At 34.7% G+C, this 115,953-nt stretch overlaps 4 protein-coding genes and 1 long non-coding RNA gene across 5 annotated transcripts in view; 2 read left to right on the forward strand and 3 right to left on the reverse strand.

Moving 5' to 3' along the window:
* The window catches only part of LOC123660568, a 4,917-nt gene extending 822 nt beyond the window's left edge, over positions 1–4,095 (reverse strand). Inside the window, exons 1-3 of the mRNA XM_045595625.1 lie at positions 3,617–4,095; positions 590–807; positions 1–147 (exon numbers count right to left, since the gene is read on the reverse strand). The exon at positions 1–147 is cut by the window's left edge and continues 822 nt beyond it. Of these exons, the coding sequence (XP_045451581.1) occupies positions 1–147; positions 590–807; positions 3,617–4,095 (844 nt within the window). The remainder of the gene's footprint in view (positions 148–589; positions 808–3,616) is intronic.
* A 5,161-nt stretch (positions 4,096–9,256) lies between these two features.
* Positions 9,257–12,879, forward strand: LOC123660379 (odorant receptor 30a-like). The gene is made up of 4 exons (XM_045595471.1): positions 9,257–9,377; positions 11,326–11,521; positions 11,800–12,017; positions 12,179–12,879. Exons 1-4 carry the CDS (start codon positions 9,260–9,262, stop codon positions 12,877–12,879), a joined length of 1,233 nt encoding a protein of 410 aa, XP_045451427.1. The 5' UTR covers positions 9,257–9,259.
* A 3,550-nt stretch (positions 12,880–16,429) lies between these two features.
* LOC123660569 lies at positions 16,430–20,669 on the forward strand. The gene is made up of 4 exons (XM_045595626.1): positions 16,430–16,568; positions 17,424–17,616; positions 19,345–19,562; positions 19,951–20,669. Exons 1-4 carry the CDS (start codon positions 16,430–16,432, stop codon positions 20,667–20,669), a joined length of 1,269 nt encoding a protein of 422 aa, XP_045451582.1.
* LOC123660453 lies at positions 17,892–18,083 on the reverse strand. Its single transcript, XR_006744195.1, has 2 exons — positions 18,005–18,083; positions 17,892–17,963 (listed from the first exon to the last, which is right to left on the reverse strand). It is a non-coding gene; the product is annotated as an uncharacterized LOC123660453 (long non-coding RNA).
* Positions 20,670–26,111: 5,442 nt separating the features above from the next.
* Positions 26,112–107,421, reverse strand: LOC123660570 (Ig-like and fibronectin type-III domain-containing protein 2). Its single transcript, XM_045595627.1, has 27 exons — positions 107,361–107,421; positions 99,077–99,143; positions 71,124–71,378; positions 70,317–70,463; positions 69,807–70,032; positions 68,920–69,092; positions 68,247–68,577; positions 67,327–67,480; positions 66,479–66,639; positions 65,650–65,863; positions 59,441–59,566; positions 50,006–50,186; positions 48,964–49,098; positions 47,781–47,959; positions 46,610–46,745; positions 42,664–42,799; positions 41,622–41,823; positions 39,388–39,493; positions 37,754–37,894; positions 35,613–35,791; positions 31,889–32,056; positions 30,065–30,188; positions 29,339–29,540; positions 28,997–29,169; positions 26,597–26,769; positions 26,389–26,472; positions 26,112–26,303 (listed from the first exon to the last, which is right to left on the reverse strand). The coding sequence occupies exons 2-27, from the start codon at positions 99,141–99,143 to the stop codon at positions 26,112–26,114; spliced, it is 4,365 nt and encodes a 1,454-aa protein (XP_045451583.1). The 5' UTR covers positions 107,361–107,421.
* Positions 107,422–115,953: the final 8,532 nt, after the last annotated feature.

Genomic DNA, 115,953 nt, shown 5'->3' on the forward strand with positions numbered 1-115,953 from the left:
GTGCGTACATCTGTGCTTCATTGTAACCTACAATGACTAAGACGTATATTGCGATGCTGACCATGGAGTAGACCGCAAAGCCAGAAGTGATAGTAAAAATGATGGTAGCTATTTCATAGTTTGGGGTTTCGGTCATTGGCTCCAGACCTATAAAGAGTGCAACAATTATTTATAGGTAACTACGTGCTAATTGAGGTAGGACATAGCAGCAAATGTCCTGTTCAAAATCTGGAGTGGCTTGACTGGGAAAGTATCTCGACCTTATAGAAGATAGCAGCTAAACAATACTGCTTTAAAGCAGCGTTGTGTTTCTGTGGTGATAAGGTAACGAGAGTTCCTTTGGGGGATTGGAGGTGGGGTCGGCAAAGCGCTTGCGATTCTTCTGGTGTTGCAAGGGTCTTAATTTAATTTACGAAAATTGTAAAATAATTTAAAGACTAATAAATAAATAAAATGATTTATTTATTTAAATGATATATTGCTTCTATTTAAATGATCTCTGCTTTTATATAAGTTAAAAAGATATCTTCTATAAAAAGAAAATAATACAAAATATTTAAATAATTAATGCGTTAAAAAGAGTTTTTACCATAAAGTAAAAAAAAATCTATAGTGAAATGTCTTCCAGGCCTCACCAGTGGTAAAACAAGGTAAGCTAAACCGTTAGTCGCGAACGTAGTCCAGATTATAAGCGACCGTTTCTTTACCACTCTTAAATTCTTACGTAGGTTTTTGGCATATCTTGTGTTTGGTGTCACTTGAAAATCGCAATCCAAGAAATTTTGAACGGTGCTCTTGATTTTGTCTCTGAATAAATAAATATATATTTAGCAGAATTTAAATTTCAATTCTTACTTTATATTGTATTTTTACTTTTTGCTTACGTTTATGTTGTTAGTTTTACTTAAATCCCCTTTTAGTAATAGTTTTAAATAAATCATAATATACTTACGCATTTACTTTCATGAAAATAATTTTAGTACCAGAAATGATACTATTTAAGCCAATGGCGAGGATTACAGACGTCGCTTTAACGTCATCTTTGCCATAATGAAAGCAAACGAGCCAAATCATGGAGAAAACATACACATAGAAATAACTCGAAAACGCTATTGTAGTCATTAAATAAAACATCAAATTGATACCTGTATAAAAAAAAAATGAAACATAATTATTAAATGAAGACATGTCATAATTTAATATAACTAATAAATAATTCTATAATATAAACATGCAGATTACTTTTCTAATCTACAAAGCCAAAAATACAGTAAACGAAGTTAGTTTATAGATATTTACTATGTAAATATTTATTTTTGGTCTGGATGTCTGTCCTTGTGGATCTCCTCGTCGTTCTTCGGAGAGCACGTTTAGTTATTGGTTCCGGTTGTTATCATTGACACTGACAGCAATCCTTACTTGCAGTAGGGAATATATTTGCTATTTTGCAGTGGAACATCATGAAGGATTGAGGTTTGACTTTTTTCCTAGATGAAATAAGAGGCCTAGGCCCATTAGGAGTATAGGTTGAACCAACCAATCATTGCTAGTCGTTGAATTGAGCCAAAATCTGAATAACATCTCTACGTTATATATAAAAACATCATTTCAGCCTATCGCAGTTCACTGCTGGACATATGCCTCCATAAGTTCGTGCCAAAAATGGCGTGAACTCATGTGTTTTGACTATAGTCACCACGCTAGGCAAGCGGGTTGGTGACCGCAGGGCTGTCTTTGTCACACCGAAGACGCTGCTGCCCGTCTTCGGCCTGTGTATTTCAAAGCCAGCAGTTGGATGGTTATCCCGCCATCGGTCGGTAAAATACAAGTACATATTATATACATAATATAATTTAACTAAGACTACAAAGCGAATAATTCTGTGTTCCCAGAAAATGAAGATATTATTTACTTTGATTTTATTGTTGTAATAGAAAAAATATTATGGTTCTTACTGTGAGTCCATTTCTTTTGGATATTAATTGTCAAAATCCACAATAAAAGACCAATATTGTCTATCATGGTTGGAAAATCGTCGTAGTCGAGACCAAATTTTTTTAACTGTGTCCAAATTTTTGTCAGCATGTTCATTTTCATTCATTCATTCATCAGTCATTCAATTTTGCCGTTATTTATTCAAAAATAAGAATGTCTATAATTTTATATTTTGTTCTTATTGTTTTAGATAAAATAATTGTATTATTTAAATTTACATAGTTATGAGAAAATCATATATTCATATATTAATACACTAAGGTTAAATTATGTTTGTATTATTATTTTTGTTTTTTTTTTATGTAATGTTTACCTCTCTTTTTAGAAAAAGCCTCACAATTACTGCACATTAATTATATTATAATTTTATAGATAATGGCTTGCTCTACCGGCATCCATAACAAAAAAAACTTATGTTTGCTTTTGTTTTTGTAAATTAAATTAATTGATAAAAATTATTTATATGCCGGCTTTAATTTTGAAACTCCGTCAACATGATTGACAGTCGGTAATTTTTTTTACTTCTTTAGTGCGAATTATTCGCACGGGTATTTCTAGTATATTGAATAATAGTGCTAAGTATTGACTATCCCGACTCCTATTCGTATCGAGTACGAATCGCAATTACAGTTTGTACAATCGATTTCTTATGTATATTTATCGAGTCAACATTAAATTTTATCTTACTTTAAAATCAGTTTGACACAGGAAAGCTTTGTTTGTTTCGTCAGTCATTAATAGCACTGTAACACATTATAATTTAATTGCATAGTGTTATCTGTTATTAAATTAATTTAAAATTAAAAGAGTTTTGAAATGAACAAAGAACAAATTAAAAAATAAACAAAAATAAAAATAATCAAAAATAATCGAAAAAAAAAAACAAAAATAATCGAATATACTTTCATAATAATATTTGAAAAAAGTCATATTAGTATTCATCATTTTTCAATCATATATTTATTATATGTATTCCGTCTCTTTCCCCGTGTAGGAGAAGGATAAGAGCTTAATCCATCACGCTGCTCCAATGCGGGTTGGCGGATATATTCCCTACTATGAGTAACGATAGCTATCAGGTGCACATGACCGGGACCGATGGCTTATCGTGCTCTCCGAGTCACGGTGGGGAGACCCATAAGAACCGCACAAACACCCAGACCACAACAAACATCTGTATGGCCAATGCAATATATGTTTGTCATTTCTCTATGTTTGTCATTCTCCATCATAGTTGGAAAGTTATCGTAGTTCAGCCCGAATTTTCTGATGTTTGTCTTCTAACTTGTCCAAGCTTTTGATATCATATTGTCAATGTTGAGATGTAGAGGTGATGAAAATATATTTTTTTTTAATCTTTTATTTAATGGGAGTTTAATCACTTAGTGATTATGTCACCCCCGTAACATAAATGATACAAAATGACAACAACAAAAACATAGCCATATAACAATAAGTAACATTATACTTAGTTAACAAAAAAATAATAATAGGCCACAGACCAAGAACAAAGCCACAGTTATGTGTGATTTGTTCTTGGTCCCCCGCATATGCTAACTTTTGACACTTACAATATGATTGATCTAACCCTAATTATTATCTTTGATATATAGCAAATAACATCCTGCACAGCACCATAGCATCCTCCGAAAAGGGAGAGGCCAAGGCGCTGTTGCAAGCTCCTACATCTGATCCCCAGCCTAGCACTTGTCTCTCCGACACGTTCCGGTCACATTCCATCAACACATGATAAACATCGTCAATGACATCACAAACTGGACAATTTGGAGAATCAGTTTTTCCCATTAAATGTATGAACTTGTTGGATGGAATGTGACCAGTACGCATTCTCAACAAAGCCACTATATGTTTTCTGTCCATCTTATTCTCCTCGAACCATGGGTAACGAAGTGGCTCAGACTGTACTGTTTTATACCAAATACCTTTCAATCGCGAACGCTCATCAAAGTACTCGCGCCATTTGGATCTACAGAGTGTTTTTAAGCTATTAAGCCAATCTGAGTGTAACGGCAAACATGCATATTCAATCCCTTCGTAAGCTGCTTGTCGGGCTAATAAGTCAGCCTCTTCGTTACCCATGATGCCAACATGAGAGGGTATCCACTGGATCACAACATTTTTATTTAATGCACGGATTTTGCAGATAGTATCTATAATGACTACGGCTATCGGTATCCCTCGAAGACTCGAGGGTATCCGAGCCAGATGTTGAATACTACTTTTAGAATCCGAAAAAATCACAAAGTTTTCCTGATCTATGTGCATTATGTATGATAGGGCTTCGGAGATCGCTACGAGTTCACAGTTCGTGATCGAGATGTTGGCATTGATTTTAAACTTAGCTTTAACATCAAGCTGGGGATCAAAGAAAGAAGCTCCTATATTTAAACCATCCTTAGAACCATCAGTAAACAATTTATAATGACGGTTAAACTTTTTGTTTATCATTCTAATGCAACTAGATTTGAGATCGGATACATTAATCAATCTTTTTGCCTTACTAACTCCGTCAATATTAGCACTTATAGTTTGACTTAGATCAATACTGCTTACCCATGTGTCTAAAGAGAAAATATCTATTATGGGACTAGAGTGTATAAGCGACTCCCTATATGTTCTATGGATAAGTATAAGCAATGGTAGTTTTTTATTTCTCCAATACAAATTCTGGCAAAGGTTGGAGTGATGAAAATAGTGACGTGTAGTTTTTAGAGAGAAAAAAAAAAAAACTACAAAACACTACAAACTGCGCCAAACGAGCATCCTATGATAAATTGCATACAGATTTGTCTGTTGTTAATAAATCTAAGTTTATCGTTATATTCGATTCACCTTGTTACATCCCAATGCTAGGCGTATGCCAATTTCTACATGTTGGAGAAAAATTAAAGCCCAATCCACCACGCTGCTCCACTGCGAGTTTGTAGATAAATGTATTAAGAACACTTACTCCTTTCGCAGTCCACTACTGGATATAGGCCTCCAAAAGTTCACGCCATAAATGGCGTGAACTCATGTGTTTTGCCCATAGCCACGCTGGGTCAAATTTAAGAATATTTAAAAAAAATATGTAAAAATCTAGAAAAACGAAGATATTTTTTTGTTATTATCTGATGTCTTTTTCCATCAATACATTGATCCTATTATTTAGTTGGTCGAACTCAATTACTCAAAATTAGGTTCTTTGTGTTAGTGAAGCGCGAAATAAATATCAGTTTAGAAAGGCTTTAGACAATTCATTTATTAAAAAAAAGGAAATTATTCAATTATAATATTTTTTTTACGTTAAGCTTTGTTCTATAATATTCTCATTTGTAACAACATTTTAAACTTAAAATTGTTGGAGATATAGTAAAGAATATTTTAGGAAAACATTTCAGAAGCAAAATTAATTGACAGTCAGCATTTTATAATGATTTTGTTTCGCTCCTTTTTACACTGGATGTTATGCCAGGAGTTCCCTATTATGTATAATAGATGTCGCATTGAACTTTAATCTTAACACGCCAACTAGCTGCTAGTTAGGTAGCATACTATATTTTATTGCAAGAACCTTTTCATGTTTTCTGATATATAAAGGCTTCTTCTTCTGGAATGAAAGAACATGTTTACTTTAAAACAATGCTTAACTCACCAAACATATTTTTTTATACGACTGTAGTCTACAGACGCCTGCAACAACTAAAGCTTGGTAAGCGTGTTGCCGACCTTACTACGAACCCAGGAGATCTGGAGATCACCACTTACTCACTACAGGAAAAAACTCGAAACACTGCTTGAAATCAGTATTATTTAGCTGTGATCTTCTGTAAGATCGAGGTACTTTCCCAGTCAGACTGCTCCAAATTTGGAACAAGATATTTCCTGCTGCCGCAGCTAGAACTACACCTTTCCAGGTGCTCTGGCCACCTTGCTCTCCACAAGGACATTTGAGAGTAGTATTATGTAGATGGTTTTATAATTAAAATTAAATAAAACCTAAATGAGGAAACCCAAACTGACCTTTTAATTCATTATACTTACATTTTTTCATTCGCAATAGAATAAGATTTTACGCTTCAGCCTGTAATATCCCACTGCTGGGTATAGGCATCTTTCTGCATGTAGGAGAACCGAGAGAGCCTAATCCACCACTCTGCTTCAATGCCAGTTTTCAAATATATTCCCTACTATGAGTAACGATCGCTATCACGTGTACATGATAACGACCAGGACCGACGGCTTAACGTGCTTTTCGAGGCACGGTGAGGAGACCCACAAGGACTAAGGCATAAGGTTTTACAAAAGTTAAAAAGAAATGAAGACTTATTCCACCGAGCAGATTGTATAAGAATGTGTCAATTCGTTTTTCTTCCATTTTCCAACTTTCCCTTTTCGAAATTAATATTTAAAATTCTGACTGTCATTTTTATTTATTACAATGCCTATAAATCAAATATCTAAATTCGTACATATACACGTAGGTACTTTACGCGTATGTACCAATCAGTACAGTACTTAATACATTCAGGTAAGAATTCTATATCTGTTATAAGGATAGCTTACTAAGGGTCAAAGCACATTAGTAGCATTGCACAGTAGCAGCAGTAGCAGGAGACCCAGTAGGAAATGTATGTAGATGTGTCTTCCATAGAATTGTCAATGTTAGTTTACTTTTTTGCGGATGTATATATATAGCAATATCGGCATATTGTCGGGTCAAAAAAAAAAAATGGGCGCGTACATAGTACACATGTCAGAAGTAAAACTTCTTTGGTAAACTAATTTTTAAGTCGCGTTTATATTTACACAGATCTAAAGCTTGGGCTTTGGAAGTGGGTTACTGCCCCGATAGTTGTTGTCGGGTTCTTGTATATATATACAAGAATATATATTCAATCGTTCTGATAACTTTGATATCGCGATGTAGGATACGTCAGTTCTTAGTTACGTAGTTTATATGTCGCGTGATAGATGTCGGCACAAGTTCACGCCGTTTTTGGCGCGAACTTGTGGAGGCCTATGTCCAGTAGTGGACTACGATAGGCTGAAGGGATGAAAGCTTTAGATTTCCGTTCCAGCGCCATCGATATAGACATTGCCGTTTCATCAAATATTAAAAATTTGACCCTCATGCGCCCAAGAAGTTTTACTTCAAAAATTACAGCATTATTTTTGTACTTACGACTATACATATAGTCTTGGAACATTAATGTCATTGTTGCTGAACAAAAAATCCTTGCCGTATCCTAACCTAACCTAACCTAACCAATCTTTGACCAAGGCTTGAAACGTAAAAACGCTTAATAATTCTGAATTATTTATACGGTTGTAATTAATAAATACTTAACTCATTGAGTTAAATGTGTCAAATTATTAAGTAAACGCAAGTACAAGCTGTTACAATATTTTTTAGTCTTCAAATTTTCACTACTAATAAGTTTCAGTTTCTTTTTTCCTTACATTTATTATTTACTTAAAATTTTATTCGAATTCGACAAATCAAAATGGGCACTGGTACTATTCCTGTTGTTTTTCAGTTAGACATTGTCATGTTTGTGTGTCTGGCACAGGTTTAATTCTATGAGTTGTCGTTGTATCATGACTATAAAGAATGATTACTCAATGATAATAAAATGTTGATAAACATCTTGCACTCATTGGAATGTCTTAAGGGCTTAGGATGAAATACCTGAGTAGATGTGTACAACATAACGAGGAACGTTGTGACTACTGAGCCTCCCCTTTGTCTTTAGTAAATAAAAAAGAAAATAAAATCATGACTATATTATATTATGATTTATAGTTTTCAGGTTTTGTATCGTTGTGTATTATGTAAGCTGGTGCTTCCTTAGAACAATATGTTTAGACGAACAAACTGTCTTTTGTTCTCAATTATGTATTGACTTTCTATGGAACAATTTGTTAGTTATTAAGTTTAATGTATCACCGATATCTCTATTAGTATATCAATTATAAAATTATGTGACAATTGATAAAGTAATTAAACGATTAATAATAGAGTACATTCTGCAAAACCGACGTATGACAGTTAAGTTATACTATAACAGTCGAGTAATAGTTTAATAGTTTGACACGTAGGTAAGTAGCATCTATGACACGATTTTAATAGAAATACTTGGTGTTATTCACTAATATACAGTTCACTTATTTTATTACATGAAACAAGAATTTAATACTTAATCCTAATCTATACAAACCAATTAAATTGGAGTGTCTATTTGTAATATTAGAATAACCGCTTTTTACTAAATGCAAATGGATGATCATATCAAAAATTGACCGCTCCAGCGGGGTTCGAACCCGTGTCTCCGACTGACCGTGTCGGCGCTCTAGCCAATTAAGCTATGGAACGATGTACCCGTAGTAGTAACGATATTCAAAAATGTTAAGAATTCCTAATGTGTGGGTAACACAAAAAATAAAATCGTAGATATTACAAAATAGCACAGTGTTGTCTCCTGTCAAAGATTTTCATTGTAATATGAAAATTTGAATAGTTACAGGTTTCTGTAAAGAGCTCACTATAGACGGCGCCACGGTTCACTTAAACCGAATATAAAAATCATCATATCAAAAATTTCGATCTAGCGGGTTGAATATGAACACTAATGATTAAAACAAACATAATGGTCGGTGGTGGAATAACGGCTTATGGTTATATTTAAGACCACTAGCAGTAGTTTTAAGTTAAACTTGTAATTAATAATTCATCTCGTTTTCGTCGATGATAAAAGTATTGTGAGAAAAATGTCATATGTCACAAGAAATTCTAAAGAATATCACTAGTAGGTGATATAGTTCCGTAAAATTGACACCATTTCCGTAAATTTGACTGAGGTAGGGCACAACAGGAATTTCCTGCTCAAAATATGGAGCAGCCCGACTGGGGTATAACCTCGACCTTACAGAAGATCACAGCTAAATAATGTGTTTGTTTGTTGTGTCTGTTTTCAAGCAGTATTATGTTCCTGTTGGTGAGTAAGGTGACCAGAGCTCCTGGGGGGGGGATTGGGGATTGGGTCGGCAACGCGCTTGTGATGCTTCTGGTGTTGCAGGCGTCTATAAGCCACGGTAACCTCTTACCATCTGGTGAGCCGTACGTTTGTTTGCCAATCTAGTGATAGAAAAAAAAATCACTGCAGCTTGTCTATATATCGGTCTGTGAACTGTATAGTGTAATACTAAAGCATATGTAAGATGTACGATGTAAGTTATTTCTTTTAGGGTTAGTCAAGAAATAATGAAGATCTCTCTCGGGAAGTTCGGATTGAAGCACTGTGACTTGCCGACGATGTTTGATAATGTCAACTTCTTTTTGCGCCTCGTATCTGTCAATATTGATAAAAACTGTAATAAACGTAAGTATATAGGCGTATGAATATTCCACTTCTAGGCGTTAGCCTCTTCTTCTTGTTGATTAATAGACTGATTCAGTTTGTAAGATCCCACTGCTGTATATAAGGACTCTTCTCTATGTAAGAGAAGGGTCGAAGCTTTATCGAACATGCTGAATGCTGGTACACTGCGATTTGATGAATATATTTCCTATTATGAGTAACGATTGGTATTAGGTGACTATTTTAATGATCAGGACCAAAAGCGTTACGTGCTCACCGAGACACGGTGGGGAGACCCACTACGATGGGACCCAGACCGTAAATTAAAATTGGTACAAATAAAAATGTGCACACTAAACAGAAATCGAATCACGATAGCCGGTGTTTAGGCGCCTACACCCACCATTACTCTAGTGTTGCCTTTTTTTGTTTTCTTTTATATACGAGAAAAAATTAACGCTTAAGGGGATCCCAGACAAATTCGGCCGTTTTCATGTGCTATAAAGTATACGTTAAAGTTACGTTAAAAATATCAAATAAATATATGTTGTAACTCGGATTCAGTTTATTAATGTGACTGTAAGATAATTGTATAAAACTCTCTAAATAAAGAGAAATAATTGTTTACCTGGACCTCCTTTCGCGTACAAAAATCGTATAGGCTTTCTAATTTTACTACTTACAATAGTGAATATTTTTTTTATTAATTAAGAATCCTGTACTTAATATTTCTACAGAAGGGTTTTTTGATAAGTGCAGTATTTTATTAGAAAATCGTAAAAATATAATATCTGGTTATTTTCCGGGCGACAGGCGGCTCGCGGCAGACGGCCAGAGGCCTTTGTACGGGGAACTTGTGTCGCTCGTCATCGCACGCTGCTCTTGCTTACGCGCAAATCTATTTACTTTTTTTAATCCAAGATAGGCATGAAAATGTAACAGGCAGACAGACTTACTTTTGAATTTTGCAATTGTATTTACTTCAAATAAAAAAATAATTTAAATTATTAATTTTGAGCTGTGTAAATGTAAAGCTGCTTAGTTTGTGGTCTAAGATCCGAACCTAAAGTAGATCTTCTCCGAGCCGATAATAGAATAAAATATAAATTTAGTATATCTATACAAATAAAATTGGAGCGGCTGTTTTTAATATTAAAATAACCGCTTTTTACTAAATTCATATGGATGTATACACGATACATACACAAAAATAGCATTTTGACATTTTTTGTCTGTCTGTATGTCTGTTTGTTCCGCCTAATCTCTGAAACGGCTAGACCGATTCTGACGGGACTTTCACTGGTAGATAGCTGATAGAGTAAGGAGTAACTTAGGCTACTTTTATTTTAGAAATTTATTTATTTTATAACTGCGAACTGAACAACAAATAACAACTAGTAATTAATATAATGTTATAGCCTAAATGATCGACACGACAAGAAGAAAATTAAATAATAATTATGGATGATCACAACTTGTACGCAAGCTCCTGGTATAGGAAACGGATCAATCGCACGTCCTAAGTAGTACAAGCTAGAGCCGGTAGATGGCCGAGTTTAATAACCTTTACGTAATACTGATCAGGTGAAGTGCGGGTGGGTGGGGTGTGGCAAAGTCTAAATGCTCAAGGTCATTGAGAAGGGGGAACCTCTTAATTTGCATTATAATTTAGCAAGTGAAATAAAAAAAAAACAAATGTATATTTTGCTAAAAGTTGGGCTTCTGACGATATTTAAAATGATTAATGGAATGATATATTCTAAAATAATTTTTCAAAATTTATATTATTAAAAGAATATCAAATATTAATTATTATAGACGAAAAAAAGAAAAATAGGAAAGAAAAATTAGCAGTGTAACATTTACAGGCTGATATAATAGTTATTACACAGATATTAACTTAACTAGAAAATAATGTTGTATAAGTAGGCTTATTCATAATGCAACCTTTTCAAAATGTTTGTTTAAGGAATATCAATCTTGAGCCATGTACTAGTAGTCTTTGCCGCTATTTCCTACGTATATATTTACGTTTTCTCCATGATCTGGTTTGTATTCATCCGCTGCAGACAGACGGGTGATATTACGGCTGCGGCTGTGGTCTTCTCGCTTGGAACCAATAGTGAGACCTGGGCTACAAGGCTGACGTTCATGTTACTCTACAAGTGAGTTACTTGACTAAGCATTTTGTATTTTCGTATCTGTAGCTAAGCGAGATGAGTAATGTTATTTCAATGTTAGTAAGTTATGCAATTTTGCATTAGTTATTGTCGAAGAAAAATTGCAAAAAAATAAAACAGAAATTGTTAGTTTGGTAAAAATAACTTGGATAATTTTTACAAGAAGTAGTAAAAATGGTCAAGTTGATGTTGTAAAGATCTATATGTTAAATAGTACAGATATATACCTAAATACGGCTAATGAAATATTTTAATTTTTATAGAGAAACTGTACAAGACATGGTACAAAAATATCTTGAGTGTGATTCTAAAGTTATTCAAGGGACTCTATTCTATATCAACTTGAATAAGAGACTTGTTGACATTAAAAAACGGGTGATGATGGCTTGGGGTTTCTTCGTAGCATTAGGTGTATCGTATGTTGCACAACCTCTTCTAACGCCAGGAAGACATTTTGCGGAGGACCTTTATGTGGTATACGGTGAGTTGGGATATTTTCTTGATAACGACAAATATTCTAGGACTTTTGTTTAAAAATTACATTTAATTTGGAAAGTTTCTTATATTATCATTGATTTGCGACTTTTTTAGATTTTTGCGAAATAATTTCTTCAAATTATTTAAAACTATTACTATCTACAGGTCTGGAGCCAATGTTTGAATCGCCAAATTACGAAATAGCTCTTATCTCAGAATCAGTGACCGTATCAGTTTGTATTTTTATATTAGCAAATATTACCGCATTTATTGTACTCTTAATGGGATATATCGAAGCACAAATGCTTGCTTTGAGTGACGAGATGGTGAATCTTTGGGATGAAGGGGAAGAATATTATGAAGACTCGAAAGAAACAAATGTCATTTCAGCAAAAGATCATTTGAAGACGAAAATTATTAATGAGCACATAGCAAATCGTCTGAAAGAAATTATAATTTTCCATATTACCAATATCTCTCTACTAAAACAATTTGATGGAATATTCCGAATAACTTTGGCTATAGAATTTGGGCTAATAATCGTTGGGATAGTAGCAGAACTTCTTGGTCGTTTGGAAAATACGTACATAGAACTACCTTACACGTTTATTCAAATGTTTATTGATTGTCTGATCGGTCAGAGATTGATTGATGCAAGTAACGTCTTCGAAAAGGCAGTTTATAATTGCAAATGGGAGAATTTTGATAAAGCAAATATGAAAACTGTTTTGCTTCTACTGCAGAATTCACAGAAACCGCTAACTCTTACTGCTGGAGGTTTGACGACGCTGGACTTTGTATGCTTAATGTCTGTAATAAAATCAACGTATTCATTTTACACAACTTTAAGGTCAAGAGTTGGTTAAAATATATTTCTTTTAATTTCTATTTTCTTAAACACAAATGGCTATAACTATTTATTTGTAGCACTTGTAATATGCACCTTCGACATTTTTTACTTATTAATATTACATATTAAAAAGACAGCAAAAGCTATTTTGTTATTATAGTATCATGAAAGCTTCTCAATAAAAATATAACAACCAATTTGTTTCATTTTTTTGTCCTTTTTTTTGTCCTGCAAGAAGGCTCTGCGGAAGGCTCGATTTGACCACATTGGCAGAATTGGGACTAGGCTTTCGTCACACCCACCTGGTAGTAAGGCCTTTTGGTCCCTGGCTAAGTCGGTTGAGTCGAACTTCTGTCGCCCCTCACTACCTCCACTGCTAAAACCCGATGGATCACTAGCCCACACCGCAGAGGAGAAGGCAAATCTATTTGCAAAACTCTTTGCGGAATCCTCATGTTTAGACTCAGGCAGCGCCACACCTCCAATTTCTTCGATTCGATGCGAGACGTCCATGTCTGAAGTCCGAATTCGTCAAAAAGAGGTCCTTAAAACCTTGCGCAATCTGGACGTGAATAAAGCTGGTGGTCCTGACGGAATACCTGCCATAGTACTCAAAACTTGCGCACCTGAGTTGTCTCCAATCCTGACACGTCTGTTTCGTCTCTCTCTAGCGACAGGACAAGTGCCGAAAGCCTGGAAGCAAGCTAACGTGCAGCCTGTGCCCAAAAAGGGCAGTCGAGCTGACCCTGTCAATTACAGACCAATTTCCATAACGTCCATACTCTGTAAGAGTATGGAACGTATACTGAATAATCGGCTTCTGGCACACCTTGAGGAGAACGATCTTCTTAGCGACCGACAGTTCGGTTTTCGCCGCAAGCGGTCCACTGGTGATCTTCTCGCGTATGCCACACACATTTGGAGTGAGGCTATCGAGAAACACGGGGAAGCCATAGCGGTCTCGCTCGACATCTCAAAGGCATTTGACAGGGTCTGGCACGATGGCCTTATTAGCAAACTTCCCTCATACGGCCTACCCGCTTCTCTCTGTGTTTGGATATCTGACTTCCTGAGGGATCGATCAATTCGCGTGGTTATAGACGGTTGCGAGTCCGATCGTTTGGTCATCAATGCCGGGGTCCCTCAGGGGTCTGTACTCTCGGCAACGCTATTCTTGCTGCACATCAACGACCTGCTCAAACCCGGGACCTTTGGGTATGCAGATGACAGCACCGTTGTCGAGCGTTACATGTCCGACGCACGAGCGAGTGGGTCTGAGATCCAGTTGCTGAGGGAAGCCATGATTCAGCGTCTGAACTTGTCCCTTAAAGCCGTCTCTGATTGGGGTGACGCAAATCTGGTCAAGTTCAATGCCTCTAAGACCCAGGCGTGTCTTTTCTCGGCAAAACGGAGTCCTTTCCAACTGACGCCCTCTTTCCGAGGTGTGCCCGTGCCCATATCCGGCCACCTGGAGCTTCTTGGCGTTACTCTAACATCCACCCTCAATTTTGGCTCATACATAGAGGCAAAAGCTCAAACAGCTGCCAAAAAACTGGGCGTCCTCTCGAAGGTGAGACAGTACTTAACTCCGGAACAGCTTCTGAATTTATATCAAGCACAAGTTCGATCATGCATGGAGTACTGCTCTCATCTTTGGGATGGCTCAGCCAAGTACCAGCTGGAGCTTCTTGAATCAATTGAGAGACGAGCCAGGAGGCTCATCGGTGACGATGCACTGGTCGCCACAAAGCTGCAAAGCTTACATCATCGGCGTAGGGTGGCCGGCCTGTCGGTTTTTTATCGGATACACTTCGGAGAGTGTGCGCAAGAACTCCATGACCTGATTCCCCCCTCCCCCTTCCATCATCGTACAACCAGACGCTCTGCGTTACGTCACCCTTATATGGTAGATATTCCCCCTATACGCACTAAGCGATTCGCTAGTACATTCTTGATCCGTACGGCCAAAGAATGGAACTCTCTACCAGCGTCTGTGTTTCCTGAAGGCTATGACCTGGGGATCTTTAAGTCGCGAGTGAATAGGTTACTTCTAGGTAAGCGTGCTCCATCTTAGACCGCATTTCACTTATCATCAGGTGAAATAGCGGTTAAACGCCAGCCTATCTATGTGTAAAAAAAAAAAAAATTTTTTAATCTTAATTATTAGTTTTATACACGTATGTATATATTATGTATATATAAACGCGAACATAGTCAACAATTGTAGTATATAACTTTTTTTACATGAAATACTAAAACGTAAAACAAAAAAGGGTGCTTGTCTCTTTGATAATATTTCGTCTAGAATCTTTGTTAGTGATCGAATGACAATAATAAAATATCGCAATAATAGAAATATGACAAAAGAGGAACTGCGTGATCGAAAGAGTTTATGTGGCGTGGCCATTTTTCTTCAGTGTTCGAGCCTGTCTTTTGTGACCCGGTGACCCGGTACGCTTTCACATTATATCACCTATTTTTTGTTTTTAAACTTGAAATGAATTTTGAGTAATTGCTTTTGGGCCCCATCTTATATATAAAGTTCTCGTGTCACAATGTTAATTAAAATACTCCTCCGAAGCGGCTGGATCGATTTTTATGAAATTTTGTGTGCATATTGGTTAGGTCTGAGAATCGGACAACATCTATTTTTCATACCCCTAAGTTATAAGGGGGGAGGGATTAAGGGGGTTAATAACAGCTAGATAGTCAGCTTAATATATATATTTATTTATAGCATTTATATTGTAAAGTCAACTCTATAACACATAACATGTAAATAAATACCTTTTGAAACTATTGATTTTATTGAATCTTAAAATTAAACTGACAAATCTTTATTTTTTTATGTATATTCCGAGTAAATTGATTTCACAATAGATAAGTCTATATTGTGTCAGTGGACACAAGGAATCGATTGTGTAAACTGAAAAGAAATGCGTTAGACTATTCATAGAATTATTGTTGGCGAGGAACACTAACTTATAAAGACTAAAGGAGAAATGTAAAATAATAACAAACTGAGGTAGTTTAACTGAGGTAGGGCACAGCAGGAATTTCCTGCTCAAAATATGGAGCAGCCCGACTGGGGTAGTACCTCGACCTTAGAGAAAATCACAGAAAAATAATACTGTTTTCAAGCAGTATTGTGTTCCTGTTGGTGAGTAAGGTGACCAGAGCTTCTGGAGGGATTGGGGATTGGGTCGGCAACGCGCTTGCGATGCTTCTGGTGTTGCAGGTGTCTATAAGCTGCGGTAATCGCTTACCATCAGGTGAGCCGTGCGATTGTTTGCCGACCTAGTGACATAAAAAAAAAATAACATTTTAATCAAAACACGATAAACTAAAATATACTGTAACACTTTTTGCATGAGTCACGCACTCGTTATTTTCTTGAAAATAAAATTTCAAGCAGTCATATTTAATAATTCTACTCAATAAGTGCAGATAAATGCTACCAAAACCCGAAATTTGGCACAATTTTGGTTTTTCTATTTGGACATTGTCTTAAAACGACTTCAAATCTTTGGTGCTACATTGCAATTACATTCGAAAACTGTAAAAACATGAAAGTCAATATTTGGACGAATGTATGGACGAAGATTAGAAGATTTGGCCTGGACTACGACGATTTTCAGATCATGATGGACAATGTCGCTTTCCTATTGAAGATTTTGACAATTGATATTCACCAAAGTACTCCACGTAAGTGTGCTTTCAGTATTTTTGAAGTATTATTTAGCGTATTATATACTGTATATTTCATAAATGTGTGAGTGCAGTCGATTGATTAATCTCTTTCGTAAATAGCGTTATATATAAGGTTTGAAAAACTAAAAGTGCACGCCTAATAATCTTATTTTTTTTTTAGTTTATTGCTAATTATAAATAAACTACATTGAATTAGACCGTGATCTTCAAAAGGACTTAGTCTATACAAATAACTAAAATAGGAGAATCTGTTTGTAATATTAAAATAAACGCTTTTTACTAAATGCATATGGATACATTACACATACCAAAATAACATTTTTTACAATTTTTGTCTGTTTGTCTGTCTGTCTGTTTATTCCGGCTAATTTCTGAAATGGCTGGGCTGATTTTGACGGGACTTTCACTGGCAGATAGCTGATGTAATAAGGAGTAACATGGCTACTTTTATTTGAGAAATTAATTTATTTTGTAGCTCTCCGAACTGAAATTTATTTATTTTATAATTGCAAACTGAACTATAACTTTTTTGTTAAATTCGACGCGGACGAAGTCGCGGGCACAGCTACTTTATTAAATAAAGTAAAATATTTTTTAAATATTACTAAAATTTATTTATTTTATTTATTAAAAAAATATTATTAAAAAAAATTTTTTTTAATAAAATAAATAAATAATCAACATTCAATAATCTTTATCGTTATTACTATAGGGGAAGAACTAGGATTGGTATTTCCGTAAAACTAATTCTATTAAATACAGTTTATCAGTGTATTTTAAAGTTTACTTTTTACATTTTACTGCAAATTTTAAGTATTTAAATAAATATTTATATTTTTTACATTTCAGGAGCTCACTTCATAATCTACATAATTGTTTCATTGGCGGTATTAATTTATATCTATGTGTACACTTTTTCTATGGTCTGGATGGTGTTTTTCCGTTACGGTAAAAAGGATTTAAAGGCAACGTTTTTGGCAATTGCTATAAGCTTCATTAGTGATATTTGCATCACGAGATTGGCTTTCATGAAATATTATTCGTAAGTCCTTTTTCGTTATATTACAACAATCTAATTAACATTACATTATCAGGTAAAGAGTATAAAGCCTAGAGTATAAAGGCCTATTAAAAAAAAATAACTACTTTGGGAATAAAATAATCTTAAAATGACATTTACATAAACTTAAATAGTTTGATTATACTATTCAGTGACGTTGGCATCTTACTTTCGCAGTAATAATAATTATGTTATGAATTACAAATTGTTTATATAGTAAAATTTGTCATGTGATTGAATTTATTGTAATTCTTTATGAGAATAAAGTGTCTAACCATTATTAATTAGTCGCTCGTCAGTAAAGCTTGTGAGAAATTTAGCGCCTAGACCTCAGAAATCTAAATAATATTTAGATTTCTGTTGCCTAGACTATTAAACTGAATTAAATGACGCGAATTTTAATACTAAACATTTATGTTATCTATAAAAAATAACTAATAAATGTCAATCTAGCTTATCATTAATACATTATGATATAATTTTTTATTAATATAATTTTTTTTATTAATATAAAAAATATGAATTTAAATCTCAACACATCAACAAAAAATCATTTATTACAAATTATATTTGACATGTCTAATGTTATAGTTTTGGATATTGCTGTCTAATTTATAGTTTTTGATAGAATTTATTGTGTATCTCTTAATTACCAGCTCTTTATTTAGTTGTATTATGGACCTAACTGTCTAATTTGTAACTTTTCAATTGACCTAATCGTAAATTTTTTTTTGAGTTAATTGAGTTAACTCCTTAGGAATCGATTTTCATATATTTTTCTAAAACGCCATGATCATGGCAGATAGCATTATTTGATTCGTTTATTTACAATTTAATATGGTTATTAATAAGCTGTGTGGCTACGGCATTAAAGAATATAGCCATCCCTTCTCGTGGGTGTCGTAAGAGGCGACTGAGGGATAATACAGTTCCACTACCACCTTGGAACTTATAAAGCCGACCGATGGCGGAATAACCATCCAACTGCTGACTTTGAAATACACAGGCCCAAGATGGGCAGCAGCGACGATGGTGTGACAAAGTCAGCCCTGCGGTCACCAACTAGTCTGCCCAGCGTGGTTACTATGGGCAACACACATGAGTTCACGCCATTTTTGGCGCGAACTTGCGGAGGCCTATGTCCAGCAGTGGACTGTAATAGGCTGAAATAATGGTGGTATTAATCTTTTTCTTAAACTTAAGTAGCCTTTTTTGTGCCTTTTTAGAAAGTAGAATTGAAGGAGTAAACTCCAGTCGTGCGTCGGAGCTGATACACACACTTTTTTTTTTTAAAAATAATCAAAATCATTTTAATTTTATAATTTTCAAATTGTATTTTAGCCCGACGTTGTAATTTGTTAATTGTATTTGGCCTCAATGTGTTGTTATTTGTTTTTATTTTTTATTTTTATTGGATCATCTTAAATTTTTGTGCTTTCGTCATTGTATTTCATCATGTATTTTTGAATTGCTATTGGATTAACACATCGTACTTGATACATATTACAATATTGTTCATTTTAAATTGTTGTTATTGATTGCTTTAATTTTTGTACTTTACTATTAAATTATATTAAAAATTTTTGAGTTATTGGACGTGATATTGCATGTTGTGACATTGACAAAATATTGTAAGCTCATGTGTGAAAAACTATTACTAATTTATCTTTTGTAGGTTATCATTTGATAAATAAATAAATACTTTTACAGGGAAGACATCAAGAACACTGTTAGTAAATTTTTAGAATGCTACTCTAAGATAGAAGCGAATACAAGATTTGCTAAAAATCTACGAATGAAACTCAGAATTGTAAAGAGGCGAGCGTTATACATATGGGTTTTTCTCATGTTTGATACCATAATTTACCTAGTACTGCCTATAGTCACTCCTGGGAGACACTTTTCTATTGAAACTTACTTGATTTATGGTAAATATTTTGAGGTTTTATAAATAGCACATGCGACATTATGTCTATGACTTCATTTTGGAAATAATGATCAAGTTACCTTTTTCTTTGTATATTCTTCTCTATCTAAAAGTTTTCTGGAAAATATTCATACTTTGCATTAAAACCGTCTTTGTCCTATTGTACCTTATATTTGTATTTTAAGGTACCTACCTGATATAAATATCTTCGATGGAATGTACAGCAACTTCTATCCACCTGTTCTGTGCTTTAACATTATAATAGATATGGACAAAGCGCGTTTTACCTTCTTTACCTCCATCCTACGCGATTCTGCTACATTTGTCTTTGAATTTTGATGTAAGTCTTATGTGTCAACTTTGTACTATTGTTAAAATATATTTTTCAGGTCTAGAGCCAATGACTGAAACGCCTAATTATCAAATAGCTACAATGTTTTTCACTATAACAACTTCGTTTGGTGTCTATACGATGGTTTGTATCGGAGTTTACGTCATAGTTATTGTAGGTTACAACGAAGCACAACTGCGCGCCCTCAGTATAGAACTGAGAAACATATGGGATGATGGTCGCAACTTTTACCATAATGTCAAACACAGGATAAAAGATAAGAGATACGCTGTCTTTATGAAAGGAAAGATAATTAATGAATTTATAAGAATTAGATTAATGTACGTAGTAAAGTTTCACGTTGCTAATATAAATCTTCAACGCGATATTGAGCAAGAATTTCGGCCTATATTTGCCGTTGAATACACTATCATGGCGTTTGCAATAATAGCTGAATTACTTGGTGGTCTAGAAAACACATACCTTGTGGTACCATTTACATCAGTTCTAATATTAATGGACTGTCTATCCGGACAGCGGCTGATAGATGCGTGTGATGATTTTGAGCGATCGATATATTTCTGCCAATGGGAAAACTTCAACACGAGTAACCAGAAGACTGTGCAGTTAATGCTGATGATGTCGCAGAAAACTCTGATGCTTTCGGCTGGTGGGGTCAATCAGCTAAATTATAATTGTTTAATGGTTATTCTAAAATCGACATATTCAACGTATACGACGTTGAAATCAACTGTCAAGAAACACGCTGAGATATAGAGAAAAAATGAAATCAAGTTTTTGACATGTATTTTTACTCGCTGTACGTCTGTTGGCTTATTTTTAAAACTAGAGAGTTTTACCTATATTGTGTCACTGATAGAGATATTTTTTACATAAATTGAACAAACCTATTTCGAACTCGTATTAATTTGGTTGAAAATAGTTTCTTGCAAAACGAGTCCTCCCGTGACCATAGTTGCTGTAAATTATCGTCTGTAACAAACGTTGGAGATCTAAAAAACTTAATAAACCGCGATAAAATCCGAAAAAGTTGTTTTATTATAATGAGTGAAATACGCGTAAACATTAGAAAACGATGTTGTTATTTCTTTTACAGTGAAATATTTGGTTCTAGCATGTATTCGTTTGTAAGTTCGGAAAAAAATTATAATTTATTTAAACTCGCATGATATCTGTGAAATGGTGTATATAACTGAGTGTTGTTGAAGGCAGAGGACCGCGAGGTAAGAAGTCATGAGTTGCCAACCGAGCATGTTCGCTACATGTGGCCACTGTTGTGTGATTGCCAAAATATATTTATATATGGGTATCACAATATTTACATATTCTTATATTATACCATTAATTATTTAACCATTATAAGCACACAAATACATATAAGAATACATAAACAATGTTGTTATAAGATATTTATTTATTTATCTAAGCATTTTCGTCACCCACATTTTTTAATCAATATGAGTTTTTGGTAAAATAATAATTTAACGTCATAAACGAATTTTCCTGTTTGTCACATAACCCAAAGATCGCCTCCACCCATAACCGTACCCTTTTCATATCGGTTCATAAAGAAGCGTCCCTAAAATAAACATAACTTCGTATTAATATACATTCATTTATAGTTTGCGTGAAAATAGAAATCCAATATTGGACAGATTTCATTTGCGCATCCTTTGGTTCTTCACGTTTATGATCAAATAGTTTACCGCCCTCGTTGAAATTGGATTGGATCCTCGACAGTTTGCACGTTCGTGCACGATTGTTTACGATCGCTCACGATCGTTCTCGATTGTTCGCGATTGTTTGCGTGAATATACGATCACTTCGAGTACGATAATGGGGTAAGTTATCGTATTATAGTAAAAAGGTTTTTGTTTTTCTCGGTTGCTTTGATTTATATTAGTTTATATGTAATTATTAATCAACTTCAAAAGGAGGAGGTTCTCGATTCAACTGTATTTTTATGTGTGTTACCTCATAACTTTTTATTGGGTGTACCGACTTTTATGCATTTTCTTTTAAGCGAAAGCTGATGATGATGAAAATATGAATTGAAATAGTTTTTTTTTTCGTTTGCGAGGAGACAATTAGGTATAATGTGTATAGGGTTTATTTTAATAGTCTATTGTGATTTATATGATATACCATTTAGTTATAAAAACCGTTTTTTTTCTATGTTTAATTTTCTTCCGAAAAAATAAAGCAAAAAACACTATCAATATAAATATCCCTATTACAATGGCTGCACTAAAACAATGTAGCTTATATCCTTATGTTTATGACTTCACAGGTTAGGAGTCCATTATACTCAGGTCGTTGACACTTTAGCGTTATAAAGAATGCAGTGACCGAAGAATCAATATTGACAAAAATTAGTGAATCTAATTACTCTATGTTAATAGATAAATACGTAGTTATATCTCGTTTGCTTCAGCTTATAATATCCCACTGCTGGGCATTGGCCTCTTTTCCCGTGTAGGAGAAGGATCAGAGCTTAATCCATCACGCTGCTTCAATGCGGGTCGGCGGATATGTTCCCTACTATTAGTAACGATCGCTGTCATGATAACAATCGGGACCGACGCGACGGCTTAACGTGCTCTCAGAGTATGTTTTTTTACATTATTTTAATATGATTTGATTTAAAATTTACTCTTTACAGACGTCTTTATTTTTCACAAAATCATCATCATCATTACATCATTACAGCCTATACAGTCCACTGCTGGACAAAGGCCTCCACAAGTTTACGCCAAAAATAACGTGAACTCATGTGTTTTGACTATAGTCACCACGCTGGGCAGGCGGGTTGGTGACCGCAGGGCTGGCTTTGTCGCACCGAAGACGCTGCTGCCCGTCTTCGGCCTTTTTCACAAAATACTTAATTAAAAAGAATATACCCACGTGTTTCAACTATTCACCTGTTTTCAGTAGATTAGTGATTTGTAAGTTTTGTGTTGTGTAACTGTTTTTAATTCATTCTTTTTTTTTACTTCATTATCAAGTAGAGTGAAATTTATAGAATTTATTTTTGTTTATCATAACATTAACAATAGGTTGCTTCTTCTACAATAAATATATAAAATATCTGGAATAATAAGATATCTGGTATAGTGGTGAGAGTAGTTGTCTTAACGTCAGTGGTCGCGGATTTCACTCCCGCACGAAGAAAATATTTGTATTTATACAAATACTAGGATTTGTTAATATTCCGCATAAACCACCAGATAAATTCAAATATTTACAGCTGATAATATTATGTATATAGCTAGTGCAGTTTATAATACAGCCACCCTTTTTTTTACGTGGGGAAAATCCATCATGGATACTCTCCAGCGCGGAGGGTTATGTCAGAGTCCTACTGACTAATAACCACCACGTGTGAGCAGTCATACGCCTGGGTGGGGCGAGATGGGGTCGCGCTAGCATTCGCCACCTATAATACAGCTACCCTCTCTCATCCCTTGGGTGTCATAAGAGGCGACTACGGGATAACAAACTTTCATTCATCATTACAACCTATCACAGTCCACTGCTGAACATAGGCCTCCATAAGTTTACGCCAAAAATAGCGTGAACTCATGTGTTTGGCCCATAGTCACCACGCTGGGCAGGCGGGTTGGTGACCGCAGTGCTGGCTTTGTCGCACCGAAGACGCTGCTGCCCGTCTTCGGCCTGTGTATTTCAAAGCTAGCAGTTGGATGGTTATCCCGCCACCGGTCAGCTTTTTAAGTTCCAATGTGGTAGTGGAACTGTGTTATCCCTTAGTCGCCTCTTACGACACCCACGGGAAGAGAGGGGGTGGCTAAATTCTTTAGTACCGTAGCCACACAGTACACCACAAACTTTCATTATTATGTTGGAACTGGTGAAGCCGACTGATGGCGGGATAACCATCCAACTGCAGGCTTTTGAATGCACAGACCGAAGACGGGCAGCAGCATCTTCGGTGCCATAAAGCCAGCACTGCGGTCACCAACTCGTCTGCCCAGCGTGGTGACTATGGGCAAAATTCTCGAGCACGCACCAAAAATTTCAGTCCCTACTTCCCGTCAACCCCACTATTCCCGGCTATTTTGATTACCAGTGGAGGCTGGATAGGAAATATGGGAAACCGGTACGTTTGACTCGAACTTGGGGAGGCCTAGTCGAGCAGTGGACTGCGATAGGCAGATGTGTATAAAAACATCTGTCATAAGCCAGACTCAAACTTGCGATTACTTGTGTTAGCTAGTTATAACATTTCTGAATTATTATTTTATTTAATTAGTATTTATAGTCTGTATTTTTATTACAAAATACAAATTTTTTATCATCTCAACAAACTTTTATTCAATAATTCTTTTTATAATTATAGATTTAGTTACGCTAAATTAAGTAATTTTTGTACGTTATTTGTTTCCATTATTTATGACACGTAACCATATGTTTATAACATATATTTCACAAAAAGGTCAAGTTGTTTAATTCAAAATCTCTCTTCATATTAATGTAAAACAATTCAAGTTTCATAGGACTCGTTAACGATGACACGAAGGAGGTTGGTTGCATCAATAAAACTTTCTTTAAATATATTTTTTTATTAATATTATTTACAAATCTAATCACATCCGTCTTTAACTAAATTACTTTATGAGATTGGAAGAAGTTCCTAATAAAAACTACTTGATCACATTATCTGCTGAGCACATTTAAAATTATCACGCTGCGTATGTTTTTGTGCAAAATTAGACTATTGTTTTGTCTCCATCTATTTTATTCATTACTTGAACTAAGGTTATCGTATATACTCAATAGATGGCGTTGATTTACTTCAACTAAGTTTTTTTGCCCCCTACCTTACAAAAACATACGTAGAATGACAGTACTATTCCAAAACATATGAAACACTGGTATAACAAAATAATTATAAAAATCTATTCTTTAGAAAATAAAGAGAAAGTTTTACAAAGTGAACAAATGTTTCATTCAAAGGACAAATTCTATATACATTTTGTTTCATTACCAAATTCTAATTTATATCTCGATAATGATATATAAACAATAATTCGTTACTTTTACTTAGGTCCTTATGGAATGTGTATGTACATTAGTTACATTTTTACAGACCAAACAGTAACTAAGTCTAACCTACTTCATAAATTGTTCGAAGGCACATTTTTTATAGAACGATCTAAATTACTTCTTCAAAACTGATGCTACATTACACTAGATATAATTTACTCGCTAGAAACCACAGTCGCTGTTATTATTAACAGCTCCTGTGGTGTTTAGCGAATACATTATTTACATGTTTTTTTTTTTGGTTTAAATCACATTAAGTATGTTATTGAAAATATATTTGTCTACCCTCCGCTCAGACACGGTTTGGTCTCAATATCTAATATATTATTGCTCATGTCCCGTACCCGCAAAAATACTACAATTATATTTGGTGGTCACTAAAAATGTTCCGTATCGAACTAACGTGCGAGTGCAAGGACGTGTTGACGTCGCGCTTGTATATTGACATTCCCGACACACCACGCAGCGGTATCCGTGTAAAATGTCTGTTCAAATGCTCTTTACTGCTAAAACGAATTATTATCTTTCAATCTACTCAAACAAAGTAAAAATAAGAAGCAAAGAGCATAAGTCCAGAACGAGTTAGACGTTCAGTAACAAACGTTTATTGTTTTCTAATATTTACGCGAATTTCACTCATTATAATGCAACAATTTTTACGGATTTTATCGCGGTTTATTAAGCCTTTTAAATGTCCGACGTTTTGGATACTTTACAGCAAACGTGGTAACGGGAGGACATTCGACAACAACGTCAACGTCGGGCATTAATAATTAGTTCTCTTAATGTAAGCTGCAGTGTAACAAGTGAACGATCAGTAATAAAACTAAAAATCGGAATAACAAAAGCACGGGCACTAAAAGCCCGTGGACATAACTTTATATACAAAAAAAAAAAAAAAAAACGTTTGGCATTTAAAAAACTTAATAAACTGCGATAAAATCCGGAAGAAGTTGTTTCATTACAATGCTGCAAGGCGTCGTCGCAGTCGGGCGCCGCTCAGTCGGGCGCCGCCAGTCGGGGCCGCCAGTCGGGGCCGCCAGTCGGGGCCGCTCAGTCGGGCGCCGCCCAGTCGGCCGGGGCCACGCGCGGGGAGAGGCGCGGCGAGCGGCGCGGCGAGCGCGCGGCCGCGGGCTACGGCTTCAGGCGCTTGAAGCCCGCGCCGTCGTGCCCGAGCTTCAGCTCCTCGTACAGGCTCGGGTCGACTTCCCGCGCCGACGCCAGCGCGGTCCCGGGGCTCTGGGTCTCCTGTCTCCAAGCTGCGCTGTTTGATATTCCGTTTGGGACGCCGTTTTCACCGTTCGCTGTGCCGTTTGGCATTGTGCCCTGTAGATTGAAACGCATCATTATTTACTATATCCTATTGTAAAAGTTTGCGATGGAAATCTTAAAGTTATCAAAATATATTTACATTTATGCCGCTGTCTGGGTTCGGCTCGCGGAGGTAGCTAGGGTTCTCAAATGCGACTCCACCTTGTGCTTTTAATCTGAGGTTCTGAAAGTAGTAACGAATATTTAAGACTTGTACTATCGTAAGATTTTTATAGAAAATAGCTCACATTAAAAAAAAACTAAATGTTTATTGAACAAATTAATGACGGAATGATGATATAAGCTACCTTTCTATGTCTGTAATACATTCCTGCAGCCAGGAGTATAGCGGCTACCAATATGCAAGCTACCGCCACACCAACAGCTGAAGCTGTTCCTGAAGTAGACACCGGAGCTGCGGCAGTGTCAGTTTCCTGGCCGGCTGTTGTGAACATTATAGGTTGACTGAGAGATGATGTACCTGAAGATGAAAATAAACAAACATTATTATTATTCTTTATTGCACTTAAAAAAAACATAATAACAAATCATTTGTACAAACATTATTGTAAAACCTAGTAACGATTTTGACAAATTCAAGAAAATCGCCGCGAAACAAAATTCCTTAATAAAAGATGATATTCCTCTAACGTCCCCAGAAGAAAGCTTACTGAGCTTTTAGAAAAGCTGGACCTAGGTTCTCCCGAGCTATGGCCGGAACAAATTCCCGGTGTGTCAGAGTTTGCACCGTTGCAAAATCCTGACCAGTCGCCACGGTCGTGGAATAAAGGTTTGACCAAAAAAGACTATAATTATTATGCAACAACTTGAGATGTTAGCAACAAGTAGTCTCATTACGGAAGTAAAGATCTACTACATGATCTCGCTTATCAATTAGGATTAGAAGAGGCCAAAGACATCTCTTTATATATATTTTAGAACAAATTTGATGAAAATAAGAAAATGTTAAAACATTTCATTAACAGTTGTACATAAATTATTATTTTATGCATTATTGAGCTTGTACCATCTCAAATATTATGTTGTTAAGCTCACAAAAATTTAATGCTTGAAAAGATAAAAAAAAAAAAAATGTTTGATGAAAAGAAAATGGAATGCATATTATATTAGATTTTTGGTAGTATTGTCAGAGAATTTAGTCATGCACTAAGAATTTTTTTTTTTGTATTGTAATAACTAAAAATGGAATTGTAAATTTAATGTAGTAATTTATAGTAGAAGACAAACTAGAGACGAACTTCACCCATCTGCTTAATGGATGAAAATTATTTTTTATTTATTTTTGTATATTAGAAAATTAGAAATAATTGAAAAAAGAGTTGCCTGAAAAACCCTAGCCCGGCTATATTTAATTCAAAAAGTTAAAAGAACAAAAATACCTACTGTCAGCTTGTAGAAAATGCAAATATTGGGTTGGGTTGGATTATTTTCCTGGTGTAATTACTAGGTGATGGGTATAAACAGGTATATTAATAAATACAAGTGGTCCACTGGGTTGCCTAGTGGTCGAAATTTGACCATAATTAATTTAAATTATAAGTTTGAACATTAAAAAAAGAGTATATATGCGTGTGTTATGCCGTGTGGTGTTGGCCGAGTAGAATAGCACCACCCCCTTTCTTACCGTGGGGGTCGTAAAAGGCGACCGAGGTATAAACCTGGCTCAAAATCATCAGGGTCCTGGAGAAGGAAAACTTCATTCGAAACCCGGAATTGCGTCTCCGTCAAGCATTCGTTGCATAGCTCTAAAATGCGAAAGACTCCTGCAGCCGAACTGGCTCCACACGTATCGACTCGTCGTTCCTGTGGGCCTAGCTAGTGAGGTCGAGAGGGTGGCGCAGAGCTTAGGCAACTCTGCGTTTTCCTGAAGAGTGTCCTAGGCGACACAGTGTTTGTCTGACACTGTCTAAATCGTCTGCCATAGACGGACTAAGGACAATGATAGTAACGAAGCTGTTGAATCACTTAATACGTAATAGAAATGAGACATTTCTTTAATATCCAACTATCTGACATTTTCTGTGCCAGTTGCCGTGGGGCATCGGCAGAATAGAATAGTGCCCCCCTCGAGTACCAGGTGTCGTAAGAGGCGACTAAGGTACTCGGAGCGGATCCCCGTAAGACACGAATCAAGTCCTGCAACCGAACCAGCTCCACACGTAGCGACTTGTCGTTCCTGTAGGTCTCGCTGGCAAGGTCGGTGTAGGCAGTGGGAAAACCTGCATTTTCTAAATTCAAACCCAGGCAAAAGCAGTTAACATCTGTGGAGAGGACACTCCACCACCATAATCTCAAGAGCGGTGAAACCAAGACGGATTTACACTGCTTAAAACATCTGCAATAGATGTAAAGGCCATAGATAGATATATTTTTTTTAAATTATATAATGGGCTTACTCTTGACCCCAGTCTAACTCTAGAGCACAGACGCGGTCAAAGATGGAGCGAGCTCGCCCAGAAGAGGCCTGTTCACTCGCGCTTTAAACATGTTCGGGTTGTATGAACTCGGAAATATAGACGCCGGCAGGGAATTCCACTCCTTGGCCGTGCGCATTAAAAAAGATGGTTCGAAGGGCTTTGTACGTATGAGGGGTATATCGATCTAATAGATAGACAGTTCCTAAACAGAAGAATACAAGAGGGTTTTCAACTTTTTACTAAGAATTTTTTTGATTTTGAATTACTTACCAACATCATTAGCTGCTTTTACGACGCATTCGTATTTAACATCATCTTGTAATCCTGTAAGGACCACACTCGTCTCGCTGGTGTCCAGCTTTTCCGGTACCTTGGCTCCATACGCTCGCCAGAATACTCGGTATAGGTATACAGTATCTGGATTTTTGCGTGGTGGCTCCCAGCTTGAAATTTATTGTGAATAGGAATTAGATAACCTTATGTATGAAAAATTTTTGCTGTTTTTGTATTGAAATATTTTTGGGAACAAGTTAAATTAATATTATAAAGACTAAATCTGCTTGACGACAAAAAATGTGTTTTTTTTAGCAAAACTGTATTTCAAATATGTACCTTAGAAGAACAGCATTAGGTGTAGGCGCAACATGTGCCTTCAAGTTCCTCGGCGGGCCAGGCATCTTGGCGCCGGAGTCTCTGAAGCAGGCTAGAGCCCGCCTGGCGTGTTGCAGCGCACAGGCCCTGGAGGCCGGCCCCCCGCGGCACAGCTCTAGGCAGTTGCGAGGGACGCCCCAGGAAGCGCAGCAGCTTCGGTGGTCTGGTAATGATTGCTCATGTAAGACATTGACTCGTCATCAACCAACAAACAAAATCATAAATTTCATTATTAAAGTAAGGTAGATAATACCTTTGAAGAGTAACTTATAGACAGTAGTTATTATTTATTTTAATTATTTTTTAAGGCGAAGCTGATGCCAATTTGGAAAGTGAAAACCTTTGAAAAAATTAACAAAAAATAAATACTTTCTTAAAAGCCGTTAACAAATAAAGTGGAAATAATGTTAATATTTGTTTTTAATTGATTTTAGTTATTGAAAAAAATTAATTCACAAAAATGTAAATATTTTAATATTTTTTTATTTATATTTAAATATTAGCTGTGCGTGTATTCTCATCCTTTATTAGTTTATAAAGCTTACATTGGACGTTCATCTCTTTATTCATTAAAATAATTAACAGCGAATATATTTTTTTCTTCACGAAAAGTGAGATGTTATGGACTGAATCAATCATAAAATATAGTTTTGAGTTTTTTGGTCAGAATGGAAAAAACTATCTTACCAGATCCATCAGCTGCACACTTCATGAGCTTGTCGAAGTCATTCATGCATTCAGGTCGGTCCATAATGTTGTCCATATCTAAATGGAAGCTGCACGCATCGATGCACGCTGATGAAACATTCATCTGAAAAAATATTAAAAAATTTTTTAGGTTGTGTCTTTTTTTTATACAAATAAAACCTTGGTGCTGAAAAATGTATAATGTAAATGTATTAATGAATGAGAAACAGATTGAATTGTGAGAAATTTTTTAAATCTAATCTATCTAAATGTCGAGCTATAAGTTTAATACAAGACAAATTTGAAGATCGTTAAAATGGGACTGACATTTACAGCATTGCTGTAGAAAGTGCCAAAATCAAAATAGAAAAAAATAATGTAGAAAGTACCAAAATCAAAATAGAAAAAAAAAATAATGTAGAAAGTACCAAAATCAAAATAGAAAAAAAAGATCGTCATTAATTCGGAAAAGTATCCGAATAAAGTTTAGTAGGCCATTTTTAAAGGGAAACTACAGCAAGTATTTATTATTGCAATCTTGGAAGTAATTGTTCATTTCGTTTATCAAATAATCAAATTCAGATTGGGAATAAAAAATTTTGACTGTAGGTTTAACTTTTGATAATGGGGTTTTTGGTTTCGTTATAATAATACTTATCAATAATAATCAAAATAACAATATACAGAACAATACAGAAAAAAAATATTTGATTTTACTCGCAAACGAAAAAAACGGATTAAATTTTCATCGTCATGTAAAATACATAATAATAATATACTATATTCAATGAAATACACATTCAACTAAATTTATTACATATATATAACTTTAACTTATGATATAACAACAACGTAAAAGAACAATTACAAAACTTTTCCTAAACTTCAACGTAGTCAAAGTTCGACGACAATACTTATTTCAAAAGCTGAATAATATATTGTGTAGGGTCAGGTGACGAAGCAATTCCAAAGTTGGAAAGTTCGAAGCACTGTCACCCTCTCAAGTCTGTCTGTCGTCTATCGACGTAGATAAGTTATTTAAGGCTGATTCCATCGAAACAAGTAACAGTATTGTTGTCAAATTGAATTCGAACCAGTCAACTGATACACTTGCTTTGATAACCGAAATTATTATATTAACGTTCAAAATATTTGATGAGTTTCTCCTAAATATTTATTGAATATATTGAAATATAATTCCTATGAAAAATAACAACATATTACATACAACTGAGGTAGGGCACAGCAGGAATTTCCTGCCCAAATATGGAGCAGCCCGACTGGGGTAGTACCTCGACCTTACAGGAGATCACAGCTAAATAATACTGTTTTCAAGCAGTATTGTGTTCCTGTTGGTGAGTGAGGTGACCAGAGCTCCTGGGGGGATTGGGGATTGGGTCGGCAATGCGCTTGCGATGCTTCTGGTGTTGCAGGCGTCTATAAGCTACGGTAATCGCTTACCATCAGGTGAGCCGTACGCTTGTTTGCCGAACTAGTGACATAAAAAAAAAAATACAACATTCTCCTAAATAGATTTATTTGCTATTAAAATATTGTCATGATTTATTTTATAAACTTGAGTCTTTTTTTATATTTATTATTATTATTTTTTAATTACATGCAAAATTGTTAATACTATTTCTACATCGTAATAACATAGAAACATTGTAGGTATATAACATTTTTATTTGGTCATTCACAAACGACGCAGTATAAAATATAAAAAATTTTGTTTACTTATAATCACAAATAATAATTTCTTATTGAAATTCATAAATTCTAAAGATATTTTGTGAGTGACACGTATTCTTAGCTTACACTGACCTGAGTACAGCATTCGGTGACGTTGTGATGAGGGTTGCTTGACCGAAGTCGAACGGACACCGGTCTCAAAGTTTTTCCGAAGGCGTTCTCGGCGTGACAGAAGTAATCTCCTTCATCTGCTTTGCTTATTTTCTTTATTATCAACCGCATTGTATATTTTGTTTGATCCTGTTAAATAAATAATTTCAAAGCAAATGTTTGAATGAAAAGCAAAAATAATGAAGCGGAAAGACGCACATTGCATTTTCGTACTAATACTAGTCGAAAAGATATGTCGCGAGATGTACTTGTCCACATAAATAAGTAAATTAAATAACTTAATGTGATTGATTTTAATTATTAAAATTTTAATTAAAAAATATTTTTTTTTGTTTTAGCGCATTCAAATAAAAGCTTGTTTTTTAAAAAAGATTTTTTTACTTTTTTTTATTTATCGATTAAAAAACCTAATAAACAATGTATACCCGAATAATAATTTTCTTTATACCTCGAATATAACTTGAAATTAATATTTTATAATAAGGACATTTGTTCCTATCTGGTGCCCCACGACACCACATTTTTTTCACAAACTACAAGTAACAATCGGCAATTATATAACTGTAAATTAAAGCTTAATGCATTATTCAAAGACAAAATTATGTTGTATTTGTTATTATATAGCAGGTGCAAATTGATGATCATCATCAGGTGTCGAAATAACGATATATTGGGATCATCGGTACCTACAATTTATTGATACGTGTTAATGCAGTGGTCGCATTTAGCGATCACGTTAGCGGTTCGAATTTCATACCCGATAGTGACACATGTCGTCACACACATACAGAATATTCATCATTCATCATTACAGCCTATACAGTCCACTGCTGGACATAGGCCTCCACAAGTTTACGTCAAAAATAACGTGAACTTATGTGTTTTGCCCATAGTCACCACGCTGGGCAGGCGGGTTGGTGACCGTAGGGCTGGCTTTGTCGCACCGAAGACGCTGTACGCCCGTCTTCGGCCTGTGTATTTCAAAGCCAACAGTTAGATGGTTATCCCGCCACCGGTCGGCTTTTTAAGTTCCAAGGTGGTAGCGGAACTGTGTTATCCCTTAGTCGCCTCTTACGACACCCACGGGAAGAGAGGAGGTGGCTATATTCTTTAGTACCGTAGCCACACAGTACAGAATATTCAAATGAAAGAAAAATAGATAATTCAATCGACAACTTATGCACAAATTTGGAGTTAGTTTATAAAAAAGGACTTCAAAATTTATTGTTGAAAAACAAATTAAGTCGATCGTATATTAGTGTAAATGTATAAATGTAGTAATTTACAGTACATTATATACATTACTAGCTTCTGCCTGCGACTGTGTTTGCGTGGAATAGGAACAATTCTGTCGTACATGATTTTCGAAAAACTTTTACTGTTTACGCAGGGCACGCGGCGGAAGCTCTCAAAAGGAAAAAACCGATTTTGAAACATTCTTCATTGGTGCTCCGCTAAGGTGGTCTTAGTGTTATGATGTATAGCCATCCTCGATAAATGGGCTATCTAACACTAAACGAATTTTTTAAATCGGACCAGTAGTTGCCGAGATTAGCGCGTTCAAACAAACAAACAAACTTTAGCTTTATAATATTACTATAGATTTTGTCTATTATATTATTTTAAATGTTGTGCTTTTTCGAATGTTTTAAGTTTTAAACAAAATAAAGTCAGCTACATACAAGTAGGAACTGTTTTAAATTTCATATTTCTTAATAACAGGTTTTTTATAGCTTATCTAGAATTCGTACATTATCAATAATGTTTTTTAACAAGTTTAATTGTTGCCCAGCTGTGGGACGTATGCAGTACTGTAAAGTTGTAAATTTTATTACATATTTCTGGATTTCATCAAGATAATTAATAAAAGCTCTAATAATATCGCTTTTATGTATCTACCCCCAAGAATTGACTTTTACGAATGCATAGTATATATTCTATAGTTGTCACAATAGTTATGTAGTAGCATTGCTTTGTCTCTGTTCAATAGACGATGTTAATATTAATTGGCGAATAAGGATTAGTGTCGGATTACACAATCAATCAAAGTTTATCAATAAGCCTAAAGCTTCAAGCAAACTGTACAGGAAGATAAACGTCGTATGTGTCAATAGATAGTTAATAAATTGATGACGTATCATAAATATGATTGATGAATTATAAATGTACTAAATCAGAAATTTGACGCTGTTTGACCTGCATTTATAGATACAATTTTGCTTTCATTTCAATCGACACATGAGCGTCGAAATGAACAAGTATAGAATATGTTATTCTGTGAGGTATTTTTGGAATAGAAGTATTGCAATTGAAAATTTTCTTTACGGTTTTTTCTAACACTTAAGTATTCGAGGCACGGTGTATAGCCCACAAGTACAACATACACCATGACCAAATAATATTTGTATAAAAATAAAAATATTTGCAACGAGCGGGAATCAAAAAAAGTCGGGGTAGGGTCAAATTATTTTGAATCACCAGAAGCTCTGGCTATTATATTCACTACAGGAATACAACATAATCTGAGGGTAGTATTGTTCGGCTTCTGTCATGTTTAGGTACTTCCCCGGTCGAGTTTTACTATATTTTGTGGAAGGTATTTCCTGCTGTATATTAATATATATTTCCTACTAAAATAGAATCAATATAATTTCACCTAAAAACTATTTTTAAGACATTCTAATATTACTTCGAAACTCATATATTTAAGTGACTTCACCTTGAATTGAGTCGTCAGCGGGAGTTCATTTATAGGAAGAATCATTCTAGCTCGCTACTTTGCCCTGACAATGGAATCTAGAATGTCAATTGCTCTTGAGAAATCTCACGAGATTTCTTTGTAAGCTTTTAAATTTATTTCTAAATTAGTTCTTGTCCTCGTGTTTTCTTTTAGTCAATTTTTAAGATTGCAGATAGCTTTGAAAGACGATTAGTAAGAGGTTTTAGGCTCTTGTAGACCATTTTTAATGAAGTAACCTCTTGTAAGGATTAATTTCGTAGATGACTAGGCCTTTTATGAGAATAAATCTTTAGAATTCAATAATTTTGTGTTCAAAAAGTCAGTATATTGGAACTGATTAGAGTGAAGGCGGCGTGCAGACTTGATTCTCAATGCTAATAAATAATTGTCTTATAAGTCAGTTTTGTAACTTCTGGATCACTACAAGGTTGTTTAGTTTATCTGATGAGGCGTTACGTTAATTGCATTATTATTTTCTTTGTTATGAAGATCGTTTTAAAATTAAAATTTGTTACAAGTAAAGGGACTATATTTTTATAATATCGCTTTAGATGTCGCAAATTTACTATGACCTAATAAAGTGAACATTTTCAAGATTTTTTTTTATCCTAGACGTAAAATATAATACGGACTAAACCTAACTTTGATTACACAATTTTTAATGACTCATTTTAATAGTTTTTAATAAACAAACGTGTCATCTTAATCCTCATCCACTGGACAAAATATAGTCCAAAAATACACAAAAATCAAACACTACAAATGTTTGGCATGTTCCGGGTTTGACCACTGCGCTATTGTCATTAAATTTAAGAATTGAAAAATAGGATTGACCAATATTTCTCTGACGATTCCACTGCTATGTTGCTGCTTTGTTACTTGACAAGTTAAGACTACCATTTCTTTCCACCTTCCAGCAATATCAGTTATATAGGCCATATTTACCTCTGGGTCCGACAGCAACTGTATGGTGTAGTTAGGTCCATCGATGACTGGTGTTCGTCCATTAGCGTCCCTCCAGAAAGCAATTGTGGGTTTGGGTAATGCTTCAACCCTGCACTCCAGGATCACTGAGTCACCGGCTGCAGCCATTGTGATACCAGAGGCTTGAATTGATGGTATATCTAAAGATGAAAGGGAAAATAGATGAAGTATTGATTATGACTACTTAGATGTCCATTCCGAAAGGTTTTCTGGAAGAGATAGTTCCTTTAGCGAGGCTACGTCTTGTACATTTGTATATTTTGCGTTTGGTTTATTCTTTGTTAGTTTATTTTTGGTATACACTAAACTAATACTTACTATACAGTAAAGAAGATTTGTATTGTTTTGTATGTTAATTGTATCGGCCTTATCTTAATCAATTATTGATATCAAAATGTTACATATTATAATATAATCATAATATTGTATCCGGTAATATAAAGAGAAGTAGCGTAATGAATTTTCTTTCATTATATATATATATATATATATATATATATATATATATATATATATATAAATATTTTATAATTAGATCTGCAAACAAGCGTACGGCTCACCTGATGGTAAGGGATTACCGTAGCTTTATAAGTCTGCAACACCAGAATCATCGCAAGAGCGTTGCCAACCCTATCCCCCCAGGAACCCCGCTCACTTTATTTAACAACAGGAACACAACACTGCTTGATAACAGTATTGTTTAGCTGTGATCTTCTGTAAGGTCGAGGTAACTTCTTCAATCGTGCTGTTCCATATTTTGAGTTGAAAATTTTCTATTGTGATCTACTTCATATTTTTTCAATAACTAATAGTAATTTATGAGTAAAAAGAATATCTACAAAGGTTTAATACAATTAGTGATTTAGTCAGACACCTTATGTTAAACTACACGCTTTTCGCATCTATAATTCAGTACAGGCATTTGCCAAATAATGATACACTGACTTGCCCTTCCTTCCCTACAAAAGTACTATTACATTTTAAGGCAAATATTCAATGAAATGAAATATTCACAATGTTTACAACAGCTGTGCGCTTAATTGCAAAAACCTGCAATTGCAGAAGTTTGCTTAACAAATCGCCAAAAGCGCGAACTGAACTACAGCTATCTTACAAATTGGAGCAACAAAGTTCTCCATTTGTACGGTTTTAATTAAGCTTTCGCACTAAACACTATTTGTACCCAAAAGTACGGTATGTATTGAAGCAACTTGGCTCAACAAATCGGTTTGTCAGATCGAAATGTTGTAGAATTAGTTGGGTGTTGCATTTAACAACTGTTCAAACTATCTTTATTCTTTTTGAGGTAAAGTTTATTTATTTGAGTGTTTTTAATTTTCTTCAATATAAGTAAAAAAACAAATGAAACAGATACAAGACAATAGCTGGTGTGGCCTTGTATTATATAATCAGGGGTGTATAGAAAACTCTAAACTTAAATAAAAACATTGTCATCATCATTACAGCCTATACAGTCCACTGCTAGACATAGGCCTCCACATGTTTACGCCAAAAATAACGTGAACTCATGTGCTTTGCCCATAGTCACCACGCTGGGCAGGCGGGTTGGTGACTATGGGCAAATTAAAAACATTGTATTTCATTTAAATTGACATTTGCAAGAAATTGAATCAGCTACTTAATACTTTAGAACTGCTATATTGTTTTAGTAAATAAATAAAATTTTATAATGTTTACGCGAATTTCACTCATTATAATGGAACAACTTTTTCGGATTTTTTTGCGGTTTATTATGTTTTTCACATGCCCGACGTTTCAAATACTTTACAGCAATTAAAATTGTTATTCCTCTAAATTCAGGATTGTTGTTTGTTAAAATATTTTTCACTACATACTTCATTTTTCTTTAATTGTATCTTGATTATTGAATACTACTTAGTCTGATAGACATTGTCTTGCTTTGTATAAAGGCATTAAAAAATTTTTTAATTTGTCATTCCGTGAAAACTTTCTACAAAGTATTTAAGACATTTAAAATAAAAAACCAATCAAATTGGTGCAACTATTTTCGAGTTTTTGCTCAACCACATATTTATCAATGCATCATTATTCATAGTTATGTTATCAGCATAAATTCTTACGCGATATATTGATCTTCCTCGAGGCCTGCATCGGGGTGCCGTAGCCGTTGTCCGCGTAGCACGAGATGAGGTCCATGTCCCTGGTCACGTTGTGGACCACCGTCACCATGTGGCGCGACACCTCCTGGCGGACGAGCCGGCCTGGGGAGTGCGTGCTCAATGAACTCAGGGGAAGTTCCTTGGAATTTATTACTCTGTACGTGACTAAAAACTTTAGTAGAAATAATATCATCCGTCCGATTAAGTTTATTAATGTAACTTATACCGTTGGGTTGAATTTTTTAACCGACTTCCAAAAAAGGAGGAGGTTCTCAATTCGACTGTATTTTTTTTTATGTATGTTACATCAGAACTTTTGACCGTGTGGACCGATTTCGACAATTTCTTTTTAATCGAAAGGTGGTGTGTGTCAATTGGTCCCATTTAAATTTATTTGAGATGATACTTTTCGAGCTATATCTAATAATGCGTTTTTACTTGACGCTTTTTTCGTCGACCTACGTTGTATTATACCGCATAACTTTCTACTGGATGTACCGATTTTGATAATTCTTTTTTTGTTGGCAAGGGGATATCTCTAATTTAGTACCATGATAAGGAAACCAGGATCTGATGATGGGATCTCAGAGAAATCGAGGGAAACTCTCAAAAATCTGCAATAACTTTTTACTGGGTGTACCGATTTTGATAATTTTTAATTTAATCGAAAGCTGATGTTCATCATGTGATCAAATATAAATGTTATCGAAATCTGATAACTACTTTTTGAGTAATCTTTGATAACGCGTAGTTACTTGACTTTTTTTCGTCGATCCACGTTGTATTACTCGTCGATGTTTGCGAGCAAACACAATTATTTTGGAAAGATTTAATTTGGGTGTCGCAATTGTGTTAAGAGTTTAGGTCGCGTATAGATAAATATCAATTTTTTTTGGGCAAAAAGACATGAGAATAAACGCTTCCAGTACTTTTCATTTTATGAAAGTAAATGCAATATCAGTTAGGAAGAAATTAATTCAAAGTATACATATTGTCTTTTTCATTTAACATATTCATCATCATCATCATGCCAGCCTATTGCAGTCCACTGCTGGACATGGCCTCCACAAGTTCGCGCCAAAAATGCGTGAACTCATGTGTGTTGCCCATAGTTACCACGCTGGGCAGGCGGGTTGATGACCGCAGTACTGGCTTTGTCGCACCGAAGACGCTGCTGCCCGTCTTCGGCCTGTGTATTTCAAAGCCAGCAGTTGGATGGTTATCCCGCCATCGGTCAGCTTTATAAGTTTCAAGGTGGTAGTGGAACTGTGTTATCCCTTAGTCGCCTCTTACGACACCCACGGGAAGAGAAGGGGTGGCTATATTCTTTGGTGCCGTAGCCACACAGCAGGTTATTACAACATATTATTACTGTATATTATATTATAATTAACATAATAGACGTATATAAATATTATAAGTAAATATATGTAATTGAAATTCAAACATAATGATATCGCATATTCCTTGAAGTATTTTTCTTATACACTGGAAACGGTTCTGTATACGGATATTAAAGAGGTAGAAGTACAATTATATAAATAATTTCTTTTGGAATAAAAGTATACAGCCAAGGGAATTATTAACTAACTTACCAGAAATATATAAGGAGATCGTTGGTGTGGGTGTTCCCATCGCAATGCACAATATGGTCATGCTGGAGTGTTCCACCACCAAGTTGACTGGGTTTATTGTTGGCGGCTGTTGGGAATAAAGGAATCTTTATATATATAAATGACGTGTCACGTTGTTTGTCCGCGATAGACTCCTAAACTACTTAACCGATTGTAATCAAATTTACGCACCGTGTGCAGTTTAACCCAACTTGAAAGATAGGCTATATTTTATTTTGATATATGTGATTACTATATTTAAGAAAAAAAAAATAAGGCAGTACGAAATTCGCCATGTCAGCTAGTACTTTATATATTTTAAATAACATCGAATAGTTAAGATATTAACTTAAAAAAAATGTCATTCGTATAAAATTAAATAAAATATTCAAATACACGATATATCCGTCTTAATCGTTCGAGTTTTTACAGCAATTATTCAGATCAATTTTCATAACTTTATTTTTTATAAAAATTGCTGTAACTTTTAACAAATTAGAAATTATTTATTAAATTCTGTTTTTTTTTATTTAAAACCATACGTTACTATTATCTAATTTATAAAAAGAAAGAAAAAACATCCGGGTTAAAACAGTTAATAAATAATAAAATATATAATATAATATTAATAATTCCTTGGAAAATTCTTATTTACATTATTTATCGTTATGTCCATTTGTTATAAGTATTCTTTGACGGTTCGCAGGAAAGTGGACATAAGGTGCCGATCAAACCACTAATTGCAAATTCATGCGACGTTTCGATCCTTTATTGGACCATCATCAGGCATCTTTACATGTAGCAGTCAATAGACATCTCCTTATTAAAGTTCTTTCATTATGTAAGATTCCAAATTCAAATACATTATATATTATTTTTAAGTTATGTTTTAAGCTGTATTCTATGAATTTTGAAAATTTATACTAAAACATTTATATTTGATAGGTAACAATATGCACAATTTTAAGTTATTAAGTTTTTTGGTTTGTACAATTTCAAGGCATCAAATTCTCCGAACTTGACTATTGAACTGCATCTTTACATATATATTTTTTTTAATTTATAATTTCTTTCTTCCTATTTTAATTTTTATATTTTCCTATTATTATTTTTTCTACCCACATGTATTTTTCTTCAATGTTATATATCATTTTTCATTATTAATCATTTCAATTGTTAAGTTTAAAAAAATTAGTCATTTCTTATAAAAATATGTCATTCAAAATTAGCTAGTTAGATTTTTTTTTTTTATTTATTACATTACAATGTGAGACACGAGAATAGAAGAAATTTGAGAACATGATGTAAATATAACAAGTAATGATTATAAAATAGAAATTGTAATGTAATAAAAAAAAAATAATAAAAAAAAAGAAAAAAAAAAAACAATAATTTAACTAGCTAATTTTGATTGTTTGTAATTTTGAACAGTTACAACTACGCATAAACGACAATTTATGTAAGTATATCAAAACGGTTGATCGGCACTTCCACGCCACGACGATATATCTATAATGTAATCTGGTCGTGTGAAGTCGGGCGAGTCGTAAAACGTATGGGATATGTTGATGAAAATTTTGAATATTGAGAGAAAATATTATTGAAAATTTTACTCGTGATATGAAATTTTTATCTTTACTATATGTTCTATGAAATGGAATGTTCTTTTCGAACGTAATTTTTCTGATATTATATTATCTTTATCGAAAGCCCTACTATTGAATTGTAAATCACCATTTTGATTATTATATTTTTCATTTATAGAAATGCGTGACAGTGGTGTATTTTAAAAGTAAAGTGAGATGTAATAAAAAAAATAGTTAATTTGGCAAATTTTATACTGCAATAGTGCACAAAAGTTTTCTAATTTACACTATTTGTATTTATATGCGCAGAAAGTTAAAGAAATCTTTTTTTTTATGTCACTAGTTCGACAAACAAGCGTACGGCTCGCCTGATGGTAAGCGATTACCGTAGCTTATAGACACCTGCAACACCAGAAGCATCGCAAGCGCGTTGCCGACCCAATCCCCAATCCCCCCAGGAGCTCTGGTCACCTTACTCATCAACAGGAACACAATACTGCTTGAAAGCAGTATTATTTAGCTGTGATCTTCTGTAAGGTCGAGGTACTACTACCCCAGTCGGGCCGCTCCATATTTTGAGCAGGAAATTCCTGTTATACCCTACCTCAGTTAATTATAAGTATTAAATACCTCGACAAATGCAGGGTAAGCGGGATCAGTCCACGCGAGCAAAGTCTCTGAAGGCAACGAGTCTCCGGCGTCTGAGTGAGCCTTCACCCACGCGACATACTGGGTGTTTGGCGTCAGTTTCTCCAGCGTGTGTCCTGTCACCGAGGTGGAGATCTTCGTGACGTTACCCTGGTTCGTTTGACTTGGCATCTTGAAGTACAGACTAATGTGAAAATAAAAATTACATTAGTTTGATAACTATATATTTTAGCTATATCTGTATATTTTCATCTACTCTCTCGCGAAATCCAAAATACTCATAACCATATCCTTACCAGCGCGGAAGGCCGCTAGTCGCGGTTGTTATAAACACCGAGGGCTCATGTTAGGGAATTTCCCGTAACCCGCAATTAAGCTGTTTGGTGGATTCAGTTTCAATTTCTTCTCCGATTTGGAGAAAAGGGCTTTTGCTAAGCTAACAGAGCATCGCAAGGCTGATTCAGTTGAGTTCATATATATATATATATATATATACATTGTGATATATATATATATATATATATATTCACAAATAAATAGAATCATATAATAACACTAAGCAATGGAAGAGACTGGTGACGTAAGTTTCATATTTTATTCATTTGAAAAGAGACATACTCGTACAGAAGTTGTTACAGTTACAATATCAGCCAAATCATTAAAAAAAAAATAACGAAAAATTCATATGTATATGAATACTAGATTAAGAGACGGACAAGCTTATATCACATTAAACGTTGGCTAATGGTGCAGTCCTCGTGGGTCTCCCCACCGTGCCTTGGAGAGCACGTGAAGCCGTCGGTCCCGGTTGTTATCATGTACACCTGATAGCGATCGTTACTCATAGTAGGGAATATATCCACCAACCCGCATTGGAGCAGCGTGGTGGATTAAGCTCTGATCCTTCTCTTACATGGGGAAAGAGGCCTATGCCCAGTAGTGGAATGTTACAGGCTGAATGCGAAATCTATATCGGTTGCTTTTACTAAATCAATTTAATGTTTATCGTAGCACAACAACTCACGTGTAGGAGATCTTCTCGTCCGGCAGCGCGAACTGCGGCGGCTGCCAGCTCAGCGCCAGCCACGTGGCGGAGTGCGCGGACACGGACAGCGAGTGCGGCGGCGACGGGATACCGGACACTTCCCTGTTTTCTATGTCTGTACACGGACTTTTGGTTAAAAATAAGGCCAACATTTTGCATATATGTCACTAGGTCGGCAAACAAGCGTCCGGCTCACCTGGTGGTAAGAGATTACCGTAGCTTATAGACGCCTACGACACCAGAAGCATTGCAAGCGCGTTGCCGACCCAATCCCCAATCCCCCCAGGAGCTCTGGTCACCTTACTCACCAACAGGAACACAATAATTCTTGAAAGCAGTATTATTTAGCTGTGATCTTCTGTAAGGTCGAGGTACTACCCCAGTCGGGCTGCTTCATATTTTGAGCAGGAAATTCCTGCTGTGCCCTACCTCAGTTAAGTAATAATGTATATAACAGTTATATTTTATAACTAGCTGTGCCCGCGACTTCGTACGCGTGGAATTTTACAAAAATGTTCTTGTTCAGTTCGCAGAGAACAGAGAACAAACAGACAGACAGACAGACAAAAATTGTATAAAATGTTATTTTGGTATAAGTACCGTGTATACATCTATATGCATTTATTAAAAAAAACCGGTTATTTTAATATTACAAACAGACACTCCAATTTTATTTATTTGTATAGATATGTATAATGATCGATTGATTAAACTTTCCTATTAATGTAAATATTTTCTTAAGACAAAAGTTATATTTTAATCCGCCACGCTGGTAAATTACAGATTGCTATATACACGCATATTTCAGAACACACACACTTCAGCCTATCGCAGTCCACTGCTGGACATAGGCCTCCCCAAGTTCGCGCCACACATCCTATTTATTTCAGAATAATTTATGTATATTCCATATAATAGGCTCTTTATGTAAATATTATCAATTCCTAAGCAAGCGAAGTCGCGGGCATCTGCTAGTAAGAGATAAACAAAATGATATACACTGTGTAGTACATATCTCAGACTTACTTAAATGGGGCATTCCACGCGAAGCGGACAACTAAAAAATGTCGATGTTTCCGATTTTAGTAATTTTCGAATATGTTATACCTATATATGCCCTCAATACATATGTGTAATATTATTATAGTATATTGTTTAATTATCGAGTTATTAGTCATTAAAGTGTCGAGTAACCAGCAGGAACGCCCTACTGTAAGTGCCAATATTAGCTATTTTAAAGTTATTTTAAAATAAATAAGATAGAAAAGTGTTTACGTGATGAAATGACCTTTGTGATGATGTTTTTCGAAATTTGAAATTTTATATATTTTTTTGGAAAAAAATCATTCAAATTTTTCAATTATTATTTTTTTAAACTTGGACCCCTTAAATTTTTTTAATTTTTTTTCTCAAAACAGCTAATAGTGTATTGAACATACTTGCAAAGTTCTAGAGTGGGCCGAAAAGTCGTTTAGGAGCTAGACCAGTTATACTGCCTAAGCGCAACTGCGCCGGTGGTCGCCGTCCGGCTTACATCAGCCGCACAGTAACGTTTCACAGAGGAATACCAAAATACCTTTGTTTGAAATACATACATATACCCATATTTTGAGTAATTCTGCGTAGTAATCAGTATGTATTTATCACAGACACACATACTAGTAAATAAAAGAAATATTGTTATGATATATAATTATAGGTAATACAAAATGGTAGCGCCATTTTGCATCACTAACTGAATTTATTTCTGAAAGCAGTTAAATTAAAATAGTTTGTGTATATGCATAACATATTCGTAAAAACATCACACAACGTTAATAAAAACAATATCAAACGCAGTATAAGCACCACAAAGAAAAGTAAACGTACGAGTGTCTTTTATACTACTTTATATGCTAATTAGTCGTAATATAAATATTTCAGTTTATATTAAATAGAATTTCAATAACATAGCATATTTTTTAGTACAATATATATTACAAACAAAGATATGGAGTGGGTTTAGTAGCACCATATTTTATGGAAGACATGAATAAAAAAATATTGATAATTTAAAAAAAAAGTAACTGTTAAGCTTCTTGCCGATTATTCTGAGCAGAACATACATTCCGAATCGATCGGAGCTTCATATTAACTGTAATTATTTATTTGAAAATATCGTATAATAATAATTAAATAGGCCTTGAAGCCTACTTGACAACAAAAGGAAAAATGTTTTCATTATTTTTAGCTGTTTGTTCATGAGCAGTGCAGTGCATACGTAAAAAAAAATAATACTTTTTACTGGGTGTACCGATTTTAATAATTTTTAATTTAATCGAAACCTGATGTTTGTTACGTGGTCACATATAAATTTTATTGAGATCTGATAACTACTTTTTGAGTAATCTTTGATAACACGCAGTTACTTGAGTATTTTTTCGTCTGCGTTTGTTATCTGCGTTGTATTACTCGTCGATGTAATTGAAGTCGGTTTTTTTTTCGTTTGCGAGCAAACACAATTATTAATTTTCTTAATTGTTTATGTTTTTTATGTCTTGCTAAATTAAATGGATTAAAACAACGATCACGATAAAGCGCCATTATATTGCGATTATTATTTTTTTTTTTTTACGTATGCACTGCACTGCTCATGAACAAACAGCTAAAAATAATGAAAACATTTTTCCTTTTGTTGTCAAGTAGGCTTCAAGGCCTATTTAATTATTATTATACGATATTTTCAAATAAATAATTACAGTTAATATGAAGCTCCGATCGATTCGGAATGTATGTTCTGCTCAGAATAATCGGCAAGAAGCTTAACAGTTACTTTTTTTTTAAATTATCAATATTTTTTTATTCATGTCTTCCATAAAATATGGTGCTACTAAACCCACTCCATATCTTTGTTTGTAATATATATTGTACTAAAAAATATGCTATGTTATTGAAATTCTATTTAATATAAACTGAAATATTTATATTACGACTAATTAGCATATAAAGTAGTATAAAAGACACTCGTACGTTTACTTTTCTTTGTGGTGCTTATACTGCGTTTGATATTGTTTTTATTAACGTTGTGTGATGTTTTTACGAATATGTTATGCATATACACAAACTATTTTAATTTAACTGCTTTCAGAAATAAATTCAGTTAGTGATGCAAAATGGCGCTACCATTTTGTATTACCTATAATTATATATCATAACAATATTTCTTTTATTTACTAGTATGTGTGTCTGTGATAAATACATACTGATTACTACGCAGAATTACTCAAAATATGGGTATATGTATGTATTTCAAACAAAGGTATTTTGGTATTCCTCTGTGAAACGTTACTGTGCGGCTGATGTAAGCCGGACGGCGACCACCGGCGCAGTTGCGCTTAGGCAGTATAACTGGTCTAGCTCCTAAACGACTTTTCGGCCCACTCTAGAACTTTGCAAGTATGTTCAATACACTATTAGCTGTTTTGAGAAAAAAAATTAAAAAAATTTAAGGGGTCCAAGTTTAAAAAAATAATAATTGAAAAATTTAAATGAATTTTTTCCAAAAAAATATATAAAATTTCAAATTTCGAAAAACATCATCACAAAGGTCATTTCATCACGTAAACACTTTTCTATCTTATTTATTTTAAAATAACTTTAAAATAGCTAATATTGGCACTTACAGTAGGGCGTTCCTGCTGGTTACTCGACACTTTAATGACTAATAACTCGATAATTAAACAATATACTATAATAATATTACACATATGTATTGAGGGCATATATAGGTATAACATATTCGAAAATTACTAAAATCGGAAACATCGACATTTTTTAGTTGTCCGCTTCGCGTGGAATGCCCCAAATAGAAAACTAACTTATGACAATACTTCAGTTATATTTAATCATACCATTTATAGGCCATAAAATATACAATAATAACCACCTTCAGTAATGTTGATGAGCAGCATACTGGACGGCAGCGAGGAGCCGTGCTCGTTCACCGCCACCACAAACAGGTGGTAGGTGCTGTTGACTTCTAGATCCTCAATACGAGCCATTGTTTGCGTCACATTCATTTCCTGAAAGAAGATCTTGTTTTAATTCTGCTCTGGTCTCCATTTTGTAAGACTGTGTAAAGTTCTTTTTTATCTCTCTCTTATTTTTTAAATATATAGTCGTGTAAGTAAGACATTGAAATTTCCTGAGGGTTAATAGTTAAGAGGAATTAATATAATAATAAATATTAATATATATATATATATAATAAAATTATATATATATATATATATATATATATATATATATATATATATATATATAATATATATATAATATATATATATATATATATATATATATATATATATATATATATATATATATATATATATATATATATATATATATAATATATATATATATATATATATATATATATATATATATAATAAATATTTCATATTATATATAATATATATATATATAATAAATATGGAAATAGGAGGAATTATTAGTTAAGTATGACAATTTCTTTTTATTACTGTATTTTTTTTTTGTCTTTTTTTACTTGGACGTGTGTTTTTCTTTAATTTTTAAAACACGGATTGTCCTAATTGGCTTTTATATTATGTATTCTTTTTTACAAAGCTTTTTGTGTTGTGTACCATCCTTCAAATAAATATATAAATTTTAAGTCTAAGAGACTATAAAAATTCATCTTTTAATTTTGGAACTAGAATATAACAATAGAACTAAAGTTAGTTCTCTAATTTTGCCAAACTTAAATAACTTAATTATTTGGGTGTTGTACTTAATACTTTATTAATTTGAAGGAAAGTTTACTACTGACTAATGTTGACTATAAAGAAAAATGTAGTTTTATAAGGAATATGTAACCATTATTTATGTTATTTCTCTCTATAAATAAGTAAGAAACTACCGCAAAGCATTTTTTTTGTAAAATTTGAATAATAACTTTAAAGACTTTTTTCATCCAAATTTTATTTGATGACAATTTTCATTTAATTTCATAATTTCCTAAATTTTTTTTCAGTTATTGTTAAAAAAGGCGATTGATTCATTGCTTTTTTTACAAGTATTTGAAATGGACTCACATTATCCAACTGCACGCTATTGTAGTAGTAGGGTAGAGTGTTGTTGCCAACTTTTTGCCAGTGCACCGTGTAGGATGTGGCGTTGGCGCCATCTGTTGGCGCGGACCAGTCCAGGAACAGCTTGTCGTGAGAGACGACCGCGTGGACTTCTCGAGGAGGACCAGGGAGGAGGTCGGTGCCTGATGGGTTTGGCATTGTTTTTATTTATTTATTTGTTGTATCAACAAGAAATACACTAATACAATATTAAGCTCAGTTATTCGGCCAAGTGTATATTGTGTTACAGGCGCAAAACGCATGCACTTGAGCGAACAATTCACTATTATACGAAGTAGTAATAAATTAACAAAACAAAAATTTCACAAGAGATAATTATCGAACGAGACACAATTTTTAAAAAACAATTACTAACAACAATTACAATAATGCATCATCTGGTTTTTTTGAATAATATATGTCAAAAGTACTAGTTTCTCCTGATGCAAGTTATATATTTAATTACTTTTTTATTTATTTATTGTATATATATATATATATTGTATGAATTAGCGCTAAGTACTGATTTTCCTTGTATTTAGTTTATAATGGAAGAGCGACTCCATCTGGCTCAGGTGCTTTCTGCACCTAATTGAGGGAGTCAATCACAATGTGTAAAATAACTCGATGGTACTGAAATAAATATTTTTTCATTTTCATTTTCAAGTTGGAAAGATCCATATGACCCTCAAATTTCTTCTTCACTCGTGACTTTATATGATAAAGAATATAAAAATAGTTCAAATAATTTATCTGACAAAATTTAATAAAAAAAAGTATAAGTATGTTTTTTTTATGTCACTAGGTCGTCAAACAAGCGTACGGCTCACCTGATGGTAAGAGATTACCGTAGCTTTTAGAAACCTGCAACACCAGAAGCATCGCGAGTGTGTTGCCGACCCAATCCCCAATCCCCCCAGGAGCTCTGGTCACCTTACTCACCAACAGAAACACAACACTGCTTGAAAACAGTATTATTTAGCTGTGATCTTCTGCAAGGTCGAGGTACTACCCCAGTCGGGCTGCTCCATATTTTGAGCAGGAAATTCCTGCTGTGTCCTCTGTGTCTAATGTGAAATAATTATGCTTTTAAAGTGCAATAAAGAACACAGTAAACAAGGGCGTAGGAGTGAGAGTGTCGGCCGACCTTCCTCGAAGCACTGCACGACGTTCCCGACGTAGGCGACGCAGGAGTACAGCAGGCCGCTGGCGGCGCCCGCGCACGCGCCGCGGCACGCCGCCGGCACGCCGCGCCGCGCGCAGCACGCCGCGTGGTTGCGGCCTGCGGGGGCGGGGCGGGGCGGGGCGTGAGTGGGGCGTGAGCGGGGCGCGAGCGTGAGCGGTCTGGGGCGGAGCGGCCGTGAGCGCGTCGCCTTGGCGCCCGGGGCGGGGGCGTGTGCCGCGTGGGATCGGTTCCCGCCCGAAGTGATTATTTGTTTTTATAGAAATATTTATTTTCGGTCCGGTTGTTAGTCCTCGTGTCACCGTTCTTCGGAGAAGCGGGCGGGCGGGGGCGGGGCGTGAGCGGCGGCCTTGGCGCTCAGGGCAGGGGCGTGTGCCGCGTGTGTTCGATTCCCGCCCGGAGTGAGTATTTGTGTTTATACAAGTATTTATTTCCGGTCCGGTTGTTAGTCCTTGTGTCACCGTTCCTCGGAGAACACGTAAAGCTGTCGGTCCCGGTTGTTATCATGTACACCTGATGATCATAGAAGGTGATAAATCCGCCAATCCGTATTGGAGCAGTGTGTCGGATTAAGCTTTGATCCTTCTCCTACATGGGGAAAGAGGCCCAGCAGTGAGATATTACAGGCTGGAACGTAATAGAATCAACGATCCTCGTCGATACGATTATCAAGAATTTTTTTTGTTTCAGAAATTATAGATGAACTTTATTTTCAGTTTCTACAGCCTATACAGTCCACTGCTGGACATACGAGCCTCCACAAGTTACGCCAAAAATTAAGTGAACTCATGTATTTTGCCCATAGTATGGTACAGCGGTCACCAACCCGCCTGCCCAGCGTGGTGACTATGGGCAAAACACATGAGTTCACGTTATTTTCAGTAATAATGACTTAATGTTAATAAGTTTAAATCATATTATCATATTCACGTTTAATTATTATGAACTCTTTTAGCAAACCTATTACTTGTGATAGTATCAAAACATATAAATCCCAGTATCTCACCACCAGCCCCACATCTCACGAGCTTGCTAAACTCCTGTTCGCACAGCGGCGCGAGTGTCCGCAGGTCAGACATCTTGGCGTCGTACGAACAGAGCGGCATACACACGCTGGAGAGCTGGACTCGTTCACAGCAAGCTGTTATATTGTACGCATTTGCGTTTACTTCTTCTTCTTCTACCATCTGATAACAATAGCAAGAGAAAAGAAGTAAAGATATCAATAACAAATAAGTAGATAGGAGAGGAAAGCACTATATATTATTTTTTATAAAATTAAACTGTACAACACCGTCAATATATCATTTCCTTTGCCCTAAGGTTGGCTGGAAGAGATTGCTTTTAAGCAATAAGGCCGCCTTTTGTACGTTTTTTTCTACAAATTATTGCTAATGTTGCTTGTTTATTTTATTTGTTTTGTGTACAATAAAGTGTAAATAAATAAATCTAATATATAAAATTCTCGTGTCGCGGTGTTTGTAGTTAAACTCCTCCGAAACGGCTTGACCGATTCTCATGAAAATTTGTGTGCATATCGGGTAGGTCTGAGAATCGAACAACATCTATTTTTCATCTCCCTGAATGTTAAGGTTAATTTCCACACCTAAAATTTTTTTTTAGTTTTTAGAGAAATTATTTATTTTATAATTTATTATGATTTGGCGTTGAAAAATACATACAACCCTAAATTTTCACCCATCTACCACCAACCCCTATTTTTAAATACCGTTTAGCGGCATTTGATAATCTATAACAAGTCCCGTATTATAACTAAACTAATAAACGTCTTAACGGCCCCACTAGAATTAACTCCCGTATCAGAAAACCATCGGAAAAATCACGTCAAACATCTGTATGTAAAAATAAATATTTTTAATGTAACGGGGTCGATTCCGCAAGTCAAAACTATGACTTGTGACGCGTCATCAATTATTTACTGGGTTTCCTTGTCATTTTACTTTTAGTGCTGAAACAGACAAAACAAAAGCCTTTGCATAAACAAAATTTATAAATAATTTGATATTACTAAAATTTTGAAGGTACCAATAGTTAAGGGTCCCACGATACCTACATATAATAAGTACAGTAGCTATACCCCAGACCTGATCATATGTTGTTATCCTTGCTTACGAATTAGTACATAATAGGGATTAACCATGTTTGATATTGTGAATATATTGTAAGCCTATGTGTACAATTACACGATTTGTCTTATCACTAAATTCTCGTCTTGTTGTTTAGCGGTAGAATAATTGATTATTATAATCATCATCATCATCATCATCTTCATCATCATTTCAGCTTATTACAGTCCACTGCTGGACATAGGCCTCCACAAGTTCGTGCCTCTCTCAACTCCCTCACCTCATGTGTTTTGCCCATAGTCACCAGGCTTTCGGTCTGGTTGGTGACCGCAGGGCTGGCTTTGTCGCACCGAAGACGCTGCTGCCCGTCTTCAGCCTGTGTATTTCAAAGCCAGCAGTTGATGGTTATCCCGCCATCGGTCGGCTTTTTAAGTTCCAAGGTGGTAGCGGAACTGTGTTATCCCTTAGTCGCCACTTACGACACCCACGGGAAGAGAGGGGGTGGCTATATTTTTTACAACCGTAGCCACACAGCAGAATAATTGATGTTGTTCACTAATATTATAAAAATAGACGCGTTTCAGTAAAAATGAATATTTTCATCCATCAACTATCGTAAACTAATAATAAAGGTTATATTATCAACGAACGATTCTATATTGTAGACAAAATATATAAAAAGAAATGTATTATAATTATATTTGAAAAAAATGTAATATAAATGTGATCTTGTCATAAAAAATTCTATTTCAGCGTTATGGAAGAGGGTTACTTAGGACCAACTTGTGAGAGACAAAACAAAAATAAAATAGGTAAGTTTAGCTACTATGTAAATGAAAATACAAATTGAAAAGAAAATTATACCAATTCTAAAATACAAATTTATTTTATTTATTTATATAGGAAGCCAATGTATGCTACATACAGTGATTTCTATCATTCCTACATAGTTAAACAGAATATCTTACACTATACACCACACTTAAAGGCTAACTCAGCATGCAATACACTTTTTTTAATAAATAAATATCTACACAATACACACGGTCGTCTGTTCCTAAAGTAAGCAGCTTAATGCTTGTGTTATAGGTAACAGTCGCCTGGTATAGCTACATTTTTTTTCGATAAACATACTTACAAATAATCTAAATTAATATATATAAACGCGAAAGGTTACTCATCACGAAATGTCCAAAACTGTAACACCTAAAAACTTGAAATTTGGCAGGTAGGCTCCTTATAAGGCGTAGGCATCCGCTAAGAACGGATTTTATGAGAAACGATCCCTAAGGGGGTAAAACGGGGGTTGGAAGTTTGTATGAAAGTTCTATGTTTTTGAAGTAAGAGACTCGAAATTTCAAATGTAAGCTCAATAGATGGTGAAAAGGTGTCCAAATAATGTATCTTTAGAAATCAACCCCCTATTGGGGTTAAAACGGGGGATGTTACGTTGACTCACTAATCACGAAATCTCCGAAACTATAAAACTTACAAACTTGAAATTTAGCAGGTAGGCTCCTTATAGGGCCTAAACTACTGCTAAGAATGGATCTGACGAAACTCGACCCCTAAGGGGGTAAAACGGGGGTTGGAAGTTTGTATGAAAGTCCTATGTTTTTGAAGTAAGAGACTTGAAATTTAAAACGTATGCTCTATAGATGATGAAAAGGTGTCCAAATAATGTATCTTTAGAAATCAACTCCCTTTTGGGGTTAAAACGGGGGATGGTAGGTTGACTCACTCATTACGAAATCTCTGAAAATATAACAATTAAAACTTGAAATTTGGCAGATAGGTTCCTTATAGGTCGTAGACATCCGCTAAGAACGGATTTTATTAAATTCGACCTCTAAGGGGATAAAACGGGGTTGGAAGTTTGTATGAAAGTCCTATATTTTTGAAGTAAGAGACTTGAAATTTAAACTGTATGCTTTATAGACGGTGAGAAGGTGTCCATATAATGTATCTTTAGAAATCAACTCCCTTTTGGAGTTAAAACGGGGGATGGTAGGTTGACCCACTCATCACGAAATCTCCGAAACTATAACACCTACAAACTTGAAATTTGGTAGGTAGGCTCCTTATAAGACGTAAGCATCCGCTAAGAACGGATGTTACGAAACTCGATCCCTAAGGGGGTAAAACGGGGGTTGGAAGTTTGTATGAAAGTCCTATGTTTTTGAAGTAAGAGACTTGAAATTTAAAATGTATGCTCTATAGATGGTGAAAAGGTGACTTAAAAATGTATCTTTAGAAATCAACTCCCTTTTAGGGTTAAAACGGGGGATGGTAGGTTGACTCACTCATCACGAAATCTCCGAAAATATAACAACTATAAACTTGATATTTGGCAAGTAGGTTTTGTATAGGACGTAAAAGATAAAACGGGGATCGGAAGTTTGTATGAAAGGCCTATGTTTTTAAAGTAAGATTCGAAATTTATACAACACGCAAATAGGCCAATGCGCCAAAACGCCAATGTGCCAATACGCCAACACGCCAACACGCCAACAGTCCAACACGCCAACATGCCAAAACGCCAATACGCCAACACGCCAAAAAGCCAATGCGCCAACACGCCAACACGCCAATGTGCCATTACGACAACACGCCAACACGCCAATACGCCAACACGCCAACACGCCGACACGCCAACACGCCAATGCGCCAACACGCCAATGTGCCAATACGCCAACAGTCCAACACGCCAACATGCCAAAACGCCAATACGCCAACACGCCAAAAAGCCAATGCGCCAACACGCCAACACGCCAATGTGCCATTACGCCAACACGCCAACACGCCAATACGCCAACACGCCAACACGCCGACACGCCAACACGCCAATGCGCCAACACGCCAATGTGCCAATACGCCAACAGTCCAACACGCCAACATGCCAACACGCCAATGCGCCAACACGCCAACACGCCAATGTGCCAATACGCCAACACGCCAACACGCCAATACGCCAATACGCCAATACGCCAATGCGCCAACTCGCCAACACGCCAATACGCCAATACGCCAAAACGCCAACACGCCAACAAGTCAAAACGCCAACACGCCAACACACCAATGCGCCAACATGCCAACACTCCAACACGCCAATACGCCAATACGCCTAGACGCCAATACGCCAATACGCCAATGCGCCAACACGCCTACACGCCAATGTGCCAATACGCCAACACGCCAACAGTCCAACACGCCAACATGCTAACACGCCAATACGCCAACACGCCAACAAGCCAATACGCCAATGCGCCAACACGCCAACACGCCAATGTGCCAATACGCCAACACGTCAAAACGCCAACACGCCAATGCGCCAACACGCCAATGCGCCAACACGCCAACACTCCAACACGCCAAGATTCCAACACGCCAATACGCCAACATGCCAACACGCCAATACGCCAACACTCCAACACGCCAATGTGCCAATACGCCAACACGCCAACACACCAACACGTCAATGTGCCAATACGCCAATACGCCAACACGCCAATGTGCCGATACGCCAACACGCTAACACGCCAATGTGCCAATACGCCAACACGCCATCACGCCAATACGCCAATACGCCAACACGCCAATACGCCAACAGTCCAACACGCCAACACGCCAATGTGCCAACACGCCAACACATTAACACTCCAACACGCCAATACTCCAACACGCCAATACGCCAACACGCCAATGCGCCAACACGCCAATGTGCCAATACGCCAACACGCCAACACGCCAATGTGCCAATACGCCAACACGCCAACACGCCAATATGCCAATGCGCCAATGTGCCAATATGCCAACACGCCAATGTGCCAACACGCCAATGTGTCAATACGCCAACACACCAACACGCAAATACGTCAACACGCCAATACGCCAACACGCCAATACGCCAACACGCCAATGCGCCAACACGCCAACGCTTGTAAGTTGCATATGTAGGTGCCAAGGTATCGAGAGTAACAAACAAATAATTGGAATAACAAAAGGACGGGCATTATAAGCCCGTGGATATATAGTTATAAAAAAAAACCACGCCAATACGCCAACACACCAACACGCCAACACGCCAATGCGCCAACACGCCAATGTGCCAACGTGCCAACGCGCTAATACGCCAACACGACAGGACGCCAACAAAAATAACAAACCTGTTTAATAACGAACCGTTATTTATGATATTATATCTATCCAGGTCCGGAAAAAGCCACTTCGCCATCTAAGGACATCGCGGCCAGTTTGCCGGAAAAACTTTGTGACTCACTGATTTAAACGTGGGCGAAGCCGCGGGCACAGCTAGTACATATATAAATATTAGCTGTGCCCGCGGCTCCGCCCGCGTTGAAATCAGTGTGACACAAAGTTTTTCCGGCAAACTTCCAGTGAAACTCTCATCATCACTCCATAGATGAAACTGCATGAAAATCCGTTCCGTAGATTTTGAGGGAATCGATCACATACACTTTTGGGGACTTTGTTTTATAATACACAAACTGTTGCCCGCGACTACGTGTGCGTGAAGCGCGCGTCGCGTTTAACAAAATGGTTCGTTGAATTCGTCAGAATTGTGGTATGAAATAATGTATTAATAATATAGTATTGTAGTGTAAATATGGTTAAATATACTGCATGCAATTTAGTTTTTAATATGGTTCTACGTAACTATATGTCACAGAATAGCGTAACGCACGCTCCTCCGTGACTCCGTGAAGACAGGGGTAAATAAAAAGTATTCTAGTAACGTAAAGGTTAGAAAAATATATTTTTTTGTACTACTTATAAGTGATCAATATAAATGTTTCTTGAACACATAGGGTTACAACGCGGTTATTTTGCTTTAAACTGACCCTGCTGTATAAGTTTCATACAAACTATCAACCCCAATTAAACCCCCTTAGCGGTGGAATATCGCAAAATTCGTTCTTAGCGGACGTCTATTAATTTTAATCTACCTCCCTGCCAAATCTCATCTTTGTCCATCCTGGATGAATGGAGACCATCCAGCAGTTTTTGAGTTCTCGTGATGAGTGAGTCAGTGATCTTTCTCTTTTTTTTATATATAGATTACGATGCATTATTTGAACACCTTCTCACCATGTATAGAGCATACATATTAAATTTCAAGTCTCTTACTTCAAAAACATAGGACTTTTATATAAACTTCCAAGCCCAGTTTTATCCTTTTAAGGGTCGAGTTTCGTAAAATTAGTTCTTAGCAGATGTCTACGCCTTATAAGAATCCTACCTGACAAATTTTAAGTTTATAACTGTTATAGTTTCGGAGATTTAGTGATAAGTGAGTCAACCTACCATCCCCCGTTTTAACCCCAAAAAGGAGTTGATTTCTAAAGATACATTATTTGGATACCTTTTTACTATCTATACATACATTTTAAATTTAAAATCTCTTACTTCAAAAACATAGGACTTTCATACAAAGTTCCATCCCCCGTTTTACCCCTTTAAGGGTCGAGTTACGTTAAATCAGTTTTTAGCATATGACTACGCTTTATATGGAACCTACCTGCCAAATGTCAAATTTGTAGCTGTTATAGTTTTGGAGATTTCGTGATGAGTGGGTCAACGTAACATCCCCCGTTTTAACCCCAAAAGGGCGTTGATTTCTAAGAAACATTATTTGGACACCTTGTTACCATATAAAGAGCATACATTTTAAATTTCAAGTATCTTACTTCAAAAACATGGGACTTTCGTACAAACTTGCAACCCCCGTTTTACCCCCTTAGGGGTCGAGTTTCGTCAAAAACATTCTTAGCAATAGTTTACGCCCTATAAGGAGCCTACCTGCTAAATTTCAAGTTTGTAAGTGTTATAGTTTCGGAGATTTCGTGATTAGTGAGTCAACGTAACATCCCCCGTTTTAACCCCAAAAGGGAGTTGATTTCTAAAGATACATTATTTGAACACCTTGTTACCATCTATAGAGCATACATTTTAAATTTCAAGTCTCTTACGTCAAAAACATGGGACTCTCATATAAACTTCCAACCCCCATTTTACCCCCTTAGGGGTTGAGTTTCGTAAAATCCGTTCTTAGCGGATGTCTACGTCCTATAAGGAGCCTACCTGCCAAATTTCAAGTTCGAAGGTGTTATAGTTTCGGAGATTTCGTGATGAATTTATATATATTATAGATATCAATAAATATTTATATTACACCCAGACTCGGGATGGAAATCGAACCCACAACCCTCGGAGCAGAAAGCACTACAAACTGCGCCAACGGGCTAGTCAAACTTTAACTTTAAACAGTTGTTTCGAAACTTATACTAACAACCAATATCTATCTTATGACAAATTAACTCATCAATAAAAGTATAAAACAAACTATTAAAAAACCAAAAAATAATAAAATAGATACAGTCGTGGGAATTATAAACATATGCATAGACTAGACTAAAATAAAAATAGGTAAAAAAACTTTTTAAGTTAAACGGTTTTATGTTAAACATACATTGCAATGTTTAAGATAAATGTACTTAAAACCAAAAAATAATAAAATAGATACAGTCGTGGGAATTATAAACATATGCATAGACTAGACTAAAATAAAACCGTGGGGCACGTCAATTGTCTACAATCGTTGATTAAAATGTTTGTTTTGTAATGTTACACTATAATTAGGCAGTTGTTCAACCGACAACGATGGACGTGTGATATTGCAATGTATGTTTAACATAAAACCGTTTAACTTAAAAAGTTTTTTTACCTATTTTTATTTTCTAGTTTTTAGTTTTTATTTTGCATTCTGTTTAATTCATTTAGTGCTTCATTATTACAAGGCCCATCTTAAATATTGAGGTTGTATAGTGCACTGTATTCTTCTTGTCCAGCCCTTTTATTTGATACCCATATTGGTGGGATTGATAAAAAATTGTTATCAGACATTTGGTAGCGGCGGCCAGCTTAGATTTCAATTTTGCATAGTAAATTGTATTCTACTTGTTGAAACCTTTCATTTGATACCCATGTTGATGGGATTGATAAAACCTAAGTTATCCGCCATTTTGTAGAGGCCGCCATCTTGGATTTTAATTTTATATAGTACATTGATTATACTGGTTGAGCACTTTCATTTGATACCCATATTGATGGGATCGATAAAACCTACGTTATCCGCTATTTTGTAGCGGCCGCCATCTTGTATTTCAATTTTTTATAGTATATTGTATTCTGCTTGTTGAGCCCTTTCATTTGATACCCATATTGATGGGATTGATAAAACCTACGTTATCCGCCATTTTGTAGCGGCCGCCATCTTGGATTTCAATTTTTTATAGTATATTGTATTCTGCTTGTTGAGCCCTTTCATTTGATACCCATATTGATGGGATTAATAAAACATAAATTATCCGCCATTTTGTAGCGGCGGCCATCTTGAATTTATAATGATAATGAATAAACATAATTGTATTGTCACCAAAATCCAAAGTGTATACAAAATTTCAGATTAATCGGTTGACAGGAAGAGGGTGAAATTTGAATTACTAAATTTGACCCAAGAATAAAATATAAAACAAACGGGGTGAGCTAAATAAAACCGTTTAAAAAGTACAACAATTTAAAACCCGTGCTAAAACAGTAAAAAATTTTTAAAAGAAAAAAGTAAAAATATGTATATGTAAAAAAAAAACAACGAAAGACAACAATTAATATGATAACACATCGCAAATTCTGTAAATATATGTACAAACTAGCTGACCCCGCAAACGTTGTTTTGCCATATATGTTAGTAACTTCCTCAACCTCCCCCCGTTGTAACTTAGGGGGATGAAAAATAGATGTTGGCCGATTCTCAGACCTACCCGATATGCCCACAAAATTTTATTAAAATCGGTCGAGCCGTTTCGGAGGAGTTCAATGTTTAACACCATGACACGAGAATTTTATATATTAGAGATTACAAATATAATCTATCTTTAAGTAAGGGCGGTTTGAGGTATATACATATTGTGAGGCGTATATTGTAAACAGTTAACACTCTCACAGACTTACAACCTTTTTTCTGATTTTAGGTAACTGACTGCTATGATAATAACTATCTACTCGAACAAGCCTACAAAGTTTAAGTGTTTCTTCAGTATATTGCAACACTAGCTTCACCTTGCAATTTTACCAGCGTAATTTCTGATCCCGTGGGAATGTCTGGATGAAATGTAGCCTTTGTGGTATTCTGATGTATTAGTTATATTAATGTGAAGTTTCATCAAAATCCGTTCAGTAGTTTTTGCTTGAAAAAGTAACAAGAATACATCCATACTCACAAATTTCGTATTTATAATATTAGTAGGAAGTAGGATAAAACTAGATCTACTCACTTGACTCTGAGTCCTAAATATAAGTCTCGGTGACGCTTCGCCAACTCCGTGCTCATTGACCGCGTCCACGAAGATCTCGTAGTCTGTGTTCGATTCCAGGTCTTCCAGGATAAACGGCGATTGAATCTATTTGGTAACATTACTTTTAATAATTGTAGTTATCTATACATATAATAAAATGGTAGGAAAGTCAAAACTGTACATTGAATATTTTTTTAAAAGAATACTTGGGGTGTGATCTACAATCGATACCGAAGCCAAAAATATAGTTTTAGAATTTTTGTCTGTTTGTCTGTATATATTTTATTTTATTTTTTATTTTTATTTTTATTTGGGAAACAAACAGTAAAATATAACACAAAGTAAAAAAGAACAGCAATAAGATAGTGCATATACCAGTTAAGTTTCCACTAACAACTAACACAGTAAGCAGAGCGCAAAAAAATTTATAATTAGAAATAAAATATCTAAAACAAGAAATAAAATACAAATACAAAATCAAAATTAAAATTAAAATCAAACTAAGATCAAATTATAATTTAAATAAAAATAAATTAAATTAGAATTAAAACACAAAATTGAGTAACTTAACAATTGAAAATGTTAATAAATAAAATGAAAATCAAAAAAATAATAAAAAGCAAATAAAACATAAAATAATTAAATTCATTGGTTCATTAATTGATTAATGTTATGTCTAAAACTTAATAACGAACATGAGAATATATCAACGTTATAAAATTTTCTATTATATATATTGCAGGAACGACGAATAAAATCATTTTGGGCATATTTAGTTCTAGTATTGGGCAAATAAAAAAGATCATTTTTACGTTTAAAAAATTTAGGGAGATTAAAGTTCAAACAACTTAGTAAATAAGGACTATCGATAACATTATTGACTAGTTTATACAGAAAGATTTGATCTTTCATTGTACGGCGAACTTCTAGTGAATTGAAACTAGGCAAGTCATGATAAGAGCGACAAAACCTATAATTCAAATGTTTAAGGAATTTAGCTTGTATTTTTTCAACGGACTCAACATATATCTTATATTGAGGGTTCCAGATAGTAGATCCAAATTCCAACAAAGAGCGCACCAGGCCATTGTAAAGAATAATAAGAGTATAGTAGTCTTTAAAATCCTTACCAACCCTCAGTATAAAGCCAAGCATCCGATAAGACTTAGCAACAATTTGATCTATATGGCTCCCAAATGTTAACTTATTATCCAAGTAAATACCCAGGTCTCTCACCCCCGCAACGCGGTCAATAATTTTGTCGTTTAGATGGTAGTTAAAAGAAATCGGCGTTTTTTTACGTGTAAATGAGATGACGCTGCATTTTTTAACATTTAGAGAAAGCTGATTATCCTCACAATACTTGCATAATTTATTTAAGTCTTCTTGTAATAGCAAACAATCTGGCAGCACAGATACCCTTCTAAAAACCTTCAAGTCATCTGCAAATAATAATATCGAAGAGTGCTCGAAAACTTTACAAATATCGTTTATAAAGATATTAAAGAGCAACGGACCAAGGTGAGAGCCCTGTGGTACACCAGAAGAAACAGGAGTAAAAGATGAACAAAAGCCTCTTATTGTCACTGCCTGACTTCTGTCCCGAAGATAAGACGAAAACCACCTAAGTAGGTCACCGTGTATACCAACTTGCTCCAGTTTATTTAAAAGTATGTTATGGGATATTTTATCGAAAGCCTTCGAGAAGTCGGTATACACGACGTCTACCTGGCCACCACCATCCATAGCTTTCAGTACACGATGAATCAGCTCACACACATTAGTTTCAACGGATCTTCTATCGACGAAACCATGTTGTTCATCAATAAGAATACCCCGTACAAATGGATAGATGTTATCGTAGATAATTTTTTCGAACATTTTAGCTATGGTACATAATTTAGATATCGGCCTATAGTTCTGAACGTTATGTTTATCGCCTGATTTGAATACTGGTACCACGAACGAGCGCTTCCAAGCAATAGGCACAGAGCCAGACTTTAATGACTTATTAAAAAGGAGAAAAATAGGGTAGGCTAATGAGTTATAACAATTCTTTAAAAATATAGGTGGTATATAATCGGGACCATATCCCTTATTGACATTCAGTGATTTCAAATAATTTTTAACAGTAGATACTGACAAATCTATATGACCGATATCCAAACCACCACAGCTATGAATTTGTTTCTTAAATGTTACATTTATGGATCCGTCGCTGTAAACTGATTTAAAATAGTCATTAAACAATGAACATACCTCCTCATCGTCACTAGCAGTTTTGTCTAACCAAAACAGACTGTCAGGAAGGCCAGAGGATGTTCTTTTACTCTTAACAAAAGACCAAAAGAGTTTACTGTTGTTGCGTATCCTGACCTCCGTCATATGAATATAATCATCATAGCACTGTACTTGTACTAATTTTTGTCGTTCTCGTAAAAGGACAAATGTGTGGTAATCAGATATCCTATTATAAATATTCCATTTTTTATGGTATTTTAACTTTTCTGCTATAATTTTTTTTAAGGCTGGGGTATACCAAGACGGATAGTTTCCAACAGGCTTTACAATCTTAGTGGGAACCATATCAGAGATAATTGAATCCACGGTCTGATAGAAAACATCAACTGCCCGGGATATGTCATGATCATTAAGAATGTCATACCAATCAACACTTCCCAGAGCACCGTTAATATCAACATAGTTAGCTTGACGGAATAAACGTATTGAACGTGAGACTGTTTTACCTCGTTTTTGCGTAGGTATCGCTAACTTAACCTGCAAAGCTGGATGGTGCGCATCCTCGATCGTCAGGGGAACAATACATTTATCGACCGTACAGTCACAATTACCAATAACAAGATCTAGAACCCGACCATTTTTATTTGAAATTGAATTAAATTGTTTCAAATCATTAAATTGAAGAAAATTGTACAAGCAGTTTACCAAATCACTTCCAGAGCCATAATTACAAATTTTCATATGTCCATATTCTTCTGACCATGTCGCTTCAGAGATATTAAAATCACCCACCAACAAAAATATATCGTCAACCCGACAGAGACACTCCTGTGAAATGATTTCGTATAATTCACATTGGACTTCGTACTGAGACCTGCAATGTGGAAAATAACAACAAAATACATGTAGGAGTCTTAAAACGGGAGAAGAAGTAGTCCTTATTGAAACTTTTAAAACTTCAGCCGCCTTATTAGTTAACATAATTTGCGAGGAAGAATAAACAGAGAGGTTGGAGTTAACAGCAATTAAAACTCCTCCACCCATACTATCACCTCGCAAATCATAGCACCTGTCACTTCTGTATACGGTGTAACGGGAATCGAATATTTCAGTATCAAAAATACCCTTATGCAACCAGGTCTCAGTAAAACAAACTATATCATTATCCTGTTGCAACAAATTTCTAAACACGGCGTTCGTTTTAGTTCTAAGTCCGCGAACATTCTGGTAATATACATTGAGCGAATTAATCATGATGGAAAGCAACGATAACAATTACATAAAATATTCTCAGATTATCCTTAATTAGCCTGAAATACCAAAGTCTAACCATAACATAAAATTCACCGATACCTAATGAGCTAAAACTAGTAAAGATTATTATAATGTGCCCATTCATAATAACATAATTATTTAAAAAGTAAAAAATAGTCAATAATAAAACAATAAAAAATAATAAACATCGAACAATAATCAATACATTCAAAATTAATAAAATGAAATTTAAATTAGAAATAATAATCAAATTAATATGTAAAAAAACATTTAAAATCACAATTAAAACCATGTTCACAATAAAGACACAATTCAAAATCATTATATCAATTAAAATCAAATTCGTTATCAAAATAAAAATTAAAGTAAAAAACATAATCAAATGCAAAATATAATGCAAAATAAAACCCAAAATATGATAAAGATAAAAATCGCAATCACAATTAAAAACCAAAAGTAATATTAATATTAAAATCAAGAATACGATAAAAATCAAATTCAAATTCAAAATCAATAACCTTAACAAAAAACAGACTACAGTTCCTTTAAACATAAAAGTAGTTCTTAAACCATCTTTTTTAAATCAGTAAGCGAAGTTATATGCATGACCGGGCTGGAATTTGTGCGACGAACCATAATACAGCATTTTTTAACCCATACGTATTGATAACATTTTTCTTTAGCCATTTTCTTAACTGAGTGCAAGAGTGATTTATTCGAACTTGTGAGATGATCATTTAAATAAATAGGATTGTCAGAATTGAAACCCAGGTCATTGCAATTTAACTTACGCTTACGCGCGAGTGATAAAAAATCGTCCTTCTTCCACCGGCACAAAAACCGCACTATAATAGGCTTAGACTTCTTATTATTATTGTTTTTTGGAGCTACCCTCGTAACGAAATCAATATCCGTGTCTATATTCAAATTAGCATCAGCTCTTTCTGCTATATTTTGTAGGACAGAATACAGATTTTCATTTTTTCTTTCAGGAACCCCATAAATTTCAATATTAGATCTGCGAGCCCACTGTTCCCTATCATTGTTTACGTTTTCCATGGATTCTAATTTTGACTTCAGTTGTTCAATTTCAATCGCCCTGCTAGAAAACAGCTTAACTTCAGCCTCACAATGCGTTAATCTGGCACTTAGATCCTCGAATTTCGTATTAAAAAAGTCTAAGCTTTCGCCTATACTTAGAAATTCTTGCCTCAAAGCTTTTACTTCATTTTCGAGCGGTAATATAAAAGATTTAAATTCAGCTTTGAGGCTAGAAATCTCCGTGGAAATAACAGATTTAACGATTTCAATAACAACGGTAGTGTCAATCATTTTAGGTGTAGACGATTCGCTTTCAGGCGAAGAAACTACCGTCGATGACCCGCCTCTGCGCAGATTAATGTTCTCGTCGACGTTTGTATTACGAACAGGCGTGTTGTCTTTGTTCAAATGACGAGGCTGAGCTATTGAACACTCTGGGCATATCCATGATTTTTTGCTATCAGTAGGAATATCTTTATTATTCTTCGATGGAAATAAACATTGAAGGTGGTAATTTTTTTTGCACTTAGTACACATAATGCAGTCGGTGGCTCCACCTCTGGTTGCTTTACAACATTCGTACTTCATATTGATTTAATGTATTCGACAAGAAACAACTCAGAATATAAAATATGAAAACGATCTACGTAAGAACTTTCGGGGTTTGAACCAAGGATCTGCGACTAATTGGTGCGGTAAAAATGCAAACGCCACTACACCAGCGTATCAGTAACTACAGATTGTGAAATTTGCGTACATATGAATACAGAGTGACTTGATTTGAAGATCTTAAGTTCTTTTATTTTATTCACGTAGGTTCACAATAAAGGACACTGCAATATCACTCTTAATGAACTAATTTAGTTTTAAAATAGCGGAAAACATCTTCAAAGTTATTAGATTATATATGCAAAAGTTGAAACACACATTAAACCAAAAGCTTTGTACTTGAAACACTATAGAAAGTTAATTAAACTTGAAATAGAAAATTTTTACTCAGGGAATACACAATAACACGTCTGCTTCCAACCTACTCAGGGAATACACAATAACACGTCTGCTTCCAACGGATGTCCGTGATGATGATATCCGGATGATGATATTTCCGGGATAAACTCAAAAAGTACCGATCGGATTTACTTCAAATTTGGCACGAATATTATTAAGAAGTCGGGTCAACATATAGGCTACAAATTATCACGCTATCACCTACGGGGAACGAGCAGTGAACCTTTATTTCTTCAACGCATTCTGTAACAACGTGTAATCTAACGACGCATATTTGAATGTTGTTATTATGTTAGTAACCATGCTATAAGCTAGCTTCATACTATAAATAAAGACATTCTGTAGTATATTTAGTATCAGCATTGCATCCGTGCGAAGCCGGGGCGGGTCGCTAGTTTATAATATAATAATTATATGAATGTCTATGACAATTACTAATTTTTAATAAGATTAATTTTGTTTACGATTTGATCGTTCTCATTAAAATGCAAGAATTTTCGAGAATAATGAATTTTCTGCACGAAACAATTATATTTAATAATGCGTAGTTATGTTAATGTTGCTTACAATAATAAGATTATATGTACGTAGCGCTACTACTAAAATAATAATTGCCGGCTTACCCTTCCCAAGGTCCTGTAATCCTCTTCCGATGCCAAAGACTTGTAATGCAAGTTATAATACTGTACAGTATCGGCGAGAGCCGCTGGTGGCGCCCAGTGTACCACTGCGTAGTCCGTGTCGATGTTGGTGAGGTGGAGACGAGACGGGGGGCCGGGTAGGACCCCGTAGCCTTGCAGAAGACAGTTGGTGTAGGAGGAAATGTAGCGAAGGCATCTACAAAAAAAATTTTTTTTGTAGATTTGGCACGTAAATTGTTTGTTATTAAAATTAATGAAAAAATGGGAGCAATAACAATTGCTAAATATATATATATTCTTTATTACACTTTAAAAAAAATCATAATTACAAGTCATTTTTACAAAAAATGTTGGCAAGGGCGAACTTATCTCTGTAAGAGATCTCTACCAGTCTACCCATGGTGGTGAGAGAAGATGTTATCGCGGGATTCATAAGCGCATTTGTGATAAAGTGAAAAAAAACTGAACAAAAAGTTAAAAAACATTAAAAAAAGCCATATACTTATTTTGCTATATGTACATTCAAAATTAGTGATATAAAATACATATATACTTAAATACATACATAAATTATAATTTTTACATTCAAAGATGAAAATTGAGTAATAATTAAGTAAGTATTATTTGCCCAGAATTTTATTATAACTTATAAAAAGAGTATGGAATTGTCTTCGCCGACAATTTCATTGACAAAGAAAATTTAATTTTTAATTTAATTTAGGGGGAGGAACTTAAATTAATATTTTAATTTTAGTTCAGTTTAAACGTTAAAAGTTTAGTTAAGTAAATTATATAAATATTAGTAACTTACTTGAAATGATTAAAGTCCAAACTTGTTATATTTCCGCTGCATAGCGGTAAACAGGTATCTGGCAGACCTCTGGACCGGCAGCAGGGAGTGTGGTCCAACCCATTGGCGAGGCAGCCGAATGTGGTTCCAGCCCAGGGGGCGCAGATCATCAGGTCTGTCACCTGTAACTGGTGATTAGAGCGGTGTCCTCTGGGTGATTGTGCATTAGTCACAAATGAGCGGCAGTGGGAGTGTAGGTGAATGGAAGTGATGGAAAATACTTATATGGTGTTAACGAAAAATGTAAACTGTTGTGATTAAATGGAAGACTTTTGGATTAGAATGGTTTTACGTTTGACACTTGAATAATATACCATAAATAGGAGTCTGAAAGTTTTTGAAGTGAAAACTTCTTGTGGCGTACCGCACACAAATTTTTTCGTAGATAGTAAGTTAGGCTGATCCGTCACGCTTTGAGGTGAAAGGCTCGATCGGGTGAATTCGGGACCGCCGAGTGTACCCGAGCGAGAAAGACAAAGTCAGCTGCTCTTCGCGTTGTGTCGCTGTGTTTAGTATATTCATTTAGTAAGTAATAATTGTCATTATTAATTTAATAGCAATTATTATATTATAAATTGATTGCGATTACCAATGTAGTTTTCACTTCTGCCGCGCGGTCTTAAGCACACTATTTTTTTTGTTATATACTTTTCGACACATTTTTTGTTGATTATAACAATGAATTTGCGAGATATATAGAGTTGGAGAAATCATCCATAATTATGGTACTGTGGAAAGCCATTAATTTACGAGTAAATGAATGAATGAATGAACACAAAATGGTTACATGCAATACGATCTACACTTACCCCGATTTCGAAAGTTTTGGTTGGATCACAGAGTTTGTCAACACATCCATAATGGTTAACTCCTGCGTTTACACAACAACTTCTAACATCCGGGAGTTTGGGCGCTGACGCCACTTCAGTGGACCTCATCTTACCGGGAGTTAATGTTAACGACCTAAATGAAAAAGAAAAAAAAATATATATATATAATAAGAGCGTGAGAATTTGTTTCACGGAATCAATATTGTTTCTTTTTTCGATTTAAAATCATGGTCTCTAAAGTTCAAATTTTTAACACAACTAGGCCAGCAAACAAGAGTACGGCTCCCCTGATGGTTAGACACCAGAAGCATCGTAAGCGCGTTACCGACTCTACCACTAATCCTTCCTAGAGCTCTGGTCACCTTGCAACAATACAGGAACACAACATTGCTTGGAAGCAGCATTATTTAGATGTGATCTTCTGTACGGTCGCGGTACTTCCCCAGTCGGTTTGCTCCAGATTTTGACCAAGATATTTCCTGCTGTGCTTATAACTCAGTTATTTATTAAAAGTTATGCTGAATCGTAATTCATAAAATATTTACAAAATCTATAAAAAATTATGACATTACATCTGTACAAATATTTGTCAGGAGCGAGAATCGAACCAGCAACTGCTAACGCATTTTGTGTCGATTCTTCTCAGCAAAATATACATTTTAAATCGGTAGCTTCACATTTACTACATTTGATTCATAATAACTTTGTAAATTGATAATTCAAAAATACTTTTTTATGCCATTTTCAGAATGAAATTTTAGATTTTTTTTCATACTGAAATAGTCCACATAACATACAGTAGGTAAAGAATTTAATTATTAAAAATAATATTTTATTTCCGAGACGATTCCGTTGGAACAAAAATAAATTATAAACCTAAGTATAAATTATAAATTCACCTGATTCCGTAGCTCGGTAGACTCGAACCGTGAATATTGTACGATGTAACCGTTATCTCGTACATCGTAAACGGCACAAGGTCATTCAACACCAGGAATGTTTTATTTGAGGGTACTTTGAATGTAATTGATTGGAGTTTATTTGAATCGCTCTTCAACGAACTTTCGGATGAATCAATCAAATGTGAGTCAAAGGATCGTAGGGTTGTCACGTTGACTACGTATTCGGTCACTGATTCCGCGTTCTCTGTTGGAGGGTACCATGATACGTTCAATTGTTTCTCGTTGAGAGGTTCGACTTCAACGTCTTCCGGTGGACTTGGAAGTAGCTCTGTAAAGTATTGTTTGTTATTTGTTTTAAAATTATTTATTATAAAAATTTCTTTATTTTCATAAAAAGTTTTTTTTTTATTATCACATGCACACCATGTATTAAAAATTATTAATTCAAATTTCACTATATATAAGGGGTTCTTTGTGGAATTGTTTTTAGTAAAATAATATTTTGTAAAATAGAAAACGCGATTTTTCAAAAACATGCTTAAGTTTGTATTGTGGCAGCTTTAAAATAATGATTAGCAGTTATATTCATAGTAAATAATTAGTTGACATTAAACTTATGCATCATTAAAACATACATGCTTTTCAACTTTTGCTAAAACTAAATTCATACCAATTCCTTCAACAATGCAGGCTAAAGTTTTCTCCATGGACGCGGCGCACGAGTAATGGGTTTTGATATTATCTGTTACTGGTGAGTACTCTCCTCGGCAGACATCTTGACAGATATCTGGTATATGTTCTTGAATGCAGCAGGGCACGTGGTTACGTCCATCAGCCATACATCTGAGGGCGGATTTTTACATAATAAAGAATTTAGTACATCATATTGTGTTAATACTTAGGGTCTGTTGATTAGAGTTTATGACGTTGATGAACTTTGGTTTTATGAAGTGGATTCTGCTCGCTGGGTCTTTATATCATTGTCGAATTTCGTAATTGGTTCTGAACTATATTTTCTGCAGACATTTTTTTGAAATAAAACTTCTTAACGCACGCTTGCCTTGGTAAGGTGAATGCGTGACGAGACCGTTACAAAAAATGTGACCGGGTGAGGCGAACGGAGTAAGAGATAAAGGTGCGGGCACACATTTTCTTTCTCTCTTTCTGTCATAGCTAGTTACGTTTCGTATATCTAAGACACAGTTGAGGCCTATTTTGCAGGCCTATTGCAAAGGAAGTTTAACTGAAGTCGCGTGGTTTAAAGCACACTTGTTTTTTTGGCTTTTTCAAATACGTTTTATCCTAAGAATTTATTAAATGGAATTTAACTTTGCAGTTTTAAATTTTTTGGCAAAAAATAAAACGAGCTTTTACGGTTTAGTACTTAATATAATGTTCCCTTTTACTATTGTTAATTTTTTAGTTATTGAAATTGCATTCCTTACATAGATCAATCATCCGAACTCAGAGATCATCATTTTTTATTTTTTTTTGATCATGTCAAAAATAGTTACCTATATAAGTTCATTAGTCAATCCATTAAATAATTAAACATACTTGACTATAGCAGGGAAATCAGCTTGGCAAGATTCCGGATCTGCTCCAGGTCCGTCAAGGATACTCTGTATGCTGCAATAGCCCAAACAGCTTTTTGTAACATTTGCTGATACACAACACTCTGTGTAGTTGTGGGAAATTAGGGCTCTTCCCATTGATGGAATGTTGGCTGAATAAGTGTCTGTCGCATTTTGATTTTCTGGCGGTGTTAGTCCTCTTGATATTACTGAAAATTGTAAATATGCTGAAATTGCTGTTTAAACAAAATAAGTGCTGGTAATAAAAGTATCGATACCTGGATTTTAGTAGAAGATGTAATGGTGCAATTTAAAGTAATGGATTTAAAAATTGATGAAATTAAATAAAAAATGTTTTTTCTTTTTAAATGGAAGTATAAAAATGATTAAATTGAGACTAAGAACAATACTTCTTTGCGGTCATATCACCAAGTAAGTATTGTTTAATTTACAGGAGAGTTCTAAATATAAAAATAGTAAAAAATATATATACCAGTTAGTTTATGGAAACTCCTGACTGGCGGTTCTGTGTTTAGCTCGCACATGTAGAGACCTGCGTCGGACGGTTTGACTGACTTTATGACGAGCGCCCACACGTCTCCGCCCTTCATGATACCCGGCCCTCGAATTGGTTCATCCGCTGTTCAGACACAAGAGTACTTGAATTGTAAATTTAACCTTGATTTAGGTCTTATATTTGAATCATGTTGAAGTAGATTTATTTATAGACTACAACAATCTGTTCATTTTAAAAACTCTATATCCTGTATACTTTATTTTTTGTAATACTTTTAAAATAATTTTATGCTATTTTTAATAATATATAAGTCGTAACAATACTAATTCCACTTTGAAAGGATGCATATTCGCATATTCTTTCAAAACAACAATTGACACAGTTTGCGCCAAAATTAAAGACCTTATATTAGAATCCGTTTTTTATTGTAAAAAGACTGTGTAATATGGACCTTTATTGAAAAGAATATTAAGGGGAAAAGAACGATGTAAAATATTATGAATAATGAAACAAATGTTTTTAAACTTTTTCTAATTTTCTGACATTTTGTTTTCTAAATATGGACAATCAAATTTCAAAGCGTACTAAATATACTATTATATACTGATTTTGATTTTTGATATTATAGCTTATGAAAAAACAATTTAAAAAATTCAGGCTATATTTACTATATAAATGCAAGAGAAACGATTAATTGAGACAAAATTAAAACTGTGTGATTTGATTAGCATTGAATATTATAGCAGGTAATATGTGATTTGGCTAGTATTAGATCTAACTTACAATCATCATGTAGAACTTGTACTCTTTCATCCCTAGTGACTCTCACACCACCCGCCGTTAGAACTTCGAGATCTCTCGCTCGTTTCCAAAGCACAGGTCTTCCTCTCGCTCCGAGGACCACACATGTCAGTAGCGCATCCTCTCCACTTTTCACTGCTACTCCGCCCGCTGGTGCTCGCATCCAGGCTTCTTTGGGCTCGTCATCTTCTTGATTAGAACTGCTCGCTGTTTCTACTGTATCCCCATTGACTGATCCTAGAACAAAAGTAAAGATTATGTTGATTTTTATTACTGTAATATTTTCACACAATTTGATATTAACTCTTTAACTGTTTTTTTGGATTAATAAATAAATAAATATCTTATAACATACACACACGGTCGTCTGTTCCTATTTTATGCAACTTAATGCTTGTGTTACAGGTAACAGCCGACTGTTATAACTATATATATATATATATATATTTGATAAATACACATATAAATAATACATATATAAGTATATAAATACAAATATTATATTACACCCAGACTCAGGCGGGAATCGAACCCGCAAACCGCGGAACAGAAAGAAGGGCTACTACAAACTGCACCAAAGGGCTAGTCAATAATGCATCGTTTGATCCAATTTAAAGTAGATTTTTAATACTTTATGGTTTTAAGTCGTAATATTAAATTTTATGGCCTGAAGCCTTTCACGGTAAATATATATCGTGATGCAACAGGGAGACAACTTGACGCTAAATGGTACTAATAGTAACAAATCACCTCAATCACCTAATCTACAAAGGCATGAGTAGGAATCAAGTCTACGACCTGTTATATCCCATTTTATAACGTAGTAAAAGCTTCATAAGCATTTATTTTATACACAGTATTTTTCCTTTAGTTTAATAATTAGTCAGCAATTGCATTGTTCCTTTTCTTTGTTAATATTATTTCATTTTAAAACAGTCAGTTAGACTCAGGGCCCCGAGTAGATCGGACATCAATTAAAGTTCGGAAGTCAAATATACAACATTGTGTCCAATCTTTTTAAATAAAGAAATAATAATAATTACTACTCTTTATTGTACACCACAAAGAAACATTACAACAAAAGTGATACATGAAAAGAAAGATGTAGAAAGGCGGTCTTATTGCTAAGAGCGATTTCTTCTCAGACAACCTTTGGGCATAGGACATAGCGAAGAAAAAGAAAAGCGGTAGGGAAGTGTACAAACAGTTGATGAAGAATTGGCATATCGTTAACAAGCAGTATGATATTAACAGAAGTAAATATACATATACACATACATATACACACAACATACATACATATATGCAAATAAATATATACATATATATACTACATAAACAAAATTCTACATAAGTAGTTAGCGAGGTAGAGTAGTTTTTTTAAAAGACATAGAGGGTCGGCCTCTTAACAGACCGTTGTGGTAATGGGACATTCGTACAACTACAACAGAATGATTTTCAATTTCAATCACTCATTTACTTATTAGGAAATAACTTACCTAATTCTAAACCAAACTTATCACTTTATCAATACGATTGATGTGATAAAACGTTAAACGTACATTTTGAAAGCACACATTAGTTTTAGTTAGATTGGTAGCAATCGCTGAATTCCATCATTTGTTCAATCAGTAAAAGCTTTTAGAATTTAATGATTATGTTCTGTGTTTCAATGTACTCGACATTGGTAATATTATTATTTTTACTATTGGTTATAATTTTATATTAGTAATAATTTATTATATTTATTATTTTTTACTTTTAGTACATGTTTGTATGGTAATAATAAATTTAAAAAAAAAAAACAACAAATTCTATTCAAATTCAAAACGCTTTTCTTGATCTCTTAATACTTTTGAATTATGTTTTAAGTGGCGCTGCAATTGTTTCTGAGCACCGTTCCTACTAAGAAGAATCCATTAAAAGAGTCGATAATCATTTTCTTTATAAATAGCTGATCACGCAAGCGTTGTTTTGCCATATATCTTATTAACCCCCCTTATAACTTAGGGGTATGAAAATAGATGTTGGCCGATTCTTAGACCTACCCGATATGCACACAAAATTACATAAAAATCGGTCCAGCTCTTTCGGAGGAGTATGGTAACTAACATTGTAACACAATAATTGGAATACCCACGAAAACTACTTTCACATCTGTTTATTACAATAATAATCTTTTACACTATAAATAGCTTTGTTTATTAATATAATAAAAGCGTTAGTGGAATTTGATTATTAATTTATAGCATTTTATCGTCATAAAAATGAATTTATTAAAATTATAATTTTGTTTTTACTTTTTGTTTTGATGAATTAAACCAACCACTCACTATTAAAATACCATTTAATTTATTTAATCGAAGTTATAACAACTGTAAACATTTTATTGTTTAATTAATATACTTATTTGCTTACAATACAATTAGAAAAAAGAATCTGTAATTTTATTCTATTCTACTTTTAAGGCCTTTTGATTATAAACAGTTGTTAATAATGAATACAATTTAACATTTCGTTTCATTATATGGCAAGTAACAACCACAGAATGGCAGTAACACGAGTAATTGTATGATAAAATTGAATTGACAACGAAATCGAGCTTTTTCTACGCCTTTGTTATTTGTTCTTTTTATATGATGTAATATAGCCCACTTTATACAAACAATAGTATAACGCATAATTTAATAGATCTAATCAAATGAACTTCCCTTTGAAATAGTACATAACATCAAATTTGTAGTGAGGCACACTAAGGTTCACGTGAATATACGTGAATATTTATAGCATTACGAGTAATAAAGTACGTAGGAATCAAACTTTAAGGCGAGAGGCTTAAAAAGCAATTCTGACCTACAGACACACCTCTAATAAAAAGGTCCATACCCTTTCGTGGTCGTTTTGCGAATACAAATGTAGAGATTCTCTTAGTGTGACCTGTGTGTAAGCGGATTCTAATTTTATTTATATTATCGTTACAACGGCTTGTATTCCATAAAAACTTTTTTTTAATTAATTGTTGTTTTACAAGAACACGTTGAAATATATAAAAAACTAACTTGTTCCTTTATAAATAATCTGTATAAAACAAAAATGAATTAACTTGCAAACGTCTAACTAACTGCAGTGCAATCAACCGTATAGTTTTAATATAGAAAAGCAGCTAGCCCTACCATAAGTAATGTTTGCTCAGGTGTCTATGATAACAGGCAGAACCAGCGCCTACACATACTATCTGAGGTACGGTGAAAAGCCTCACGGCAGAAAATTTAAACATTAACGATAGATTTAATATTATCTCCCTAAGAGTTCCCAAGTAAAAGTCGCTTACACTGAGTCCTGACGGCTACATTTAGATTCTGCGTAGGGCCGCTTGACAGGGCCTGGATAAAGAAATCGACGCAAATTTAGCGACCGTCCCTACCACACATCTCGAATGAATCAGTTTATATGATAACACCCTTTTTACGATTCGCCCGAAATTGACTAATATTGTTCCTAAATTCAATATTCGTATGGGATTTCGCTGAGTGATTGATTCAATAAGCGTTAAGAGCGAAATATGTCGAATGGTTTTTTTTTTTAAAAGATTTTGTGGAATATTTGTGACTTGTGAATATGTTGCCTTTTCAAGTCATTGAACAAGCAAAAAGGTTCTCTTGTAAGTTTTAACGAATCTAAGCAACACAAATTATTATAAAGCTATATTGACTAGCCCGTTCGCGCAGTTTGTAGTGGCCCTGCTTTCTGTTCCGCGGGTTGCGGGTTCGATTCCCGCCTGAGTGGGTGTGATATTTATATTGATATATGTAATATTTCGATGTATATTTATCAAAAAAAAAAAAAGTTGTAACAGTCGGCTGTTACTTGTAACACAAGCATTAAGTTGCTTACCATAAGAACAGACGACCGACGACGTGTATGTTATTAAAAATAAAAAATACTATCTTACAAAAAAAACAAAAAACAAAAGAAAGCTGAAGTTTGTTCGTTTTTTTAAACATCTCAGGAACTGCTGGTTCGAATCGAAAAATTCATATTGTGTTGGAAGACCCATTTGTCAAGAAAGACTATGTCATATTTTTTCTCAAATTAAGGCTTGGAAACCGCGGGCACAGCTAATGTTATATATAAGGTTTATTGTAATATAGGTTTATGTGCTTGTGCATATTTCAGATTGTCTAATATTGATTCGTGATTGTCAAAGATTGTGTGAACAACAGTACCTTGATAGACATTTCATATAGTTACATAGTTTTATAAGTATTCATAAATTAACAAAGTCTTAGGAGTTACAATCTAATAAATGAAATTGCATTGTTGCATGTTCGCAAAGTTAAAATAATGAGAGTTAGCATGGGTGCAAAGAACCTTTGCAAAACCGCAGTTCAAACCTAGTTGCATATGATTAAAACACAAAAAGATAAAATGTATATAGATAGCGAACACATTAGCGTTTCGAAAAAGAAACCTAATATCCTCTAGGGGACGCAGGGGAACGAACACCGTATCACTGTATGAAAGGTGGTAAAATTGCATATTGAAACAGCTTTACATACGATTTTGATTCATATTGCTTCCGCTGTAAAAGTTATAATCCTAGATCTGTTTGTTCACAAGAGTATACAGTATGAGACGAGGAGAGCGCAGTGAAAAATCATACGAAAAATATATCCTTTGCTAAGTAAATACACACGGCCTTTGAAATTGTCGAGTTTCGACCACGGCGTTTCTTTGCTTTATTTTAGTTAAAGTCTTTTGTGAGTTCGTGTAAACCCAATATCATGAAACCTAGCTGTTGTGACGTGACAAGCCAAAATGGACCCTTTGTAAGGCACAAAACGTGCGCTTTTTGTAAAATTACAAATAAGAATGAAATAAAAATAATAAAACAGAGGATCACAAAGAAAATCAAAACAAATGTTTCACGCTATTTCGTATATTATTTTAAAAAGAGAAGATGGATGATTTATGAATTTATTTTGTTTTAAGTACAAACAATAAGCATTAACTACGGACTTACGGTTTCTATTTCCTTTAATTTATTAAGCTTATACGACATTTGTATTTGCCCTGATGCTGCAAATATTTTTTGGACAGTGGACAATCCTATGAACATCCTCCTTTTACTTCTTATCTGCCACTAAATTCTAAACTAGTTAGTTCAAATGGTGAAATCGTGTATCCGCCAAATAATATTTGTACTGGTATAAAGACGAAACTCGCCGTGAAATTAAAAATAGCTGAAGACTTTAGACCTAACAGCCAAAATATTTTATTGAATTACAAGGTTTGTTCAACAATATTGTCGTGTGTTCTGCAAGTTTCATTTCACGTTTTCTCAGCAGCGTGATTTAAAATTTTACAGAAAAGACACGCTTGACGTAGTTCTTACTTTGACGACATTCGAATATAACGTGGATCGATGTTCTTATACTCGTAGTTGGGGAGCTGATGTTTGAAATTTTCAAATCTTTATAATATGCTCATGCGGGGATTGAAATTAGTGATGTGTTGACTATTAATGTGATGATTGCTTTTGGTGGAGTTGTGACGATAGTTCCATTATAACACCGACAGTTACACGCAGATAGTTTTACGGAGCTAGCAAGAAGCTAAGAGAGTAAATTATCATTTCGCTTATAGTCAAGCGAAATGATAACATGTTTATTGTGATCAATTGTATTTTGGTTTGTTCTTTGAATGATATCAAGATTTAGCCTGTACCACCCTACTACTGGGCATAGGTCTCTTTCTCCACGATGAAAAGGATTGGAGTTTAACCCACCACGCTGCTCCACTGCGGGTTGTCGGATATGTTCCCTACTATGAGTAACGATCGCTATCAGGTAACTATGATAAGAACGGACGGCTTAACGTGCTTTCCGAGGCATGGTGGGAAGACCCACAAGGAGTCATCCGAACCGGAAAGAAATATTTTTACAAATAAAAATATCCATCTCGGGGAAATCGAACCCGCAAACCGTGGATGTTTTAGGCGACTACACTCCCTTCTACTTCAGAGCGGTTTTTGTACGACATACGTTTCATGAATAAATAATGTGAGTTCTTATTTCAAAAAAGGAGTAAAGATGACGTTAGGAATAGAAAAACTGTACAAATCTCGGCGACCTTTTGTCTAACTCCAGCAGCTTGAAATGGAGCACCGGGCCGTTGTTCCTTTGCATCTACGAATGTTTTTTTTACCTAGCGTCGTATTGAAACATCTTGAAAGAAACGCTGAAAAAGTGAGCCGTCACAACTCGCCTGGTGCTAAAAATTGAGTCTGTGTGAAACTTAACATAGAGATTCAGATTTTTTTTTGCTTAAAAACAAAATGTCATCTACGGGATTTTAATTGTCCATGTCTTTTTTTAACTGAAAGTGGAACTGATTACTATGAGAATCAATAGCTATAGCCAATGATCAAAATTTTGTTTCTAAGATCATTGGCTATATCCATATTGTTTTGTAATGTTTACACGAATTTCACTCATTATAATGAAACAACTTTGTCGACCATTTAAAAAAAAAACTTAATAAACCGCGATAAAATCTGAAAAAGTTGTTTCATTGCGGCTATATCCATTTTTTTCTTCTATCATATGACTTTTCTTTGGTACTATAACAGATATGTATTACTGTATGTATATTTTTACACCCGAAATTCACTTCGATTATGTATAACGTACTGTGACCGCTATAGTGACACGATTTTTTATTTTGTTTCAGTGCGACCTTAATTTCTTAATAAAGGCTTGGTAAGACATTTTACATGGTAAAGGTCATATTTAGCTTCATCATTTTTTTAAATACGGACACAAAAATAGAATTAACACCATTCCATACAATTATCTTTTGCATGAATTCATTTTATTTACATAATTTTTGTAAGTGAAAAATCTTTTTGTTTGTAGCTTCAAACACGATTTCGTATGGAATTAATAAATTATTATTTTCTTACTTTACATACTTCAAGTTAATACACGTTTTTTGTTTTAACGAATGACAAAAAGTTGTTCATTTCGTATGGGATTATTGAGGCAAGATTTCCACGAAGCTCATATTATGTACGTTGACAAAAAAGACCTAATGGAGGGTTCGGGTTTTTCAACTTAAGCGGATTCGAGCTTAAGCTGGGTTATTAAAACTTGGCACGTGTTCAAATGTTTTTTTTTTCTATTCAAAACCACGATTTAATTAGTATAGCAACACATAAACCCTCATTGCATAAAAAAAAAACTTAATTAAAATCCTGGCAGAGCATTCGAAATTTGATTAGAAAAAAAAAAACAAATCTCACGAGGACACATCTAACAATTCAAAGGCTCGGTAACAACTTCCTTAAGAAGGCTGTGGCGTGATAAAATTATAATATTCTTTCAAATAGATTTTTTGACGTAACAAATATTTAAACGATTTTCATCGTTATCGTTTGACAAATAAAGTTCATACTTGTTTACATCATTTTATGCAATGTGTCACGGAAAAAATGTCCCTGAAAGGTAAAATTTTAAAGTATAATTTTGTTTGATCCGCTGGATTCGCGATAAATATTTATTGCTGAGACCACAAGGGTCGAGAGTAATGTTAAATGAAATCCACGGAACCCTTCTCACATGAATAGTGATGTTACGTGGATTTTAAAGTTATTTAGCTACGTTGGTATTTAGGAAGGACTCTAGGAAGTATGCAGGTGTACTAAATACACGATGACGACAGGATTTGTTGACGACTTGAAGATTTTTTGTCGAGGCTTTTTTGTGTTGATATTGCTATCAAGTTTAAACATTCATCTCATGTCAATTTTCCTATTCGCTGTGCAATGCTGTTCTGGTTCTGGCTTAACTTTGGACAGCAAGTTGCACTTTAACATACACATCGATATATAATTTCTTTGGCTTACAAATTATATAACTATATTTATTTACTTATAAAACTAAGTTTTAGGCCGCAGATAAAGTACGCGGTGGTCATATGGAACTCAATTTACAAAAAATACCATAGTTCAATTTAGATGTTATCGTAAGAGTATATCATATCCAGAGTTACTAAATAAATATAAGCTGCTTAATCTTAAGTCTCAGCGGGTTCAGCTTAAGGCTATCTCCCAAGAAATCGAACGAACGCAGGAACTCGATCCCCATTATATAATGCATGCTTGAAACTTATAACAAAAAGTATTATTCTGTAGATATAATTGCGTATAGTGTCAGTTGTTATAAAAACATATAATTAATATCCTTTCTGAAATTTGATACCAGTCATCGACCATTGATGATACAAAAGTAAATAAAAATATAAACATTTAATAAGAATCAAATATTTTATTATATGATGCATTTTTCTTTATCTTATTTTAATTGGATTCATCTTTAAAATTATTAATACCCTATTTTGTTATTTTATATTATATTATCTATATAACAACACCATATACCTACTAACTAAATTAATAAACTACTAGCTGACCCGGCGAACTTCGTATCGCCTAACACAAACTTTATCGTATGGTATTAAAGTTCAAATTGACTTTTAAGTATTATCGCAAATCTTTTGTATGGGAGTATAGAAAAGTGTTGTTTTTAGAATTTTTCAGGAAATTTAATTTTTTTTTTTGAATTTTTCTCCCCATAAGAACCATCCTCGTACTTCAAGGAATATTTTAAAAAAAGAATTAGCGAAATCGGTCCAACCGTTCTCGAGTTTTGCGCTTAGCAACACATTCAGCGACTCATTTTTATATTATAGATAAGTCAACTTATCCCCAGTCACCTTGCAAACAGGTTTCACAAATACTAAAAAAAATCACTAATATAATTATATCTATTGTATATAACCATATATGTAACGATTGATGTTGGGTTTGTGATGATATAATTCTAATTATGTAGCGTTTTTAGACCTAAGGTAAATTATAAATTTGTAAAATAGTTCTGATAATATAATAAAAAAAATGTAAGATATTACTTAGTAATTTCTGTTATAATGCAATAAAATTTAAGCACGAGTATACTTTCAAAGTAAATTAATATATATGTATAATACAAATAGCTGCGAATAGGTTCGGCACTGACTGCAAAATATTCATAAACTCGAGAGCTCTCACTAATGTCCCTTCTCCTTCTAATATAGAAACGTGACAAAGAATTTCATTTCGCCTGTGCGACACGCTTTTATATGTTCAGTTGGTATTGTTTACTCAAACTAAGTCAGACAACGCGCGCTACTGAGTAATTTGTGAGATATTTTATGCAAAATGGAGGGTGAATTATGCGTGTCTTCTTTGTGTTAATTTAGATTTTTTTTTCGATAGCAAATAGGGAAGAAACCATTCACAACCCCAAAACTGATAAGCCGATTTCGATGAATATTATCAAAAATTATAAAAAATTTGATTTGGTGTAGTATATATTGTGCGAGAACTGTGTAAGCAAGCATTGGTCATTTTTTTTTTTAATCTATCGATTATAGTATACATTGTAATAGTTTATAAAAAAGTTTTGTTAATTGTAAATTTTCATACACTTACACATTTAATAGAGCTAAAGGCAAGAAAAAAGGAAAAATCCATCTCGTATTACTCGTATACGTTATTAACATATTATTGTTATTGGTCTGTAAACTCTGGAAAGTTCTGTATCTTAAAAATAAGCAGCACGATAAGTTTTGTATATTATTCATAATTCATTACAAATATAAAAAAAAAAAATCACTTAACCGACTAAAGTCGCAAATGTAAAGAACACTTAACAACGATTTGCTTTGTTGAGTGTTAAGCGCGCCAAGTTTAATAACGTTCGGTAAATTACAGTTGCCTCTCGAACTATATAAGCATACAATGTCAACATAATTACTCGATGCGGAGTGAATTAAAACCATGCTACACACGACTTTAATTTCGTTTTATACCAAGATTTGTTGCCTTTGATATTTACTACATAACAACTTTCTAACATGTCGTTTGGAGTTTGATTAAAATTATATTATATTAGGGGAAGTTTTAATCAATTTTACTTGTTCAAAAGATTACATAATTATACCGTATAATACTGCTATTCTGTCGAAATTTTCCATTGCTGTGTTGATGCTTCCATCGTCTATTAAGAAAAAAAAATTAAACCTTAATCTATAGCGAATTGACGGTTATTAGATTTTCATTAATTCTATTTATTTTCCTTTATCATGTTATAGAAACATTTTTTAAGACGAATAAATTAAGTTAAACAGTTCGGTCAGTTCGGATTTGGTGTGTGAATTATTCGCATGATTTACTACGTTTTATTAAAATTCTCGTAAAGAATAGTAAAAAATGTTTCGTACACAGGACAAATAAAGATAAGTGATAGTTACGCCAACAAGAAACGTAGCAATGCTATTTAGTGTTCCTTTTTGAAGGACGTAGGTATGTATTTTATAGAAATCACGTCCGCTCAGTCCAAAAGCGTAATTAGTAGGAAAGCGGAGGGACACTCAAATTCTCGTGTTTTAAAAGGTTTGCGAAGTGAAATAAATTTGAATTTAACTTTGCATCTTGAAATTTATTGTAAATACTATGTAATATTCTATTTCAGTAGAATATAGGTTTGGTTTTCTTTGTCAAAAAGTCGTTACGTCTTAGTCGATACGTTTTTATATTGTTTGTTTTTACTTGCTCTATTGATTGTTATTGTGTAGATCTCGCAGTATTTTACTGCCCAGAACTTAGCCGTATTAGCAATTTTAAATACCAAAAATTTTGAAGATTTTTAAAATCGGTCAATTGTGTATTGAATGAGTGCTTCTAAATAAACAAACAGACTTCTAAACTTTATACGTTCAGGAATTTGAATATAAAAAGAAAATATATAATCTTTTCCACAAAAAGTTTTTAATCATAATTCCATTTAATTTCGAACTGAACAACTCAAAGATAAAATTTTAAATTGATTTAAACACAAAAAGTAGTTTTGTTATCACTTGGCCACAAACAATTATTTAATTAACGATCAGATATCTTGTATCTTCTGCTGTGTGGTTACGGCAGTGAGACTATAGCCACCTCCTCTTTTCTCGTGGGTGTCGTAAGAGGCGACTAAGAGATAACATAGATCAACTATCACTTTGGAACTTAAAAAGCCGACCTATTGCGGGATAACCATCCAACTGCTGGCTTTGAAATACACAGGCTGAAGATAAGCGGCAGCGTTCAGTGCGACAAAGCCAGCCCTGCGGTCGCCAAATCATCTGCCCAGCGTGTTGACTATGGACAAAACACATGAGTTCTCGTCGTTTTTGGCGCGGACTTGTGGAGACCTATGTCCAGCAGTGGACTGCGATAGGCTGATGTGTGTGTGTATGTGTGTGCGTGTGATATGTTAACATTTATATTTAAGTTTTAATTATATTAATTTTTAGTATAATATTTTTTTTTTACATTTTTAACTAATCATTAAATATAGGTAAGATAATAAGAGAAAGCAAGTCATCCTTCGAACTATAAACAGATTGCCAATATTATTATTGAATACTCGATGAGGTACTTGCCACTTCACGCTAGTTTCATTTTATTTTGCGATAGTGAAATAAATTTGAATTTTTAAAGCGATTCACATGTAATTCCATATTTGACGATTAATATATGTATATTGTGCTATGAAAACTATTATTTTATTTTTATTAATACCGATATTAAGTTGCTAGTTTGTTTGTTTTTTTGACGTGTTTTTGAGGAACCTATCAAAATGAATTATCAATTATAACGGTTAAATAGTATAACATAAATTAAATTGAATCAGTATCACTGATGAAATAAAGTTATAACCTATAGATGAACAAAGAAAAATTATAGTCGACAAAGTCGAATTGCTTCCAATAGCGTCAATTGGTAATAACGTTTAAAAGCCGTTCCAAACGTTGACATATTGACATTTGCGCCTTTGTTTCTTGATCGAGTAAAGAAATTTATATTTATGTACATAGATATTTCTTTACAACGACTGTGTACGCCAATTTTTTTATTGGTGACAAGATTTCGATAAAAATAATAAAAAAATAAAAAATAAAAATAAAAATCTTTTATTGTCAAGCTACATAGGCTCATAGTTGGTTAGTACAATAATAAATACTTAAGAACTATGTTAGTAAAACAAAATACAAACAAAAAATAAAAATAAAAATGAATAAATAGAAATAAATAATGGTTGATAATGGTTGTGTATTCATCTATCGCTCAAGCCTATTTATGATTTTACAACTTTCTGGTCAGAGTATTCTATTCTTCTTAGTGTATTATTGTGTATTCTAGTTAAAATAGTTCTTTTCAGTCTATCGCAGTCGACTGCTGGACTTAGGCCTCTCCATGTTCAGGCCAAGAAAACGGCGTGAACACATGTTTTTTGCTCATAGTCACCACGCTGGGCAGGCGGGTTGGTGACCGCAGGGCTGGATTTATCGCACCGAAGACACTGCTGCCCGTCTTCGGCCTGATAATTATTAAATGATCGAATGGTCATCCCTTTACCAAAAATAAGCAGACTGCTATAAAGGCATTGAATGTTCTATTTAATCAAAAAGAAATCTATAATTTTCCCGATTCCAGTCTACGCTAGGAGTCTTGTTTGTTCATTTCAGTTTATTGTTTCTCAGAAATACGCAAAGCTGCCGAACTTGGCTGTTGTCACGAACCACATAATTATTAAGAATCGTTGCTTTTGTACTTATCACTAACACAAATATTATACAAAGGAAAGGTTTGATTTTTCTTTATTTATAGTGTAAACGCGCAAAAATTACTGGACTAATTTTGCAAATTCCTACACCAGGAGAGTGTAAAGTTAAAACTGTGTATAAGCTGCATTTAAGTTAGCAATTCTGAAAAAGGGATGGACTTTATCTAGTTTTAATATCTCTGAATCTTACCAGAGATAAAATTTTATCGTAAGCTTCATACAAATTGTGTCAAAAATTTATCGCTAGAAGGCGAAACCAGAGATAGATAGAATGTTGAAAACAGCTGTAGAAAAGCAAGGCAAGGAAATGTTCATGTATTGTTTAGGTACTTCTACGGAACACTAATACTTATATACAAGTGATGTGTGAAAGGACTGGCCAACTATCGGCAAGGACAGAGATGAGTGGCAAGGACTGAAAGAGGCCTTCACTCGAGGAGGTGTCCATATCCAATAGCAAACAAAAACAACTCTTACTAACATTTAGGCAATAAGCAAATCATTCATAACTATCCAAACTCTAACAAACAAATACCAACATTTGAAATGGGAATTAAGGATAAGGAAATAAAGATTTCTTAATTTTTTATTTTATTTATTTATTTATATACCAGTGATTATTACTTAGGGTTTATTTCCAGGCAAATTTTATAAAAATTCTTTTGGCAATTTTCATAGGAAGGGTGCCCATACATTCAGGAGACATTACGAGCACGTATAGACTAAGGAGATTGGAGCTTTTCCGAAATGTCAGAGACGAATGACAATGACAGACAAATGTCAATATTTGTTGATAATCAAAAATGAATGGAATATTTATTTTTATGTGACATATAGACTTTTATAATTTTTTTCTTTCCAATTTTACTTCTTATCCATTGTTTATATCTCTTTCCTTCTCTTAATTTCCCTTTCATTCCTCTAAACTAATCTCTTCGAACATCTAAACATTCTGTAATTTATTGTACTTGAACATCACCAATAAATGTCGACCCAACGAAATCAAGAGACGTCTCCTATAAATCTCAAGTTCTTATAAAGTATTCACGAAAACCGTCTCTCGTTTAATTTAAAATCCACAAACATACCATAAATTCTGTTAAAACAAGGCATAATTGTCTGTAAATCTTCTCTCATTTCTAATAGTCAGCAGATTATGTATTTAGCATCGCGTAAATAAGAGCTAACATCGTAAGCAATCCATTAATTTAATGTTAGATGTCACCTACCACCTACCACATGTAAATTACTCTCAGAGTTTCCATTAAATGCTTAATAAAATCCCCGAGGGGAGAACTTTGGGTCGGTGATGTAAGCTAGGGTATTAATATAATTACTAGGAACATGTAATACCTAACATATTAAACCTGAAGTTTTAATAGAGACAAGATATTTTATTAAATTATATTAAGGTTGTATAATAAAGTGTAAACAAAATTGATAAATAAATATCTTATGATTATAAAAATAATAATCACTAATCAGAGGATTACTTGAACACACAAGTAACATATTTGAAAATTCTTGACCGTGAAACTATAAACTATTAAATAGTCAAAAATCGGAACTACATTTTTTAAACTCTTTTTTGCAAATTTGAAATGACGTACGGAAAATAATAATATTATATAACTTAAAATAGGTGCACAGGCAGCCTCATTTCTTATAGTGATTTCTTACAGTCAAGCTCCAAAAATAGATAAAATATTGATAAAATAAACAATAAAGTAATATTAATTATTTAAACTGCATATTATAGACAGTACTCGTAAATAAAGGAAATTAAATTCATATCACTTAACATATGTGCAAAAGATGAAATGAAAAGGGGGATCCTCCGACCAGACGGGTGTTGTGTCTGGTGGTCTACTGCTCCGACGGTTGTCATCGGATTCTTGTATATATATTCAATCGCTCCGATAACTTTGATATCGCGATTTAGGATACGTCAGTTTTCTAGTTTGTATGTCGCGAGATAGATGTCGCCACTAAGCTATAGAACTGATAGTAACATAACTTGGTATATACATATCTGGAGATCCAGAATAACGTACAGACTAATTTTTATCCCGAAATTCATAGAGGAGCGGAAATAATATACAAGAGTAGGAGCTAGTTTTATATATGTGTGCGAATGTTATTATGAAACCTCACATGTTCTACGTAATAGCTTTAATTATATTTTCTTTGAGCGTAAATAAATTAAATACGTACAAAATATACTCTGGTTTAAGGCACTTAATCAGAGTTGCGATAATTACAAATTATTTCTTGACTTTAAACGGCTGCTCTATATTACAAACTAGCTGTGCTTGCGACTTCGTCCGCGTGGAATTTAACAAAAAAGTTATTGTTTAGTTCGCAAAGCTATAAAATAAATAAATTTCTAAAATAAAATTAGCCTAAGTTACTCCTTACTACATCAGCTATCTGCCAGTGAAAGTCCTGTCAAAAACGGTCCGGCCGTTTCAGAGCTTAGACATAACAAACAGACGGACAGACAGACAGACAAAAATTGTAAAAAAATGTGATTTTGGTATATGTACCGTGTCATTCATATGCATGTAGTAAAAAGCTGTTATTTTAATATTACAAACAGACGCTTTCATTTTATTTATTTTTATAGATTTATAGATTGATTATAGATAGCATTACAAAAATATAGTCGACTACAAGGAAAATAATTTAGAAAATATTCATAGGAGTAGCATATTCATATGGAATCTGGCTACGTTCCTCACCACAGGAAATCAGCAGTACTTGAGAGTATGTATGGCTAGGATTTTCAGTAGGTTTAAGTTCTCTAGCTAAATAATACTGTTTTCAAGCAGTATTGTGTTCCTGTTGGTGAGTAAGGTGACCAGAGCTCCTGGGGGGGATTGGGGATTTGGTCGGCAGCGCGCTTGCGATGCTTATGGTGTTGCTGGCGTCTATAAGCTACGGTAATCTCTTACCATCAGGTGAGCCGTACGCTTGTTTGCCGACCTAGTGATATATAAAAAAAAAAGAAAGAGTTCATCCCAAGTAAGGTTTTTCCATATCCGCCAACGCGCAGTGGAGCAGCGTGGTGAATTAAGCTCTGATCCTTTTCTCACATAGAGAAAGAGGCCTATGAATAGAAGTGGGATTTTACATGTTGAAGCGTGTAAAAAGGTTTTTCCAGATATCATCTCCACACACAGTACAGGGTACAGGGTACACCTCTATCTTAACAACGTCAAACGACAACAGTGTTAACAAAGCGTTAGCTTTACTTTTACAAAAATAATAATTTATTTTTAAAGTTTTAATTTGTAAAATGAAGTTAAAAAATCCTTAAATGAAGTAATTAAAATGTTTGCCTTTAAAAAAGAGAAGTCTTTAACGACTTAAATACGGTATAAATGTACCTAAGTTTATAAATTTGAATTTCCTTTTCGTTTTAATACTATTTCGAGGATGATTCTCGGACATAACAAAGTTTACGATTTAGTGATTTTGACGGAAGTCTAGTTAACTGTTTCGCTAGATATAAATCCGGTAACTGTATTACCGCCCAAGCGTGTTTGCGGGATTTCTGAGAGATTTCGGATGCATGTAGCAATTTTCAGTTCTTTTTTGTTTATGTATAATGTTCTTCTACGAGTATCAATAATGACAATTTACAGTATCTAATACTATTAAACGAGCAATTCTTGTATATATATTTAATCGGAATCTCGGAAACGGCTCAAAAGATTTTCATGAAATTTAGTATATAAGGAGGTTTCGGGGGCAATAAATCCACCTAGCTAGGATTCATTTTTATAAAATGTCGTTTTATCACTGTTTTTAGGCAATGAAAAAATGGCTATAATATCGTTAGAATACGAAGGTAAATTTCGCAATTGTTAATAAAGTTGTAATAGCTCAGGTGGGAAATCGACGGATCGCGACCGACCGAAAAGGCCACGGTTCAAATCCCTATGTCTCCAGGTCGATTATTATTATTTTTTTATTTTTGATTTTTTTATATTTATTTATATTTATTATTATTATCGGTAAAATCGAATAATATTGTTCATATTTTATAAATAATTATGTAATTCGTATTTAAATATGATTCCCAAAAAACACGATTTACTAAAAATACACCCGGGTACTAAAATTTATATAAAGTGGGCATAGCAGGTAAGTTCAATTTTAAACCTCTCTTGTGCCTAAATATTCTCTTGCCATAAATCGTGCCTAAATAATTGCTTTTATATAACTGATTTACCGTTGCTTAGAAATGGTATGTACTATGTATTTAATATTATGTATAATAATAGTATTTAAATATATACACCCGAGTGTGAATATAAGCGAGAGGTATTAAATTGGGAATAATTAATATTAATGTGGGGCTAAAACTATTAAAACATTATTGAAATTTTTTAATTTAATACATATAAATTATATGCTGATATACAAGTACACACACATACTTAGGTGACCTGAGTGTACGATACAAAGTATACGCACACAAAGCTACTGATATGTCAAATTAATGGCTTGTAAAAATGATGCGTGCCACCAACCGACGTGGTATATACGCAATTTATAATCAGGATTAAACCGACATCACGGGCGTTAGAATGGAAGTGCTGGTACGTGATGTTAATATAGTCCTAGGAAGAGTTGTCTGTTTCTTATAGGAATACGCTTCAGTCTGTAGTATCAGACTGCCGGGCATAGGTCTCTTGCCCCACGTAGGAGAAGAATTAGAGGATTATCCACCACGCTGCTCCAATGTGGGTTAGCGGACATAAACAAAACAAAGACCACGGCAAACATCTATATGGCCAATACAAATGTTTGTCATGTGTTGCGATCGAACTTGCAACACGCCAACGCGTCGTTCTTATAGGAATAGTACATCGTTATTTACAACTCTATTTTATACAACTTAATCTTATGATGTGCATTGCTATGTTGTTGGTCAAAAGAAGAAATAGATATCAAATTGACGAGGATGTAAAATAATTTATTGGTTACGATAACACATTAAATTTAAATTTACTGTCGATTCTTCTTTGTTGTATATGGTAAAACCGGGAGAGATGCCGCAGTGGGATAGATGCCTCATGTTCTAAAAACCTAACATCCCGAACTCACAAATAAAAATTAATCGCTTAAGTAGGAGTCGAAGTCACCCCGTACCTCAGATATCCACAGATATTGGCGTGGCAAGGATGCGTTTGGATCATGTGTGTAATTTTCTCCGCGGCGAAATTTACAAACACGTCAAAGTTTTAAAGGTTAGTATTTAAGGTTGTATAATTTTATAAATAGTAATAAATTCCGTTATATTTTTTATCACGTCTATATACTGGGTCATTGAGTCTGCAAATAGTTGTAAATAGATGCTATTTTGTTTATAATTTATTTAAAAAATACGCGGGCATCTATCCCAATCACAAAGGATAGTTGCCCTGATTTTTTGAGGTATAGGTTAGGTTAGGTTAGGGGCATCTATCCCTTCATTCACCATATACAGAGTAAGTTTATATGTATAATTTTTTTTGTGTCTGTTATATTTTTTATGTATTTACGTATATTTATGTTTGGATGTTTTACTGATTCTAGCAGAACTATGCCACGAAAATATAAAAGAAAGGAAGAAATGCGAGCTCGAGTATGTTCTTGGACTATAGAAAACCTACAGTCAGCTTTCGATGAGAAAGTATGATTGTGCAATGTGCATGTTGACACTTGATATGAATATTTTAGACCAACAATTAAGAATTTATACTTTTGTTGAATAAATGCTTGTAAAAGTTAATTAAATATATATATATATATATATATATAACAATTAATAAGAATTAATCTAATAATAAAATATGAATAAAATAAGAACTAATCTAATATCAATAAAAAAATAAGAATTTATATTTTAGTTAAACAAAAGCTCTAAAAATTTAATTAGGTACAGTAATCTGTATGATATAAAAATTATATTCTAATTATAACAATTAAAAGATATAAAAAAACACTAAATTTTTTCATTGCTATGGCCCATGTTTCTTGGAGACAATCGATGTTTTAGGAGTAGAACTAACCTAACCTAACATTTGGTTTGGGTTTTTCGTTTACACGGTTTAAAGGGCATCTATCCTACTTACTATTTTCACGGTGGGGCAACTATCCATATAGGTAGGCATCTATCCTCAAAAAAAAAGGGTTCACGAAAAGCTAATTTTTGCTTAATCTGCATTGGCTAGGCTGACAAAAAATAGTCATAATTCAACATAAAGGATTGAGCTAGCTACATTAATAAAAATTATTCGTATAAAAATCATATTTTTAAAATTAGGTGGCTATTTCAAAAAGTGAGGCATCTATCACGGTTTTACCCTATATATTCCGAATCGGTGGTACCTTCACTTTTGATTATAATTAATTAAAACAAAAGTTATTTTTATATGTTAAATGATTTTTCAAAAGTGTTTTGAAGCCTACATTATTTAAATTAATAAATTTCTAAAATATCGATTAATAAACAAATAATAATAATAATAAATAAAAAATCATTTATTTCTATAATCTTTGTTAAAATTTATCACCGAGTCTTCCCTGCTAAAAAGCTGTAACTAATCAATGTGCCAAGTGCGCTAATGGTTTCATACAAAGTCAGGGCAGGTCGTTAGCGTTAGTTCAAATGAGCGATGTGTATAGAAATGTTACAGTCTAAAGATGTAGACGTTCGTGTGATAAATTTTAATTGGACGGGCGTTACTTGAGATAAGCTCTTAACGTTTTAATAAACTAGGAGATAAGGAAGACTGGTTTATAAAAGTTATACGCGAGACGAAATACCTAATAAAAAGTTGTGTTTATTTTCACTTATATAAGATGGCGATGACACATAAGTTTTTTTTCGCACTCACCTTTCTATTTCGGTCTGATTCCCGCCCAGGGCCTGGATGTATCATTTGTATTTATTTGTCTGTATTATTTAAACGCAGTCGGCCATTTCTTTTTTTTATACAATGATAGCCTTGCGTTTGACCACTATTTCACCTGATGATTAGTGAAAATGCGGTCTAAGATGGAACACGCTTACCTAGAAGTAATCTACTCACTCAAATTATCTAAAACATAAGTATTTTTTGCATATCTTATGAATAGACTTCCGTGTGTTATTTTTTATTTTTTGGTCCTACCAAATCACTAACCTTAATGCATAAATAAATAAATAAAAATAAATAAATAAAACCTTTGTGGGTTCATGCACAACACTTTGTTGAAGATCATGACATGAGCAAAAGCTTAGTTTACGATTCTATTAATTTCATTTGTGTATGTATATATAATGTACTATAAATGTCCATTTTCTAACTGTGAATAAAACAACAAATAAGAGTACGGACAAGTTTGACTGAACTAAAATAGACACACACATTCCGCTGGCTAGCGCCGAACTATTTCTAGGCAACTAATTTCAGTCTAATCAATAATTATCTTGACCTGAACTCAAATGTGAGAACAAAACTGCAAAGTTTTTTTGGTTTATTGTACAAGGGCTATTGAATCGATTAATATAACACGTCTTTTTGTCTCTTTTTTGACTAGCCCGTTGGCGCAGTTTGTAGTGGCCCTGCTTTCTGCTCCGGGAATTGTGGGTTTGATTACCGCTTTGAGTCTGGGTGTGATATATTATTTATATTTATATAAGTATTATTAATATGTATTTATCGAAAAAATTCAGCTATATCGGATAATTGTTTGTTGATCCAACTATGTATATATGTATATGTGATAAGGAAACCAGGGTCTGATGATGGAATCCCAGGGAAATCGAGGGAAAGCCTCGTAAATTGTAGTGAAGACTAGTGAGTTTGTTAATTTTTTTCGTCTACTTACGTTGTATTACTTGTCGATGTAAATGAAGTCGGTTATTTTCGTTTGCGAGCAAACAATTATTTATATAATCTTCCGTAAGTAATATTGCATCGCAATTTTGTGTAAGAAGACAAAAACCTTTGCGGAAAATATAAAGACATTAGTTTCTTTGCTTCATATTGGAATAAAAAGTTCGCACTTTTACTTCAATATTTCAGCGTTGTCTTGTGATAAGAAATGAAAGATTTCTCTCATAAGGAGGGCATTCTTCGTATCTCGTTCTTGACATACAGGTCTTAAGAACTGACGGAGATTTTGTTAATATAATGTGCAAGATGTTGAACTATATAATAAATGTGAACTAAAGTAACTTCAGCTATTTGACGAAAGGAATAGTAAAGTTCTTCTAGGGGTAAAATTCCTTAGTAAGGGAAAATCCGCATTTAGCCTTTAATATTCCACTGCTGGGCATAGCAATCTTTCTCCGTTTTTAAGCAGATATGTTATGGCAGATATGTTTCCTACTATGAGTAACATTATAACAACCGCGACCGACAGACATCCAAACCGGAAAGAAATATTTGTACAAATACAAATATTCATCCCGAGCGGGAATCGAACCCGCAAACAGTCAGTGTTTTAGGTGAATACTCGCACCACTACACCAGAGGGGTTGCAAAAGGAAAACGTAATTAGTTTTATTCATTATCTAAACTTAATCTACCTGGATTAGCCCGGTGGCGCAGTTTATAGTGGCCCTGTTTTCTGTTTGGGGGGGGGGGGGGGTTGCGGGTTTGATTCCTGCCTGAGTCTGGGTGAAATATGTACATATATATATATATATACATGTGTACATTATTTCTATGTATTTTTATCAAAAAAAAAAACATAGCTATAACAGTCGTCTGTTACCTGTAACACAAGCATTAAGTTGCTTAACATGGGAACAGACGAGACCGTGTGTGTGTATGTTGTAAGATATTTAATTATTTGTTTAATGAGATCAATTTTAACATCTTTTCAGGACATACTTTGAAATTATTTTAAACTTTATTGAATCTGTCAGATATCGAGTAAGAGATGGGCGCGAAAAATTACTTTTTTTAAGCCATTTCCCAATGGTAAAAATATTTTTATTGAATTCTTAGATTGTGCTGTGTGGCTACGGCACTAAAGAATTTAGCTACCCCCTCGCTTCCCGTGGGTGTCGTAAGAGGCGACTAAGGGATAACAAGGTTCCACAACCACCTTGGAACTTAAGAAGCCGACCGATGGCGGAATAACCATCCAACTGCTGGCTTTGAAATACACAGGCCGAAGACGGGCAGCAGCGTCTTCGGTGCAACAAAGCCAGCACTGCGGTCACCAACCCGCCTGCCCAGCGTGGTGACTATGGGCAAAACACATGAGTTCACGTTCTTTTTGGCGTAAACTTGTGGAGGCCTATGTCCAGCAGTGGACTGTATAGGCTGTAATGTATGTAATGTGAATTCTTAGATTCTTTTTTTTCTTTCTTAATCTTTTTATTTCGATACTTCACGATCTTTTTGCTCTTAATCATTTCACTTGTTTAATCTCTCAAAGTGTTTAATCTTTCAGAAGGAAGATCACAGTATACCATTTTTAAATAAAGTCAATATTAGTTTTCCTTCTGCCTGTATGTCAGATCTTTTGAAGAATAGATCCATTAAGTTTATTTGCGGACATTTCCTGGACTGCTGGTCGGTTGTCGGATGATGCATTGTTCATTCCCGCATTTAGTTCCGATAGAATATTATATGTTATCTGGTTAGTTAGTAATTGATTGAAAATTACTTTGTTATATTTGATGATGTAGAACTGTTAAATATTAATAAGGTTTAGTGTACGAATCGACGTACTGGAAATAGGGAAATTGATCTCATAAAATTTTGATCGTTAAAAGCCTGATAATTTAGAAAGGTTAGACAATTTCCGATGTTTTAGCATTTCGTAATTTCATCTGTTCTCGTCTAATTGGATTAATTCTTTCAGCTAAAATGTATCAGATGATAATTGAGTTTGTTATCAATTTTTAAAAAAAAAACAAACCAACTCAACCCAATACTATTTACATCGACAAATAAAAAAATAAGAAAACTATCAACGTTGGTAGTTGAAAAAAGTAGTCAGTTAAATAGGTATTAATAGGGATAACTCAAAAAGTTTACAAATATTGCTTCAATTTAAATAAAAAAATAACAGTAATTACTTAAGACTATATTTGAAAATTGTGCAGTTAACTGAATAATAACTGGTATGATCGTTGTAGCGCCAAACCTTTAAGCATTTACTTTATTTAATGTCCACCTAACAGTGAAAACTTGTAATTGGCCTTTTAGTAGTAATTCCAAAACTATAATATAATTGTCTAGCCGTAAGTTTTTCTAAAAATAATAAAATAAAATATATATCCCGTTTTATTATTTTCATTACAAGCTCAGAACAAAATCTTGATAAAAATTCTAATAACTTAATAAGTCCTTTTATAAAAAGTTGGCTTTCATTTAAAATTAAATCCTTAAACCACCTCGCTTCGAAATCAGTAAAGGTATAATTATCGTTTGTAATTATATCGTCTTAAAGTCCCCCAATAAACGACACCTAAATTTGACCCTGAATAATTGTGAAATGGGCCAGGATGGGATGATGGCCCATTATCTCGGATGGGAGATATTCTCGAAGTACTCGAGATGTGTCTTAGTGCTTAACGATAATTATCGCGTTGGTCGACGAAATGAAAGTTCATAGGTCCTTCGAAGTCGTTTCGGCTTTATTAAAATGACAATTCACTAGCTTGTTCCTTAGGGTTGTTTGAGCATTATTTATAAGATACTGGAAAAGGCTATCTCAAACGCCGTTAATAAGAAACACGTTTTTCTAATAAATAGCAATACAAAATTCTTTTGAATTCTGAAAACAAATATATACAGCAGCTGTATAAAGCACAAGAATTTTAATTTTAATTTTTAAGATGAGGCTACAATGTCAATTTGAGGGTAAATGATACATATACTATATTTATGTTTATTGCGATATAACCAAAAGCTTTCGTTTTATACATTTTATAGCTGTACTGGCGAGTTTGTTCGTAATAGAAATTTTGATTATGATTCTTCTCCCAAGAACACCGTACCGTTTCTGAATTTTTAAAATTGATGAAGAATATTACTTGGTATACACGCGCGCGCTATGATTTCAAGTATTAACTTACATAATATGAAAGACAGTCGGACAAAAAAAAATTGTGTGGTTTTAAGAAACCACGATACAAGTGAAACTATAGTGAATAAAAACATAAGTACATAGATAAAAAAACAAATACCGCGGAAAACTTGCACGAATAAGTGAGAATATAAACGCTACACGGTCAGCTTATGCAGATAAGGGCGCCGCCATATTGGCATTGGCTGCTCTACCATGCGTCTTTCACTTTATCCCTACTCCGCGGCCAGCTGTAATGCGACATGCGATAGATGAACGAAAAATTTTGGGGTGATAGAAAAAAGTTTTACTTTAAAATATATTCTAGGCAGCTTTATAGTCGACAGACTTATACTCAAATTATCATACATACACAAAGCACAAAATCAGAAATGTTACAAATTTATTAATAGTTCAGTCAGAAAGTCTAACGCAAAAGTCTTAAGTCATTTCCGTAGATTCCAAGATTAAACAACCAAACAAACAAATAACAAGCAAACAAACTGAATCTTTAGCCTTATAATATAGATACGAATTCTATTCTCTCAGATTTGACGTAAGTTCAAATGGACTTGTACTATTGTATTGAATGGATGCTGTAACAATGGAACGTCGGATAAGTTTATGATATTGTAGAGAACACATGCGACATTGCTTTTGTCTTGGAGGACATATATATATACAATAAAATATTATTAAAGCCTTTACGTTAGAAGATCAAAGCTAAATAATATTGCTTTCAAGCGGTGTTGTGTTCCTGTGCCGAGTAAGGTGACTAGAGTTCCTGGCAGGATGTAAGGGTAGGGTTGGCAACGCTTGCGATGTTTCTAGTGTTGTAGGCGTCTATAGACTACAGTATTTGCTTACCATCAGGTAAGTTGTACGCTCGTTTGTTGAAGTAGTATAAAAATATAGCTTTTATAATAGTAACTGTTAAGTTTCTAGTCTGTTTTCTTAGCGTTTAAACGTGAAGTAAACTTTTATTTTGATTTAAATATCAATATTGATGCCGTGTACACAAGCAACAGATGCTTTAGCGTTGATGCTCTTAGCGTTTCCTAGTCGGATGCTAATTTATTTAGGGAGTCTGGACACTCATACTATGGTCCATACGATTATTTGTCACGAGAGTCGAATAGCGACCGTTAGTCGTCAATTGATGAATCCAATGCGCACACAAATAAATCAAATAGACACACAAATAAACACACACTAAAATAACATTGTTCGTTCCACATAGTAAATGGCTTTTCACTTTGTAAGTCACAATAACCTAGCAGGACAGCGATGGGCAGTAATTAAAATTCTAGTACGTACTGAGTTTTATTTTCACAAAAAGGTTCTCTCGCAATGACTGTCTTCGTAGTTCAACCCGGGGCAATGGAAGCTAATTAAAAATAATTGGAAATTTAGTGGTGCCCTGTTATTGTAATGATGATTGTCGTTCTGCTTTAGTGGTACGAGAGTTACATTAACGTTGACGATCATGGATTTAATTTGGAGTTTTTCATGTTTTGGGTTTTCTGTGCTGATTAATGAATCATTGTGTATTTTGTTTTTGTCTAACAAATTGGGTTCTGCCTGTTATGTTATAAACAAATGTATGAATATTTGTATGTATAGATGTATTTGTTTCTGGTCTGCTATACATATCTTTGTTATAGCTTCTACTATGCTTTGGAGAGACCTTGATTTTGTGTTCAAAATACTATGAGCCAATCTCACTGTAGCGGATTAGGCTCCAACCTCTTTTCTTTTGGAAAAGAGGATTTTACTTAGCAATGGAGCTTTGAACATCATAACGACCTTTTCCCATTGTCTGTAGGTATATGTTATATTTATTAAATGAAATAAAAATCATCAATCATCATCATCATTTCAGCCTATCACAGTCAAAAATGGTATGAACTCATGTGTGTTGCCCATAGTCACCACGCTGGGCAGGCGGGTTGGTGACCGCAGGGCTAGCTTTGTCGCACCGAAGACGCTACTGCTCGTCTACGGCCTGTGTATTTCATTGGCAGTAGTTGGATGGTTACCCTGCCACCGGTCGGCTTTTTAAGTTCCAAGGTGGTCGTGGAACTGTGTTATCCCTTAGTCGCCTCTTACGACACCCATGGGAAGAGAGGGGGTGGCTATATTCTTCATTGGCGTAACCACACAGCAAATAAAATAATGATAAGTTATATAATTTTTAGAATATGTGAAAAATATATAAGTTATATTTTGACTGTAGAGTTAATATTCCATTTATTTAAGTGATTTACTGTAAGAAAGCGGCCGATATAAACTTTAAATTTAAGTCAATGGGATCGTAGGCTGTAATGAATTACGAGAGATAACTAGTTTATAACATCTTAATCAACTTACGAACTGTTTAATATAAACTGAGTTACATCCATTAATTGTAAGTGAAACTAGCCCTTATCACGTGACATTTAGTTGCTATAATGGCGTGCAATAAATCAAATTGAAAGGGTTGAAGAAGATTAATTTAACTGTAACATAATCCTCGAGCGTTCAGTTTGTTGATGCTGTAAGTTTATTACGAAATTAATTTGTTGTTTTGGTATAGTATTGTTCCTTATGTTAAATGTATGTTTGTTTCTTTAGATACCTAATAATAGCTGACCCGGGGATCTTCGAACCACTTTTTAGCCGACTTCCAAAAAAGGAGGAGATTCTCAATTCGACTGTATTTTTTTAATGTATGTTACTTCAGAACTTTTGACTGGGTGGACCGATTCCGATAGTTTTTTTAATCGAAAGGTTGTTCGTTTAATTTGGTCTCATTTAAATTTAGATTTGAGATCTAACAACTACTTTTCGAGCTATATCTAATAATGCGTTTTTCTTGACAATTTTTTCGTCGACCTACGTTATATTTATACCGCATAACTTTTTCCCGCGTTTACCGATTTTGATGATTTTTAATTTAATCAAAAGCTAATGTTTATCATGTGATCACGTTTAAATTTCATCGAGATCTGATTATAACTTTTTGAGTAATCTTTGATAACTCGTATTTGCTTTACTATTTATTCGTTTACCTACGTTGTTACTTGTCGATGAAATTGAAGTCAATTTTTAGCGAGCAAACACAATTATTATTTGTAAATATACACTCAGCGTCAAAAAATCTACTTCGAAAAACTTTAAACCTTTTTTGGTATCAATAATGAGGGTAATGTTTGATATCATTTGAACGGCTATGAAATGGAGATCAGGTGTTAGTATACAAAGTTTGTTTTGACACAACCGAACAAAAAAAAAAAAACTAGAATCTTATAACATTCATTACGGTGATTCATTTTTATTCATATAAAAACTAGACAGAGAAGAATTTTCGTTTTGCAAATCTCAAGTCTACGTATCTTAAAAATAGGTTAGCAAAGACTAAGGCCGTAGAAATTCCTATTTGAATTGTTTAGTTATTGGACTGCAGTCCTGACTCCAAGGATGATTATCCTGTAGTTATAACGTTTAGAAAAGGCAATATTTGTACTTTCTTGATGTCTTATGATTTATATATTATAGTTTATGAACTACTAAAATTTATTAATACATGACTATTTTATTTAGTATGTATAATTATAAATCAAGGATAAAAACGTTAGTAAATAAACACAATAGAAATAGTAAGACTAAAAGTCGATGACGATATATTTGTATTCATTTAAATACAAATGATGTTTGTAATATTAGTTGGCTTGAAATGAATGTGACGCCGCGGTAGCGCACTGGTTTTTGGCTGTTGCAGGTTCAATCCCCGCACATGACAAACATTAGTATTAGCCATACGGGTGTTTGCCGTGGTCTGGGTATTTGTGCAGTCCTTGTGGGTCTGCCCACCGTGCCTTGGAGAGCACGTCAAGCCGTCGATCCCGGTTCTTATCATGTACACCTGATAGCAAACCTTACTAACAGGGAATATATCCGCCAACCCGCATTGGAGCAGCATGGTGAATAAAAGTGAAAGAGGCCTATGCTCAGCAATGGGACATTACAGGCTGAAGCAAAGAAACGAATGTATGCAAATTACTATTCGAGTACTGGAGTAGAGATTATTTTTGATACGGATATGACATGCTTTGCTTCAGGTTGTAAAAGAAGCAACTGGTTCTGATGATTTATATGAAGAATATTGAATATTCTTACCTTCAGATTGGGCGAGCGTATTCACATACAGGGTGACGAGCGCCAAATAAAACGTGAGCGCTTTCATCTGTAAGAGAAAGACATTACATTAGATAAACACAGTAGTGGTAGCTAAAGATGTTCAGTAAGAAAGATGAGTAATGATTCAGTATGATATAATGTGGGGGCAATCCGGAAAATTAATCACGAGAGAGAATCGAAGGCGCGACGGTTGACGATGCAAGTCAAATGTTATGTTGGACAAAGCCATGCCATAAGATATTGCAGTATTTATAAATACTAGTGGTCGCCCCGAGGTCGAAATTCGACCACAATTAAAAATTTAAATTAAAGAAACCAAAAAATTATGAAAAATAACCTTTTTTAAAAATTTTCCATTCGACTATAGACTGACAATTAACAAAAAAGTATAATATATATACGCGTGTGTGTCAAATACATGGTGTGTGTAATGTTTTTTTTATTGATTGAATAGATTTTTATGTACAGTTGAAAAAAAATTATTAGCATTCTGCACTCCTTATTTATATAAACTATAAGTGTGCGAAATTTCATAATTCTCCGTCCGCGCAATTTTCATAAAAAGGGGTACAAAGTTTTTGCTTCACGTATTAATATATAGATAATACTATAATTTCCTAAAATTCTCATTTACAAAAGTGTTTTTTACATAAAACACTATTTCGCGGAGACTGAAAAGAAGGATACAGAAATATATTTTCATTTTTAGATAAAAATTATATTCTTTGACGTTGTGAAAATTTCAACCAATTACCCGAGCAGAACTTAAAAAAGGAAACGTACTTTTTAACGGGCTTTTTATACTCGAGTATTTAATTCAGTCACTAGATGGCGCTAGGAGCACATAATTACATCCGCCACGATTGCGGCTGGTGGCAGTTAAAACTATTTTTTTGTCGAAAATAGCTCTGCTAAAGTAAGTACTTTCTGACCTGTATCTGAAAAATCAAATTGTCATTTTAACGTTGTGAAATGTGGAACGGTTGACTGAAATGCTTTTAAACGAAAATTGTTTTCACGAAATTACGAAATTTGTTATAAGACGTTTATCCTCAAAACGATTGCAGCTATCTAAATTAACTTTGTTGTGACAATTTGTTTTAATTAATTGATAAATCTATTTTAATTTGAAATAAAGTTTAAGAAAATTTGAATTAGAAATTTTTTCTAGACATTAAAAAAAAAAACGCATAGTCTACTGGGATTATTGCATATTATTGGAACATAACTCAGCTCAGAGATGTGTTATACAAATATTTATTTCCTGTCTGGTTGTCAATTCTTGTAGGTATCCCTACCGTGCCTCGGAGAGTACGTCAAGCAGTGGGTTCCAGTTTTTATCATTTATATCTGATAGCGATCGTTACTCATAGTAGGGAATATATCCACTGACCCACAATGGAGCATTTTGGTGGATTAAGCTCTGATCCTCTTCCTACACGGAGAAAGATGCCTATGCCCAGGGATGGGATATTACAGGCTGAAGCGTAACTAATAATCCATACGGTAAGCTTTAAGGAACTAAATCGTTCTGTGATTTTTCTCATTGTATTTTATCTTAATACTTGTATTATTAGATAACAATTAAAGATAGGAAGTCCCGTAAATCATTTACTGTGCCAATCTCTCAACGCGTCCGTTTTTAATACATAAATTGTAGGTTTTGCAAGATACCAATTCAAACGTTAGCTAGTTTTCTAGATAGTCGATTTGGCAAACGAATTTAACGAATATTTTTAGTCTTCAGTTCGTGAACAGCGTTATTAAAACGAAAGCATTAAAACTGTAACTTGAATGAGATATTTCGGTATAATTGGTCAAAACTTTTGGGACGGAATTTTACGATGTCAATTTGAAAAGGCAATTTATATCTATATTAATTAAGAACTTTAATTGCTTTCTGTGTCTGTAATAAGCCATTTATGAATTGTTTCGTCAAAAATTGTTGTCGATGAACTAAGGTTCATACAATTTTTAAAAATTGATAAGAACTTCTTTCTTCCATTGATGGAAATATTGTGTTTGTGTATGTAGAACTGTGTCTATTTGTATCGTGTAGAAGGTGATTGTAGATGCATGTGTTTGTGTGTGTGTGCGTGTGTGCGCGCGCGTGTGCATATGGGTGTGTGTGTGAGTACGTGTGTCTTGTGTATGTTATTTAATAATTATTTATATGCCTTTTCACTGTCAATTTTTCTACCTCTTTGGTTATCGGGTCCATTTTTAATTTATGTTGGAGCTTAGAGTTTGTTTTATCTTAAGTACTAACAAAATTTTTGTTTCACATGTAGTGAATAAAATAAGTTTAGAGCAGATAAAGTGGAAACTTTTGTTTGTTGGTTACTGTTCCATATTCGACAACTACTTAAAATTTTAATTGTCAAGGAAATTGACCATAAGCTTTAACCTGAAAAACAAGCTTAAGTTAAATGTTAAGTAGAGTTGCATATGTAACACGATAAAACTACGATTAATTTATCAAAAGTCGCTGAAACAGCAGTTTCTTTAAAGTAGTCTGTTACTAAATTTAATTGTTTGATCGCCCCAGCGGCTTGAATAATCAATTTCTGCACTTTTGTAGCTCGATCATCGAATTGAACGGATTTCGATAGTCTGGATTTTTCACATGTCTGTGCGTGAAGTGTAATGCAATTATCTTGTACCAGATTACACGCTCGGCTTCGTTTCAATGGATTTCCCTTTATAATGTACTAGCTGACCCTGCAAACGTTGTTTTGCCATATACGTTATTAACCCCCTTAATCCCCCACTGGCCAGTTCTCAGACCTACCTGATATGCACACAAAATTTTATAAAAATCGGTTATTAAGAACTTTAATTTTAGCCATTTCGGAACTAACTTTGTAAAACGAGAATTTTATATAGGTATAAGATTTTTCACTGAATTTTTAGTTCAATCACAATAAAACATAACCTATGTCACTCCTGAATAGTGTAGCTTTCTGTTAGTGAAAGAATTTCCGTGATCGAATCGAAGATTACCCCCTACAAACAAACAAAGTTAGAAACTTTACCTCTTTATAATATTTGTATAGATAAAGTAGAAGTATTTGAAATTGGATTTGAAATAAATGATGAAATCCGTAAATGAACGAAGGTTACTGAAACAGCTCTCAAAATCTGCAAGAAAAGTAGCAACGGGCATGTAATATTGCTAGGAGAACCGACAACGGATGGGGAAGAAAGCTCCTCAAATGGAGACATCGTCTTGGCAAAAGGATCACAGGTCGTCCTTTAGCCTGGTGGACTGACGACCTGAAAAAAACCGCGGGAAGGCCGCTGTAAACATTAGGGGAAACTTATATCCAGCAGTGGAGTTTTAAAGGCTGATGGATGGGTACTATATGTATAAAAATATAATTAAAATTGTAAGGAAATTTGCTTCTTCAGTAAAAAAAAGTAAATAATTGATTCTATAGTCAAACAAAAATATCGAACAAGATCTGCTGGTTCAATTTTAAGTTTGCACTAAAGTTGGTATTTCACTGATAAATATCCCAGTCTGTTGAACGAACTAGCACACTTGTGTATTTTTAAATGGCTTTAAAACGCTTTTACAGATTTCATTAAACCCCACATATATTTGGTAGTTTTTGTGTAAATGTTTTTTAAAGTTATCTCACTAACGGCTAATATAAATTTATGATATTCGTGTATTGGTTTTTTGGACATAATAAATCGATCTAGATAACTCTTTAAATAGTATAAAAATCTAGTACCTTTATTTCGAAATGAGTTTTAGTCATAATACAGCTGAAGTTTATCCTTATTTTTTATCTATACTAATATTATATCCGCCAACCCGCATTGGAGCAGCGTGGTGGATCAAGCTCTGATCCTTCTCCTACATGGGAAAGAGGCCTATGCCCAGTAGTGGGATATTACAGTAATATTATAACACGGAAAAGCTTGTTGTTTGAACTCACTAATTTCGTGATTCACTAATTCGAATTATTTTTGTTTTGGATAGTCCATTTATCTAGGAAGACTATAAGCCTTACGGTGTATTTAATTTTGTCTTTTTTCTCAAATTAATGCGTGTGAAGCCGCGGTGCACAGTACGAGGTGCACATGACATTAGCATAACTTCTCGTAAAGTAAATATTATACCGTTATATATTTGTATACGAAAAAAAAAAAAATACCATGACATAAAAAAAGTAAGGAACGCCCTAAAATACACGTGTTTTGATGACATAAAAACTATCAAATTAACGTGTTCGCCGCATGTTAACAATATCGTCGAAAAATCCACACAGTCATTTGGTTTTATTAGACGCAATACAACGGGGTTCTCCTTCAGGGCTAAAGTCACCCTTTCTAACACCATTGTTACCTACTAATCAAAAGATTCCTTGCGTGATGTGTAATGTTCAATCGTATGGCGTTGCGAGTCTCAATCAAAATGATAGTGTGTTGTTTATACAAATACGTCGGCAAACAAGCGTACGGCTCACCTGATAAGCTAGAAGCACCACAAGCGTGCCAACCCTACCCCCGACTATGGCCAGGAGCTCTTGTCAACTTGCCACAAGAACACAACACTGGTCGTAAAGCAGTATTATTTAGCTGTGATCTTCTGTTGGGTCGAGTTACTTCCCCAGTCGGGCTACCCCAGATATTGAGCAGGATATTTTCTGTTGTGCTCTAGCTCGACTTTTTTTTAAATCGTGTGTAAATATAACAAATAGATCCAGGGCTGGAATTGAATATAACTTCCTTAAGTAAAAGGCGGCATAATGTACAACAATAACACGAGCGATAGAGATGTGTGGACTTAGTAATGCTGTATTTTATGCAAGATGTTTCCAATTTTGTAATAAAACATAGTTTATACATATATATTTTAAAATTAATTGCGGTGTTTCTTGCCGATTATTTTCTGCAGAATATGCAATCCGAATTGGTGGTAGCTTCATTTTTAAAATTAATTAAAATTTTGTATTTGTAGAGTGACGACTCGAAAGTGTTTTTGAAGCCTATATGTAAAATGCAATTTTTATTCAATATCTCAGTCAACTTTTTTCAACAAATCTTCAAGTAGTCTAACTAATTTTAAACCATTTAAATTAATATTTGTTCGTCACAGATGAAGAACAAAGGCGTAAAACGTTACGATGATACCAGATTTTTTTTTCATTTCATATATCCTTTGTTAGCCAATGCTTTACTGGCTTTTGTTTTCAATTATTCATTCCATGAAGGTATACAAACGAAGCGAAGGTTGGAAACTTTTAAGGGGAAACGTTTGAATGTTTTGTTACGCGGTGATCAAATAGGACTCGGTATTTTGTGTATGAAAAATGTTACGTGGACTAATTGTGTGTCGGGCGAATATTTGCATAATTTACCGCGCTTTATTAATATGGAATCAGGAATGTGGTTTTTTTTTGGTTTTGTTTAATGACCCTTTTAGTTATCACTGCGTGTGTTTTAAATGCTATCTTTTTATAGGCTTTATAGATATCAGGGTATTATTTTTTATAAAAACATACTGGAATAATGGTGTTTAGATGCCAAAAAATTTCGGACACGCGTTAGATTTCTGCTCTAGGCAGAGTTCGGGGTGGGACTCATAAGGCAGTCCTGGTACATCAAATACATGTGATAGTGATCATTAATCATGTTGCAGTGGATCTGCGTGGTGGCCTAAGCTTCAATCTTTCTCTTGTTTTAGGCTCTTGTTCATTTTTTTTATATCACTAGGTCGGCAAACAAGCTTATGGCCCACCTGATAGTAAGAAATTACCGTAGCTTATAGACGCCTGCAACACCAGAAGCATCGCAAGCGCGTTGCCGACCCAATCTTCAATCCCCCCCAGGAGCTCTGGTCACCTCACTCACTAACAGGAACACAATACTGCTTGAAAACATATTATTTAGCTGTGATCTTCTGTAAGGTCGAGATACTACGCCAGTCGGGCTGCTCCAGATTTTGAGCAGGAAATTCCTGCTGTGCCCTACCTCGGTTAAAAGCATACGTTACTTAGACTCTTTTCTCATTAAGGAAAGGATGTTGCAACTTAATCATGCTATTCCACTACAGATTGGTACATCAGCAGAACGGTTTAGTTCCTTAAAGCTTACCGTATTCATTATATATTACAGGCTGAAGCGTAACTAGCCACAGCTGGGCATATGCCTTTTTCCATGGGGAAACTAAGAGAAGCGGATATATCTACTTCTATGAGTAACGATCGCTATCAGGTGTACATGATGACAACCGGGACATAACTCGGTGGGGGGATAAATTTTTGTATAAACAATAATATACATTCCGAGCGGGAATCTAACCCGCGACCTTCGGTGTTTAGGCGCCGCCGACATAGCACACGCACCATTACACAAGAGCGATCGCCAGCTGTTAACATATGAATATGTAATAAATCCTAAATCCTCATCTCTTACCTATAAGGCTTTCCTCACTCATCCACTAAAGATGACTGCTCGTTTATACTCACACCGTGTTACCCTACGGTTGGCCTGTAGCAGATGAACCGTTAAGGTAATATAATATTTGATTTGCTTTTGCGATTTCTTCCTATTGACCACATTTTAACCAACTTAAATATTATTGATAATGTGTTTGAATAGTATGTATTTTCCGTTTTTTTTATTTTTTATTTAAAGTACCTGGGTGACCGAGCCTAGCTCGGTATTTTTAGTAAATCGTGTTTTTTGGAATTCATATTTAATTCATATTCGAATTACATATTTATAAAATATGAATAATATTTTTTTTAAAATAACGAGTGCAATTAAAAAAAGGAAAAAAATAATTGATCAGGGACATTGGGATTTGAACTATGATCTCCTCGGTTGATCCCGACCGCGACCGGCCGATTTCCCACCGAGCTATTACAACTTTAATGACAGTTGCGAAATTTGCCTTCGTATTCTAACGATATTGTAGCTATTTTTTCACTCCCTAAAAACAGGGATAAAACGTCATTTTCTAAAAATGAATCCTAGTTAGATGGATTTATCTCCCCCGAAACCTCCTATATACTAAATTTTATGGAAATCGTTGGAGCCGTTTCCGAGATTCAGATTATATATATATATACAAGAATTGCTCGTTTAATAGTATAAGATTTTATTTAAATTGGTATAATGATTGTATTAAAAATGATAAAATCTTAAAGAAAGAATTTACCGTTAAAATATTCATTTATTTATTTATACTTGATTGTGCACCCAAACTACATAATGCACATTTAATACAGTTTTAAGATAGATACAAATTGTGTTGTAAAATGTGAGGATTTATTGCTATTTAGCGATTTCTTCCAGGATAATTTACTTTCACATAATGTATACACATCTGAGGTAGGGCACAGTAGGAATTTCCTGTTCAAAATATGGAGCAGCCCGACTGGGGTAGTACCTCAACCTTACAGAAGATCACAGCTAAATAATACTGTTTTCAAGCAGTATTGTGTTCCTGTTGGTGAGTAAGGTGACCAGAGCTTCTTCTGGGGAAGGATTGGGGTCGGCAACGCGCTTGCGATGCTTCTGGTGTTGCAAGCGTCTATAGGCTACGGTAATAGCTTACCATCAGGTTAGCCGTACGCTTGTTTGCCGACCTAGTGATATAAAAAAAAAAACTGTCATCACAGATATTAAGTTGCTTTAGGAATTGACCACCGTCTGTATTTTAAACATTGGTACATTTCGAAAAATTATGTATTTTTTAGGATATAGTATACAGAGAAATGAAACAAAAAATACCTTTGTTACCTTTGTCAGCGCAATTCGCTTTAAAAACGTGACGTGACACACAAAGAACCCGCTAACCCAAAGACACAGGAAACAAGAAAACAAAACATAAATAATAAATAAATATTTACAACATACACACACGGTCATCTGTTCCTAAAGTAAGCAACTTAAGGTTTGTGTTATAGGTAAAAGCCGACTGGTATAGCTACATATTTTTTTCGATAAACATACCAATAAATAATATATATATAAATAAATATATATATTACAACCAGACTCGGAACGGGCATCGAACCCACAACCCTTGAGCAGAAAGCAAGGTCACTACAAACTACGCCAACGGACTAGTCAAATATATGTAGATGACGCAACAAAAAATGGATGAAGTTCCTATTCGACAGACATAATTTTTAGGAATTAAAAAAATAATAATCATTTATAGCTTGTATAAAGCATTTTCCATTATTACCTAAGTTTAATTACCTGAGTTTTGAATATGGGAAACATAAAATGAAATTACCTTTAATGTTGGGGACTACAGCCGCTCCGCTGTGCGCTTTCAGTTTCCTTGCATACGAGAACTGTAACAAACACATTATTTATTCATAATTGCATTATACGGTAACAAAATGGTGCTTCCTCGTGATCTAAGAGCTAGTGAAATTTTTAATATGTTTTTAGAACGAGGGTCGACGAAATTTGACTACTAAAGTGATTTTTTTTAACGTATTTTTTAAATTTTAGGTTTTATCCATGATTTGATAATATTTCTTTAGAATATTAACCCTGTGAAATGTTTACTATACGAATAATTGTAGTTTTAAAATCGTATATCCAAAAAATTATAAAATATACATGTTGTGGCATATCTCTTAAGCATTTCAGCTTTATTTGATTCTATGGTAAATGATCGGAAAATTATTTGAGATACCTTCATCCTCCATATCCTTATCCTTCATCAGCCAGATCGTCTTTTCCACATTCATGTTCAAAAATAAGTAAAGTGTTGTTTGCTTTCTTATTTTTTTTTATAGTATTTCGTATATCAAAATTTACTTTGAGTATTTTGAATATCATATCAAAAATTGACCGCTCCAGCGGGGTTCGAACCCGCGTCTCCGACGTACCGTGTCGGCGCTCTAGCCAATTAAGCTATGGAACGATGCACCCGCTCGAGCGAAATTTTCGATATGATAATTTTTAATTTCGGTTTAAGCGAACCGTGGCGCCGTCTATAGTGAGCTCTTTACAGAAACCCGTAACTATTCAAAGTTTCATATTACAATGAAAATCTTTGACAGGAGACGACACCGTGCTATTTTTACCACGCCATGCCACGGTTCGCTTAAGCCGAAATTAAAAATTATCATATCGAAAATTTCGCTCGAGCGGGTGCATCGTTCCATAGCTTAATTGGCTAGAGCGCCGACACGGTACGTCGGAGACGCGGGTTCGAACCCCGCTGGAGCGGTCAATTTTTGATATGATATTCAAAATGTTTAGAATTCCTAATGTGGGTAACACAAAAATAAAATCTTAGATATTAAAAATAGCACGGTGTCGTCTCCTGTCAAAGATTTTCATTGTAATATGAAACTTTGAATAGTTACGGGTTTCTGTAAAGAGCTCACTATAGACGGCGCCACGGTTCGCTTAAACCGAAATTAAAAATTATCATATCGAAAATTTCGCTCGAGCGGGTGCATCGTTCCATAGCTTAATTGGCTAGAGCGCCGACACGGTACGTCGGAGACGCGGGTTCGAACCCCGCTGGAGCGGTCAATTTTTGATATGATATTCAAAATGTTTAGAATTCCTAATGTGGGTAACACAAAAATAAAATCTTAGATATTAAAAATAGCACGGTGTCGTCTCCTGTCAAAGATTTTCATTGTAATATGAAACTTTGAATAGTTACGGGTTTCTGTAAAGAGCTCACTATAGACGGCGCCACGGTTCGCTTAAACCGAAATTAAAAATTATCATATCGAAAATTTCGCTCGAGCGGGTGCATCGTTCCATAGCTTAATTGGCTAGAGCGCCGACACGGTACGTCGGAGACGCGGGTTCGAACCCCGCTGGAGCGGTCAATTTTTGATATGATATTCAAAATGTTTAGAATTCCTAATGTGGGTAACACAAAAATAAAATCTTAGATATTAAAAATAGCACGGTGTCGTCTCCTGTCAAAGATTTTCATTGTAATATGAAACTTTGAATAGTTACGGGTTTCTGTAAAGAGCTCACTATAGACGGCGCCACGGTTCGCTTAAACCGAAATTAAAAATTATCATATCGAAAATTTCGCTCGAGCGGGTGCATCATTCCATAGCTTAATTGGCTAGAGCGCCGACACGGTACGTCGGAGACGCGGGTTCGAACCCCGCTGGAGCGGTCAATTTTTGATATGATATTCAAAATGTTTAGAATTCCTAATGTGGGTAACACAAAAATAAAATCTTAGATATTACTTTGAGTATTTATTTGGGAAACATACTGTTTAAAAAGAATTTATTTAAGGTAGGTTTTAATTAACCAATCGAATTTCACATAATTTCAATTTTTACTGTAAAATAATATAAACAATAGTAATCTCTCAGATTCGAAAACATCTTTTTAGAAACATTTTTACCAGTTTTCAATCTACAAGTATACAAAGATCCTGTTTAAATGCCAATTCAGTAACACGCGTATGAAACACTTTTTTTTCAGGTCAAGACACTTGCCACAATTTAGCCTTTCATTGCAAACTCCCAGGTAAAAGTTTTTTAACATTTTTATAAATGCTTCTCTTAATACTTCCAACTATATTTTTGTATAAGAAATTTGTTTTTAAAGAGTAATAAACATATTTATAAACCCTAACGTACGAAAAATATACCTATTGGTGTTCTGGAAAGTGAAGATTATTTTTTCGCTATTTTTTGAAGTGAAAAATCTTTAGGCGCATGAGGGTAAAATTTTTACGGATGAAGACAATGGTAATAATATTTAGCGTCTCGAAGATGTGCAACGTTTTCGTCGAACAACAGAGCCACCTAGCGTGTACTATAGAAACTACAAAGGTTGTTACATTAATATCGATAGTATAACACAGCAAACTAACTAGATGGCGCTGGAACGGCAATCTAAAGCGTTAGACTTGTATAACTATAAAAGAGACTTTAATATTAGTTTGCCAAAGAAGTTTCACTTCTGACACGTGTACTTTGTATGCACGCATTTTTTTAAATAGTACGAATCAACAAGTATATACTCCACCTGAAGGTAAGCGATAGCGTATGGAAGCGAGTAATACCAGAACCATCGCAATCGCTTTGCGGAATATTCTAACTCTAACTGAGAGTCTCTGGTTCTAGAGTGTCCTTACTCGCCACAGAAACAGAACACTTTTTTTTTTTTTTTATGTCACTAGGTCGGCAAACAAGCGTACGGCTCACCTGATGGTAAGCGATTACCGTAGCTTATAGACGCCTGCAACACCAGAAGCATTGCAAGCGCGTTGCCGACCCAATCCCCAATCCCCCCCAGGAGCTCTGGTCACCTTACTCACCAACAGGAACACAATACTGCTTGAAAACAGTATTATTTAGCTATGATCTTCTGTAAGGTCGAGGTACTACCCCAGTCGGGCTGCTCCATATTTTGAGCAGGAAATTCCTGCTGTGCCCTACCTCAGAGAACATTGATATATCACTATGATCTTTTAACATAGTATGTGCTAACTATACAGCAGAAGACTATATAGCAAAAGATTTAAACTAAAACAGTTGTTTCTTTTTATCCTGAAACTAGCGACCTCTGTCTGTTAATATATTTTTTTACACGATAAGTAATCACCAACATATCATACAATAAAACCTTCTCCGAAACATGCTGTGTCTTATGATATAAGTATTATTTCGATCGAATCAGTAGTTTATGCAGTATAACCTAACAAAAAAACCGCTATAAAATATAGTCTCCATAATTAGTATAGGAAAGGTAAAGGAAAAAGGTAAAGGTAAAGGAAAGCGAGGGTAACGCAAGCAAAACTGCTAAGTTCTGTTTGTTTCATTTTACCTTTATAGTAATTCAATTAATCAAAATAATTTATTTCTTATGTCTTATATCTCATACGGTGTTCAGCCCAATTGTCCAAGCTCCATCTCAAACACTAAGGGATAGATAAGCTATCAATATAACGGTTCGAATGAGCAATTCAACCGTTTCAACGTTCAATTCCACGAAACTTACGTCCCCATTCGCCCGGGGCCGAAGTGACCGCTGAAGGGTTAGCAATATATTACCCAATACGGTTAGGTTTACGATACGGGATAGTGTTACACTGAGAATATTGTTATGGGATACTTGAAAAAGCTTTTTATGTAGGTGCGCGAGATTTATGTACTTTAAGATATTTTTATAAATGGAAAAAATAATTAAATATATTAAACAGACGTAATATTCCATCGAAATTAAACTAAAAGAGTTTATGAATATTGAGACAAGGATTCTTTCTCTATATTCCAATATGGACGACTATAAAATAGAAAATAAAAAACTTTGTGTGTGCTTAAGACCGCACGGTAGAAGTGAAAACTTCATTGGCAATCACAATAACGCAATCAGTCTCTTATTAATTTGTTATAGTGTTATTAGGAGTAGGCAAATAATTTTCCTACCGAAGAGTAAGACATGATATCACATATTTCATCATTACAGCCTATACAGTCCACTGCTGGACATAGGCCTCCACAAGTTTACGTCAAAAATAACGTGAACTCATGTGTTTTGCCCATAGTCACCACGCTGGGCAGGCGGGTTGGTGACCGCAGTACTGGCTTTGTCGCACCAAAGACGCTGCTGCCCGTCTTCGGCCTGTGTATTTCAAAGCCAGCAGTTGGATGGCTATCCCGCCATCGGTCGGCTTCTTAAGTTCCAAGATGGTTGTGGAACCTTGTTATCCCTTAGTCGCCTCTTACGACACCCACGGGAAGAGAGGGGGTGGCTAAATTCTTTAGTGCCGTAGCCACACAGCACATCACATATTTATGGTAACGATTTTCATGCTCTCTAAATGCACGATGAGCAAGCAAACAATCAAAATCCACAAAAATATTTTTATAAATACTATTTGTATCACACCAAATCCGCTCCAAAAATTATCAAATCTGAAACCGCCACTAATAGAGATTTTGCACCGTTACTCCATTAGAACCATACCATGATTCTAATAGCGTAGTGGTGACGAATTAGAAAACAAACTATCAGCGAAATGTCCTAAAGATGTATCAAATAGAAACTTAATAGATATCTTGTCCAGGAATAAATACCGTTCTAGAACTTTACCGAGTTCCGAAACAATGCCCCAAGTTCCGAACTTGTATTCACGTAATGTTTATAAGGGTGTGAATGTGGGATGCGATGGACGATCAGTGGGAAACACTTCATTTTAGGTTAGACAATTCAACGCCCAACTTTTCGTTTATAATACAATATAATTTGTATTTATATCTTTTATTTCATTTGTAAAATTATTTGAATGTTTATTTCAAAACTGAAATAAATAAATATGCTAAATAATTTAAAGGCGAGGGGTCGCCATTATCAGGATCAGCCATGTTAACGTGGGCATATATACAGAGAACAAAGTTCAAGTTCGATCTTTAATCACTTTAATACACAAAATAATTAGAGTTATGGTTTAATTTAAAATCAGTTCACTATAATTTAAATTATCACTTTCACTATAACAATCAGTAACAATTAACAATAGATATCAAAAGATTACGCGGAACGAAAGCGATTCGTCGACTCGGTACGTGGTGCGCTTGCGATGCGGTAACAAAAGTAAAGCTGCCAACATGGCCGCGCTAACCAACGCTACGACGCTCCGCCAGACGACAGCACTGCAGCTTGTCAATCTAGTTCCGGCGTAATAAAACATATGACATTTCGAATGCGCCGTCACGGCCGGACTGACTTGCGACCGTCCCCGGGCGATTCTAATTGCGGTCATGTAACAAACGAACAAGCATCAGTCGTCCACACTACCACACCGCTCGTCCACCTTGACAACTCATTTATATTCATGACTCCACAATATAGCAAACAAGAAGTTCCTGTGTCCTTTCGACCACTACCAGTGGACCGGACGACAGTTCTCTTTACAGCAAACGAGCAAGTTGGACCGGACGGGTGTGTCCTCACAGCCAACCGCGGACGGTATGACCCGGACGACACTGTCCTTTCGACCAACGCAAACCAACAGTGTGACACGGACGGGTGTATCCCTTCAACCAACCGCGCACGGTATGGCCCGGATGACACTGTCCTTTCGACCAACGCAAACCAACAGTATGGCCCGGACTGATGTATCCCTTCAACTAACCGCGCACGGTATGGCCCGGATGACATTGTCCTTACGACCAACGCAAACCAACAGTATGGCCCGGACTGATGTATCCCTTCAACCAACCGCGCACGGTATGGCCCGGATGACATTGTCCTTACAACCACCAACTCAATTGCATTATGAAGACAAGGCATTCTCACCTACTAATCGGCTCTGTCTATTTCAGCATGAATTTCTACATCATGTTGGAAATCTTCTTGATGATCATTGGTAACAGAAAGCGTATCTGAATTAGTGTCAGATCCAGCAGTCATTGTGTCAGATCCAGCGGTCATAGTATCAGATCCAGCGGTCATAGTATCAGATCCAGCGGTCATGGTGTCAGTTTCGGAAGTCATACTATTCAGCCTGTCGAGGCGGTTAATGTCGAGTTCTACGTCATCTGGCGCCGTCTCGGCCTCCGCTTCATTGATTAAATTGTTGCTTATTTCAAGCAATCCTTCATGACCCGGGGGTACTGAACGCAAGTTCTCATGTGCATATTTATAAGTATGATGAGAATTACTAAGGCTTCTAAGTTCATATCGATCGTGCTCTAATACCGCGGTAATGACAAAGGGACCTCTAAACTTTTTATCTAATTTAGTTTGATTCCGTTCACTGTTTTTAATAAAGACAAAATCCCCCTTTGAGAATGGCTTAATAACAGCGCGACCCCTATTAAAGCGTTCAACTTCTGATGCAGCTGCTTTTCTTATATTTGCCGAAGCATCTTCCCTCACAGAATCTAGATCTAATCGGCTTTGATTTTCAGAGCTTGTAGGGCTAATCTTTGATAAACCTAAAGACTGTGCACGAATCCCAAACATTAATTCAGTTGGTGTATATTTTGTAACGGTAGATCGCGTACTATTGAGCGCTAGCTGAACATCACCTAAATGATCTCGCCACACTTTATTGGGGTCGTTCTCGATTATAGTTAGCAAGCTTTTAAGTGTCCGCATAACGCGTTCTACCTGGCCGTTTGCCCTGCTGGAGCCCGTGGCAATAAAATGCAAGTCAATTTTGTGTTCTGTGCAAAAGGATTTAAATTCTGAGCTAATGTAACATCGACCCTGATCGGCAATAATACGCTTTGGTGCTCCAAAAAGACATACAGCATTTTTGATGGCTTGTACGGCACTAGCGGCATCTAGTGAACACGTGTACTCCAATAAAACGTATTTACTAAAGGCATCGATTATTACTGAGCAATATTCCTTCTGATCACTCTTCCCGCTCAGCTTGCAAGTGAAATCTACATGGATAGTATGCCATGGAACGGAAACCTTCGGAATAGGGTGAAGCTGGACGGGTTGAGCTCCAGAGGGACCTTTTGAGGCTTTGCAAATTATGCAAGAATCGATAAACTTTCTAACACATTTGGCCATGTCAGGGAACCAATACTGCTCATACAGTTTGTCTAGAGTTTTATCAATGCCTAGATGCTGTAATTCATTATGGACATGATTAATTAACGTCCAAATAAGGGAGCGAGGGACGATTGGTAGCCATGACACAATTTTATTTCTAACTACTTTTCTATACAGAATGCTATTCCTAACGTCATACGTACGGCCTACAGTATCAGGAAAGTCATTATTGGAGTGTTTCGTTATTAAATCTTGTATCTCACTATTACGCTTTTGTTCCACGGAGAGCCAACCTTGATATAATTCTACAAACTGGACCACTTTATGTGCTGGTGTTACAAGAGCTTTAGATGTAGATTTCTCGTCAGTAGCGGGTGAGAGATTTCTAGAAAGAAAATCCGCGTGTTCCATTGAACGACCTTCGCGGTAGACGATTTCAAAATCGTACGCTTGTAGGATTGCCCACCAGCGATATATGCGAGGTGTAAGATCCGTTTTGGACTTAGAGGCCTTAAGTGAGTTACAGTCCGTGAAAACTTTGAAACCTCTACCATATAAGTAGTGCCGAAAATGTTCTACCGCTCGTACGACTGCGAGTGTTTCCAGCTCGTACGAGTGGTAGCGAGATTCTACTTCAGATGTGCGTCGGCTAAAATATTCGACAACATGTGGGAGATCATTTTTCCTTTGAATAAGTATCGCCCCATATCCATCAGAACTGGCATCGCAATGCAACTCTACAGGCAAATCGGGGTCGAAGATTGTTAGTACAGGTTCGGAGGTAAGTATTCCTATAATAGTGTTACGGATTTCTTCATGCTTTCCAGTCCACTTAATTGATCCTTTTAATTTAGTCAGTGGATAAAGAGGCCCAACGATGTTTGTGAAACCAGGAATAAATCTTCGGAAGTAAGATGCTAGGCCCAGGAATTGCCGAACCTGCGTAGCAGTTTTAGGTTGAGGGGAATCTACTAAAGCCTCTATTTTGCGAGAATTTGGTCTAACCTCACCGGATTGTACGGAATAACCTAGGTAATCTATCTTTTGTTTCATGAATTTACATTTTTTAAGATTCAAAGAAAACCCGGATGTCGACAAAGCTCCTAAAACCTCGTCCAGGCATAGTAACCCTTCACGAATGTTGTCAGAGTGACACAAAACATCATCCATGTACACCAAAGGTTTACTTTTTAGATTACGCAAGGCTTTATTGATGCACCTCTGGTATACAGATGGAGCATTTCGTAATCCAAAAGGCATTGCAAGATACTCGTATTGCCCCTCGGTCGTTACTAATGCCGTCTTTTCGACTTAATCGGGATGAACGGGGATCGCATGGAAGCCAGAAGCCATGTCAAGAGACG

This window comes from Melitaea cinxia, chromosome 15 (assembly GCF_905220565.1).
Source record: "Melitaea cinxia chromosome 15, ilMelCinx1.1, whole genome shotgun sequence".
In the NCBI taxonomy this organism is placed as follows: domain Eukaryota; kingdom Metazoa; phylum Arthropoda; class Insecta; order Lepidoptera; family Nymphalidae; genus Melitaea; species Melitaea cinxia.

Coding starts and splice junctions, on each gene's coding strand:
- LOC123660570 (XM_045595627.1), bottom strand. CDS start 99,143: ATGAAAGCGCTCACGTTTTATTTGGCGCTCGTCACCCTGTATGTGAAT. Junction 59,567..65,649: donor ATTACAGGACCTTGGGAAGG/GTAAGCCGGCAA, acceptor GTTACCAAATAG/ATTCAATCGCCGTTTATCCT. Junction 49,099..50,005: donor CGTGAGATGTGGGGCTGGTG/GTGAGATACTGG, acceptor CCGCCCCCGCAG/GCCGCAACCACGCGGCGTGC.
- LOC123660379 (XM_045595471.1), top strand. CDS start 9,260: ATGAAGATCTCTCTCGGGAAGTTCGGATTGAAGCACTGTGACTTGCCG. Junction 9,378..11,325: donor TGATAAAAACTGTAATAAAC/GTAAGTATATAG, acceptor TGTTTGTTTAAG/GAATATCAATCTTGAGCCAT. Junction 11,522..11,799: donor ACGTTCATGTTACTCTACAA/GTGAGTTACTTG, acceptor TAATTTTTATAG/AGAAACTGTACAAGACATGG.
- LOC123660569 (XM_045595626.1), top strand. CDS start 16,430: ATGAAAGTCAATATTTGGACGAATGTATGGACGAAGATTAGAAGATTT. Junction 16,569..17,423: donor TATTCACCAAAGTACTCCAC/GTAAGTGTGCTT, acceptor TTTACATTTCAG/GAGCTCACTTCATAATCTAC. Junction 17,617..19,344: donor GCTTTCATGAAATATTATTC/GTAAGTCCTTTT, acceptor ATACTTTTACAG/GGAAGACATCAAGAACACTG.